General features: G+C 43.5%; 3 protein-coding genes across 36 annotated transcripts; 2 read left to right on the top strand and 1 right to left on the bottom strand.

The window, feature by feature from the left end:
• The first annotated feature begins 8,456 nt into the window (after window positions 1–8,456).
• Window positions 8,457–35,594, top strand: TPM1 (tropomyosin 1). 28 transcript variants are annotated; one of them, XM_078079256.1, is made up of 10 exons: window positions 8,457–8,705; window positions 9,449–9,574; window positions 9,779–9,904; window positions 21,410–21,543; window positions 23,620–23,737; window positions 25,070–25,140; window positions 25,397–25,472; window positions 26,445–26,507; window positions 26,794–26,863; window positions 28,307–28,389. In XM_078079256.1, exons 1-10 carry the CDS (start codon window positions 8,592–8,594, stop codon window positions 28,387–28,389), a joined length of 981 nt encoding a protein of 326 aa, XP_077935382.1. In that variant the 5' UTR covers window positions 8,457–8,591. The 28 variants fall into 28 exon arrangements, with proteins under 28 accessions (XP_077935382.1, XP_035937009.1, XP_077935378.1 ...); XM_078079251.1 differs by lacking the exon at window positions 9,449–9,574 and adding an exon at window positions 29,820–30,013 and having other exon boundaries at window positions 8,462–8,705; window positions 28,307–28,385; XM_078079257.1 differs by lacking the exon at window positions 25,397–25,472 and adding an exon at window positions 25,903–25,978 and having other exon boundaries at window positions 8,470–8,705.
• A 55,306-nt stretch (window positions 35,595–90,900) lies between these two features.
• LACTB (lactamase beta) lies at window positions 90,901–139,964 on the top strand. Of its 6 annotated transcripts, none has more exons than XM_078079247.1 (11): window positions 90,904–91,326; window positions 91,739–91,805; window positions 93,269–93,459; window positions 93,960–94,311; window positions 95,701–95,866; window positions 106,293–112,328; window positions 115,235–115,357; window positions 119,545–120,255; window positions 124,372–124,498; window positions 134,803–134,910; window positions 139,706–139,964. In XM_078079247.1, the coding sequence occupies exons 1-6, from the start codon at window positions 90,964–90,966 to the stop codon at window positions 106,822–106,824; spliced, it is 1,671 nt and encodes a 556-aa protein (XP_077935373.1). In that variant the 5' UTR covers window positions 90,904–90,963; the 3' UTR covers window positions 106,825–112,328; window positions 115,235–115,357; window positions 119,545–120,255; window positions 124,372–124,498; window positions 134,803–134,910; window positions 139,706–139,964. The 6 variants fall into 6 exon arrangements, with proteins under 6 accessions (XP_035937024.1, XP_077935374.1, XP_077935373.1 ...); XM_078079246.1 differs by having other exon boundaries at window positions 106,293–113,475; XM_078079245.1 differs by having other exon boundaries at window positions 106,293–115,357.
• RPS27L (ribosomal protein S27 like) lies at window positions 116,652–120,388 on the bottom strand. Of its 2 annotated transcripts, none has more exons than XM_036081132.1 (4): window positions 120,254–120,388; window positions 119,246–119,354; window positions 118,434–118,544; window positions 116,652–116,848 (listed from the first exon to the last, which is right to left on the bottom strand). In XM_036081132.1, exons 1-4 carry the CDS (start codon window positions 120,257–120,259, stop codon window positions 116,820–116,822), a joined length of 255 nt encoding a protein of 84 aa, XP_035937025.1. In that variant the 5' UTR covers window positions 120,260–120,388; the 3' UTR covers window positions 116,652–116,819. The 2 variants fall into 2 exon arrangements, with proteins under 2 accessions (XP_035937025.1, XP_035937026.1); XM_036081133.2 differs by lacking the exon at window positions 120,254–120,388 and adding an exon at window positions 120,010–120,138.
• Window positions 139,965–143,565: the final 3,601 nt, after the last annotated feature.

Here is a 143,565-nt window from a genome sequence, read left to right as displayed (position 1 = left end):
GGGGCTTGTAAAATAGTACTAACGGGAGTTCCAGTGAATTGCTTGAAATTTGAGTTTGCCACAAGCAGCGACTTAGAAATAAAAGATCTTGAGGAAGGTCAGAATGCTGGGTTGTTCATTTTTAATTTCTGGTGCCCAGTGTAATGCCTGACAAATAACAGGCACTTAAAATCAGTTAGGTGCCACTTTATTTTTTAATTGATTGTTAATTGCTGTGTGGCTTCGGCTCCCATTCCTTCTTCTAAGACCCTCAGGCGATTATAAACCCTCCAGAATTTTCCATAATATACTCAAGTATATATATATTTTGAAAGAATGGTAAAGGGAAAATAAGAGATTGTTAACACTTTAATTATATAATTCATAAAAATATTCCACTTATAAAAATGAAACCTTAAATATATGGCTATACTTTTGACCACCATTTTCAATCCTATCCCCCCCAACTCCTCAGAGGAAATGAATTCAGTTAACAGATTGATAGGCAACTTTCCAATTATTCTATGTTTGTATATGTACCCATATATATTATACATATATATTATATAAAGTATACCTATCATTTTTTACTAAATTGTATCACTGTATGTATGATTCACTGCTTACATTTTTCAGCCAAATAACTTAAAACTGACCACTTTACAGGGGACAAAACCCATTTAAATATTTAAGTTCTGGTTCATTTCCTTTGGAAATAAGCTCCTGACTTCATAACCAAGCCTTCCATGGCATTTGGGAGAATTTAGAGGAGCCTGAGACGTCGCAGATGCACATAAGAACTTCCCCACGGGCTAGCCCTAGAATTTATCAGCACAGTCCTGCACATATGACAGGCCCTGAGGAATGTGGTGGATAACATGGGCTGATGTCAAACTCCAGGATTAGAGACCTCCTACGACTTTCTCATTGTCCTTCATGACCCATGATGCATCTGTCCTCCACAAACTTATCAGGCTCCTTGAGAACATATTTCTATTTCCAGCTTGCACCATCTTCAGGGGATAGTGAATTCAATGAGTTATATCTGCAATGAGAAAGATGTTTGCATCCCCATCATCATCATCTGATATAGAGCATTGGCTGGACTTTGTCTCTCATCTTCACATATTTTCATGGATATCAAAAGAGGATTTTGCTTCAGGGAAATATGTGTTGAGAGCCTCTTGTTGCTTCTGTCCGGCATAAACAGTAGAGACAAAAAAACTGAAGATGAGAGCCAAGAGTAGAATCATTGTAACTAAACTGGCTGCCATCGAGGTAGACAGATCTAGTGGTTTTCTCCAACCTCTTCCCAAGGCAGAAGTCACACATCTCGGCCAGGATGTAAGAGCCCCACAGTTTGGGGGAGGAACAAGAAAAGGAACAGAGCTAGAAATGATCTGGCTCTTGCAAGAAAAGCCTCCCTTGGGTGGTATTTTAGGACATTAGCTCAGGCTGCCCTGTCCTCAGTCATCTTGCTAGCATTTAAGTAGCCCCTTGGGTTACAGATCACGGCAGGTGCTGGGAAGGGAAGAAGGCCATGCTAAAAATAACCAGCCTCTTCTGGAACCCTGCCTCCAGCCGGGAACTCCTTCCTCAAGCAGCAGCACCTCAGAAAAAGAACAGAGTCTCCTCCACCTCGAGCAGACAGAAAGGTCTGGTTCTTTCCTCCAGTGAAGTTATTGAGGTGGAAATGGTTCTCTGGAGAACATACACTCAAAGAAGCATTTCTACTGAAGAATAGCAATTTCTATTAAATCAGGAAAACAGGCTCTCTTAAGGAGAAACCAGGGTCCCAGCAGAAAGTGCTTGGGGAGAAGGATTTTGCTAGTCAGCCAAGAAAGGGTCTTTACAAAAACACCGAAGTTCACTGCTTCTTTTCAGTCACCTGGGCCTACCTGTAGGCCTCCAAACCAAATAATCTCAACTGAAAATTAAGCTGTTGGCCGTGAGTATGGCAAAGTCACAGGAACAAAAGTTTTAGAAATCCCAAGTCGGAGCACGCCTAACACAGCCGCCTTCCGAGAGCCTGGAGGAGTGGCAGCTAGATGTCAGCTAGAGCGGGGGGCTCTGGCTTACCCACCTCCACGGGCCCTTTTGCATCTGATTTCATGGTATGCAGGGTAAGAGTGGAGTTCTGCCCGCCACTCGGGAAGCTGCAAAGGTCACTCTCACATATGTTCCTGTTAAGGACATCAGTGGAAACTTGAGAACCAAGTATAAAAATATAAAAATGAACAGGTGGCATCCAATACGAAAAGAATGCGGGGTTTGCTGGGAAGTGATGATTAAAACCATTCCAAAGCTGAAATGTGGCCCCTGAGGCTGGCTCGAGTCTCTGGACTGCAAAGTCTGTGGACACTTTCATTCAGCACAGCTGGAGTCTTGAGGAAGCACTAGCTGCTATCCTGACCACATATTATGTCTTCGTTTCCCCTCAAACGTACTCCTTGGATTGATTGGTGGCTCGTTCCTTTGCCAACCCATGGGTTTTGAGAAAAGCAGGTGTAGATTTCTAGCCATCACCTCGAACTCTCCCCTGAAGCTACTAAGAACAAATTTAATGTGCCTGCCTTTCTCTCTTCATGAAGATGTCCTTCCTGTCCCATCTTGAGCCATCAGTGTGAGAGGAGAGAAAGGTCTCCTGGGCCCAGGTTCTCCCAACAGCCCAGGGTGGGGTCTAGGGGCTGGGGCCGCAGTACGGAGCTGGGCCCATACAAGATAACACACCCTTTCGGTCCCAGCCTCACTACTGTCCCCTGTCAACCACGTTCATATGTAGAAATGACCTCTGGTGGCCCTCTGTTCTCTCCTCTTCACCTTGTAATGTGTTGTGGGCTGGGGCAGGGATCCTCATAGCTACAGGGGGGCCCAGCACCATTTCTACAGGAAAGAGCACCATTGCTGGGAGCCGGGACATCCATGTTCTTGTCCCTGCACTGCCACCTCCCAGCTCAGTGATCCTGCACTGCCCTTGATATTCTAATCTGTAGAGTGGGAATAATAGTCCTCATCCTGATGCTGTCATAAGCTGCAAGGAGGAGATAATAAACATGAATAAACTGTACATACAGACATTCTTGAGGCTGCTAAATTCCACAAGTCAGGCTTGAGCAATCCTTCACATAGTTGGTGCTGTTGTAAGAAGAGAAGATGTAAGGCAGGAAAAGCCATAGGCCTTTTTTTGTACTGGGAGAACCATTTTGCCTGTGCAAACCGTCCAGGTAGCACCTGCACTGGGGGGCCTCTCCGCAGAGTCGGGACCAGCCGTGAGTCACTCAACAATGAAGGAAGGAAGCATCCACAGGGCCTAAAGACTTTTCTCAGAGCTCCGAACCCTTCCCGGAAGCAGAGCCTATTTTCCTTGGGTCCTTGGTGGTGGTGGCATCCCAAGCCCATGAGAAAGAAAACTCCCCTGTGGATGAGGAAGACACGCTGTATCTTGTTCCATGAGATGCTGTATCTTGTTCCATGAGACAATGAGCCATGAGCATAATAACACGCTGCATTCCAAAACCCAGTAGAAGAAGCAATTGTCTCTCGATTTAATTATAGATTCTTCACTTTCCCTTAATTGCTTGAGTCAGCACTGTTGACTCTGGGGCAGTCACCATACACAGAGCTATTGCTTTGAAACAAGGTGTGACTATCAGGTAAAATGAGGTTTTGGTTTTTGCTTTATGTTTTTAGACAAACAAACCCTCATGTACATATTCAAGTAAGTGTTCATGTTAAAGGTGTCCCTGGTAGCAAGCTTTCCTTATGTTAACTCTCTTTTCTAACCAAATATTGGGAAATGTCGTGTGGCAAGTAAGAGTGCTCTTATGGGGGTAAAGGGACAGTCTATTTAATATTAAAGCTCTCCGAGAAAACCTGAGATATGTGATCCTCATAGCTACAGGGGGGCCCAGACAGCATTTGGGACAATGGTCATAACACTGTTGGAAATACACAAATAAATGACCCCCAGAGAGAGGGTTTTATCTGCAACATACATATTTTCCTGGAGGAAAAGATCCATGTCTCTAATCCACCTTCCCTGACCTCATAAACTCTAGTTAAATGCTTTGCACACCAAAGGTGTTCAATAAATATTTGAGGGATGTTTGTCCTACCCTATCACAATACTTATATTTATTATTCAGAAAATAAACCACGGAGTCCATATTTTCAATGGAAATAAATCTTTCACTCCTAGTTTTGTTATCTTTCCTTCCCGGTATTGTTTCTCCTACTTATTCGTATGACTAACAGCCAATAAACCATCATTCAGCAAACATTTATTGAGAAATGACTGATACCAAGCCCTGGAGAAATCTGGAAATTCCACGGATGTTCTTAGTGTCCATACAGAAGCTCGGGGCCAAAGGTGTGCAGGCTTCTACACCAGCATGATTTGGTCAGCTTTTCACTTTCAAAGAACACAGACTCTCTCATGTTACCCCAGGAAAGAGAGTTATTACAAGGACCCTTGGAACTGAAATATGATCACACTCTCCCAGTCTCTTTCTCTCCATGGTCTTTCTGTTTATCTTGATAAGTCTGTTCCATTCTTTCTCCATAACCAAATTTCTCTGCTTCCTCATAACTTAGAGGATGCATGGCCTATTGCAGTGTATTAGTCAAGGAAAGCTAGTTATGCTTCAGTAACCCCCAACCTCAGTGGCCTAAAATAGCAAAGGTTTATATCTCACTCTGGCTACATGTCCACCAAGGGTTAGTTGGGGAGAGGGGGAATTCCTCTTATCATAGCTACTTGGGAACCCAGAATGCCAGAGCAGTGACAGTCTTGAAAAAGGAACATGAGGAGGCATGTGGTCTTAAAGTGTCCACCATATGTCACTTCTGCTCACATTTCCTTGGCCAAAACAAATCACTGACCACAACTAACTTAGCTGGGTGGGGATGTGTAATCCTACCAAGACCCTGATTGGAGAGAAAGCCCAAATATGCATAAATAGCCTTAATCACCCTCATTTAAGACATCTCTAGCCCAAGACTGCAAACCCCTTTTGTTTCAGCAGACACAGCTAATGATTCACATTTTCCATGTTCCTTCATTCAAAGTGCAGTGAGAGAGAAGCTGAGTATCCCAGTCCCTCTGTCTGACAGGCTGCAACCTAGGTCCCTGGTTAGCCTATGGATCTGTCCTTGAGTCATGGCCAATCAGCTGGGAACAGGGATATACACTGTAGCACGTGGCCGTCCAGCCCAGCCCTTTTGATCCTCTCCAGCCACCAGGAGACCTGTCCAGTATGGAAGATATTGTTTGAGTTAAGTCATGCTGTTTGCTTGTCCTCGCTCTTGATGACAGAGAGGTCATGGATGTGCAGTCCATCAAGCTGGGTGGGGTCTGGCTGTCAGGCTGTTTATGGAGCAAACTCTCAACAGTGGTGAAATGGAAATTACTGAGCCCAGGGACCTGCTATGTTAACCCATCAGTCTAGGGATAATGATGTGGTACTATGGGATTTTAAAAAATTGGCTCTGTGTGGCTCTATTTCCACACTTGGACACCCCAGTCTTCCTCCTCTGCACATAGACTTAGGTGGGAGGTGCAGGGAGGGGAACAGAAGTGATTGGCTTCAACCCACACAAGAAGACCTGAATATGTGAATCCTGAAATTCAAGTCCCATATGCCCCCCATCTATCTTTCCAGTCTCATGTCCCAGTTCACCCTCCAAATAAAACTACTGTCCAACCACCGTCAAACGTTCCTTGTTTTTCTCTCGGCTCATACAATACCCTTCTCTTTAACTACTACCCTTCCTCTAAAATCAGTTTGGTTTTTTTTTTTTAAGATTTTATTTATTTATTTGAGAGCGAGAGCGAAAGAGCACAAGCAGGGGGAGCGGCAGAGGGAGAAGGAGAAGCAGGCTCCCCACTGAGCAGGGAGCCCAATGCGGGGCTTGATCCCAGGACCCTGAGATCATGACCCGAGCCAAAGGCAGATGCCTAACCGGCTGAGCCACCCAGGCGCCCCTCTAAAATCAGTTAAAAAAACCACCACTTTAGGGGCGCCTGGGTGGCTCAGTCGGTTAAGCGTCTGCCTTCGGCTCAGGTCATGATCCTGGGGTCCTGGGATCAAGCCCCGCATTGGGCTCCCTGCTCAGTGGGGAGCCTGCTTCTCCTTCTCCCTGTGCCTGCCTCTCTGCCTACTTATGCTCTCTCTGTCAAATAAATAAAATCTTTAGAATAAATAAAATAAAATAATTTAAAAAATGAAAACCACCACTTTTCAGAAAAGTTTTTTTCTGTCTGCTATGACCTGTGGTCATTTCTAGGTCTTCCTCCTCTGAATTCTTCTACCCCTGCTCATGCTGAACACCTGGAGGGCATGAACATGTCTTACTCATTTTGGAATCCCAGAGCTTAGTGCCTGCCTAGAATATTGGAGGTGCTCACCAACAGTGTGTTTAATGAATTATCTGTAGCACCAGACATTTAAGGAACCTTTAACGAGATCCTCTGCTCTATCAGGCACAGTGGAGGAAAGTCCGTAATATATGATCTCTCCAGGAGTTTCCTTAGTTTGGTTGCCTGGGTTCATAGATGAGAAAATTGAGTCCCAGAGAGGAGAAATGATTTGCCTTCTGCCACCCAAACAGCCACTATCGACCGAGCACTTTGCTATGTGCTAGACAAATGCCTTTCACTCTTTATCTCATTTTCATCCTTGTGACAACGCTAAGAAGGAAGACTTTGTACACCTACTTTTACAGAAGAGAAAACGGGGGCTTAAAGGGGTTGTAACCTGACTAAGGCCACACTGCAAGGAGGTAGTCAGGCCAGGTTTGGAATCTGCAGTCTAATTCCTGAGTCCCTACTCTTGCCCCCTGTGCTGAGCTCCAAGCTAGGGAGTCAGCTCCCTGTGGTCCATGCATCTGTCTATTGCCCAAAGGCCTTCAACCTTTTCTGTGCTCCAGTGGCTGGGTTGACATAGGGTGATTACAGGGTCTTGGTGAATTTCCGTGCCAGGCAGCTCCTATGCACACAGGTCTAATGTTCTGATCATTAGGTCAGGGTATTTTTTCCCGCCTGGGCAGTTGGGTTAGTGGAAGAAACCTGATAAAATCCTGGAGAGGAACTTGATCATTCTCTGAAGGACTTACAAGTTGTTTGGCCTGCCTAATCTGCTCAGAAACCGTCTGGGGAATATTCGGTATCCATGTAGTACAGGTTGTGAATTACTCTGCGGAGACTGTTAACAAGACCCTCACCAACTCTGCCTCGCCAGTGTCAGACGGCCCCAGGACAGCCCCCTTTCTTCCCCTCCCACCAAAGCCCTGAAAAGAATAGGGTTTTCCCTCTTGGGGGCTGGGAGGAGTGAGAGATGGAAGGGAAATCCTCCTGCCTCCAAGCAGAGCTCACTATACACAGCTGGACCTGATCCCTCCTCGGAGCTATGGCTGTGGATACAATGACTTAGCTGGGATAACACTTGGCCAGCGTTTTGGCAACCTGGTATCTGAGCACCTAAACATGGAAAGAGGCCGACTCCCTAAAATCAGTGCAAGAATAATGACAAAGAGTTAGATCTGGAGGCACCTCAGGGATCATCTACCCCCTGGATTTAAAAAGATACTGAAGCCAAGTTACTTGTCAAGGTCACACAGCTGCGGGTGATAGAGACTGAAAACCATGGTGCCTGAGTCTAAGCTCAAAGTTCTTTCTCCTTAAACTCCCACCCACCCACCTACACACCAGCACACAGCCTACCCTTTGCCATACCACCACACACAGGCACATGCACAACTAAGCCAACTAGGTCCTGTGTCCCTAAAGTCTTTGACTGTCCCTCCCCTGGGGAGAAGGGCACACAGAAGACATTCCCAGACATCCTGACCCGCACCAGCAGGAAAGTCTCAGGAGGGGTCCCCAGGTCTTCCTCTCAACTCTCCCTTCCCTCCTCCAGAGAGGGAGCACCCAGATGACACCTGGCAAGCTGAGAGCTGCGGGGGAAGTACACGGGGCGGGTGCGGGGAACACGCAGGCCTGGGGCCGGGCCCGGAGGCTGCTGCGGGCCCCCCTGGGCCGGATGCTGAGAGCGCGGGCGTCTGGCGGCTCCCCCGGGCGACGCGCACCCACCACCTGCCCCGCTCCCCCGGCCTCCTGGGGCTCGGGAGGGCCCGGCTGGGGACCCTGACGGCCGGGCGTGGGCCCCGGGAGGAGGGGGCGCGGCGGGCACAGGGCAGAGGTCAGCGCCTCGGCCCGACTGGGCCCTAGCGAGGCCCCGGCGCCCTGTCCCTGGCGCGCAGGTTTGGAAACAGGGCGGCCTCGCCCGGCCGCCGCCTCGGCGGCTCCGGTCCCCATATATAGTCATATCCACCGTCAACTGGGAGGCCGGCAGGCGGCAGCGAATGGGCGCGCGGCCCCCGCGGGAAGGAGCGGGGAGGGGGGAGGGGGCGGAGGGAGGAGGGGGGAAGGGGGCAGGAGAAAAAAGCTTTTCCAAAAAAGTATTGGCTGTCTCGAGGAATGCGGTCGCCCCCTTGGGAAAGTACATATCTGGGAGCAGCAGGCGGCTCCGCGCTCGCACTCCGGCTCGGCCGCCCCACCGCGCGCTCGCCTCGCCGCTCCCGCCGCAGCCCCAGGGCCCCTCGCCGCCGCCACCATGGACGCCATCAAGAAGAAGATGCAGATGCTCAAGCTCGACAAGGAGAACGCCTTGGATCGAGCCGAGCAGGCGGAAGCCGATAAGAAGGCGGCGGAGGACAGAAGCAAGCAGGTCTGCGCCTCCCCGGCCCTGCGCCCGCCCGGGTGCCCCCGAGCCCTGGGCGCCTGGCACCCCTTCCCGGCCGCTCACCCCGAGGACGGGGGCGAGCCGCCCCCCACTCCTGGGCCACCAGGGTCGCGCAACTGAGAAGGGAGAGGGGAAGAGCAAGACTCGGGCTTATTCTAACTTTTTGGTCTCGTCTGGGGACCTTTATTTCCCTCCTCTACTTCCCAGAGCCCGCGAAGTCAACTCAAGTCCTAGAGGCACTTGATTCTCGGGATCGGGGATCAATGTTGGATGGGGGGGGATGGTTTGAGGGGAATCGAGTCCAGAAAGTGTTAGATATTCTTCTGGACTTTTGACTGGAAAGAATAAAACTGGGATAGAGACTGAGCGCGGCGGGGGGGGGGGGGGGGAGGGCAGTCTTGAAGTTTTTTCCTAAGAACAAAGATGGGACAGAATAGAGAGTACGGCCCGAAGGCCAGGGAGACAGGGGCGTTTTTCTGCACCCCCAGTTGTGGACTTGAGCCCGCTGAGGCCTCGGCAGGAGCCTCGTCCCGCGGGAGGTGGGGGTGCAGGGTGGGCCACAGTGCGGTTCCAGCTTCGGGAGAGAGGAGGTTACCTAGAGACCCTTGAACCCCAAGTCGGCGGCGCCCCAAGCCGAGGCCCCAGCCAACCAGGCGCTCGTGTGTTGTGTGTGTGTCTAACACCCGGTCCGTGCCGGCCGCCCGCGCCCGCCCGCCGCTGCCCCCCAGCTCGAGGAGGACATCGCGGCGAAGGAGAAGCTGCTGCGGGCGTCGGAGGACGAGCGGGACCGGGTGCTGGAGGAGCTGCACAAGGCGGAGGACAGCCTCCTGGCCGCGGATGAGGCCGCCGCCAAGGTACCCGGGGCGCGCGGCGTGGCGCGGCGCACGAATGGCTAACTCTGTCTCTCTCTTTCTCTCTCCCTCCCTGTCTTTCCCTCTCTCTCTCTCCCGCTGTCCCTGTCCTTCTGGTTCTGTGCACCCACACCCCTCCCCTGCGGGATCACGCTGCCTGCTGCACCCCACCCCCACCCCTCCCCGTCCCCCACGGCCAACTCCCAGCTGGAAGATGAGCTGGTGTCGCTGCAAAAGAAACTCAAGGGCACTGAAGATGAACTGGACAAATACTCCGAGGCTCTCAAAGATGCCCAGGAGAAGTTGGAGCTGGCGGAGAAAAAGGCCACGGACGTAAGTGCACGCACACACTACCTCCCTCACCTCCTGCCCGGTGGCCACTCTGCCGTCACCACAGTGGCCAAGGAGCAATGGAGGAGGGTCACCTCCTCCTGCTGGACACCCGCACACAGCCCTGACATGGCCCAGAGCACTGGATGCTGCCTCAGACTTCTATTGCACACATTCATTTATATTTCATCCACTCCTCTTTTTCTCCTTCTTTCCCCCACTCCTGGGGGTGGAGGTGGGCGGGTGAAAAGCTGGGAGTGGAGTGGCTGAAATTGGATGCTGGAGGTGAACCTTGCCTCCCTGGTGGCAGAAAACCTCTGAGGTGTCATCACCAAGGTTTGTGCAAACAGAATGCCTGGTTTTCTTTACCTTCTTTCCTTTGCCGCCTTAGGTGGGTGGGAATGCCTGGTTTTCCATGGTGAGTCTAATCAGGGTACAGAGGACCTGGCCTCTAAATTGAAGGAATGGCATGGTGCTACTTTTACTTAGAAGGCTGAGCTTGATGTTGGAGTGCAGAGACCCCTGAGGCTTCCTTTCTCACTAAGGAAGCCTTAATCCAGCCCTTAAGATCTGCCTGGGAAGATGATACTTGCTTGGGTCTGCAGTCTGACAGCACTAGATCCTGAAAGTACCCTGGGAGTTATATATAGCTCAGTGCTTTATATGGTATAGTGAGCTAACTGCCCCCTGCCCCTCCTGCTTGCCCCACCCCCACCTGTCAGCCTTCTGACAACCACCACATAGTTTCAGGGGTGATGCACATACTGCAAAAACTCTACCAGCACTTTGTCCACTGCACTTTGGAATCTTTTTCATTGAAGAGCCTGCCTCTTCTGCCCCATAAGTCAAGCCAAGCATCAGATTTCCAAAGGAACGACTTCTTTTCATACTGTTGGATTCCATTGTAGAAGCTCATTAAGGCTAGAGGCCCAATTAGGAAAGAATTCCTTGGGAAGTTAGTAACAATTCCAAGAATGTATGAGCACCGGGGAAAGCTGTGCCCAGAAGTTGAACTACCAAGCACAAAGGCAGAATTTCTTGTATGAGAGTAAAATGCAAATTGCTGGAGGGTCTTGGGTCTTGAAACCAGTAAAGGCTTTTTGTGGCTTGAAAGGCTTAAAATGGAATCTCCAAGCATGCTTTGTAAATGAGAAATCCAGACATAGGACATTTAGAATAGACAAAAATATTTCAATGACCGTCAAGATTATTGGAAAGGGGTTCACAGAAGCACTGACTTAGCTAAAACATTAAAGTTACAAACTACCTGGCTTTAGAAAAAGAGCCAAAAAACACACATAACTCTGCGCCTGCTTTGTATAATGTAAATCAGATGTCTGCTCCGTATAAGGTTAAATGGAGGATGTCTGTCTCCCCCAAATTCTCCAGCAGGACGTTTATTTAGCTTTTTCAAAAGAGCCGCTGATAGATCAAGGAGAGATATTCCTTATAAGGAAAAGAATGCAGAGAATTTGAAAATAGCCCAGTAAGACTGAAGGCAAGAGAAGGAGAAAAAACCTACTACAATTCTTAAAGGGAAAAAAGATCATAATTATTGTAACTATGTAGTGCTATCATGTCCTTATGAAAAAGTCTTGTTTAAGGGAATGCTGGAATGAGGTGGGGCAGAAGTGGAAACGAGGATATTTAAAGCCACCTTGGAGGGGGCGTGGTTAGCAGGGGAGGGAAATTTTTGAAACTGTTTTGGTTCTTTTTTTTCCTACCGGAAAACTGTCCCTAATATGTTACTTTTCGTTTTGTTTTGTTTTGTTCTTTCTTTCTTTCTTTTCTTTTTTTTGTACTATATTGATCGTCTTCCCTTTTAAGACATTTTAGGTTGTTTGGAACCTGTAGGGATGTTGAAGAACATTTGCGAAGAATTGCTATATTTAAAGTGATTCCTAACTAGTAAAAATAGCCAAGACTTAAGGAGAAAGAGACTGATATCACTAGAGAAAGAGGGAGGTAGGTCAGCTTCCTGAGGTAGCTTCATACTACATTTGGAATGAGGATACTTTACTGTCATTACTCACCAGTGTAAAAACATTTTCATTTTTTCCTACTACTAAAAACGTTTTTCTACTTATTTACCAACATACTTTACAAATCTTATTCCAGAAGGAGGGGGTCTTCCTAACTTGAAAGATTGTAATTCACAAGGTAGCACCCTGGTGGTTTTGGTGTGAAATTTTTGGTGTTCCACCTAAATGAGCCTGAAGGGGATCAAAGGCTCTATTTTCTCTCTGGCCCCCCACTCCTTCCCCAATAATTGTGATGTATCTAATATTTGCAGTATGTGAGTCTTTATTCCTTGTAGGTCTTTGCTTCCTAAATCAGTAATTCTCAACCTTAGGTAAACAGAATCTCCTAGGGAGGTTTTAAAACCCCTAATCCAGGCTGCACCCCAGGCCAATTAAATCAGAACCTCTGGGAGTGGAACCCACGCATTAGTATTTTTTAAATGTGAAGCCAAGGTTGAGAACTGCCCTAAACTCTTGTATAATGACATCAGCATGAAAATGAACTCACCTGAAACTGTCTTTCCCAGGTGTTTGAAAAGCAGGACGTTAAGTCATTAGTTGGCTGCCGAGAGCACTTGCAAGTGTCCAGCAGTTTCCCTGGCTCCTCCTGGAGGCCCCCAGACGCCCCCTTCCTCCACCTTCAAAGTTGGAGGCCCACAGTCTGTACTCCTCTAGGGGAGGAGTTGTAACCTCCCTCCTGACCAGATGAACTGTGTGGAAACAAAGCCAGAGGCTCCACCTACAGGACGTGAGGGCACATGCTGAGGTTTGTGAGAGTCTCAGCGGAGACTGCGACAAAGTCCAAAGAAAATGAGTGGGGGAAAGCAAAGGAGGAGGGTCGTTGCTGGGCTTTGGAGGGGGAGGGGGGGTATCAAGTATATTTTTTATCCTTCATTATTCCCACACTTAAACACATCAGAAATTGACTTGAAGGGCCTCCTGTGAGAAAGGTGAGGAAGAGAGCCGTGAGACTTAAAAGGCATTTAAAAATGCAGCCCAGTGGGAGAATTGGCAGAGGACGGTTCCCAGAGATTGGGTTTTCATCCAACTGTAGCCAGAGGCTCTCATAGGGTTCTGTAGCCTTCACGGCTGTGCCTTTTTAAAGGCATCTCAGTCCAGCCCAGAATTGGTCAGATTCCAGAAGATCTCTGAGGCTGATCTAAAACCAGAGAAGTTTGTAAGTATAAGGGACCCTCGAGATGATTGTTTTTATGGAAAGGAAAGTGAGCCCCAAAGAGGCTCGGGGCCCTGAGAACACAGCTGGTTATGTGCCCCCGCCTGACTCTTAAGACAGTGCCTGCATCTATTATCGCTAAAGTGATCATTTAACTATGTACAATGTATTGTGCTAAGTGCTTTGTATGATTTCATAATCCTCGCCACAGCCCTATGAGGAAAGTACTACTATTAACCCCACTTTTATAGATGAAGCCCATAAAAGTCCAGTTATTTGACCAAAGTCAACAGCCAGGAGAGATCTAGGAGCCGGATTCTAACCTAGGAAGGCTGCATTTAGAAGGTTTAATCACAATGCAATATGTTAGTGGCTTCCACTTCGCGAGTTTGGTGAGAGAGGAAGGTTGTAGTGGTTAGGCTCTTGCGTGCTGGGGTTCTTTAGGTCCCTCTGGGGACACATTCAGGCCCCAAACCTCTCGCTCAGCTTCTCTCCTCCGGCTTGGGAATCCAGAACTCCCCAGTGCGATGATCCCGCCGCCAGTAGGCGGCACCGTCGCCCTTAACAGCCAGGTCCGTTACCCTGGGTCAACGTGGAGCCAGGGAGGGGCGCTGGGAGTCCAAGTAAAATCCCTGGCACGCTGGCCTGCCACCCGGCCGTGCCCAGCTCTCCAGGTGTCCCTCAGCGCGCCCACCGCCTCCACCCGCCCGGATGCCGCGAGCATGCGCAGTATCTCCCCGGTTTGCAAATTCCCGGGGTCCGCGGCGCGCGCCCCGCCCCGCCCGCTGTGCCCGCCCCCGGCGCTCGCGCACCCGCCTGCGGTTCGCCTGCGCCGCCGGGGAGACCGCCACTTCCGGGCTGGTCCTGGGCCGCTGGGGGCGCCGCCGTTGTGCGGCGCGGCGCGGCGCGGCCTGGGCGGGGCGGCTGGGCGCTCAGGAGTGCGGCAGCGGCGGCCGGAGCGCAGCAGCCGGCCTCTCCCACCGCAGCCCGCCGCCGCCGCCCCGAGCGATGGCCGGGAGCAGCTCGCTGGAGGCGGTGCGGAGGAAAATCCGGAGCCTGCAGGAGCAGGCGGACGCCGCGGAGGAGCGCGCGGGCAGCCTGCAGCGCGAGCTGGACTACGAGAGGAAGCTGAGGGAGACCGTAAGGGACCCACCCATCGCCCACCCACCCCCACCCAGAGGCGCCTCCGCCGCAGTCGGGCCCATTGCAAGGAGCAGGGCCCTCCAGAGCCCACCTACCCCTGCCCCCAGGCCTCCGGGGGTGCACCTGGCGCACCTTGGGCAGCTGGCGTCTGGTTCTAGGGAGTGGCCCTGCCTGTTCTTTTCAGCCCTTCCTTTCCATCTTAGCTGGTTTAAAGTAAAAGCTCCGAGGGGAAGCAGGAGTGGTGTTGAGAAGGTTCTGGAAGCAGCACTTTCCCAGAAAGGGCTCTATTTGGGGTTTTTTTTTTTGCATTCGGCCCGGGTGTCTTGGGTCCCCCGGGATGTGCACTTTGCGCTGCTAGCCTTATTTACTCGAAGGGTGGGGAGGGAAGAGGGAAATCCTTTTGGAAATCCGTTCCTTTGGAAAGGGGCGCTGACAGGGCAAGTCTGGGGTACTGCCAGACTTTAGGGCCTGGGAATGCTAAACTCCACCATCCCCATTGACCATTGGTTTTCTGGAAGCCTGTTTCTTTGTGGGGGTTGAGACATTGACAGCGCCAGGTTCTGACTTAATGGTAAGAGACCCGTTCACCGTTTCCTTTGTATTAACCATCTCTCCTCCCTAGTGGCCTTATACAGACATTCCTTTGTTACCGAGTATTGAAAAAAGTTGGCTAAATGTCCACAATGATTGGGTGTATTCTCTTGCCGGCTTCCCCCTCCCCCATGTTGAATGTAATACCTGGTGGCTTCCTTCCTTTCTCCTAAGGCAGGAAGAGGATTTCAGAGGTAGTTCAGGCATTTGCTATTTGTTGGTTTTTGAGTGTGTGTTTTAAATCAGGATACTCAAACACCTTGGGAATTTAATGACAAGCATAATATGGTGTCCAGCTGTGCTTAATATGGACCCATTCTGAGTTGAGTAAATCCTGTTGGTTGGGTGTTGGTAATGGCAATATGGCTGGCTGCAGAAACTTCAAGACCTGTTTTGCATAAAATGCATAGAAGCAAATGGGTTCTCTTAGGAGGAAGCCCTAACTAGAGGAAATTTGAGATAAAATACAGAGGGGAATCGGGAAATTAATAAGCAAAAGATAATTTTCTTGAGAACCAGTCAGCAGAGACTGCATAGATGTGTCTGAATTTGATAGGGCAATAAATTGATTCCAGTTCCCTCTCTGACTGGCTAGCCGCTGTCCTTGAGCCATTAAAACTAATAGAACATGATGGATAAGAATGAGAACTCTGGACCCAGACTGCCAGGATATGAATTCTGGCTTCCGCTACTTCCTACCTTTGAGACACTGGGCAAATTAACTTCTCAGTCTCTCAGATCCCTAACTTTAAAATGTGGATAATACTAATACATGCCTGTTGAGGTGGCGAAGGGAATTAGTATGTGTAAAGAAGTTACAGCGGTGTTTGGCACAACAGAGGAAGTGCTAAGTGTCAGCTGGTATTAAAACTGCACAGCACTTGGCTTTGCTCGTTGCCCCTTTGTCTTCAGTTCACCACCTATCAGAGGGTCTTTAAAAATGGGCTGCTCGTTTCACTACATCTGAAAACACTCCATATAAATGCTTTTAATCAATTTTTTTTCTTTTGGAACTTGGAGAGAGGGCATGGGCAGACTGGAGATGTTTGGTTGAAGTGATGTCAGTGGCGGAAGTCAGTAGAACTCCCCTCACCCTCCTAAGAAAGGGAATATGTGGTCCTATCCAGGAGCGCCTTGTGATTGAGGTTAGAAGCAGAAGATTCATTTCATGAAGGGCACGTTGTTACTCTTACACTCATCTTCTCTTTTGTGCATCGTTTTCATGACAGTAGTCTTCCTGTGCCTGTCGGCTAAAGGTGATGCTTTCATTCTTTTCAAAGTTTTGTATTTAAAGTGGTTTAATTGGTTCCGGGTTTTTTTTTTTTTTTTTTTGAAAGTAATTTGGAAAACTCTACCCAGGTGACCCGACACAGAACCTTTTTAAGATAGCAGTTTGAGGACTGAATCAAACCATTGAAGAGACCATTTCAGATTGAGAGTTGTTTCTGACTTCTGCAACTGGAACTTAGAGGTAGCTTATTGAAGGCGGCCTCTTGGTAGTTGTCAGAGCTGTGAGTTAAGCTAGTCAGTTTATCTTGGCAGCAAAGATACAGGTTTAGTGACAGAATCCTGAGCCACTGCAAAAAATATCTGGAGAGTTGGCTCTAAATTCTGATTCTCAAAAGTTTGGACATGCTATAGTTAATTGGCCCAATTATGTCAGCACTTACCTTGGAAAAATTGGCTATTGCTTATTTCCTGCTGGTTTGTTTTTCCAAGGTGTGTGGGCCCTTCAGACTGTTGGAATGAGGATACTTTGCCTGATATAATGATTGACTCTGGGTCTTGTGACCCACTGGGGTTTTGTATGTTTTTTGTCATTCTCAAAGGAAAAAGCAAGAAGGAGGCAGTCTTTCCCCCTTTCTGGGTGGTATCCCCCAAACAAGGAGACTTAAAGTTACAGCCTATAGGTTCTTAACTGGTAATTTTATTATTATTATTTATTATTACCACTTTTGAGTTGGTAAATATCTCTGAAACCAGGAGGCTCGAGAGTGTGCTTTGTGCTCACATTGGCACCCCCGGTTCCTGGCAGTAACTGGAATATATACTCATGATTTCTGTTTTCATATGTAGGCAAGGCAAGGGCACTACAATGCCCTGTTCATGTCCGTTCTCCCTCATTATACAAATATGCCTCATAAATTATAGGCCTTGGCACAGATAGAGGAGGTTGTGTTTATCTGTTATCCATGGGAGTGCCCCTTAATGTCATCAGTGGTTTTTTTCCCCCTTTCCTTACCATATAAGGGCAGAAGTTTAACTTGGCTGTAGTCACTTGGTCTTACACAGCAAGTTGGGTGAAACCTCTGTGTAACTACAGTTTGTGTGAAATAAAAATGCCCGACCTTTGATCATCCCATGTTCCACTGTGGTTCAGTCAGAGCTTTGAAAACATATTCCAGAGGATCACTTTTTAGGCTATCATGTTATTTTCCTACAATTATTTTTTTCTTATTAGTATTAACTAGAATACCTTTTTTTTTTAAAGCAAACATCATTGCTATTTTTATTTGGGTTTTTGGTGTGTTTTGTTTTTTTTTTTTAGTTGTATTGGCTAAGACATCTGGATTTCATGAAAATGTAGGCCTCATAAAAGTTTTCTTTCAAATCAGACTTGAAGTAATATTTTGCTGTATTGTGGTGGCCATACCCTTGATTTCCGTGTGGTGCCGTGTTGGGTGGGGGGCAGTGGTGTGCCTGCCCTTGTTTTCTGTGTAGGTAGCTAGTACCTTCGGTTTGGGTGAGGGGACAGGGCAGGCACAACTGCGAAGTGCCTGGTGGTTAACGGCAGATCTGCAAGAAGCTAACTGGTAGCCTTTGCTAACATAGCAGTCTCTTTTCTGAGGAGCTCATTACATGTTGGGACACAATAGCACTTTTGAAATAAAAGAAAGCAGCGTCCCAAATTGAAAGACTCCACCGGCAGTGTCAACACACGGGCCCGTTGTTAGAAGCAGCTAACGCAGCACACGAAGGGTGATGTCCATGCCTGGAAATAATCTGCGTCTGGGGTCTTGACCCTTCCCAAAAGCCTTGTTAGTTGTATGTGCTTTTAAAATAACAGATACTCGTGTGGCTGTGGGCAGAGGTAGTCACAGGTTACATCTTAAGTAGACTGCCCAGGTTCTGTGATGAAAGGAGCCTTAGAGAATACCTAAATAAACCTCAGAACTTAGAAAACACCAGAAATAAAAGCTAGTGAAGGTGAGAGATAGGAGCCTTTTGAACACAGAGCATAATCCCAAATACACACATACACGTGTGCACGCGCACGCGCACACACACACACACACGTGCAAGTAAAAATAAGAGAGAAAGAAGTGCTCTGAATTCATTTGTGGAATTAAACTTAATTTGAATTCTGGGGACCCAAACAGCGTTGTGACCATACCAGTATGGTAGGGCCTGAGAAGCCAGAGAGAGTCCAGGTTTTTCCCAGGGAAAGCTTTCATGGGGATAGACTTACCCCAGACACTGCCCTCAGGTCCCAGCTGGAGCCTACAAGCACCTGTGCCTGTCCTGGGAAACCTCAGGGGCAGCAGGTATTGGCTTCCTGGCTTGAGAGCAAATGCTCTGTGTCCATACGGGAGGGGTCACCCGTGAGTGCTCTGTGATGAAGTTTTTGATGTAATACCACACCATATTTCAGAAAGGACCAAGAGGACTTGTTTAGTGGATGATATTCAGTACAGTAACTCTTCTAGTCCTGGCTGGCCTCTGTCACGGAAGCCTTTCTTTCGCGTGGGGAGTTGTGTTAGGGGAGGCTGTAGAGGACCTCCCACTCTGACATAGGAAGAGAGAGAGTGCGGAGATCCCTGGAGGCCATGAGAAGTGACAGAACCCACACACGAGGACCCAGGCAACTGGGGCTTTAGTCTTGTCTCCCACTGATGGCCTGAGCATAGTCAGCCCTCTGGATCAAAGATCCCTCTCCTTTGTTTTGAACGGAGAGCTCAAAGAGTGGTTCCCACAGGATTAGCCAGCTTCTGTGGATGGTGGGGCGGGGAAGGTGCAGGAATGGAACAGGTTGCTTATTTATATTGCAGATGCCTGCCCTCCCTTCCGACCTCCTGAATCAGAATCTCTAGGAATGGGGCCTAGAACTTTGCATTATTAATGCGCACCTCCTAGTGGATTCTGACACTCAGCCAGTTGTGGGAACTGCTGAATGATGCCTAGCTGCTCCTAGAATGGACCTCCATTCCCAGTTGTGGCTTGGGTGCCCTATATGAAACCCTATATGAGGTCCTATAGGACACAACCCATAATGTCAGGAAGTCTAAGTTTCTACAACATGCCCCCAGGGAAAGTTAGTGACATTTATAAAACAGGGTCTAGAACTAAAGGAGGGAATGGTTAGAGTGAGAGGCAGTAAGAGGGAAGATACAGATTGATGTGGGGGACCTCTCAGGGAGGGAGCTCTTGTGTACAGAGGCAGGAACTAGCATGGGGTATGGTTTCCTTATTCTCGGGTGCCTCAGCCACATGAGCTGGGGACCTAGACTGCCCTGTCACCCGGAAGGTCCTTTCCTTAGAGCAGAAACAGTCTTCTTTCTGTGAGTAGGAAGTTCTCAAGGTTGGGGCCCCGATGAAACACAAAGCAGAAACTTAGAACGTGGTGGCTACAAGAAAACATTTGGAAAATCTTGTTGACATTTCTCTGGCCACAGCACCTGTAACAAAGATATTTGCCTTCAGATTAAAAGAAATAATAAGGGGGGGAGAAAAATACTTTTGAGTACATGACATAGACATTCTACTATGGTATTTTTGTTTTTGCTCTTCTTTTTTGTTTTCAACTTTGCAACTTGCGTGCTTATCTTCCCCCCTGCCCCCCCACCCCGTTCATAAAGGGAATAGAATTTTACTAGAAATGGAAAATACGGAAAAGTGAACAAAGCAGACCTGACCCAAAGTATACCCTTCATGTACACTTCCTTCCAATTTTTAAAAAATAGAGCTAAAAAGACAGTTCCTTGTATGTAAGAAATGTATTGTTCCTATTACCCTCACCCCTCGTCTAGAAAAAACCATACTCACCAGCTGGTCAGACTTAGCAGAACCCAGTAAGGATTTACCTTGTAGGCCAATGTGGTTGTAAACTGTCCTCCTCAGATCCATTTCCCTTTTCCCCTATTCTCTGACTCCATCAGCCAATGATTACTACATAATTAATTTTTGATGAGATAAAAGTGTATTTGAATTTTTTATGAGTCCTTCACCATGGTTGGAGATACCCTAATCACCTCTTTTCCAGACAAAACTTGGCATTTAAAATTTTATAAATCCTGATGAGCAAAGAGCTGGATGTTCTCAGATTCATTTCATTCAAGGCCATAAGCACAGCCTCTCTCTAACTACACGTGCCTTTCAAACCGTGTACGTCATGGATCCATGAGCTAAGAAAGTTGCTTTGTTTAAATTAGGTTGATTTTACTTGTTTTATTCAGTAGACATTTACTGAGCCCATATTGTGTGCAGAGAACTGTGACTCCCTACATGTAAGAGGCTTCCTGTTGAGTAAAGAAGACAGGAATATAGATAGAAATCACATGGGTGCCTAAGTATGTATGTATTGTAATTTTTAGAAAATTCTCAAGTGTCCTGAAAACCTTATCACCCCATGATAAGCACATATTCAAAGTGGATGCGGATGAGGACATGGTACCTGATTAGTAAGTGCTAGCTGACTTCCATGCATAGTATCTAAACAGACCCTAATGCAGTGTATATGAGGGACCATCACAGTCTTACAAGTGTTCTGAGGCTCATAGTAGCAAGTGCTTGTAACAGTAGGTAATCATCGCATCCCCAAAAAAGAAACATCTTAATTCAGATACAGATACCAATAAAAATAGTCTCTATACTGCTTTCTCTACAGAGTTTGAAACTTTTCTTGTAGCAACCTTGTAAGAAATGCCAGTAAGCTTATCTCAAAAACACATGGGAAATTTATCTTGGCCCTGCTCCAGCATGACCAAGTTCTGCAGGGGTCACAGAAGAGGGTGGGAGAGGGGCGGTTACTGGATTTCGTTGCGTCTATATGGTGTATATCTTAGAACAGCTGAATTTTTAAACATTTTAGTTCTTTTATAAGACTCCTTTGAGCAAGTGGCCAGGAGAAAGGAGAATGCAGACCCCTGAGTCTGGTTTCTGGCTGTCCTGCTCTTGTGTTGTGCGGCCGAGCCTGGGTAAGTCTCACCTCTGTCCAGCCCTCGCGCCCCAGTGAGTGAGGTGGCCTCCTGAAGTGCTCCTTGGGCAGTCAGGTAGGGCCAGTGTGGAGTTCTGTGGAACAAAGGAACCTAGCGAGAGAGCACTTGCTCACAATCCCTCTGGCCGCTGAAAATGGTGCGTGTAGACTTGTAAACACACAAGTGTGTGCATTCACCGTATCAAATCAGCGGAGCCATGCCTCCGAGAACTCCAGTGGACCGGGGCTTGTGGTGCGCCTGGAGGTAGCTCCCCACAGGGCCAGCCTTCCTGTCTGAAATTGGCGTTTCGGGCTCCGCCACTTCCTGAAGGCGCTGCCCTCGCTTTCTCTCCTGGTCTGAAGTACCTTTCACTCTCTCTGCCTAGGCTGAAGCCGACGTAGCTTCTCTGAACAGACGCATCCAGCTGGTTGAGGAAGAGTTGGATCGTGCCCAAGAGCGACTGGCAACAGCTTTGCAGAAGCTGGAGGAGGCTGAGAAGGCCGCGGACGAGAGCGAGAGGTGAGTGCACCTCTCCCAGCCCACCTTTCCGCACCAGCCTCTCCTCCGGGTGCGACAGGGGGGCTTCCCTGATCTTTGGGGCTTAAGAGTTTTAGAGTCCCTTGGTGGGACCATTTCCTCAGTCAGTCCCAGGTATAACTTTGCTAGGTTTCTTTGTTTAACATGAGTGGGACACCTGTGTGCCAAGCACTATTTTAAACCCCAAGATTACAAAGAAGAGAAAGATCCTATTCCTGCCCTCATAGAGCTCACCGTCCAGCGAAGGAGAGGGACATTTAAATGAGATATTCTAAGGATGCCTATTGGTTCCTTCATTCCTGCTGACCACAGAGCAGTTAGGCATTTTTTAAAAGATAAACTTTATTTTAAAATATGCAGAGGAGACTGGGCCTATCAGTTGTCAAATAACCCAAAAAATAAGTGGAAGAGGAAGCACAGATAAAACAGAAATATGATCTGCTAAAGTAATTGTTTTGGGCTTAGTAACACTGATAAGACACTCATGCACATGTCAGTACAGTCGGATACTTGCGTATTCTGAGCCCGCTCCCTGTAACCTGGCTCTTACCTGACTGATGTCTCCAAGATTCAGCTTTGTGGTAGTAAAGGAAAACCATGGCCATATAGCCCAGCACAACTCCATGCGTTCTAGAAGGCATTTTCTGGTGTGCTCAGCCGCTCAAGCTCATGTATTCATATTGCACAGAAGCATTCCAAGAACAACTCCACGAGACTAGAGAGAGTTCTCCTGCTGGAGGGTTGAGAGAGTAGTGTGGCGGCTCAGAACGCTGGGAGTGCGGATCCGGGCTGTGACCTGGGCAGGTGAATGCAGTCAATCACTCTTTCCATTTCTCCCTCTTGGATAGAAGTGAGTTTCTGCTCCCTGCCACCAGGGATAAAGAGTGATTTCAGACTTGAAGATTCAAGAAGCTTTTAAGCTGAAGTTTCCAGCTCATTATTCACTGTTGCTTATTGTTTCTTCCCTAACCAAGAGTTTTGGAATTCCTTAGGATGACTCATCATCTCTTACAGTACACACATACCAGTGATTTTGTGGCTGATTCTTCCTGAAATATACTTGTTAGTGAACCTAAAAGGCAATCTGGCAATGTTAGACTTGGTAGTAAAAAGGAATTTAGAGGTCGTTTACCCCAGGCCCCTCATTTTACAAATGAGAAAACAAGGGCTTAGCAGGTGATGAGGCCTGCCCAAAGTCTCAGAGCGAATTGACGGCCAAGCCAAGACTCGAATCTCAGTCTTCTAATATATACCGTAGCACTTCATCAAAAAATAGTGGTTTATTTATCTGAACTGTCTGCTTAGATTTTGCTAAATGAATCCCATTTTAACATGACTTAATCCATAAAACTGTAATACATCACAGAACAATTAACATTCTCCAAAACTTAACACCGTGGGATCCAAACGTACATATCAGCATAGACATTGGTATCAGTCCGTTTCTCAACACCTCTATTATGAAAGAATTCTATTAAAGGCAAAATTCATAGTTTCTTATCTAAAGTATTAGGTTGACCCATATGAAATTGCCATTTTTACAGGTCTGATGTCATCAAGTATCAGCAATTTCATATGGTTCAATCTGATATTTACATTTGTAGCTAATGGGGTAAGAATAGCTACCTTCTTTGTAGGAAGAAGTACATGAAGACAAATTTGTTTTTGTTATAACTTTGTCCATTTTCACGCTGAAGCTTCCCACCAGGAAAAGGAAGAAATCCCATTATTTATATAGCAAGTAAAGTATGTTGCTTTTCCTGTTCCCATGCCTCCCAGTTTCAAACAGGATCCTGACATGGTATCTTTCATTTAACATTAGATCCCTAGACAGTTTCACCAGTATCAAAAGTGAGGTTTCATTCACAATAAACAGAGAAGTGTGTGGCTTTTTCTGTCTTCAGCTCTGGAAACTCTTGCTTCATGGGTTGGAAAGTAAAAACAGCTCTGTGCTCTATTTGGGTCTGCCAGTTATACCAAGCCTCACAAACCAGTGCAGTGTAGGTTTATGTTGGTCTCCTCTAAACCTTGGGTCTTCCTGCTTGTCTTCCTTTTCAGAGGCATGAAAGTCATTGAAAGTCGAGCCCAAAAGGATGAGGAAAAAATGGAAATTCAGGAGATCCAACTGAAAGAGGCCAAGCACATTGCTGAAGATGCCGACCGCAAGTATGAAGAGGTCAGATCTTGGGGCCCAAAGCCTCATGGACTCCACAGCAGTGGCCTCGGTGGGGGCCAGGGAGCAGTGCTTACAGCCTTGTGTTCTTTAGTGAAACGATCCGCTTTGTTGGTGGAAATGGGTGGTTTTGAGAAGGCAGAGTTCCTCTGTCTCCAGAAAACAGTTCTGATTTGATCCTGCTAAGGGATCCCAGGCTTTATCATGAAGCCAGTCCATAGCACTGAGAAGGACTGAAGCTTCCCCCATGATCCCCCGCCTTTGCCACCCCCAGACCAGGACAAAAGACCTTTGGCCAGAAGAAGGGAGAGTTGGGCCTCTTGTCCCTTGTGGAAAGAGCCTCTCGTATTGTCACCATGCAGGCCACTCTTCCTGGTGTGATTCGCCTAGCACCATCCCGTTCACGCAGCATAGAGACACAGTCCATGCACCAAAGGCCATGTAGATTCAAGAGGCCCTTTTCAGTCTATCCTCTCTTTTCAATCCCACTGTCAAGAGAGGTTCACCAGTGAATCAGCTTCTGGTCATGCCCCATGAGAACGACCTCCTATGATGATAAAGCTAATATGACTTGTTTCAGTTTTCCCTTAATGTATCATGGCCATCTTGAAATGGTATTGACACTACTTTTTTCCATCATCATTATTATTATGACCACCATTATTATTATTATTATTATTATTATTATTACTACTACTACTACTACTACTACTACTACTACTACTACTACTTCCAGGTTACCCTCCTTGAAATGCTTCAGAGGACCTCTTCTCCCAGGTTCTTTCCTCCACTGAATACCGAGTTGACTTCATTAGTCATCTTACCGGCTCATCCCATGTTAGCTTTTGTTGCTGTTCTGTTGTCATTTTTAACCTCCTCCACAAAGAGGAGGTTGAGGTACAGAGCTCTAAATTGATAGAGTTCTCAGGAGTATTTTCAGTGTTTTTTGGCAGCCCCTACCTTTACAGCATCAAATGCAGCATGTCTCATCATGCTGCTATTTTTGAGATTGTGAATTTTATATCTCTCCCTCCTTCCACACTTTGGCTGGCTGCTGTGTAATTACATGGACTTCACCTGGGTCAGACTTAAAATGAGACTTCCTACTTATAACCAACTATTCTGGTCTTTGTGAGCAGAAGCCTCTGGCCTACTCTCCATTGGCCCTCCTGGTAGAGAGTGGCTTCTCTCCAGCCCACGAGAAAAAGGGCCATCTTATTTGTCTGTAAGAACGTCTAGGGGCTGATGGATCCAGTACCCGCCTCCATGCCCTGTCCCCTTACTTAACGCTTGCCAGCCCCATGGTGTGTGTGTGTTGTGTTTGTTGTGCTGCAGGTGGCCCGTAAGCTGGTCATCATCGAGAGTGACCTGGAACGCGCGGAGGAGCGGGCTGAGCTCTCGGAAAGGTAGGCGGGCCCAGTGCCGGTGTCCTGTGTGTGGGGTGCTCCAGAGCAGTGACTAAACAGCATGACCTTCTGGCAGCTGCACATTTACCTGTTTCAGCTCCGGGCTCCTTCTGCGCTCATCTGCCGTGGATGAGCTGCGAGTATGGAACACGGAGGACTTGTGTGGGGTGTCTGTATGAATGCGTGTATCACTGCATGCCTTCCCTGCACACTGATTTTGAGAATGGCCTTGTGCATTTCCTGTGTCCACTAACAGCCAAGTTCGACAGCTGGAAGAACAATTAAGAATAATGGATCAGACCTTGAAAGCATTAATGGCTGCAGAGGATAAGGTACTGATGGCTCATGTGTGGTTTTAGGTTTAACTGCAACCCAGACGTCTTTCAGCTTCCAGTATCTACCGGTTCGTTTGGTATAACGACACCCTCTGCTGTCTTCTGTCTTGCTTTAAATGCTTTCTTTGGGTTCTTTATACTCCTTTGTTTTTCCTTCATAAATGCTCTTTGGTGCAGCCAAAAAAAGAAGCCAAATTATCACACTTCAGAATTGTTGGATTTTGTCACCCTGCCTTGGTGCTGTTGCAAGGTTGGGGACAGTGTCCTTGACAAAATGGAGCATTTTAATACCTGACGATTTGGCTACTTTAAGGCAGCCCTTTGTTCTCTAGGACTCAGTTCTCACTTTTTCCCATCCCTCTCCTTTTTCTCTCCTCCTTCCTTGGGCTTGTCTCCCACCCTTTCTGCCTCTGATCGAAAACGTTAGCAAATGTGCCGAGCTTGAAGAAGAATTGAAAACTGTGACGAACAACTTGAAGTCACTGGAGGCTCAGGCTGAGAAGGTAGGCCAGGAGCACGGTGTGGGGGAAAGGCGTCTCATAAGAGCTGCTCAAAAGGCATGCACTCTTTCTCGTCTGAGGCCCCGCCGATGAAGACAAGAGTCCCTTAGGCATTTTATTTAGCAAATGGCATCATTGTGAGGTGATTTCCTGATGGTTATTGGATAACAGATTCTTTTTTTTTTCTTTTAATAGAGAACATATTTTATGTTGAGTATGTGAGTCCGTCTGCAACAATTTAATTTAAACCAAGCGCCACCTGGCTGAGTTATCTTGTTCTTATCCCATGTAAAACAATAGGCAAGAAAACAGAGAATGTATTGTAGCGTGCCATTTGATATCAGAGGTTCCATTACCTCCTAAGAGATCCTCAACATCTGTTGGCTGGGCTGGCACTTTCTTTGTATTTGAAGACCTGAGTATAGAGTGAGCTGTAGCCTGACATCTGGAATGCTCTTTCTAATTACAGTACTCGCAGAAAGAAGACAAATATGAGGAAGAGATCAAGGTCCTATCTGACAAGCTGAAGGAGGTAATATTATGAGTGTTTTAGATGAAGCCAACTGGATTTTAACTGAGTCCCGTTTTTATGGAGCTGGTCAGGGCTTCTTCATCTCAAAAGTATGGTGAGCCCAGTCAGGAATATTCAAAGGTGGTCCTGGAGTTAATGTGCTGTGCTAGTGACGGACTGACAGGCCATTCCAGACCCATTTCATGGGTGCTGTGCTTGACTTTCATTCTCTAGTTCTCCCTGTATTTGTAGCTACTAGCGATGTAAAACTTCCCAATTCTGACTGAAATAAATGGCATCCTTACAGGCCGAGACTCGGGCTGAATTTGCGGAGAGGTCAGTAACTAAGTTGGAGAAAAGCATTGATGACTTAGAAGGTAAGATCTTAAGTTTTATTTTTTATTTAGTTCTTATGGTTGACTACTGACCTTGCAAAGCAGTTTTCCAATCCAAATGCATCCTCCTTGATACACTTCTTTGCTCTTGCACATTCTTCCTGTCTGCCCTTTGGGGTTTTCATTCTGTGGCTCTTAAACTCTTGGACCTGAGTCCTCTGCTCACCAGATGACTGCTAGCCACCAGACGAGGCCCGTCTCTCTGTGACGGCAGATGCCATCCAGCTTGACTTCACACTCTGAGAAGTGTGGCAGGTTTACTTGTCATTGTGGGTGAGGCGGTTGTAGGTTGGAGCGACTAGCGTACTTTCTGCTCAGTGATACCTCCTAATTGTCAGAGTGGCATGGATTTGTTTTTAGACACAACTCATCTTCCAAGTAAGAATCCAATATAAGGGTTGGGTTTAAGTCCTTCATATCTTGGCAAATGCTCCACATTCTGAAAGGGGTGTGGGGCTAATAGGACATTGTTGTTTGAGATTATATTTAAGCCTTTCTCCCCTAAGGTATGTAGGTTTTGTTTTAGTAACACCCACCTTTGTCTCACAGAAATCCTAAATGTTGAACTCTGAGGCGTGTGGAGGGTCAGCTATGAAAAAGAATACAGGGAAATATTTAAAATGGACAAGAAAGGCAGAAGGGGCTGGCGAAGGCACCGGGCGTTGGTGCTGATGATAACCAAGCTGGTGGGGAAGAAAGGGTGACAGATGGTTGCAGAACAATCTGCCAGAGTGCAGCAAAGAATGAAACCCTCCTCATTACAGAGACTAAACTGGAGACTTGGCACAGCACCACCCTGAACGTGTGGCTCCCCTCGCTTCTCAGGCCCCCAGGCCAGGAGCAGGGTAGCTTAGCAAGAAGGACCCCCCCCCCCCCAGGAGCAACTCACAGGGCACTCAGAAACCGATACCCCAGGAGTCTAGTTTGGTCAGGAAGTCAGTGGTTGGAAGGCGGAGCCAGATCAGGATGACAGACCAGAGACAAAAATTGTTCTTCCAAAACACTGCCCTTGGATATTTTCCCCACTGTTTATAGTCGCAGGTGGCTGACTGCTCCAGCGCCATGAAAATGGAGCTATAGACAGGAGAGGTGTGCTGTCACCTACCCGGCTGACAGCCTTCTGTGGTTTCATTTAGGGTTTAACATGGTTTACTGCTATACCAACCATATTTGTGATGATTTTCATATTGGGTCTTTCTTGTTTTATTTTCTAATGGCTTTTGTTCTTTTTGTTTTTGTTTCAATTCATTTAAAAACAAAACGCACGCCTCCTGCATTGGCCACCTGCTGCGACACCACTTCCTTCATGCACTGCCCCTTTCTTGCTGCTGTGTCGGGATGGCGTCTGCGCCACCCCCGCTCACCCTCCATCTCTTGATCACTCTCCATGCCCTTGCACCTCTGCCTTCCACTTCCTGGTCATAGACGAGCTGTACGCTCAGAAACTGAAGTACAAAGCCATCAGCGAGGAGCTGGACCACGCTCTCAACGATATGACTTCCATGTAAATGTTCATCCTCCCTGCCTGCTCACATCCGTGCCCTCATGCTAATACGATAAACTCACCACTGCTCCCTTCTGTGCTTCCAGAAGCTCCATCTTCACACCTTTCTGTTCACTCTCTTTGCATCACCTAGGATAGTTTGGTTTTGTTCACATTCTACTAATACAAAAGCCAAGCAGATTAAGTCTATCTGTACAAATCATTTTCCTTTCAGAATCTGTTTCTTTCACAATCTCTGAGCTAGATTGTTCCCACCAAGCAGTGAACTGAAATATGAAGGACTCGAGAGCTACCCTTTTAGGAAATCAAACTAGGCTCAAGTAAAATTGAAGGCCATGCCATCGTGCACAAACTTCCCCAGAAATATCCAAAAAATTGGTATCCTGAGATTCAGTTAAATACAGTATGATCATTTTTGTAAAAGATCTATAAATTTAAGGAACCCTAAAGTTCCTTAAGTCCAGTTATTGATGATCTGAGAGGAAATTGATCCGGTACAGCCTAAGAAATGGTGCTGTGAGAGATCATCTCTTCCTCACTTTTAAGAATTCTGGAGAGAAATGGTTCATCTGCTGAATACCAGAGCCTTTAATTTTCTGTGTTTAGATAAAAGGAATTGAAATACTCACAACGAACGCCACACTGGTGTCAAAGAATTGGGAAATAAAACCCTGATTGCCCAGTATGAGTTCGGGAGTTAATGCCCACTTTTAACTGCATGAGGCAGTGAGAGTTGGAGTAGATCCTTGTTTTCATGAGAGCTTTGAGCATACACAACTAATCTGCATATTGCTAACTAAACCTAAGCATCACACTTCTCTGCCTCTTGAAATTCTAACCTGGAGCTTTCCACAGAGGGTTCCCTTCATTCTAATAATATGGCACTGAATTCCATGTAAGCTGGAAATTTCCAGACCCACCTATGCAGGGAAATGGTAGCCTGAAGGGTGTGGCCTGTCCCTGCCACCTCACAGGTTCTAGAGTCTCCACATCACCATAAGATATATTGACTATCCCCATGGAAAGTAAAGAGAATTCCATGCTCCCTTCCCTCGTTTGTAAATGCGGGAATGAATCAGAACCTCTGTCTCTAAGGTCTTTTCCAGTGCTAAAATGTGGTGATTCTATAGGGAAAACTCGTACCATTGTGTACGATTAACTATTCTGAAAGGTGGGTTAGCTTAAAGTCTGTTTTTAAACTGTTCTTGGGTCTTCTTGGCAATGGCCCCTCGCCCGGAGGGGCGTGTGCCGGCCTTGGGTCCCGACGCTGGTGGGTGCGGATGGGCATCCTCCTGCAGGTGCGGCTGGCAGCGCGTTTTGCATGTCTGCTTCTGATCTGTGTGTCAGGTGCTGCTCTCCTCTGTTAGTTTGGTTTTCCTTTTTTCCATTGTGCCACTTTGTTTTCTTTTTCTCTCACCTTTTCTCCTCATGCAGATAAGTTTCTTTGCTTCACTTCTCCCGAGACCCCTTCATCAAGCTGGCTGTCCCACCTCTCTGAGCTCTGCAGTTTGTCTCTTCTCCAGCTGACCTGGCTCGTTCCTTTAGCCTCCTGCCTCAGGGCCAGGCACACTGCTTTCCATTGTACAGAAGCTCTTCATTTCAGTGTCAAATAAACACTGTGCAAGCTGTTTCTGTTTGCTCTTCTTTTTACGTATTTGTTGACATTTTTTTGTTTCAACAGTGAATAAAACTACAAATCTATTTCACACATATGAGGGTTAGTTTTTGGCTGCTCCCCCACCCCCCCATGCTAAACATTAATATTAAAAGTTTCTAAAGCAGTAGTTCCTTACGGAACTTTTAAAAAATACTCATGCGTGGGTCCCTCTCAGAGTTTTGGTTTGCAAAGGTTAGAATGAGGCCTGGGCATCTCCGGGGGCGGGGGGAGGGTGGTTTGTGTTTTTGAGAGGGTGATGGTTCTGGTATGTAGTCCTCATTGAGAACGTCCGCACAGAGGACATTGCTTGCTGGAGTGAGAAGATGTGCCTTGAACAGTATCTTCCTCTGCCAGAGGTTTGGTGTGGGATGTGGTGAGCCCCCTGTGTGGATGCTGAGGTGGCCCTGCTTGCAGGGACATGACTAACTAGCGGCCCACACTGCCAGGAATTCACATACCGGGATCTCGAAAAATTACTTGTGTCCTGACGGTGGTAGTTGAGGTTATTGTTGATCATCCTTTTACAGCCTAAAGAACCATTAAAGCTTTTTAAAAGTATATTCATTACTCAGCCACCTTCATTTTGATCATGAAATGACATCTTAAGTTTCTTTTTTTTTAAAGATTTTATTTATTTGAGAGAGAGCAAGAACATGAGCTGTGGGGAGGGACAGAGAGAGAAGCAGGCTCCTTGCTCCACAGGGAGCCCGACTCAGGGCTCAATCCCAGGACCCCGGGATCGTGACCTAAGCCGAAGGCAGACGCTTAACTCACTAAGCCACCAAGGTGCCCCTTAGTTTTCTAAATATGATAACATTTAAGTCAAGGTTCATTTTTGTGCCCTTACGGACATCACGTATTTTTTTAGGAGGGTTTGTATGTACATAATCTTTGTGATATCCTTCATTTGTAGGCATTTTTAAAGATAGCCATTGGAGTTGATTTTTTTTTTTTTCCCCTAAAAGCGAATTTAGTAGAAATTGTTCAGAATAGAGTTATATTTTATTTAGGCTTTACTGGTTCACTTCAAAAACAGCTAAGTGATTTTCAAAGAGAAACACATTGCAAAATTAGAACTTTAAAATGATGTGGACTTTTGTTTCTTAATTCCCAACATTTCTGCATCCTCAACAGTCTGGCTATATTTCTCCTGTGCTTTAAATGTGGGTGATTTTCATCTGTTTTTGTTAGTGTGAGAGGGTTGATATATACCACTATAGTCAAATAAATTTAGACAAACTGAAAATAATGTCATTCACTCTACAAAGACTTCAGAGCAGAAGAAAAATACTCTTTTTAAGAGGACCACAAATTATTTTAATAGTGTTTTAGTAGGCTCTCTAAAATTTAGAATCGAGTCAGTGTCTCTCCCTTGGGAGTGTAGACTTCTTTAATTTCATGGATTTTTTTTTTCCCCAAGCCTCATTGGGTCTGCTTTTGACTATGATTCCTGTCCTTTTTTTTTTTTTTAAACTCCTAGTGATAGAAGTGGGCCCTTCTCTGAGTGACCCTGTTTCCTGCTATAGACAAAATGAGGAGTCTGTGCAGTTAATTCTGGAGGCACATTTTTTTTTTTCTTTTTTGGAAACCCTTCTAGAGACTTTCACACTTTCTATGTAAGAACATTCTACAAGGGGAAATGGGAAACTAATGGTTTAGGAAGGCAAATCTAGACTAGCCCCAGAAGGTGTGGGTTCACAAGAGGATCAATAGCGACTTGAATCCGTCCAGAACTTGTCAGGGCCCAGGTTTCTATTTCAGAAGGCCAGACCATAGCTGTTGCTACTGCAAGAACCTGGTAGGATCAAACAAAGCACTGCTGAGTCTGGGCCCTAGAGGTTCCAGACGTCTGGGAGGTAGGACAGGAAGGGAAGACCCTTCCAAATGTGTAACTGTTTCTGGTCCCTGCCTTCAGGCCACCCGGGCAGACCAGCTCCATGGCAGCTGCAGGGGAGCAGGTCCAAAGGGGGGTGTGGTAGGAACATCTGTCATTTCAGCTGAGTTCACATCGACTCTGGGTTCTCCAGGGTTTCCCTAAAGTTCTTTCATTCCAGTTTGGCTGGACATGGACTCGGCAAACTGAGACATCCTGCCCGCCCATGGCGATCACCCCACATGCGGTAATGTGAATGTGCCGGTGGGGTTTAGCTTTGCAACCCCAGAGCCACATCCCTTACACAAGACACTGTGGAAGGCAGTGGAGATGTGAAGAGATGAGCCGGAAGTGTTCTTTGCCCCTGATGAGCTGGCCTTCTTGCTGGAAGGTAGAGGAGTGAAGCATGTCTGAACTCATAGATGGTGTACACTTGGAGCTACATGGAGAAGGTGACATTTGACTAGGGTTTTGAATATCCAGAGAATGTGGATGAACAAAAAGGACAAGGTAGCAGATACTTCAAGCTAGAAAGCCTAGTGCATATGGCATCTTCCCCCCATCTCCTACCACTTAAGAGAGGAAGCTGAAATAAGACTTGATTAATCTCCTGACACACCTGGGGGCCGGAGGCTGGATGGTTGCATTCTCCCCAGGGGTAGGATTGTCAGCTTTTCAAGATCAGTAAGTAGAATTTCTGGGTCCAGGTTGTCACTGTCATTCGAACCAGTTGTATATCCTCCTGCTTTTCATGGTAAGTGCCAGGTTCTTGTCATTTTGGCGGCATCCCCTGGGCCATCAGATACAGCCTGACACCTGTGGTTGGCCTCCCTGCCATGTGAGCAGATTGTATGCCCTTGTGTAAAGTTGACATTGCACTGCTCTCCCTGTGGGTGTTTGAGATTTTGTTCACTCTCTACACCTCAATCTCGCACCATGCATGAATGCCATTCTCTTCAAGAAGTAAGCAAATGAATTTTAAGTCGGTTTCGTGTGGAGATGAGTGCTTGTTGGTTTTGCTGTTTGAGTAGAGTAGCACCTGTATGGTGGTGACTGGGGGAGGGACAGGGAGCTTAGTTCTGTGTTTCAAGGACTGTAAATGCAGCAGCCACTGGGGGCCCCCTCTCGGTACTTCCTGAAAGGAAAGCCAGCCCCGAGAGTGCAGATGAAAGGGGTTCTGGGAAGAGGTGGGCAAAATGGGCAGGTTGAGGTTTCACTGTAAGTTCTCCACTATGACGCTCGGGCTGTTGCCAGAAACTGCATGTGGCTCATTCACACAGTGGTTTTAGTAAGGTGCAAGAGGAACATCTCCTCTCTCTCTCTCTCTCTCTCTCTCTCCCTTGCCCCTGTCACTCCCTTTCCCTCCCCGGCCACCGAGAGAAAAATCCTGGCTCTTCCTAAGTCTGCCAGGCCTTTACCGCCCACCCTTCTTGGGCGAGGGACAGCTGACCACCGGGGAAGGGTGAGCTGCTCAGCAGGTGACCCGAGGTATCTCTGTGTGCTGTCTGTTAACTCCTTTACCAAATCTGGCTAACCTCTCTTCCTTCTGCCTCCTCTCTTCTGCTAACCTGCTTGCTGACCTGTCCAGATCAACTCTACCAGCAACTTGAGCAAAACCGCCGCCTAACTAACCAACTAAAGCTGGCCCTGAATGAGGATTAAACTTAAGTGGGAAAGAGCTTGGGCTGAATTCTAGGAATGGAGGCCATGGGCAGGAAATCTATGCCGTACCTTCAACTAATAGGGCTGACAACACTTGCTTTCTGCAGAATTGTACATGGAAGGAATTAGCTAAAAAGCTGGCTTCACCTGCGTTTTCCTCTTATATCTGGAATAATTAAGTTCTCTTTAAACCCCGAAACTGCTTTTGTGGTAAAATTACGTATATGTATATGGATTAAATATTTATAACAATTCAATCTCAGGTCCTCTTGTTTGAACTGATTCATAATGAGGACCAAAAATTGTTTTCTATTTCCTACAGAGAACTGAGTCCTGCTTTAAGTTAGAAAGCCAAAGCAGAGGAGTAACTATACACATATATATATTATATATAGGATGCAATATATAATATATATATACACATATAGCTATTACATATTCATATTCCTAACTTCGTAATATCTGGTATAGTGTTTGATTAAATGTACCTATGCTTGGGCAAAATAGCTTTTGAAAACAGGAGCTCATGTCAGAAGTCCCTGATTGTCTGAAAGGTATGCTTTTATTCCGTCTAATGGTGTTGTTGGAACCTGGTGAGAATGTCATTCTAATAATAAATAGAACACTATAAGAATAGTAAGAGAATGTCCTACTGAAGTGTGCATGAAATATGTTGATACTCATTTTTTTTAATGAGCAGCAGAAATAAATCGTTTTAAAAGTTGTCAGAAAACCTACTTACTTCATCTTTGTCTTCTGTGAGATTGTGTTACAACACAGCTCCCAGACCTTTACCTGCCTGTAACTCAGAAATGTCTGCTGTGTTAACTGCAGTGCTGCAAGTGCCCGTCCCTGTCCCCACGGCGTACGGCCCGTGGACCTCTGCCGAGCCCCCCCTGCGCTTTATTCTGAGTGGACCCTTGGTGAAGGTTCAGCTGACCGCTCTGTGAGAGCCCGCTGTGCCTGTAGTTCCTTTGGGTCAAAGACGTCTTCCCCCTTTGCGGGTCCTTGTCTGGAAATGAGTAATACCTTACCAGCATGCCTTGTCCTAATCATCTCATCTTTGTTTGTGACTGATGTTTGCCTGCCTAAATGTAAAAACCGCCACTGTGTCCAAAGTGCAGCTATTCATGACTTAATTTTCTAATCCCACCACAGAGAAAGTGGCTCATGCCAAAGAAGAAAACCTTAGTATGCATCAGATGCTGGATCAGACTTTACTGGAGTTAAACAACATGTGAAAACCTCCTTAGCTGCGACCACATTCTTTCATGTTGTTTTGTTGTTTTATTTTGTTTTGTTTGGAAACACCATGCTTACCATGAAACCCCTTAAACGCATTTTTATTTACTTTTACACTGTCACGGAAAACAGCCACGAAATACCAGCTAGGTCAGGGGATGGGGAACACACACACACACACGCACGCGCGCGAGCCCATGGCAGGGCCGTAATGACTTAAATGTGCCATTTCCCAGGTTGCCGTTGCCACACTTCATAGAGAGTTTTGCAACCCAGTGTACTCAGCCAGTCCAGGAATCCTCACTAAAGCAGAAAGATTTCCACTCAGAGTGCCAACGATGTATTCAATAGGCAGATTAATGTTGAAAACACAATCAGGTGTGGATTGGTGCTACTTTAAACAAAAAGTCCCACTGTGGTCTTTCGTTCAATATTGTACAATTTAGAATTCTGTCCAACACTAATTTATTTTGTCTTGAGTTTTACTACGAGATGAGACTGTGGGTCCTGTATGCCTGAAGTCACTAAAGCCAAGGGTTTGTAAGGCACGCTGCTCTTATAAGACTTCTATCTCCTTCTCGTTGGCACACTTGTGGCTCATTACAACTTGTAGGATAGCATTTGATGTGGATTTCCACTCTCCATTTCTCCATGTTAAAGATTTAGGCACTACGTACAATTGGTAAAGAAAAAACATTTTCTTAAGAGTTATAACTATATGTAAACATTGTTTAATGGTATGGAATAAAATGCACATTGTAGGACATTTTCTAAATTTGGTGGTCCTGTCATTTGTACCTTTTTACTTTGTGAACTTCACATGGTGTGGTTGACCTACCTTCCCTCATGAATGGTTTCTTAAAACAGTATCCCAGAGATCGGGGGAAGCTGGGTTGTGTGTCATCCTCCCCCCAGCACTCCAGGCAGCATCCCTTAGGTCTGTTACAGTTACAACCCAGCAGGAAAGACCCTTTCCAAAAGCCTTTCTCCATGTTACGGGCACCTATCTGCACACACATAAAGGTTTTTGCAGGGGTTGTACTGTTTGGGGGATCCTCCCTCAAGTCTTAGCTAAGTCTTTAGCCCACACACATCAGATCGTGAGTGAATGCACCAAGCGAGGTCTCGTCCCCCAGCCACGTGACTCTCCTTAAAAGTATTGCTCTGTAGGGTCTCTGATTTTCTGCTTTTGCACTCCTGCTGAGTTCTGAATTCCCACACTTCATTCTCTCCGACTTGGAAACTGAAAATACCACCAGTCACTCTTGAAGACTTGAAGCAAACAAAAGGAGATTACAAACAAAATTAGTTGGCCAAACTTGGGCTGCAGGGCGGAAAAGGATGTTCTCTTGAAAAGCGAATGCGGTAGACTGGGAATAAACGAAAACTCATTTGGATGACAGATAATGTTTTCACTAAAAAGGATTAAATATATCTGTAGCTATTCTTCCAAGCCCTCTGATCAGGCATTTTTCTCTCCACAGAAAGGAAGGGCGTGTAAGGCAAAGAACCCAAAAAGAAGCCTGGAGGCCAGGCTTGCGGGTTCCCGCTTCTGAAAAACGGTCCCCTTTCTCAAGGCAAAGAAACGCTCTGGGTCTCCCCTTGTCTTCAGCACCCCTAGGCTCCCCGCTGCCTGTCCTCAGCTAGACCAAGAATGCCTCTCTGCCTCACTGTAGTCACAGAAGCCCTGAACCCAGCACCCTTTGACTTTGGGAGCCACGTCTGGCTTCACCTTCACTAGCTGCCTAGCCGGTCAAGTCCCGCAATCTGAGATTCTTCATCTATGAAATGGGGATGAGATGAGCACGTAGCTCCCAGGGTATTACCACGGGACTGGAATGTATCACCCATGTGATAAAGCACAGCACCTGGGACATGCTTGATAAGCATCAACTGCCTCTGTCCTCACGCCATGTGTGCCCCAGAGACCACCGCGGAGGGCCTTCACCAAGCCTTCACCACCTGACTAGGTGGAGCTGGGCCAACACCTCGCCCCCCATGACGATGCTTAGTAATACTGTTTTCAGAGACCATATGCCAGAACCTGTCAGAAGTGCCTCACAGGGGTTCTCTCAGCTTCCCGTCAGTCCCCGTTTCATTAACATGGAGACCAAGGCTCAGTCCGTGGAACTACTCAGTCCCATGGCCGCCGGGGAGTGGGGTCGGGTGTCAGGTTTCAGGCCCGCGCGGATCCTCTCACATGTTTCAGATGTTGTGCAGCAGAAGAAAAGCCACTGCTGGACGTAGCTAGAAACAGATGAGGCGGCAAACACGGCTGGGGGAGAAGACAGGGAAGATGTAGGTGGAATCAGCTTCGGGGCTGCCGTGACCACTAGTGAGTGGTTTACCGCCTAACTTCCTCCCTGGGCTCCAGAGGCCCAGTGAAATCACGAATTAATGAAGCATCAGGCCAATTCCAAGAATTCTTCCCTGATCTTTCTGATAGACAGGAGGGAACACCCTGTCTCCACATGGCACACACCTTGGGTCTGTTCCAATGTGATAATCTCTGAACATGCTGCCCCTGCCAGGTCAGGAGGAAGATAAGGGCTCTTCCAAGTGGGGGCACCGAGGCTGGAAGCTGACAGTCACCATTTAGAAAACCATGAAGTACAGAGAAATAGTTCAAGATTCATACCCTAAATTCCATTAGCAGGCCCGGATTTCAGAATGAGCAGCTGGAGAAGTTGCCGTGTTCAGGGTAAAACACTGTGGCTCTCCACAGAGAAAAAGGGTACAAATAAGAAATCAGCATCTCCCCAGAATGTTTAAATTTATAATGAGAGTTCCATAATCTGTTGCTGAGGAAAAGCACTTTTTGGATACATTCTTAACTTTTTGAGACTGGCATTGAGAACAATTCCCCTCCTTATTGCTCCTGGAGAGGTCATTAGCAGAAAGAAAATCTAGTTTTTGTGTATGCTGGTATGTATTCTCCAGAGTGTAATATTTTTGGCCTGATTTTTTGTTTCTCCAGGAAAAAAAAAAAAAAGTCTTTTTACTTGAACAAATATTTGAGTGTATGTTAACCACTTTTTCCAACTTGTCAACACTATTTGTAGATGTGATTTTGTTTTAAAATCTGCAGTCAAATCTACATACAGAAGAAAAAAAAAAATCTGAATTCTCCAATCAAAACAAAAAGCTCTGGGGTGCTCAGGGAGCCATCATTTCCCAAACTGGAGACAGGGGTTTGGGAAAAAATTAGAAATGTCAGGCAGTGCAAGAAGTGTTCCTTCCATTATATATACTTTTTGACGTTGAGAGTGTTCAGAGCTACATTCCTCCAACAGATGTCATAAATTTTGTATGTCAAACAATGAATGAAGCTATGTTGAGGGTTCAGTAACATGAATGCAACCTTTGCCAAGTTTTTGACAAATGGGTATCGACCTAGAGGATAAGACTGGTTCCTGCTGCCTGAGACAGTTTTCTTTCCATCTGTTTCCAAGGCCATGGAGAACAAAGAGTCAAGGCCTTATCGGGACCTGCCAAGGCTGATGCCCTCACCGAAATGCTGATTCAGAGCCCAACTGGAAGGAGGCTTTTAATCAAGGCCTAGAGAGTTTTGATGGCTTGCTCAAGGTCATTCAGCTAGTGGAGTTTAGCTCTCCTGCAGGGCCTGGAAAGCAGAGGGGCAAGCTCTGAAACCTGCTCCACCACTCACCGCGACCTTGGTTCATTGTACCATTTTGAGCAGCAGTTTCTTCAGCCTCTTCACATATTCTGCACTTCTCACAAGCCTGGGAACTAAACCAAGTGGTGTGTGTTGACGCTCCTACCACCTCCAGGCCCTTTTCTGCTCTCAGCCTGAGCCTTTTTCCCCCTTCCTTGGGGATCCTTAGGGAGACTGAAAGTAACTCTGTTCCTTTTGAAGTGAAAAATCTCCGGGACCATTCCCCCTGGAGGCCATCTGTCGCATGGCCTCCATACCACATATAAAAGCCATTCAGAATATGGTCGTTGATGGGACAAATGGCCAAGACACAAACGCTCAAGTAACACTTCTAGAGTCGTTACCAACAGTGCACAGAAGGTAAAGAATGTTTCGAAGCAATAGATTCAAATTCCTTTTTTAAGCAAAACACTGGCCTTTGAAAATAAGTTTCTATTGCTGCGTTCTCGAACTGCATTTGGACATGCTAGAGAGTGAAGCGGACAGTAGGAATACACGAATACTGCCCAGGGGCCCTGAAGCAGACGTGAACGAAGGCAGGCAGCCCTGGTTCAATCTTGAGCAGCCACAGGGCAGGACCACTGCAGAACCCACGTCTCCAGAGGAAAGCTAGTGACGGCCAAACAAGCCCTTTGTGTGTGTGGCCCAGGATTGTTCTGTCTCCCAAGAGGCCCCCTGGGCCTGGGCCTGGCTGGGCCAAGGCTCCTCTGGGTGGATGCTGCATGACCGGGGTGGGTGGGGGCAGGTAAGAGGAAAGCACACTTCGTGATGGTGAGTCCCGATGTGCTTTCAACTTTGGAATGCTAGATGCTCAGGAATTGGAATTCTTGTTCCTTAGACTCACAGATTGGGTATTAAACTCCCAGGGACACGCAGTAGGATGGTATAGCCCTTTGGCCTTCCAAAGAGCTAGGTTTTGATGGGCTGACCACATTCTGCCTCAGCACCCCCACCCTGCACTCTGTCCCACTTCCTCTATGAAAACCATTTTTCACACTAAAACAATTTGCCAATAACTACTTGAATCATGCTGTGGTTCTAGGACACCGTTATCTAAAGCAAGCCCTGTCACTATCCCAAAAGGGTTTAGTACTGGTGCTAAAAGCCCAGAGAGTATATTAGAAGTGTGAGCCAGCCCCCAGGGCAATAGGATTTTTTCATTTTTGCTCTTAAGGGACTGCTACATACTATATCTCAGAACCCAGACGGGAAGTGATGAATTACTGATTTATTCAGCTTGAAGACTGCCATTCCCATGATTTGTCTTCCTCCTGTGTTCTCACAAAGTACTCCTTTCCAGAATACTCCAGAATTATCTGCCTTAGCACCTTCCCAAGAAATTAAAAAGGAACAAGTTGGAATAACTTGTCTAGGAATAGGAATATAATAAATGTAAAGAAAATGTGCCTAAGTGAAGTGTTTCTAGACTCAAATCCTGGCAAACCCGGTCACATCTCTTCATCCTTCAAAGCTCCTGTTTCTGGCTTGTGATCTCCCCTCTCCAGCTGCCATTTTTTTTACTACTCTATAATCTCTTGTTCTGCTCACTTTCCCTTAAACACAGAAAGGACTCCCATATTGTCTTCTAGTAACTAGAGAATAGATGGAAATTAAGATTATACATGACTTGGCCTCTGGGACTAAGAAACTCCACTTCCACTTAAGAAGCATGCACATCATTTTAGAAAGGAACTCTGGGTTGGGGGTTGTAGAACAATATAGAAAAAGCATAAAATAGACTTCTCGCCCTCAAAGTCTATAGAAGAAGCAGTGCACACACGTTTAAAAATAATAGGATGTGATTACATAGCAAATTGAGAGTAAATGATATAGGAGTGCGTTGAAAACAGGCATCATTCCTCCTTCCTGGAAGATTGTTAACCACCTAAAACTGGGCCTGCTTCGTCGTGTTCTTAGAAGTACTCCAGTCACAGGCGGTTCACGACTCACCCTGACCTCTCAAACCTTAGAAACAAGACCTCTGCTCATTTACAAATGCCTTGGTTTTGCTCTTTACTCAGGCCACCAAGTGTTTTGTTCTTCACTGTAGTTTTCTTCTACCTGACTTTAATTGAAAAATTCTCCCTTCTTCCCCACCGTCCTATTCTTTGTCTTATGCTATTTAACTTGTTTTAAATTAATTTTTGGTTTTGGTCTTAACCATACCTTTGCTTTTATCCTAGAGCAGCTCTCAATCTTTAGAGCAAACAGTAGAGTATAAATAAATTAGTACATAGACTCTTAGAGACTATAAACTCAGCATTCTATGCCAGTAGGGAAATTTGCAGGGATTTCTGGAAAAGCAAATGGATGAGAGATGCCATGAACACTCCCTTCTTCAGTGGAAAGATCCCCCAGCACTCTTTCTTGTAGCCCTTAGAGAAGACAGTGACCTGATCTGCTGGTCTTCAACCTTCCTAATAGGTTAGGGGCCCTGGGCGTCTCCAGATAATTCATTTTCCAGCTTTCATGGAAAGATGAAAAGTGAGGTGGTGTGTGAGAGAACATTGAGTTTCACTACTGTATTGGTAAGAACTGCTGGGGGTCGGGAGCACTTCTTTTGCTCTTCTAGTTTGGGTTCCTACTCAAAAAGATAAGTGCTAGGGATCAATATGGCATAATTAAATTTGAGTGACAAAGACTCTAACCCAAAGAATTAATCCCAATTTGTATAACAGCGGTGGATGTGTGTTATGTATTTAAAGGAACATGTAAATTTCATGCAGCAATTTGCAAGTTCAAATGGAAAGCTCTGCCATATTTGGATACAAGGTTGCAAGGTAAATAAGCCAGAATATATACATAAGGTACACGCCACCATATAATTGTATACATTTTGAGTTTTTCATTTGTCACATGTTATTAACACTATAGAGAAAATCACTAAAGGAAAAGTCATTCATAATCTCACCACCACTTTTAAAAATAATTATTTTTCATATGTTTTGCCTGTGTGTATATTTAGGGCTTTTTATTCAAAATTTAATATTTTTTATCCAAACATTTTTGCATAGGTAGCTACTTCCTATGCTGCTACGCTAGCCTTCATGTATTATTATATGGTATTGCATCTGGTTAATGTGCCATAATTTGTTATTCTATTTTTGATCATTTGGAATGTTTCTGATTTTTTTTTTTTGCTTTCATAACTAGAACTGATAAGAGATTCATTATAATTTTGGATATTTCTGACTGATGGGACATGAAAACATACACTTAAAGGAAAAAAAAAAAAAAAGCTATTTCTTTTTAAGTACAGGCATACCCTAAATATGCTCTAGCCAGGACTAGACAGCCCGTTTGGGTTCCAAGCTTTGGGTTCTTAAAAAAGAAGCAAAACAAACACTTCCCAAACTGGTTGAAATAGAGACTTTTGAGAAATCTAGCTCCACATGTGGTCTCCGTTTCTCCCCAGTCTCCTCCCACTAACAAAAACACAGAAACTTGAGCTTTGAGCAGTGGTCTCACAGCAGTTACCCTGCTCCTTCCTATACCCCATGTCTAGACCCAGAACGGATAAACGTGAATAACGGGCATGGGGGCTCGGCGGCACCATCCAGGGCCATTCTTGCTTCAGTTTCGGGAAGTCCCTTCCTTACTGATAACGAGCAGTGACGGAGGGGAGCAGCAGTAATAGAGTAACTTCGCTGTACTACGGAGGACACAGCCTGGGACAGTGGTTACAGCCCCAGGCTTGGAAGTTAGAGGAATTGGAAGGCCACCCATGGCTGTGTGACTTAACTTTTCTGTCTGCAAAACGGAGGTGATACTAACAGTACCTGCACTAAGGTCATGACTCTGGAAGATAATGCATGTCCAGTTGTTAGTACAGTGCCTGATACAAAACTCCAGGATGGACAACTTCTTTTGTTGTGTTATCATCCCTGAAACACACCTGAGTCTCGAATCCCTGCAACCAGCCCTTATAGCCACTCTCCCCAGCTTCAAAGGAAAGCCCTTGTCCCCTCCATACTCACCTGTGAGGCTGCCTCGGATGCCCGTCAGGACGGTTCAGGGCCAGATGGGTCAGCGGGTTCTTCCCCCCCTGAAGTCACAAGGAGGCAAGGCTTCGTGGCCCTTCAGGACTCAAATCCAGCGTTGGGAAACAGAACAGCCCCTCTCCAGTGGGGAAGAGAGGGGCCTGAGTAGACCCTCAGTGACCGAGGCATCGACCAACCATCACCAGCTCTCAGGGAGTCACCTCTTCCATGGCATCCAGAAGAGAGCGCCCAGGTCCTCTGTCTCCACCAGAGCATGATGGGGGTTTGCCTCCAGGGTTTGGTTTCCCAGGGACTTCTCAATAACACTCTGAAAACCCAGCTCACCTAGTTGTTGATCTTATTCTCAGACACTAGAGGATTACTTAGGGCACTTGAAAGTTTTCTTCAGATGATAAAATACCTTCATCCTCCTCTGGTGGAATCCTTCATATCTAAGGTCCTGCTTCATGGTTTCCTCTGTTGGGATGTGGTTCCTGCCTTCTGTATCTTTAGCCTTGAAAGAAGGGGTTGGCAGGAGGAAGCAGGCTGTCCTCATTTGGAGCGCATCCTAGATATGTGGGAGGAGGCAGGAGTGCAAGCTTCTTAGCTGTGGCTTTTGTCTAGAGAGGTGTGGGGTGTGGGGCAGGGTGCAGCGACCCACCAGCCAGCACCAGGAACTAAAGCCAAGCACCTGCTCTGTGCTTTTGGGTCTGGTTGGCCCGGGTATCTGACACTAGGGAACATCTTTCCTTTCACACCCTATTGTCTGGGGCTTCAGTTACATTCTTGACTCAGAGCCCAGGAATGGGGAGAGCAAGCACTCCAAAAATCCTTAGAGCAGTGACTCACTTAGGTTTGCAGCCTCCCTAACAATGAGGCACGCAACTGGTCTTCCAAGTGGAGGGTGTCACCACCCCCAAATAGCTGGGTGAGCATCTCTTGGCCTCAGCGCTGGTATTAAGATGGGTCCTACAAGGATGGGTCCTGAGTGCATCAGCAAAAGAAGAGCACCCAAAAGAAAAGGAGATAGAATTTAATATTTTATATTTCCCCCCCAAAAAAGCATTGATGAAGTCATCATTGGAAAAATCTGAATGTCCTTGGTCTATTTCCACATATTCTATAGTGATATTTTATTCAAATTATTAATGTGTAAATGGTGTAATAAGGGGACTGCATATCTCATCGCTGCTCACCACCAAGAGGAGCTGGGTTCCTCTGCAAGCTTCTCACTTGTGTCCTTGACTCTCCCAAGGACTCCATCCCACCTTCCCCCAACGCACGCTCACACACACCCACACCCAGAGCCATCATCACTGCCTCCACCACCACCCACATGGGACAAACGCCAACCAGTTACTTCTTTTTTATTATTATTATTTTATTGTTATGTTAATCACCATACATCATTAGTTTTAGATGTAGTGTTCCATGATTCATTGTTTGTGCACAACACCCAGTGCTCCATGCAGAACGTGCCCTCCTCAATACCCATCACCAGGCTAACCCATCCTCCCACCCCCCTCCCCTCTAGAACCCTCAGTTTGTTTTTCAGAGTCCATCATCTCTCATGGTTCATCTCCCCCTCCGATTTCCCCCCCTTCATTCTTCCCCTCCTGCTATCTTCTTCTTTTTTTTTTTTTCTTAACATATATTGCATTATTTGTTTCAGAGGTACAGAGCTGAGATTCAACAGTCTTGCACAATTCACAGCGCTTACCAGAGCACATACCCTCCCCACTGTCTATCACCCAGTCACCACAGTTACTTCTTATGTGTTATGTTTCATGTGTTTTTGTGAGTCTGCAACACTGACAAAACCTGGTTCTATCCCTGGTTCTTCCCAGCGAACAACTGGGGAACTTGAGGCAAGTTACTTGGCCTCTGAATTTCAGTTTCCTCCTCTGTAAAAGCCTATCCTTTAGGGTTATGTTAAAGAATAAAAGGTAAAATGTGTCCAGGCCACGTGACAGGCTGTCAGTAAATAGTAGGGCTGTTAATGCCCTTTCTTCACTCCTGGCCCATCCTAAAAGGTAGATAGAACAGGTCCCTTCTCTGAGAGAACCACCACCATCCCCCACCATCCCGTGTTCATCTGAGGGACTTTGTAGGGAAACGTCACCCTTCGAAGTAGCTTCCTGAGTCTCCTGCCCCCACTACCCCAAACTTTTAAAGGGGAGGAGCTTCCCTGGAGAGAGGCTTACTCAAAGGGTGACACTGTCACCGTTTTCTGAGGTCAGTGCCTATTTTTTTCTTTTAGTGTCAGCCATCAACTGGAGACCGCATGAGTGTGTCTAAGGAGCCCTGGGCCAAGGATTCCTCAGGGAGCGAGCCCATCTTGGAAGGGGAGGGCCAGCCCTGTGCCTTCTGGAGTTTCAGCAAGTTATGCATTTCCCACAAAGGCCCTTTCCCAGGCGCCTGTGGCTGTGAAGCCCAAGGGGACTCAGTGGCGGGAGGGTAGGGGGAAAGTGTACATTAGCACTTCCCACATTTAAATGAGCACAGGAATCACCCGGAACCTTGTCCAAATGCAGGTTGTGGCTGTGGTCTGAGGCAGGCTGGAGGGTCTGTATTTCTCACCAGCTCCAGGTGATGCCAGCGCTGCTGGTGCGTGGACCGCAGTTGGAAGAGCAGGGCTCAGAGGTCTGACTTGGAATGTAACGTTGGCATTACTCAGAGAGACTATAGATGTCCTGTGGGTGGGGAGAAGAAACAGAAAACAACTCATTCGGCTCAGAAGTCACAGTCCAGGAAGGGAAGACACGATGCCCACACCATGCTCAGGCTCTGAGGGTGAGGCCAGCCTGGAATTCCACAAGACTATCCCATGAGAAAGAAGGAATTCCTCACCAGGAAGTTGGGGCATCTCAGGAAGGGGATATGAACACGAGGTCGCCCAAACCCACTGAAGTCCATTCTAGCCCTCCCGGGACCACAGCTGGCCTTTGGGGAAGCTAAGGGACCAACCAGGACTAGCGTGAGGCAAGTGAGGCACCGAGTGCAAAATTTAAGGAGGTGCTCACTCTCAAGGTCATGCAGTATTTGTGTGTGAGGCCTCCTTGCCCTCTGTGCCCTTGAGGCTTCACCTGCTAAGGCAGGTGCTAGTCATGCTCCAGTTTCCCACTTTGATATTCGATCTGGGACAGCCAGCTAGACCCTCCGTGCCTCTGGTTTTCCCTCAAGAAAATAAGATAAGAACTAAGTGAAAGCAGGGAAGAAAGTCACTTACCATAACCTTCTTTGGAATTTATTTATCTTGGAAGGTCTGGCACCTAATCCAGGACCTAGAGTGAAGTAGGTGTTCAACAAATGCTTTGTTCAATAAAGGATTGGATACTATTACTAAATAGAAAGGACCTTTGTTGAGCAGTTGCCCCCTATCAAAGGGCAGGGGCTGTTTTTTCACGGTCTTTGCACTTAGTGTGTTCCTATAATATAACAGAGGTCAATAAAAGTCTGTTGAATTTGATAGAGGTGAAACCCATTCTGTGTGGAAATAAAGTTAGTACTTGTTTTACAAAGTGTCAAATGAGGTGCGCCTGGGTGGCTCAGTTGGTTAAGCGTCTGCCTTTGGCTCAGGTCATGATCCCAGGGTCCTGGGATCGAGCCCCGCATCGGGCTCCCTGCTCCACGGGAAGCCTGCTTCTCCCTCTCCCACTCCCCCTGCTTGTGTTCCTGCTCTCGCAGTCTCTCTCTGTCAAATAAATAAAATCTTAAAAAAAAAAAACACAAAGGGTCAAATGAGAGACCTTCAAAATATTTTTCTTTATTCTTCTTGAAATTCCTGTATTAATAATTTATTCCTTTGACTTTCATTTTCCTTACCCACTTGTCTTATTTTAAAATACCAGAACCAGAGTGCCTGGGTAGCACAGTCAGTTGGGTGACTGATCTCTTGGTTTCAGCTCGGGTCATGATCTTAGGGTCGTGAGATCAAGCCCCGCGTTGGGCTCTGCACTTAGCAGGGAGTCTGCTTGAGACTCCTTCTCCCTCTTTCTCCCTCTGCCCCTCCCCCCACTCTCTCTCTCTAAAAAATAAATAAAACCTTTAAAATAAAATAAGATACCAGGACGCCTAGGTGGCTCAGTCAGTTAAGCGTCTGCCTTCGGCTCAGGTCATGACCCCAGGATCCTGGGATCGAGCCCCGCATCGGGCTCCTTGCTCAGCAGGGAGCCTGCTTCTCCCTCTCCCTCTGCTGCTCCCCCTGCTTGTGCTCTCTCTCTCTCTGTATCTCTGTGTCTCGAATGAATAAATAAAATCTTTAAAAAATAATAATAAATAAAAATTTAAAAAAAATAAAATACCAGAACCAGGGGTGCCTGGGTGGCTCAGTTGGTTAAGGGTCCAACTCTTGGTTTAGGCTTAGGTTGTGATCTCCAGGTCATGCGATGGGGCCCCGCTGGGCTCCATGCTCAGCAGGGAGTCGGCTTGCGATTCTCTCTCTCCCTCTGCCTCTCCCCTCCCTTGTGTGCTTGCTCTCTCTCTCTAATAAATAAATAAATCTCTTTTATAAATAAATAATAAAATAAAATACCAGAACCACAAGAAAAGGATTACATTAACCAAAAACAAAACTTTACCTTTGTGTGTCTTTGACCTGGGAATTTTATAAACTAGGCAAATTATCACCTATCGGCCAAATTCAACCCACCACCTGTTTTTGTACAACCTGAGAGCTAAGATTGGTTTTTAAATTTTTTAATGGTTGAAAAAAATTCAGAAGAAGAATAATAGTTCATGATATGTGAAAAGTATATGAGATTCACATTTCATTGTTTATAAAGTTTTATTGGAACGGTCACATCCATTCATTTATGTGATGTCTAGGGCTGCTTTTGTGCTATAGCTACCGAGCTGAGTAGTCATAACAGAGACTTATGGTGCAAACGTCTAAAATATTTGCTATCTGGCTTTTTACAGAAAAGGTTTGCTGACTGTCTACTCTAAAGGGAGGCTCTTCTACTTATCCCATCAGCTTGTTCCAGTAGTTTTTAATACTCAATCTGTGAGATACCTAGATTCCTAGAAAGTTTTGTATAAATAGAAATCTTATGAATAAAATCATTTTTTAAAGATTTTATTTAGTTTAGAGAGAGAGAGAGAATGGGCAGGGGGAGGCGCAGAGGCAGAGGCAGAAGCAGACTCCCCACTGAGCAGGGAGCCCGATGTAGGACTCGATCCCTGAGATCATGACCCGAGCCAAAGGCAGACGCTTAAGCGACTGAGCCACCCAGGCACCCCTAAAATCCTATTTCAGAATATTTCTTATATTGCTACTTAAAGTAATTATTTTGGTTTAGAGGAATGAAAACATTCTCTCTCTGAGTTTTGGCAGTCAGGTTTGTCTGAAGCAGGCACTGCATTGTCCCGGAGGCACCTTCTCTTTATCTTTTCTCTGCTCCTAATTCCTGGAGCTCAGGCCATCAGTGCTGATGCTCTCCATACTTCATCTCAGTCTCAGCTCACTGGAGGCAGACTGTTTGAATTATGATTCAAGTAAGAAAGAGACCTTTCTCAGGGGTAGAGAAGGAAGTGATTTACTCCAACAATATGCCTGGGAAATCATCTGTGTGCAGCTAAATGGTTTCCATACTGTAAGGGGCGTGTGTGTGTGTGTGTGTGTGTGTGTGTGTGTGTGTGTGTGTGTGTTGGGAGACCAGGAGGTGGGGGGGGACGTGGGGAGGACAGGACAGGAACAAAACAAGGATAGGAATTCCAGAATTGGTATTTCTCCCATTGTCCCCCACCCCACCCTCAAGCTTATCCATAAAGATGGGATTGTCATTTTGGCCCCCACATCCCTACTCTCTCCCCAAACTCCTAGTTTTGCAGCTGCTCAACTTCAAGGAAAGTGAACTTGGGTTGAGTTGGCAGCACAGGGATTTTCAAGCCAGACATCACCTCGCGGTTAGGAGAACTGATGAAGTTTAATCCCAGTCTGAAAGTTGTGATTTCCCCTGGCTCTCTGGAATTCTAGATTTTCCTGGATTTGCCAGAGGGGTTTGGTTGGTCTCCCCAATATGAGCTTTGAAGCTCCATTTTTCCTTTCTTACTGTAGAGTGTCTCAGCCGAGTGCTGTCTGAGAACTCACAGAGCGGTAGCAGCGTGGGAGTCTCTGAGCCCCACTCTGGACTGCTGGGGAGCAATTTAAAAGTCAGCTCCACCTTCAGGATGTGAACTGAAGGGAGTTAATGGAAAACAGCAGGCTTTCATTCTGCCTGCACCGGTGAATTTTTCCATCTCCCTGTTTTCATAGTGTAATGTGTTAGATGTCATGAAATACCTTTAAGCAAAGAATCCTCAATCTCTTCCTGATGTGAAGAAACTTTGAATTTGCCCAGCATCATAAAATCAAAGTACTAGCATACTCGCAAGACTTCTGACACCAGATGTGTGGCTTTTCCACACTTCAGGCATTTCCCCAGTGTTAGCCCGGGTGTCCTACAGTTCAATTCGGTCCTGACACTCTCTACCTGGAGTTAGCATCAGATCCCACAAGTTCAGGGCTCAATCCCACGAGACTGCCCCCACTTAAGGCACCAATCACAAGTCCCAGGCTGTCACCTGTACTTCTCACCAACCGGCTAGAAGTCAGAGTTCCCATGATCCCCTCCTTGGCTTCAATAATTCGCTAGAATGGCTCACAGAAATCAGGGAAACAGTTAGGTCTAACCAGTTTATTATAAAGGACATAGTAAAGGTAATGAATGAAGAGGCAGATGAAGAGATACGTAGGACAAGATCCAGAAGGTCCTGAGCCCAGGACCTTCTGTGCCTGTGGAGGGGGAGTTGGCCGCCATCCAGCATGTAGGTGTGCTCACCAACACAGAAGCTCCCCAACCCGCTCTTGTTGGAATTGTTATGGAGGCTTCATCATGTGGGCATGGTTGATGATTAACACCATTTCCAGCCCCCTGTCCTCTCCAGAGAAAGGGGGTTGAGGCTGAAAGTTCTAAGCTCCTGATTATCCTTGGTTCTTCTGGTGACCAGCCCTGATCAGATTCCACCAAGAGTCACCTCCTGGTGGTCTTTTATAGGAAACAGGGAAGGAACTGAGCCTTGTGACCCGTTTTGGTACCAGCTGAAACGGAAGCATGAGCAGATATGCAGGAGTAAGGGAGCAGAAGGAGGCTAGAAATGAGGTGAGGGACAGGCCAAAGTCTTGGGAAGGGCCTTTCACAGCCTCCAACAGGGCCATCTGGTGTGCAGACCCCACTGGCACAGGACCTCTGGCTGAAGAACAGTTTTCAAAGGCCTGTGAAAACATGTGAGATGAGAAAAACAGTGAATGGATCTAAAACAAGGAGAAAAGTATAAAATGGGAAGTAAAGCATTCTAATTAAACATCTCTAAAACATACAGTTATGTCAACTGCATTTTTAAATTATGTATTTATAAATCCTTCATATTTGGAAATAATGCTATGGTTTGACTTTTCTCACTCCATAAAATTTCCTGTGCGTGTGTGATGACAGCTTAGAACTCACAATCATACAGTAAATGGATGACTAGTAGCTACATAATTTCAAAAGCAAAATTCATTTTGATTTGTTTTTGCTATGCAAAAATGTTATATTTCATGGGAAATATGGGTATATTCTAATGTGTTTGATATGCTGTGGAATGTGAATTCCATAATTAACTGAAAGGCCCTGGGACCTGTTACCGTCTAAAACCAGCCCTGATCACAGGCCCTGGAATTGGGGTTCGGGCCAACTTGAACCAGATCTCTGAGGGGTAAGATGGAGGTCCCAGCTGATATCAGATAATAAATGCATTGAGTAAGCTCAAAACCTTTCCATGCAGAGTCCATCTATACACAAGTGCTTTAAACCCTGAAGGGCTCTTCCAGTGTATGAGCTTTTAGATGGTAGGAGTGAAGCTTTCTGGAAAGAGGTACCTTACAGGTAGAGTGACCTGGTAGGCCGAGTCTTTACCAGGGCTGATGTAAGTTATGAAAGAGAAAGTAAACCAGAATGAGGAGGTGATATGTTACTGTTGGGCTAGTGACAGGGGGCCTGCACAGGTCCGATGGCCTGGGTGTGAGGCAAGGAGCTGCAGGGGGGCCTCTGGCCTGGACCGGCCAGGCTGCAGCATCACTGAGTGGTGGTAGGTCTCCTGATGGCTGCAGGAATGTCCCGTCGCCCATGCAAGCTCTGAAAGCTGACACTGGTTGCTGTTTTCCCTCTGAAGGATGCCCCCCCACCCCCCGATCCCCCTGTTCACTCTTACACTTGAGAAAAAGAGAGGAGAAAAGAAGAGTGCTCTCCAGCCTCCTCCCCACTCCCACCAGTTTTTTGTCTTCAGTGTTCCCAGGCTGTCTTGTCCCACCCAGCTGCGTTCTGTCCTGTCCCCAGCCCTCCCCAGCCAGCTTTCCTTGACGGTAGCTGGTAGACGCTCGCTCCAAACACTGGCAGGCTGGCTTCAGAGCTGTGCGTGGCAGAGAGGGAGAGGCCAGACCAGGGGGACATCCGCAGCTGGGCCTCACAGGCCCGGGAGTGACTGTGGGAGAGGCCAGGCTGCTCTCCTCACCCCTCCTTCACTGGCTCTGCGCAGACAACCTCAGCCCGACGTGTCCAGGGGGGAGGCGCTGGTTATTAGGCCACTGCTGTTTGTCTGCTCTTCACTGGCAGGTGACCTGCACGGGGCAGTTTAAAAGGTCTGTGGGTCTCTCTGCCACTGTCACTGGTGTCAGTGACCAGAAGGGCCAAGGCCAAAGAGCAAAGGGGAGGAGTGGCCTTCCTCCGGAAAGCAGACCTGGCCCTCCTTCCCCAGGGAGATCCTACTCCTTCCTCACCCACCAGTTCGCTTTGCACCCTGAGGTCTAATAGTGTCACAATAATGAACTCACATTCATCTAGCACTCCCCTGCTCCCAGCAAACATTTACATATTTTGTTTGATTTTGACAGTGATGCCAGAAACAAGGGAGGGAGCAGTCATCAGAACTATGCCCATTTGATCCATGAGGATCAGGGTGGATCAAGGACAGCTCAAGGGTGAACTGGCTGGCCAGTGTTCTGGGGCTGGTAAGGGGGTGAGCCGGGTGAGGTTGGAACCTGGTTCCTGTGACTCCAAAGTGTGTGGGCTTTGACCCTGAACCACTGGGACGCACCAGCCGATGCTAAGCAGCCAACCAGGCCAGGAGCATGGATTTGGAATAGGAGTACACCAACATGATTCTAGAACCAGGATTTGTCTCAGGAAACTTTCAAGGCTCTTAAAATGCTGACATCACGTAAAGTCATTGAGTGTGTGTGTGTGTGTGTGTGTGTGTGTGTGTGTCATTTTATTTTATCTTATTTTTATTTTCCAGTTTTATTGAGAAATAACTGACATCACCATATACACTTAAGGTGTACAGCCTGATGGTGTGATTCATATATATTGTGACATGATGACCACAGTAGGTGGGAGAACTCTAGGATTGGTTCTCTTAACAACATCCCTGTACATCATACAGCAGTGTTAGTTCTGGTCATCGTGTTGCACAGGACATCTGCAGTACCTATGTATTGATCACTGGGAGTTTGTACCTTCTGACCACCATCCTATTTCTCTGTCTCCTTCTTCTGCCTCTGGTAACCACAAATCTGAGCCCCTCTCTCTCACTCTCTCTCTCTGTCTCTCTCCCTGCCCCTTTAATATGAGTCTAGTGGACACACAATGTTACATTAGTTTCAAGTGTACCACATAGTGATTCAACAACTCTATACAGTATGCGTGCTCACCACAAGTGTAGCTGTCATCTGTCCCATTACGTCACTATTACAGTGTCATTGACTGTATTCCCTATGCTGTGCCTATTTATTCCTTATTCCATAACTGGAAAACTGTACCTCCCAGTCCCCTTCACCCATTTTGCCCAACCCTCGACACCCTCCCCTCTGGGAACCATCAGTTTGTTCTCTGATTCTGCTTTTATTTGTTTATTCATTTGGCTTTTTTTAAACTTATGAGTGGAATCATATGGTATTTGTCTTCCTCAGTCCTACTTATTTCACTTAACATAATACCTACTAGGTACATCCATGTTGTCTCAAATGGCACGATCTCATCCTTTTTATGGCTGTGTAATATTCCTGTGTGTGTGTGTGTGTGTGTGTGTGTGTGTGTGTGTGTGTGTGTACGTACACCACATTTTCCTTATCCATTCATCTATTGATGGACACTTGGGCTGCTTCCATGTCTTGGCTATTGTAAATAATGCTACAATAATCATAGGGGTGCATACATCTTTTTGAGTTTGTGTTTTTGGTTTCCCTGGATAAATACCCAGTAGTGGAATTATCAGATCATATGGTAGTTCTATTTGTCATCTTTTGAGGAATTTCCATCCTGTTTTCTGGCTGCACCAATTTGCATTCCCACCAACAGTACACAAGCGTTCCTTTCTCTCCACATCCTTACCAACACTTGTTATTTATTATCTTTTTTATTTTAGCCATTTTAACTGGTGTTAGGTGATAACTCATTGTGGTTTTGATTTTTATTTCCCTGATGATGAGTGATGTGGAGCATCTTTTCATGTGTCTGTTGGCCATGTATATGTCTTCTTTGGAAAAATGTCTATTCAGATCCTCTGCCCATCTTTTTTTTTTTTTTTAAGATTTTATTTATTTATTTGACAGAGAGAGACGCAGCGAGAGAGGGAACACAAGCAAGGGGAGTGGGAGAGGGAGAAGCAGGCCTCCCGCTGAGCAGGGAGCCTGATGTGGGGCTCGATGCAGGGCTTGATCCCAGGACCCCGGGATCATGACCTGAGCAGAAGGCAGACACTTAAGGACTGAGCCACCCAGGTGCCCCCCTCTGCCCATCTTTTAATAGGAGTGCTTTTTTGGTGTTGAATTGTGTAAGTTCTTTATATATTTTGGATATTAACTCCTTATCAGAAATCTCATTAGCAAATATCTTCTCCCATTCAGTAGGTTGTCTTGGTTTTGTTGATGGTTTCCTTTGCTGTGCAAAAGCATTTTATTTTGATGTAGTCCCAGTAGTCTATTTTAGCTTTTGTTTCCCTTGCCTCAGGAGATGTATCTAGGAAAATTGTTACAGCCAGTGTCAGAGAAATTACTGCCCTGTGTTCTCTTCTAGGATTTTTATAGTGTCAGGTCTCACATTTAGATCTTTAATCCATTTTTAGTTTATTTTTGTGTATGGTGTAAGAAAGTGGTCCAGTTTCATTCTTTTGGATGTAGCTGTCCAGTTTTCCCAGCACTGTTCATTGAAAAGACTGTTTTTTCCCCATTTATATTCTTGCCTCCTTTGTCATAAGTTAATTGACCATATAATCATGGGTTTATTTTTGGGGTCTCTCTCTTCTACTGATCTGTGTCTCTTTCTGTGCCAGTACCATACTGTTTTGATTACTACAGCTTGTAGTATATCTTGAAATCTGGAATTGTGATACCTGCAGCTTTTGGTATTTATAAATTTTAATATTATTTGTTCCAGTTTTGTGGAAAATGCTGTTGGTATTTTGAGAGGGATTGCACTGTATCTGTAGATTGAAAAGCCATTGAATTTTAGAGGGAAAGATCATCTTGCTTATAGCAAGATTCAGTGCATTCATTCATTCATATATTCATTTACTCAACAAGTTTATATATTGAACACTACTCCATGTCCAATAGATGCAAACCAATTAGCCAAAAATCAGTGCACCCCAAAACCCAATCCACTGAATGATCAATTCACACAGTTTGTCAATTTAATCGATTTGTCAAATGACTAGTTTACTGGTTTAACCAAATATACTCATTGTAATTATAACAGCCTGAACAGTAATATTTTAATGACTAGAATGTTGGCTAAACAGAAATGTGCAGAAAAAAAATTTTTTTCCCGCATGTAACACTATTTTTCCAGGCAAAATTCCAGCCTTTAACTATATGATAGGATTGCTTTGTCTACTTCTGGTTCCTTGACATGTTTTTGAATGTAAGTATATATTTTCAGACTTGAAACATTTCAACATTTTTCATCAGTTTCTCAAAAGTCATGTAAGCCTTAACTTTATAGAGTCAGGGTAGAGAAGTGGTTACACAGGACAGCTCCGACCTGGAGCCAGCCTGCCGGTATAGTAGCCCAGCTCTGCCCCTTTCTTGCGGGGCACACTTTGGTCAGGTTATTTCTACACATGTGATATGATCTCAGTCATATTACACATAAATGCCGAGGGAAAAAACACACCGCAATAATAACAGAGCTATTTCTGGGTGGTGGGACTATGAGTAATTTGCCTTCCGTATGACTTTTCTGTATGTCTGATTTTTAAGACATAGTTTTAGTAATGTTACGTGTTCCTTATGTAAGAGGAACTACACCAAAGAGCTTCATATATGTTGTTTTATTTAATCCCCATAACACACACACAAGATAGGTAATATTCTAACCATTTTACAAAGAAACTGAGGCTCTGAAGCATTAATTAACTTGCATGTGTTCCCACACCTCAGAGGAATCTGACTTCCTCTGTCTGACTTCAAAGTTCATTTTAAGTTTTACTTCCACTGACTCAACCTAAGAGTCCTTCTGTGTTAAATGGACATAATATCTGCATCTCAAAATATGGAGGGAGGATGGAATGAGATGATAGGTATGAAAGCCCACTGCAAATGATAAAGCCCTCTACAAAGAATAGTATAATGAGTAGCATGTGTTGTATTCACTGTGCTATTCTAAGGCTTTGCATATATCATGTGTCTTCAGTCATCTCAATGACCCTGGGAAGCAGGTGGCCCTTATGATCCCCATTTTACAGAACAGAATATCAAGGAACAGAGAAGGCAACATGCCACGATCACACAACTGTACATGGCATTCATTATCTAGATGGAGCCTTTCCATTGTAAATGACTTCTGGGTCATTTTCCCCAATCTTCCCCACGGGTTCCTCAGGGATACACACTGCAGAGAAAGGGAACCCCCCTCCTAGGTGTCAGATAGTCCACTTGGCTCAGGAGGAGGTGGATGGAGGGTGGGAGACAGGTCAGAGAGCAGAGGTCAGGCATTAGATCCATGCTTTCCACGGTGCACATTGACCTTGCTTTCCAAGGACTCGGGGGATACCATGACTCCAAGGACACTGCTGCCACCTGCTGTTCACACATCATCCAAGGGCTTCTCAGGATCCTCCTCACTCTTTCCCAGACCCCTTCTAGGACCTGGGTAGAAGAATATCAGCCTTTGCTCGATTTCAAATGCAGGAAGAGTAAACCCTTAGCGGAAGTAGAAGGGCTCCAACAGGAAAGCAGAGATACGCTCTGAGCCATGTGACCATGGAGGCAAGGCCTTTGGCTTCTCTGAGTCTGTGTCTTCATCTGTAAAATGAAGACAACAGTAATATCTGCTTCATACAATTGTTTTTAAGATGAAATAAGATTTTTTTTTCCCCCTCTACAATCTACCTTCTTACCAGAAAAAAAGTTAGATATGTAAAGGGCCAGTCAGGATAGGGAACAAGTAAACATCCCTACCAGCCTGAAATCACCTCTGCTTACAGTAACCTTTTTAACAATTAAAAAACATCTTTTCTGGGGCACCTGGGTGGTGGTCTGCCTTCGGCTCAGGTCATGAGTATGGGGTCCCTGGATCAAGCCTGGGTCAGGCTCCCTGCTCAGCAGGGAGTCTGCTTCTCCCTCTGCCTCTGCCCCTCCCCCTGCTTGTGCTCTCTCTTGCTCTCTCTCTCTCTCAAATAAATAAATAAAATATATAAAAACAATAAAGTAAGATTAAAAATAAAAACATTTTTTCTAATAAAGCATTCCCCTTTATATTTTGCTACTACTTTTGAATTTATCGAAATTAAGGCTCAAGTCATTTTCTGTGTGTTTTATTAAGAATATGTGAAAACGGGGCACCTGGGTGGCTCAGTTGGTTAAGCCTCTGTCTTCTGCTTGGGTTATAACCTCAGGGTCCTGGGATCGAGCCCTGTGTCGGGCTCCCTGCTCCGCGGGAAGCCTGCTTCTCCCTCTCCCACTCCCGCTGCTTGTGTTCCCTCTCTTGTTGTCTCTCTCTCTCTCAAATAGATAAATAAAATCTTAAAAAAAAAAAAAAAGAGTATCTGAAAACCAGGGGAGGTGAGTGGAGGGGGATGAGGTAACTGGGTGATGGGCATTAAGGAGGGCACTTGTAATGAGCACTGGATGTTATATGCAACTGATGACTCACTAAATTCTATCCCTATAACTAATTATACACTCTATGTTAACTAACTTGAGTTTAAATTAAAAAAAATAAATAAGTTTTTTAAAAATCTAAAAAAAAAAAAGAATATCTGAACCAGGGCTCCTGGGTGGCTCAGTCGGTTAAGTGTCTGACTCTTGATATCAACTCAGGTCATCATATCAGGGTCCTGAGATTGAGCCCCGCCTCAGGCTCCATGCCCGGCATGGAGCCTGCTTAAGATTCTCTCCCTCTCCCTCTGCCGCTCCCTCCCCCACCTCTCTCTCCCTCTCTAGGAAAAAAAAAAAAATTTAAAAAAAAAATTAAAAAGAATATCTGACCCAGAATGCGAAATAGTGAAAAGGGGTATCTGATTTTTCTTTATATTTTTTATTTAAATTCAATTAACTAACATATAGTGTATAATTAGTTTCAGAGGTAGAGATCAGTGATTCATCAGTCTTATATAATACCCAGTGCTCATTACATCACGTGCCCTCCTTAATGTCCGTCACCCAGTTGCCCCATCCCCCCACCTCCCTCCCCTCCAGCAACCCTCAGTTTCTTATGATTAAGAGTCTCTTATGAAAAAAAAAAAATGGTTCGTCTCCCTCTCTGATTTTGTCTTGTTTTATTTTTCCCTCCCTTCCCCTATACTCCTCTGTTTTGTTTCTTAAATTTCCACATATGAGTGAAATCATATGATAATTGTCTTTCTCTGATTGACTCATTTCACTTAGCATAATACTCTCGAGTTCTATCCACGTCATTGCAAATGGCAAGATTTCATTTTTTGATGGCTGAGTAGTATCCCATTCATCTTCTTTATCCATTCATCTGTTGATGGATGTTTGGCTATTTTGGACATTGCTGCTAAAACATTGGGGTGCAGGTGTCCCTTTGGATCACTACATTTGTATCTTTGGGGTAAATACCCAGTAGTGCAATTGCTGGGTCGTAGGGTAGCTCTATTTTCAAGTTTTTGAGGAACCTCCATACTGTTTTCCAGAGTGACTGTACCAGCTTACATTCCCACCAACAGTGTAAGAGGGTTCCCCTTTCTCTGCATCCTTGCCAATATCTGTCGTTTCCTGAGTGGTTAATTTTAGCCATTCTGATTGGTGTGAGGTGGTATCTCGTTGTGGTTTTGATTTGTATTTCCCTGACGCCAAGTGATGTTGAGCACCTTTTCATGTGTCTATTGGCCATTTGGATGTCTTCTTTGCAGAAATGTCTCTTCATGTCTTCTGCCCATTTCTTGATTGGATTATTTGTTCTTTTGGGTATTGAGTTTGATAAGCTTTTTATAGATTTTGGATACTAGCCCATTATCTGATATGTCATTTGCAAATTTTTTCTTCCATTCTGTCAGTTGTCTTTTGGTTTTGTCAACTGTTTCCTTTTTTATCTTAATGAAGTCCCAATAGTTCATTTTTGCCTTTGTTTCCCTTGCCTTTGGAGACGTGTCTAGCGAGAAGTTGCTGCAGCCAAGGTCACAGAGGTTGCTGCCTGTGTTCTCCTCTAGGATTTGATGGATTCCTGTCTCACATTTAGGTCTTTTCATCCATTTTGAGTCTATTTTTGTATATGGTGTAAGAAAATGGTCCAGTTTCATTCTTCTGCATGTGGCTGTCCAATTTTCCCAACACTATTTATTGAAGAGACTGCCTGTTTTCCATTGGATATTCTTCCCTGCTTTGTCAAAGATTAGTTGACCATAGAGTTGAGGGCCCATTTCTGGGTTCTCTGTTCTGTTCCATTAATCTATGTGTCTGTTTTTGTGCCAGTACCATACTGTCTTGATGATGACAGCTTTGTAATAGAGCTTGAAGTCCGGAATTGTGATGCCAGCAGCTTTGGTTTTCTTTTTCAACATTCCTTTGGCGATTCGGGGTCTTTTCTGGTTCCATACAAATTTTAGGATTCTTTGTTCCAGCTTTGTGAAAAAAGTTGATGGTATTTAGATAGGGATTGCATTGAATGTATAGATTGCTCTAGGTAGCATAGACATTTTAAAATATTTGTTCTTCCCATCCATGAGCATGGAACATTTTTCCATTTCTTTGTGTCTTCCTCAATTTCTTTCATGAGTGTTCTATAGTTTTCTGAGTACAGATCTTTTGCCTCTTTGGTTAGGTTTATTCCTAAGTATCATGGTTTTTGGTACAACTGTAAATGGGATCGACTCTTTAATTTCTTTTTCTTCTGTCTCATTGTTAGTGTATAGAAATGCAACTAATTTCTGTGCCTTGATTTTATATCCTGCCACTTTGCTGAATTCCTGTATGAGTTCTAGCAATTTTGGGGTGGAGTCTTTTGAATTTTCCACATAAAGTATCATGTCATCTGCAAAGAGTGAGAGTTTGACTTCTTCTTTGCCAATTTGAATGCCTTTTATTTCTTTTTGTTGTCTGATTGCTGAGGCTAGGACTTCTAGTACTATGTTGAACAACACTGGTGAGAGTGGACATCCCTGTCATGTTCCTGACCTTAGGGGGAAAGCTCTCAGTTTTTCCCAGTTGAGAATGATATTCACTGTGGGCTTTTCATATATGGCTTTTATGATATTGAGGTATGTTCCCACTATCACTATACTGTGAAGAGTTTTAATCAAGAAAGGATGCTGTACCTTTTCAGATACTTTTTCTGCATCTATTGAGAGGATCATATGGTTCTTGTCCTTTCTTTTATTAATGTAGTGTATCCCACTGATTGATTTACGGATGTTGAACCAACCTTGCAGCCCAGGAATAAATCCTACTTTGTCGTGGTGAATAATCCTTTTAATGTACTGTTGGATCCTATTGGCTGGTATTTTGGTGAGAATTTTTGCATCCATGTTCATCAGGGATATTGGTCTGTAATTCTCCTTTTTGATGAGGTCTTTGGTTTTGGGATCAAGGTAATGGTGGCCTCATAAAATGAGTTTGGAAGTTTTCCTTCCATTTCTATTTTTTGGAACAGTTTCAGAAGAATAGGTATTAATTCTTCTTTAAATGTTTGGTAGAATTACCCTGGGAAGCCATCCAGCCTTGGACTCTTGTTTGTTGGGAGATTTTTGATTACTGCTTCAATTTCCTTGCTGGTTATGGGTCTGTTCAGGTTTTCTATTTCTTCCTGTTTCAGTTTTGGTAGTACACTTCTAGGAATGCATCCATTTCTTCCAGATTGCCTAATTTGTTGGCATATAGTTGCTCAAAATATGTTCTTATAATTGTTTGTATTTCTTCGGTGTTGGCTGATTTTACTTTAATGGAACAAGCTTTCATAATTAAAATTGTCACTTCTGAGACTCTCAGAGTTATTTCCAAGATTCCAGTTCACACATTTCATAGCACTTCTTTCAGGCAAAGCATCTAGCAAATGGGCAACATAAAACTGAGAAAACTAGAGTGGGCTTTTGCCACCCAAGTTCCCTTTGGAATTTGTGCAACTAGCAAAGCAAGGAGGCCTGGCTTCCTCTAAGTAGCAATAAACATCACACCAGATTCTGTTTGCCTGAAAATTCCTTCTGACTAGGTCTAGATGCCAGTAGTTGGGCGATGATCAACTTTCATATTGCCAATCTAATATCCCTTCCTGGAATATTTGCAACTTGCATTGCTGGTTTCGAAGTTTGGCAAAACTAAAAGTCTCTATTGGTGAGTTCCAGCAAGTATGTGTAAACATCTGCAGGACTGTTCCTCTACTACATACTATAGGCCTGGATGCCATGTGTGTTCCAGGGCAGGTCCGGCTGTTCTCATCCTCTAAAACAGAGACTGGGAACTCATGCTCTGACTTCTTGCAGTGGACAAAATGTTAAATGAAGATACTGTCTGCTGCCTGGATTTCTCCTCTTGGTGCCCAAACTTTCTCCTCTAAAATGTAGCCCTTGAAAACTGTCTTTCCTTTATGGAAATAAAAACAAATCAACTCTAAAAGAGCATTTTACACCTATTGGGTTAGTAAAATTTTACAATAAATTGATCAATCACGGAATGTTTGCAATGAAATCAAATACACCTAATGATATTGCAATTTGGGAGGTCCTTTTGGAAAGCAATAAAAATATATTTGCAAGAATCCTAAAGGTTGTTCATACCCTTTGAATAGAATAATTCCACCGTTGAGAGTTTATCTTTCAGTAAGGCAAAAAGCTATGTTTAGGAAGCTATCCACTGCAGCATCATTAATAGTAGCAAAAGAGAGACCTGGACACAATCTAAATCCTGACCCAAAGGGGATTATGATTAACCCAAAGAGGATTAAGTTCATGGAATACTATTTTGCCATTATAATGATAAACATGGAGGCTATGTAGAAATGTGGAGAAATAACGTTTGCTACAATGTTAAATGAAAAAAGTAGAATACCAAATGGTGTGTACATTATAATTACAGCTATCTTAAGCTGTCTGTGCTTGTGGATGATAAGTGGACAGTAATGAGCAAGTACACAAAAGTTGTACTCAGAGAGTAGGATTCTAGGTTATTTTTATTTCTTTATTTTCAAGTTGTCTTAAATATGGTTACATTATAAAAAGAAACCTGGCCTTTCAGGGTGCAGATATTCTATTTCTAAATTGAACCTACTTACTCTACAGAGCACCTCTTTTTGGAGCAAGGAGGCGGTTACAATGTATTTGGAGAGGCAAATGATTTCTCATTTCCATCAGTAATAGGTTGCCAAAAAATATCATCAAGCACCATAATATTCAAACATGATATACTGCAATTAAAAGAAGCAGACACGGGCGCCTGGGTGGCTCTTGGTTAAGCGACTGCCTTCGGCTCAGGTCATGATCCTGGAGTCCTGGGATCGAGTCCCGCATCGGGCTCCCTGCTCGGCAGGGGGTCTGCTTCTCCCTCTGACCCTCTTCCCTCTCATGCTCTCTGTCTCTCATTCTCTCTCTCTCAAATAAATAAAATCTTTAAAAAAAAAAAAAAAGAAGAAGCAGACACTATGCAGGGGGAAAATATCCTCTATTTAAGACTCTCATGTTCCTAAATCTTCAATACATCGATTGTGCTGAGATGACACTCTTGTCCACCCTCGACGGAAGGAATCATAAAGTGGCTATTAAATGTGTCAATGTGTGTCTTACTACCAACCTGCCTTTGACTAGCACTTTGCAATTTTCAAAATACTTTTACATCCTTCAAATGATCAAATTTAGTTTCACAACAACTCCACACAACAGGCAGTGCGTGTGGTATTATGACCACTTTATAGATGGGGACACTGAGGCTCAGAAAGCCAAGTGATCTGCCCAGTTCATACAGCTAGTAAGCAGAAGAGCTGGAACCAGACATTTGAGAACTATTGGACATAAGAGGACATGACCAAACCCCCGTGAGTGTCTGCATTCAACTCTGCAGTACAGGGATTATGGAGGAAATATTGATTGACTTTTTAAGGGAAGAAAGGAATGGTTTGTGTTTAGTGTACCTGGGAAACACTCACAATGGCCCGTTGGAAAGCTTAATAGCAAGGTGGGGAAGCCAGAGTGTGGAGCAGTTGAAGGAAGATGACTCAGGACCTCTGTACACACACAAGGAGGCATCTGTGAGAGAGACAAGGCTTATGATGTATCTGATGGGAACTTTGGGAGAAAGAACTAAGGGCAGACCTGGATGTAGATCTTTGGTGTATTGGTGATCAAGGAAGCTGAGAGGAAAGCATTTCAAACTGAGTCCCAGGGCATAGAAGTAAGAACAATTCTTAAGATGGTATTTAGGCACAGCTTTTAAGAAACTACTAAGTAACTATGTAATTGGTGTTGTAAATGCTGAGGAGCATTTCCAGTATCTCTGAGGTTCATTCAACACAGGGCTCTGGCCACTGTGCTTGAGCCAGCTAGCTGGGGCTTCTTAAGCTGGGAGCTGCAGAATCCCCTTCAGGTGTCTGTGAATGCTCCATGAGGACTTTCATATTCTATCCTGTCATTTGATTCCTATTTAAAATAATATTAATGTTTGCAGATTCTGGGTCATCTGGACAGCCACTGAATACCATAACATGATTTCAGTGTCTCCACAGGCACTGCATTAGATACTATTGGGGCCAAATAATGCTATGTGAATTGTCACAACTAGAGGAAAAAAGAATAGAGATATATGTAAATGTCAACAAGTAGAGGCCAAAGACATCACATAACGTTGTATGAAGAAAACTTTCCCAGTCGTTCAACCAGAAAACTGGTGGGTATGCAAAATTATCACACAGCTCATGATGTATAGACATACCAAATACAGAAGAACCCTGTCAAGAGAAAATATCCAAAAAAGGTGAGCAGCATGTCCCTTCCATGGCATACAGGGATGAAGGCCCGCTCAAGGATGATCTTTTGGGTTTCAGGATCCATTTATACTCTTAAAAATTATTGAGAATCCCAAAGAGCTTTTGCTTATGAGTTGTATCTATCAGTGTTTTTGTATTAGATATTAAAACTGAGATTTGTTTACTAATTTATTTTTAAATGACAATAATAAACTCATTATATATTAACATATCTAACATTTGTAATGAAAATATTTTGCAAAGTAAAATTTTAGTGAGAACAGTAACATTATTTTACATTTTTGCAAATCCATTTGATGTCTAGCTAAACAGAAGACAACTAGATTCTCATATTTGCTTATGTATTCAACCCATTTTGATATATTGTTTTGGTTGACATATATGAACAAAATATGACCTTACACATATGTATTGTTGGAAAGGGAAGAGTATTTTATTTTATTTTTTAAAGATTTTATTTATCAGAGAGAGAATATGAGTGAGAGAGAGAGAGAATGAGCAGGGGGAGCGGCAGGCAGAGGGAGAAGCAGGCTCCCTGCTAGCAAGGAGCCCAATGTGGGGTTCGATCCCACTGGGATCCTGACCTGAGCCGAAAGCAGACGTTTAACCGACTGAGCCACAGGCATCCCAAGAGAAGAGTATTTTTATAGACTTTCAGGTAGTTGTGGACATTCTTCTTTGGTATTACACCAAAATTCAACAAATGGTAGTTTCTTTTTTTTACAGAGGGAGGGAGAGAGAAAGAGAGTGGGTACAGCAGAGGGAAAGGGAAAGAGAATCTCAAGCAGACTAGGCACTGAGCATGGAGGCTGACGTGGGGCTCGATGCTGGGTTCAATGCAGGCTCAGTCTCACAACCCTGAGATCACAACCCTGAGGTCACAACCTGAGCCAAAAACCAAGAGTCAGATGCTTAACCAACTGTGCCATCCAGGCACCCCTAGCAAAACATCTTTAAATTGATGTTGTCAATTTGACTTATTTGGGGTTCATGGTTATATACATTTAAAGGGAAATATCTTGTAGACCTCTAGGCTTGCCAAAATTAATTGTATTTGAATGCCATTTAAATATATGCTAGCATGGAATTACATATAAACTCCTTGCGCTGTTAACCGTTACACAGCTATAAATACAGAACATACTGAATACGTACAGAGCCACAAAACTCAGATAATACCTACCTGCATCTGCAGTACCGTGAAGAATTCCTGACCCAAGAAAGACAAGTATGAGCAGAAAATTAGCACTTGACTTGTGGCTGAGACTGGTACAATATTCGTGAGCCCAGAGACCCTGACAATGCCGTTATCAGTGGAAAACCCACATGGACATGTGACCACCTGCTGAGAAATTTTAGGTGCCCCTAGACAAGAAATTTCACTTCTCCGAGCTCCTCTGTAAAATAAGAGTGTGCCTACCTATCTCACAGGATTAATACAGGGATTCAGTTAGAGATGAAAGCGTGCAGCCATTTTTTATTTCTAAGAGAAGATGTTAAAAAGCATTTCACTCTTTGATTCCTCTCTCTCCCCTTTCAAGAACTGCCTTATTTTTTTTTTAAAGATTTTATTTATTTATTTGAGAGAGAGAGAATGAGAGAGAGCGAGTACATGAGAGGGGGGAGGGTCAGAGGGAGAAGCAGACTCCCTGCCGAGCAGGGAGCCCGATGCGGGACTCGATCCAGGGACTCCAGGATCATGACCTGAGCCGAAGGCAGTCGCCCAACCAACTGAGCCACCCAGGCGCCCTCAAGAACTGCCTTATTCCCTAATTTTGTTCTCAGGACTGGCCCTGGCGCCCAACAACTTGTTCTACCCTAGCGAAAGGACCTTAAACAAATTTTCCAACCTCCTCGCTTCAGACTCCTCATCTGTAAATTGGAGGTGATTATAATCTCTACCTTATAAGAGTATTGAATGGACTATTTAGAATAATGCTTAAAAAGCCCTTGACACCTAGAAAGAACTCAGTAAATGATCATTATTAGCATAATGCTTGGCACCTAAGAGCTCAATAAATGTCAGTTATCATTAGTCAGATTTTAGGTGATAACTAAGGGTAGAGTCTCTCCTACAATGATATTTTTAGAAGGAGGACAAGAAAGAAAACTAACATGTAGTCGATGTACACCTCGTGCCAGGCACTTTTCATACATTCCATAATTTCATCTTCACAAAGCCCTGTGAGGCAGATGTGATCATCTAGGGCGGGACTAGAGTGAGGGGAGTGAGGCACTTGGGGTTCAAAATTAAGGAGGCACATTCAACACAAATTTAAGGAGGCCCTCCCTCTTAGGCTTATGCTCGGGAAAAAGGAGACGGACCCGGGGTACTTGGCAACAAAACGGTAAAGCACAGAGATGGGGTTTACCCTCTGGTCGGACAGCTGAAGCCAAAGTGGATCATCTGAAGTAGAGGGAACTTGGGGCTTCTTTCCTATAGGTTTTTACCCTTTTACTGCGTTCAGATAGTACAGATCTCTGAAAGACTGCCCAGCCCATTCTAGAAATTTCCCAACTGTGATTTTCCTAAGTGTGATTGAAGTCCCGGACCTATTAACATGTTCTAACTTTCCTTTCCAGGAGTGACCTGCTGATAGCGCTGCACGTAAGCTTCTTTAAGTATCAGAGCAAGGACCTCTTAAGATTTTCTCAGTGAGCCCAGATTATAACAGCTTCTAACAACTTAATAAGAAAAAGCCTCTTAGGACAAAAATGGGAAGTTATGACCTTTCAGAGAAGCTTGCCCTCATCCCATCGAGGATGCTTTTGGTGGCCAATACTATCATTGGGATGAGTCCTTCTGGGGATAAGAAAAACTGCCCTGCAGTTTAGTTTTTCCCTTTCCTTAAAATGGAAAGATTGGCTGAGTGAACTAGGGAACAAATCATTGAACCCAGGGTAGGAGTCAGCTTCTCAGAATTTGGGGGGCTTTCTCTGGAAATCCCTGATATGTTTGTGTGACGAAGTAACCCAAGTGCAGGAAAAACTTACGAAAGAAACAATTAAAAGTCTGTTTGGATAACCTTTCCTGGAGCCTGAGGGTAGAATCTAGACAAAAGGTACCCCTCCCTCCACTCTCCCTCAGGAAAGAAGGCTGAGCAGAGCCATGAGTTACTGGGAAGGAATGTGCAAGAAAAGAATGACTTTGTGTGATTTCCAAGATTTAGTGATACCTAGAGGAACATGCTATGGACTAAATTCTGTCCCCCAAAATCTGTAAATTGAAGCTCAAATCCCCAATGTGACTGTACTTGGAGATTGGGCATGTAAGACGGTAATTACGATTAACTGAGGTCATAAGGGTGCGATCTGATACCATGGGATTGGTATCCTCATAAGAAGAAACTCAAGGTCCACCATGTGATTAAGCCACAAAGAGGGTTGTCACAAGATCCTGACCTTGCTGCCACACTGATCTCAGACTTCCGACTCCAGAACTGTGAAAAAACAAATTTCTATTGTTTAAGCCATCCAGTCCATGATATTCTGTTATGGAAGCCAGAGCTGACTAATACAAAATACTGAGTATTTTGTGGGTAACGTTTCACGCCCACAGTTTACCCAGTTGGCTCCCAATGATCTGAGCCTTATTTTATGTATGCTAGTCTCACTAATTTTACATCTCTATCTCTTTAATCCTCACCATCCAAGTAAGTGGGTAATAATTTTTTTCTGTTTTGCAGCTGAAACTAGAGTAATAGATTATTTGGATTACAGACTCAAAAGCAGTAAAGTCCAGAGCTGGGTGGTATTATATGGATAACTTAACCTTTCTTGTTGAGGTTAATTTCCCCAGCTGTAAAATAGGGAATATATTAGTTCCCACTTCACAGATCGCTTATGCAAATCTAAGTATCTGCCCCACATTCCCCAAGGGCAGGGGTAGGCACTGACCAAGCAGGTCAGAGCCAAGATCTGGTTCCTAGAAACCAGAATTAGAGGAGGCCAGAAAGGAGAGAACCAGAGGGATGAGTGAGTGTTCATGTTCTTGAGCAGTACAAGGTTTCAGTGCTAAGACAGGGTATGGCCCGGGTTCAAATAGGAAACAGAGGTGTGTGCCTTTTGGGGGAAAGAGTGTGCTGGACAGACAGAACAGAAGTGGCCACAGCTTGCCTTAGAGGCCATCAGGTAAGATGGAGGCCCCAAATGGAGTGAGTTGGGGTGACTTACATATTGTGCGGTAATGAATGAAATCATTACCAAAGGCATTAGTTTGTTTTTTAACGCTCTCATCTCCACCCCCAACCCTACTTCCCATAATTCAAAATGCAGGTTGAGAATCACAGATGTTAATGGTGAAGTAGGGAGTTCGGTGGGAGTCAGGGCTCGGGTGTGCATAGATCTCAACCATGAAATTTTAGAGCCTTAGTTATGTGTTGGATGCATCAGTTATTAAGTATTAATTTGCTTTCCTCATTTCTTCCCCTTTTCCTGATGTGTAATTGAACAAAAGTAATGACCCCGTTCGGAGCCCATTGGCCATGCTCCCTGTTTGGGAGCCTTCGGTGTTCATCCCAGGGGACATACTCCTGTCGCCTATTGCCTCTCTGCTGAGCTGGGAGGCCAGGTCTCTGACTCTTGGATAGCAGAACCTGACAGGATGTTTGCTCCAAAATACCTGCTCACTTTAACAGGTGACTTTAATTGGGACACCCAAGTGGTGCCACCAGGATACTTAGGACCAGACACTCAAGTCTGAAATCTTGGAAATTCTCTCCCAATGAGGCAACCAAATGCCTTGTTAGAGGAAAGCATATTGAGAAAAAAATGTTTATGCAAATTCTCATTATACCAGAAGATAACTCTAACTGAAAAGGGAAAAGGGCAAGGATTCTGAGACATTTAATATGAAACAATGAGGCAGAGATTGTTCTTGACTCCATTGCCTTTTGCACCCCAGAGTTATTTGGTTTGAACGACTGCCAAATCCTAAAGTTCGAAAGACAGTCACGAGTGGGGAAGGGGGCCAGCATTCTTGGGGTTGGATTCCCAGAATGCTCCGATTTATTATAAGCCTCTCACTCTGAGGTCAGCGGGCTCTGGCTGGTGGTTCTGTTTTAGAGACAGCCCCTCCCCCTACGACGGAGACTCTTAGGGGGTTTCTGACGGGAAAAGCGGCAACCATGTTGGCCACCCAAGGGCTTGAACCGGGGTATGTAAACTTCTTCTGGAAGCCACCACCGTGGTCATGACTGAGGTTCATGAGGATGTGCAGCCCTCTCACATGCAAGGCAGCTGTTTTCATCAGGCCTGTCATAAAATACACAAGAGCGGGCATTTTGTCCTTTCAACAGTGTTTCACTGCAATTGAATGTAAACATCAGTTCAACTAATAGGAGTTTATGTAAGCCATTCAGCGTCATTTCCTCTTTGAAATATTCCACTCTTTGCCCTCATATTCAAACTCTCACCATACCCCTGATGGGTTTTACCTCCAAATTTCCACAAAGAAGCAATCCATCACTTTTCTTCTCCATGGCCACCGCGGCAGCCAAGTCACATTCCTGTCGTGCCTGTGTTACCTGGAGAGCCTCCTAACTGCCCCCTCTGCACCAATTCTGCCGTCTCCTCACCTAAGATCTGTTCTCCAGGCTCTAACGTGAACGATGGTTTCAGTACCCACGTCTGACGCTTTGCTCTTCGGCTGAAGCTCAAAACCCTTCCCTTGGCCTCTGCCTGCCTCTGCTGCCTCATCCTGACCCTTTCTCCTGTCCATCCACATTAACCTCACGGCTTCCTCCACCTCTCCCCTCCGCCCACCTGATGATCACAGTTCAGATGGCGCTCCCTGAGGAAGCTTCCCTTGAGGACCCCCAATCTAGGACAAGCCTTTGTTTTAAGTTTTCATTAACTATGTTTCTTTCCTTAAGAGCAATTACTTTCATTTTTAATTACACATTTATGAGTGTGATTATTTGATAAAGATCCATCTTCCCTACTGGTCTCTAGGTTCCACGACAGCTGGAGCGAGTCTGTTCAGTATTGTATACCTAGGTCCTTCCCGCTTGCCTGGCACACACACAGGTTCTCGTGGAACATTTCTGAATGAATTTCAGAGACGTGGACACTGAGTGGGAAACACAGACAACTGACCTCAGCTTCCCTCTAAGGTACTTCCACTGGGAGGCCCAGCCTGGCTGCAGGAACCGCTGGCTCTTCTCTGTAAAGACCACACTGGGCACTGATAGTTATTCGTTCTGTGTGGGCTATTAGGTGAGCTCTGGGAAATAGAGCATAGGCTTTGGCACTAGAGAGGCCTGAGTTTAAATCCCTTCTCTATGCCCCGCGACGGTCACGTGATTATAAACAAGTTACTTCCTTCAGTCGTCATTTCCTAACCGGTGGAATGGAGATGGTGTCTTCCTAGTTTCTAGTGTTGTTGTAGATTGATAGAGATCATGTATGTCTAACACCAAACCCAGGGGCGGGGCCAGAGGAGACATCCGATCAAGGTTGCCTTCTCCCACCTTCTTGCCCTGCTCTCCAGAACGTCCCCTGTGCTCACCTCTGTTTATGCAGGACTCTTCAGCTACTTCCTCTATAGCTGAGTGAGCCACATGGTGGCCCTGTCTCTTGTTAACACGAGGGCTACACCTCAGTGACCGCAGCGATCACATTTCCGGGGGCCTGATATCTCAGTTGGGGTTCCCCCCAGAACTAGCACCGGAGACCAGGATTCCAGGACAGGTGGTTTGTCTGGGAGATGGCCCTAGGAAGCGCCAGTAGAGAGGGGAGACGGAGAGGGATGACGTGTGATCATGCAAGGTACCACTGTGCCCATCTGGTGACTTACCCCCACCCCAGGGAACTCTAGAAGACAGTTATTCTGTCCCAGGGGCAAGAGAGTGAAGGCATACACCTGGTCCCATCGGTCTGTCTTTTCGCAGGGGTGAGGGTGACATGGCAAGGATTCTCTGACACCCCCTGTGTGCTGCACCCGTGCCCAGGACTAGCTGTGGCACCAGAGAATCCTCAGACACAGACCCACAGGCGCTGGCAACTGGAAGGCATGGCAGGGGAACGTGGGCGAGACACCAACAGCTTCTGCCCCAACCGGGGAGCACCTTCCAAATGCACGCCTTCCCGCTCACGGCTTCCACACTGGTCTTGCCCTTCCCTTGACCAACAGCGAGTGTGACATGCCTATTGCCTTGCTCTGGACACACTATATCCTTGTCATAGGCTCCTGCCATTTGCAGACTGACAAATGAAGGAACTTTATATCTGTCTTTTGATTTGGGACAGAAAGGAACACCACTTCCCAAACCAAAGTCTGCTTTCTATTATACTTTCAAATATCCCACAAAATTACCTTCATTTGGCAAGTTTTAAAGACACAGTCTGAATATATTAAAGGCTGTGTAAGTCCAAGAGAAAGTTTTCATCACCTTTAAAAATCTCTAATCCTTCCCCCTACCCAATCACCGATAGGTTACAGTCGGCTCAGGTTTATTGTTATCATTACCTGAGGCTATTTTAAAACATCCAGATAATCAAGAGCCCTAATTAAGAGAAGTCTGGATAATAGGAGGGTCACTACATAAAATGCGTGCTGATAATATAGCCTGGTTAAAGCACAGAGGGGGAGTTTTGGATGTGCCCCGCCCTGAAGAGCCAACTTTGACACTCTGGACGCTGTTTGTTATTAAACAGTAGGTACTAAGTGCTTACAAGGTGCAGAGCACTGTGCTAGGTGCTACGAGACACACAAAGAGGCTCGAGAAGATTTCAGAAAGAAAGAACTTCCCTTTCTCAAAACGACTCTGACCCTATTCTAACTTCCACTATTAGTCTTTTTTTTTTTTTTTTTTTTTACTTATCCAGCATCCTTTCATACAATGAACTTCTCACTGGAAGGGATTGAAGTCCCGTAATATGCAGCCAAGAGGGGCCTCAGAGTTCCTGTTACTGTACAGATAGAGACTCAGAGGGGAAATGACTGGCCTGAAGTGACCCAACTCACAGGTGGTAGAGCTGGGCCTGAAGTCCTTGCCTCTGTCCCTACCATCTGCTTTCTTCGCATTCTAAAGCTGTTATCTGACCTTCGCACTTGAGGGTGGATTAATTAAGGGCCAGGCTCTGAGATAGCTTTCTAACAGCCTGTACCGGCCAAATGGATCTCCCCAGCTGCCCCCACTCTCCACTCTGCAGCTGGTTGTCTTTGCTCCAGCAAGCCCAGAAGACACTCTGCTGCCTTACCTTCTCTGAACACCCCCAGAGCTCAGCACTATTTGTCTTCTAACCACTGGATCAAAATCCAACGGGAAAATCACTGTTAAGTGTTCGCTCTTAAAACCCCCACACCTATCCTGAACCTGCTGAATCAGATCTCATCTCTGGGGCTTGGGCCAAGGAAATTACACTTGTTACAAGCCTTCAGTGTGCTTCAGGTCACACCCAAGTTTGAGAACCATCAGCCAGCCTGCCAGCTGAGGCCTAATACCCTCAGTGTGGTTTAGAAGACCTGCCCAACTTCTGGCCTCACCTCCATCAGCCAGGTTGAACCACTCTCTATTCCAGAAACAGGCCTTATCTTGTCAAGCCCTGCATCTTTGCTCACTCTGTTTCCCCTGCCTTTTGGCCTTTCTTTTTCCAATTCTATGGGGTGAATTCCCATTCCTCCTGTTCTCCTCCACGGCCCTCCAGAAATGTCCCTCCCTCTCTGTCACTCTCCTTAACTCCTTCCCTGCTCTCTCCTCCCTTCTCATAGTTATCGATCCCTGTCTTTATTAGAGAACTTATGTTACTGTATGAATGAGTTCTAGGTCTGTAATTCGGTCCAGGGCTGCCGGGAACACACATTACTCCTTTGTGCGAAAAAGGCACCCCTTCCTCCATGCCCAGGCACGCGCCTTGACAATAAGAGCCCAGACTGGATTTCAGCCCGTTCGCCCTCCCCAGGCACCCGTGTGCGGGATGGAGCCAGCTGGACCACGTGCAGGGCTTCTCCACCTGTCTTCTCTGCTGTGAGCTCCCGAGGGTCCCCTGGAGCTTGTTCATCTTTTATATCCCCAGCGCCGAAGTCTGGCCCTGCAGTGACTCTGTAAAAGGTTTTATAAGCTGAAGTGAATTGTCTGCGGGCTGGGAGCATACACAGGGTTGCTCCGCACATGAGTCATCAAATGCTGTGAATTGCAGGAGGCCCCCAGAGCTGCATAGGCGGGCTGAATAATGTCATCCGTTCTGTTCTCCATGGATTCTGGATATTTTAACATCTGCAACTGCAAACTGTTCAGAGCTCTGAGGCTAAAATAGATGCCTGCAGCAGTCTGTTACCTCATTGTTTGCTTTTGGGAACCTAAAAAAAAAAAAAACATCTACTTTCCCCAGAGCTAATCTCTGTCTGAGGCTAGTTGTTATTAAGGCCACAGGAGAAATCATCTGCCTGAAAGACCCTCCACTGGATCCCTTCTGCGGCACAACCTGCCCATCAGCGAAGTAGGGATGCCCATCAGGTTCCCTGTGGCTAATTCAGGAGACACAGTCAGCCGCAGGAACAGAATGGAGCAGAGTTTCTGACTCCCTGCTGATCGGTAGAGATGGGGCGCAGACCCCGGGGGGTGCAGGGTTTGCTTCCAGTTCCCAAGAGTTTAAAATTCTCATTACTCCAGTGAGAACGCATTCATGTGTGACTCCATTCCTTTCCTTTAAAAGGTCTTTATGACATTTCAAGACGGGGCTGTTTGTTACCTTTACATCAGTCCCAATCCAGGAGAGGCATAGGAATTGAATTCCTATTTTGTCTTTAATCACTGAGGCAGTGACCAAACAAGTAAGTTGACAAGTGGAGGGAAAGAGCGGTGGAAGGAAGGCAAACCATCCAAGTATAAACTGGAAGATTAGTTCACATGCAGCAGGAAAAGAACCGGTGACTTTAGTAGTTGACATCTCATTTTTGTATTTTCACTAAAAATCATATTAGAGGGGAATAAACTGTTCTAATTTCTACTCCTAATCAGCCAGTCTCCTCACTAAAGTTTATATTTCATTTTTTTTAAGATTTATTTATTTATTTGAGAAAGAGAGAGAGCACGGGGTGGTGGGGCAGAGGGAGAGGGAGAGAGAGTCAAGCCAACTCTGTGCTGAGTGCCGAGCCAAGGTGGGGCTCAGTCTCACAACCCTGAGATCATGACCTGAGCCAAAACCAAAAGTTGGATGCTTAAGCGACTGTGCCACCCAGGTGCCCCTATATTTCATCTTTTTTACAAGGTGAAGCACATTTTATCATCACAACAAACCTTCAACGTCATTATGATTAGCCCTAACTTACAGATGAAGAAACTGAGGTTCAGGACTCATCACCCAAATTCAGACCCAAGAGACCACAAAACAGGTCCTGAGCTTTGTATAGGAGGGACACAAACATGTCTAAGACAAAGTTATGCCTTCAGTGGTTTGCAAACAAAATTTGAATAAACAGCATGGAGAGTAATTGGAAAACAAAAGATCAAGGTAAAGGAGAGAACATTTAGGGCTGATATTAATCAAAGAAGTCTACATGCAGAAGACAGAACTTGGAAGTTGTGCAATAATCACATTCAGGAAAAGACATGAAAACATTCTGCAGGTGGTAAGATTGAATTTTTTCACATACAGTTAGTGCCAGAACAGGGATTTGAACCCGCTTCAGAACTCATCACAATTTCATTTGTACCCTAGGTTTTCTAAAATAGACTATTTTTAGAGCAGATTTAGGATAGCCACAAAATTGAGCAGAAGGTACAGAGATTTCCCATATACCCCCTGCCCCCACCCATGCATAGCCCCCTGCATCATCGACATCCCCCACCAGAGCAGTACGTACGTTACACATGATGAACCTACACTGACACATCATTATCACCTGAAGTCCACACTTTACATTAGTGTTCATGCTTGGTGTTGTACATTCTATGGGTTTGGCCAAATTTTAATGACCATTATAGTATCATACAGAGTAGTTTCACTGCCCTAAAAATCCTCTGTTTTCCACCTATGTATCCCTCCCTCCCCACTAATCCCTGGCAACCACTGATCTTTTTACTCTCTATAGTTTTGCCTTTCCCAGAATATGCTATAGTTGGAATAGTATGTAGCCTTTTCAGAGTGGCTTCTTCTACTTAGTAATAAGCATGTAAGTTTCCTCCATGTCTTTTCATGGCTTAATAGCTAGTTTATTTCTTTTGCTGCCGAACAATATTCCGTTGTCTGGACGGGCCACTGTTTATCCATTCACCTACTGAAGAATATCTTAATTGCTTCTTAGTTTTGACAATTATGAATAAAGCTCCGTAAATATCCACGTGCAGGTTTTTGTGTAGACATAAGCTTTCAACTCCTTTGGCTAGATACCAAGGAGGGAGATGCTGGATTGTACAGTAAAATGTGTTTAGCTATGTAAGACATGGCTAAACTGTCTTTCCAAAGTGGCTGTACCATCTGCATACCCAGCAATGAATGAGAGTTCCTGTTGCTCCATATCCTTGCCAACATTAGGTATTGTAGTATTAGGGATTTTGACCATCCTAATAGGTGTGTGGTATCTCATTGTTGTTTTAACTTGAATTTTCCTGATGATGTATGATGTGGAGCACTCCTTCATATGCTTCTTTGCCATCTGTGTATTTTCTTTGGTGAGGTGTCTGCTAAGGTCTTTGGCACATTTTTTAATTCAGTTGTTTATTTTCTTATTGTTGAGTTTTAAGAGTTTTTTTGTATATTTTTGGATAACAGTTTTTCATTTTGTTTTGAAAGGAGAGCATGCACATACACACGAGCATGGTAGGGGAGGAAGGGTGTGGGGCGGGCAGAGGGAGAGGGAGGGAGAGAATCTCAAGCAGGCTACATGCCCAACAGAGCCGGACAAGGGGCTCAATCTCACGACCCTGAGATCATGACCTGGGCCAAAATCAAGAGTGGTTGCACTTAACCAACTGAGCCACCAGGTACCCCAACAGTTTTTTATCAGATAATGTCTTTTGCAAGTATTTCTCCTAGTTTGTGGCTTGTCTTCTCATTCTCTTGACAGTATCTTTTGCAGAGCAGAAATTTTTAATTTCAATGATGTCAAGCTTATCAATTTTTTTTCATGAATCATGCATGTCTTTGGTGCGGTCTTAATAAAGTCGTGGCCAAACCCAAAGTCATCTAGATTTTCCCCTATATTATCCTGCAGGAGTTATATAGTTTTGCATTTTTTAATTTAGGTCTGTGACCATTTTAAGTTGATTTTTGTGAAGAGCATAAGGTCTGTATCTAGTTCTTTTTTTTTTCTTTGCATTTTAATGTCCAGTTGTTCCAGCACTATTTGTTGAAAGGCTAACTTTTCTCCATTGTATTGCCTTTGTTCCTTTGTCAAAGACCAGTTTACTATAGGGGCGCCTGGGCGGCTCAGTCGATTAAGCATCTGACTCTTGATTTCAGCTCAGGTCAAGATCTCAGGATCCTGGGATCGAGCCCCACATTGGGCTCCCCACTGAGCAGGGGTCTCCCTCTCCCTCTGCCCCTCCCCCACATCACAAATGAGCTCTCTCTCGCTAAAATAAATAAATAGGGTGCCTGGGTGGCTCAGTCGTTAAGCGTCTGCCTTTGGCTCAGGTCAGGATCCCGGGGTCCTGGGATCGAGCCCCACATCAGGCTAACTGCTCCATGGGAAGCCTGCTTCTCCCTCTCCCATTCCCCCTGCTTGTATTCCCTCTCTCGCTGTGTCTCTCTCTGTCAAATAAATAAATAAAATCTTTTAAAAAATAATAATAATAAATAAATAAATCTTAAAAAAAAAGACCAGTTGACTATAATTATGTGGATCTATTTCTGGACCCACTATTCTGTTCCACTGATGTATTTGTCTATTATTTTGCCAGTACTTAATTACTATAGCTTTAAAGGGAGTCTTGAAGTTGAGTAATGTCAATACTCCCAACTTTGTTCTTTTCCTTCAATATTGTGTTGGCTGGGTTTTTTTGTTTTGTTTTGTTTTTTAAGATTGTATTTATTCATTTGAGAGAGAGAGAGAGCACAAGCAGTGGCGCAGGGCAGAGGGAGAAGCAGACTCCCCTCTGAGCAGGGAGCCCAACGCCGGGCTCAATTCCAGGACCCCGGGATCACTACCCAGGCTGAAGGCAGATGCCCAACTGAGCCACTCAGGCTGTGTTGGCTGTTATGGATCTCTTGCCTATCCATATGAACTTTAGAATCAGTGTATTGGTATCCACAAAATAACCTGCTGCGATTTTAATTGGGATTGCAATGAATCTATAGATCAAGTTGTAAAGAACTGACATCTTGACAATATTGAGTCCTCCTATCCATGAACATGGAATATCTCTCTGCTTATTTAGTTAGTTCTTTGATTTCATTCATCAGAGTTTTATAGTTTCCCTCATATAGATCTTGCACATATTTTATAAGATTATACCTAAGTATTTCATTTGGGGGGTGCTAATGTAAATGGTATTGTTTTTAATCTCAAATTCCACTTGTTCATTGTTAGTATATTAGGGAGGCAATTAGCTTTTCTATATTAACCTTGTATCCTGAAACCTTGCTGTAATGGCTTATTAGTTCCAGGAGCTTTTTGTCAGTTCTTACGGATTTTCTACATAGACGATCATTTCATCAATAGACAAAAGTTATATTTCTTCCTTTCCAATCTGTAAACCTTTTATATCCTTTCTTGTCTTATTCCATTAGTTAGGACTTCCAGTACAATGTGGAAAAGCAGTACTGAGAGGGGACATCTTTGTCTTGTTCCTGATTTTAGTGGGAAAGTTTCTCACCATTAAGTTAATGTTAGATGTAGGGGTTTTTGTAGATATTCTTTTTTTTTTTAAAGATTTTATTTATTCATTTGAGACAGAGATAGAGAGAGAGAGCATGAGCAGGGGGAGAGGCAGAGGGAGAGGGAGAAGCGGGCTCCCCACTGAGCCAGGACCCCAATGTGGGGCTCGATCCCAGGACCCTGGGATCATGACCTGAGCTGAACACAGATGCCCAACCATCTGAGCCACCCAGGCGCCCCATGTAGATATTCTTTATCAAGCTGAAGAAATTCTCTATTCCTTGTTAACTGAGAGATTTTTTTTTTAAATAGTTTATTTATTTATTTGTCAGAGAGAGAGCACAAGCAGGGGGAGCGGCAGGCAGAGGGAGAAGCAGGCTCCCCATTGAGCAGGGAGCTTGATTCAGGACTTGATCCCAGGACCCCGGGATCATGACCTGAGTGGAAGGCAGATGCTTAATTGACTGAGCCACCAGGCATCCCAACTGAGAGATTTTTTTAAATCATGAATGGGTATTGATTTTGTCAAATGCTTTTTCTGCATCTATTGACATGATCATGTGATAGCCTGTCGATGTGGTGGATTACATTAATTGATATTTGAATGTTGAACCATCCTTGCATACCTGGGATAAATCCCACTTGGCCATGGTATATAATTCTTCTCATACATTGTTGGATTCAATTTGCTAATATATTTTTTTTATTTATTTGACAGAGAGAGACACAGCGAGAGAGGGAACACAAGCAGGGGGAGTGGGAGAGGGAGAAGCAGCCCTCCCGCAGAGCAGGGAGCCCGACATGGGGCTCGATCCCAGGACCCTGTGATCGTGAGCCAAAGGCAGACACTCAACAACTGAGCCACCCAGGCGCCCCTCAATTTGCTATTATTTTGTTGAAGAGTTTTACATCTTTGTTCATGAGAGGTATTTGTTTATAGTTTCTTATCTTTGTCTGGTTTTGGTATTAGGGTACTTCTGGCCTTATAGAATGAGTTAGGCAGTATTCTCTCCACTTCTAATCTCTGAAAGAGATTGTAGAGAATAGGTTTAATTTCTCCCTTAAATTTTTATTAACATTCACCCAATGAACCCATCTGAGACTGCTGTTTTCTGTTTTGGAAGGTTATTAATTATTGATTCAATTTCTTTAATATGTATAGACCTACTCAGATTGTCTATTTCTTCTTGTGTGCATTTTGACAGATTGTGTCTTTCAAGCAATTGGTCCATCTCATCTGGGTTATCAAATTTGTAGGCATAAAGTTGATCATAGTAATCCTTGATTATTCTAATGTCTGTGGGATTTATGGTGATGTTCCCCTTTCATTTCTGATATTGGTAATTTATATCTTCCCTTTCTCTTCTCCCCCCTCCCCTCCCCTCTCCCCTCCCCTCCCCTCCTCTGTCCTCTCTTCTCCTCTCCTCCCCTCTCCTCTTTTCTTTAGTTATCCTAGACAGAGGCTCAGCAATTTCATTGATTTTCCCTATTGATTTTCTATTTTCAATTTTATTGATTTCTGTTTAATTTTTATTTCTTTTCTTCTGCTTACTTTGTATTTAATTTGCTCTTCTTTTTCTAATTTTCTAAGATAGAAGCTGAAATGATTGATTTTAGATCTTTTTTTCTTATTTAATATATACCCTCAGTGGTATAAATTTCCCTTTAAGCATTGCTTTTGCTGCATCCCACAAATTTTGGTAAGTTATGTTTTCATTTTCATTTTGTTCAATAATTTTTTTTAGAGAGGAGGGCAAGGGATAGAGGGAGAGGGAGAGAGAATTCCAAGCAGACTCTGTGCTGGGCACAGAGCCACATGTGGGGCTCAATCTCAAGACCCTGAGATCATGACCTGAGCCAAAATCAAGAGTCAGATGCTTAACTGATTGAGCCACCCAAACACCCTTAGTTCAATAATCTTTAACTTAATCTCCCTGAGGTTTCTTCTTTGTTCTATGTGTTATTTAGAAGTGTGTTGTTTAGACTGGAGAGATGGTGTAACATGTAGTTATAGAAGTGGTTGTCTCCAGGATGAATCTTCAATGTGTCTGTCTTTCCAGTGTCTCGTACATTTGGATTTTTCTTTTATTTCCATTTATTTTTACACTCCATAAAATATAAGTACTTTGAAGCCAATGTCTTATTTATCTTAGTATTCCCTGCATCTGTCATAGGACCTGGCTGTAATAGGGTTAATGTATATTTGCTGAATAAGTGAATTCAGAATCTGAATACAAGCTCAGTCCAGACCATGTAATCCTATTTTTGGAAGGATTAAATGATATATAAATTCTGTAAGATAATTTGGTAATTATTTACTAAGAAAAAAAAGAAGTATGGGAGCACCTGGGTGGCTCAGTCAGTTGTGTCTGCCTTTGGCTCAGGTCATGATCTCAGGGTCCTGGGATCGAGCCCCGCATCGGGCTCCCTGCTCAGTGGGAAGTCTGCTTCCCCCTCTCCCTCTGACCAACCCCCACTCGTTCTTGCTCTCTTTCTCTCTCAAATAAATAAATAAAGTCTTTTTCAAAAAGTGTGTTGTTTAGTCTCCAAGTATTTTGGGATTTTTCTAGCTATTCTCTGTTATTAATTACTTAAAAAAATTTTTTTTAATTTAAAATTTTTGTTCTGTTACTAATTTCTATTTTAATTCCATTGGAGTCTGAGAGCAGATGTATGATTTCTATTCTTTTAAATTTCTTAAGGGGTGTTTGTGTTTTATGGCCCAGAAGGTGGTCTACCTTGGTGAATGTTCCATGTGAGCTTGAGAAGAATATGTATTCTGCTCTTATTGGATGAAATGAACTATAGATGTCCTTTATATCCAGTTTATTGATGGTGTTATTGAGTTCAACTGTGTCCTTAATGATTTTCTGCCCGCAGGGCCTGTCCATTTTTGATGGAGGGGAGTTGAAGTGTCTAACTATGACAGTGGATTCATCTCTTTCTCCTTGCAGTTCTACCAGTTTTTGCCTCACATCGTTTGACCCTCTGTTGTCAGGTGTGTACACACTAAGAATTATGTTTTGTTGAAGAATTAACCATAAGGGTTCTTTTTAATTGCATGTTTTAAACTAAACTTCTTATTTTTCTGAGATAATTGTAGATTCACATGCACTGATAAATAATACAGAGAAATCCAAACTACCCTTTACCCAGTTTCTCCCAATGTTAACATCTTGCAAAACTATAGTAGAATATCACAACCAGGATATTGATAGAACTGCAATCCACCAATCCAAATCAGGTTCCCCAGTTTTACTTATACTCATTTGGGTGTGTGTGTGTGTGTGCGCTGCACGCGCGTGTGTGCGTGTGTATTTAGCTCTATGTACTTTAATCCCATGTGTAGGTTCATGTATCCACCACATTCAAGATAAAGAACAATTCCATCATTACCAATATTCTTCAAGTTGCCTTTTTATAAATACACCCACCTCCCTTCTCTCCTCCTCCTGCCCCAGTCCCTAATCTCTTGTAACCACGAATCTGTTCTCCATTTCCCTAATTTTGCCATTTCAAGAATGTTTGCCCATATAAATAAGCAAAGGATCTGAATAGACATTTCTCCAAAAAAGATGTACAAATGACCAATAACCTCAACATCATCCGCCATCAGAGAAATGAAAGCAGAGCCATATCAGGTACCGCTTTCCACCTGCAAGGATGGCTGTTATCAAAAAGACAGCGTTGGTAGGAATATGGAGAAATTGGGACTCTTATACAGTGCCGGCGAGACAGTGAAACAATGCAGCTGCTTTGAGAAACAATCTGGCAGATTCTCAAAAGATTAAATATACAGTTACCATATGACATAGCAATTCCACTTCTAGGTATATGCCCAAGAGAAATGAAACCCTATGTTCACGCAAAAACTTGTATATGAAGGCTCATAGCAGCTTTAGTGGTAGTAATCAAAAACTGGAAACAACTCAAAGGTCTATCAACCCATGGGGTGCCTGGGTGGCTCAGTCGTTAAGCGTCTGCCTTCGGCTCAGGTCGTGATCCCAGGGTCCTGGGATCGAGTCCCACATCGGGCTCCCTGCTCCGCAGGAAGCCTGCTTCTCCCTCTCACACTCCTCCTGCTTGTGTTCCCTCTCTCGCTGTGTCTCTTTCTGTCAAATAAATAAATAAAATCTTTAAAAAAAAAAAGGTCTATCAACCGATAAGTACATAAACAAATTGTGGTGTATCCATACAATGCAATGCCACCTATCAGTAAAAGGGAAGGAACTATTAATACATGAATTAGCATGTATTACTTTCAAAATAATTGTGCTGAATAAAAGAAGATAAGTCCCAAAAAAGAGCATATATGTACTGTATTATTTCATATATATAAAATTCTAAAAAATGCAAACTAATCTGTAGTGACAGAAAACAGATCAATAATTATTTGGGGAGTGGATAGGGGAATAAGTAGGAAGGGAGGAAAGGATTATAAAGAGGATGATGGATATGTTCATTATCTTGATTGTGGTCATGGTTTCACAGGTATATATGTATGTCAAAACTTATCAAAGTGTATACTTTAAATACATATCGTTGATTATATTTCAAGTATATCTCAACAAAGAGTTCTGTCGGTACACAGTTAAAGAGCATACTTTTAAAAACCCCTATAATCAGGGCGCCTGGGTGGCTCAGTCTTTAAGCATCCGCCTTCGGCTCAGGTCATGATCTAGGGTCCTGGGATCGAGCCCCACATCGAGCCCCACATCGGGCTCCCTGCTCGGCAGGAAGCCTGCTTCTCCCTCTCCCACTCCCCCTGCTTGTGTTCCCTCTCTCGTTGTGCCTCTCTCTGTCAAATAAATAAATAAAATCTTTAAAAAAAAAAAATCCTATAATCATACAAATTCCTCTTCCTCCATGTTCTCATGTCTTTATACATGTTTGTGTTTTTGCCACTGAAAATCAGAATGTTTTACTTTCTCCACTTGACACTATTTCAATGATTATTCCTTTTTTTTTTTAGAGATTTTATTTATTTATTTGAGAGAGAGAGAGCAAGAGCACAAGCAGGGGGAGCAGCAGAGGGAGAGGGAGAAGCAGGCTCCTGCTGAGCAGGGAGCCCAATGTGGGTCTCGATCCCAGGACCCTGGGATCATGACACGAGCTGAAGGCAGCCGCTCAACTGACTGAGCCATCCAGGCACCCCTCAATGATTATTTCTTAACTTATCCTTCATTATCATTTTTTTCAGGTTCTTATTTTTTCATACATGAACTTTTACATTAAAATATAAAATGCAAACAGAAACATGCACAAATTAGGAGTATACATCTCAATGAATTCTCACAAAGTGAACACACCCATAAGACCTTGCTTTGAAAACAAGGATCTCTGTTTTTGAAGGGTAGTATTTGGGGTTGAACAATCCACTGTGCAGTGTCAAAGATAAACATAGCAGGGAGTCAGTGAAAGTGGTGAAAACAGATTTTCTTCAGGAACTACCGACCGTGGGGGAAATTCAAATTTCTGATTTGTGCAGAGGTGATGGGAGTGTTTTAAAGGAAGAATGAGGGAGCAGCAAGGGGGCAGAATGAACAGAATCAGGGAAGGGAAAACTACTAAAACCTGCGTGAGGTTGTTTGTCCGTGTGAAGTTAGGTTCCTACCCACCCACAGAAACTGGGAGACAGATGGCCTGTTTTCAGGTGTTGACTGAAACAAACCATAAATGCTTTTGGCAGCCTTGAATTTTGTCAGGCAGGCACCTTAGAAACTGTTAGTGTTGGTTCGCATTTTTTACAGCCAAGGTTGAGGCCAAGTCAAGAAGAGGGCTCAGAGGAGGCCGGCCAGAGTTTGGTCAGGGAGGAAATCTTTGCCAGCACAACTCTCCCACAGGTTGAAGGGCTTTCAAAATCATCCTGGGCCCCCTTCTACTGAACGTCAGGGACCCCTTTTCCCTTCCTCCAATTAGGATAAGCAAAAAAAAAAAAAAAAATAGCTCAGTGCCTTTCCCAATGCCCCATCCCATGAAAACCACCATACTAGATAATGTCTAATATGCCTTTCAGCTTTGCAATCCTACAGTAATACCACAGGCTGTTTTGTCTCCATTTGAAGACAGAGCCAAAGAAACAGGCTGAAAAGACAGTATGCAGAAATGTTGGACAGGGAATGGAGGATGTAGGAGGTTGTGGCCCTTCCTTCCCTGTAAGTCTTCATGTCAAATGCATACTCCCTTGCCTGAATCACTTTGTACAAATCCCCAGGAGCAAAGCAAGGAAATGGGTGGACCCTGGAGCAAACCCTAATTCCAGTTCTTCCATTTGACTTTATTTCTGTAAGACTTAGCCCTCCTTAGCCTCAGTTTTCTTACTTGTCTGGGAGATATGCCCACTATTAAGTGAACAAATGTGTATGAAGTAGTCAGCACATAATAAAGTCTAATAATGGTGAGCTCTCCTCCCTAAGGGGGTGAGATAGCCCAGTGCTATTGAGGTCTTCTCCCAATATGAATTCCATTTTCCAGTGCTCTAGTAGGATTCTCTCAAGCTCAAAATCAAGACTGACAAGTGAAAACCTTCAGAAAATGAAACTCTAGTAGCAGACTGCAACTATTTTTCTATATTAAGTACAGTTTTCCATTCATTCATATAAAGTTTTCAATACATACTTGTTGAAAGCTTACCATGTGCCATGCACTAGGGCTAAACCCAGATGAAACAGTCTGGACTCTGAAGGAACTCACAGATCATTGGCAAATCCAAAAAGTTAGGTCAAGTTGTACCACAGGGCTAAGTGCCACAAGAGGGGACTATAGGGCAAGATGGAGGCAGGAAGGGAGTGCTAACATCCTCCAGGGCGGGGTTTGCCGGGGGAACACTGGAGATGAGAACATTCCAGGAAGAAAAGTCTGTGCAAAGGCCTGGAGGCATCCAGCAGCCTGTTTTCAGAGAACTGAGGCAAGAGTCCTGGTGAGAAGTGGGAGATGAGGAAGGTGGGAAAGGAGGGGGCATAATGTTAGCTGCCAATTACAAGGACCCCTAGAGCCCATTCAAGTGGAAAGGAATTTACTGAAACATACTGGGTGGGATGACTATATATTTTCGCGCCCCATTTGAGAGGGAAAGGGCGCTATTTTTAATTATGCCTGACAGCAGATGTGCAGGAGACACGCATGGAGTTGTTAACTGGGGGGCACTCCCTGAGGCTGGGAGATTGAGAGCCGCCGCGCAGCCTGGAGCCCCGCCCAGGCCTGCAGTGGGGCAGTCCTGCCGCCCCCCTAGGTGCTGGTGCGGGACGAGAATCCCTGTCACTGCTGCCCAGGAAGCGCCCTTGATGGCATTACCAGCTTCCTAAAGTGGGCACCTCTGATTGGCGGAGGCTTCTTCACGCACCTGCCACCAAGTGAAGGGAAACTAGGAGAATAAATTCCTGACACCACCACCTACCCGCTGTGAGGCTTCGGGCAAATTACTTCACTTCCCTGTACCTCTATTTCCTCCTGTCCAAGATGGCAGGGATAAGAACACCAGCGGCCTCGAGAGTTGGCATGACGTTTAAATGAAATGACGTGTAACGAGCTTAGACCTGTGCCTGGCACAGGATAGCACTATGTGAGCTTTTGCTATTACTGTTGTTATTCCTTAGGGAGGTAGCCTTCATAAGATAAGAAATTTTCTCAAAGAAAGGAAGTGTTTTGAAGGGGCCCAAAGGAATGACAAATATCCACTACACCTTGATTCAGGGCTGAAGAATGTAACAAAAATGTATTATTCCGCTCATTTGTTTATTCAATAAAAATGGCAGTGTCTGGGCCGCCTGGGTGGCTCAGTCGGTTAAGCATCTGCCTTTGGCTCAGGTCATGATCCCAGGGTCCTGCTCAGCAGGGAGTCTGCTTCTCCCTCTCCCTTTGCCCCTCCCACCCTCCAGCCCTGGCCTGTGCGTGCCCCTTCTCTCTCTCTCTCTCTCTCTCTCTCTCAAGTAAATAAATAAAGTCTTTTAAAAAAAATGGCAGTGTCCATGGGGCTGAAGATGCAAATAACACCTTATCTTTTCATTTGCATAAATCAAATCAAATTCAATGGAAGCTCCACCCATCAAGGTTGGTAAAAAGCACTATATTGACCTTCTTTGTAGGGAAGGGACTCCTTATACCTCCTTAGTATTAAACAAGAACCCCAGAAAGTTGTGGGGTCGTGTTGCTGGTCCTCTGTCTATGGCTGTTGCTGGTGTGGGCTCTGTGGGGGTCCCCAGGTCTGTGGAGGCTACTTGCAGGTGGGAATCCTCTCTGGACACTTAACCCTATCAGTACCCAACATAGTCCTGGGAGGTCTTCCCTGAGCTTGGCCACGGGTTTGGGAGGCTCGTACTCCATGTACCCAGGCAACCATGCCTTCTAGGGGCAGGCTCTCTAAGGCTCTGCCGGCTGCATGGCCCAGACCCAGGGCCACACTCGGAACTTGCACCAACCACTATTCTCCTGTGGGCTCACTGTCCCCACAACTGCTCCTGGTGGTGAGTGTGAGGGCAAGGGACCGGAAGGAAGGGAAAGGAAGGTGAAAGCAAGCAAGCAGAAGCCCCCTTTCAACCCCTGCCATGGCCTTCATGCAAGAGGCAGCCTGCCCAGCTCCTGGAGAGAGGGCGTTGAATCACACTTGGCAAAGGAAATAGTACCTAGAGCAACTGAATATTTCCTTGATATTACATTACTTTCATAGCAAACGTAGCTGAAAAGATTTTGGACAAGATAGAGATGTCACTAAAGTTCCTTTCTACCCAGTTGGAAAGGGATTTGGCCCAGCAAAGTAGATAGCTGGGAAAGACAAAACCTTCTGTATATACTTGGGTGAGTTGAGACCTCTCCAACAACCACCTGCACTTGTTAACTACCCCCTGGGGGGTAAGGAAAGCCCAGACCTTCAGGATTCTGAGGCCTGGCTGCCCTCTTGGCAAGAAAGGAGATGTGGTTCATTCCTTTGTGGTGAATCCAGTTCCAAAAAGGAAAAAAAAAAGAAAGTTTTTCTCAATAGGTTATTCTCCCTCATGACGAACCACGGGAGTGTGGACTTTCTGCTATTGGTAAAGGGAGCTTTAAAGCATTTAAGTAGGGGATACACATGACTCTATTTCAGTTTCAGGATATTCATACTGGTTCATAATACATCTTTTATTTTTAAATAAGCTTTTTTAAATTTTGAGATAATTGTAGATTCACACCCAGTTCCAAGAAATAAGGTGGATCTTGTATACCCTTTTCCCAGTTTCCCCATGGTAACATCTTGCAAAACTATAGTATATCACAACCAGGATACTGACAATTGATACAGTCAAGATAGAGAAAAGTTCCATCACCACAAGGATTTCTCATATTGCCCTTTTTTTTTTTTTAAAGATTTATTCATTTATTTAAGAGAGATTGAACGTGTGCACGAGTGAGCGAGCAACCGGGTAGGGGCAGAGGTCGAGGGAGAGAGAGAATCCTGAGCAGACTCCCCACTGAGCACTCTCTCTCTCTCTCTCTAAAAAAAAAATCACAGATTGCTGGGTACCCCTCTTAGAGTGTCTGATTTAGTAGGTCTGGGCAAAACCTGAACATTTGCATTTCTAGCAAGTACTCGGGTCATGCAAATGATGATGGTCCAAGTGCCATACTTTGAAAATCACAGCTCTGGAGTATATAACCTAAAAATGGTATTGCCGGGCCATACGTTACAAGTATTTCTTCAACAATTAATAGACACTCCCAAGCTGCCATCCAAAGTCAGTGTACCCTCAACTAAATTTTAAGGGATAAAAGAATAAACCACCCAAACAAAACATTAAAAGTATGGAGCAACAAATGTAACAAAGAATGTCGCAACACGAAAGAGGAAGTGCTCTGAATTCTTGTGGTTGGAAGGGAGGGCAGGAAAGTTTTTAACAGTAATATTTATGACCTCTGATATCTCCACACCAAAGCACAGAGTATGAATGATGAAGTAATTTTGAGATTATCCCAAGAAAACAAATAATACTAGGTATGTATAGTTTATACTATACTGAGATATAGTAGAATAGGACTTGTGGCAGGAAGCAGCTCTAGGAGAGTATTCTTTTGTCCAAAGAAATAGAAGAGGGAGATAAGGTCCTGAATGTCAGTTCTCAGCTTCATCTATCACTCCACTCCCCCTTGTTCTCCGTGGCAGCCACCATGGCCTCTTTTAGCTCCTTGAATGAAACCTCCTCCCTCCTACTGCAGGTTCTTTGTTCTTGCTGATTCCTCTGCATGGAACACTTCCTCTCTCTATCTGTCTGTACTCCGACCCAGTTAATTCCCATTTATCCTTAAGGTCTTAGATCTAATTTTACCTCAATAGAAAAACCTTCTCTAATCTTCCGGACTAGATCAAATCTCACCATCATAACTTCTCAACACATGATGCATCTCTCCTTCACAGCACTTATTACAGCTGGAATTTTACATTTTACTTGTGCGTTTACAGGATTTATGAATATATTACCCTCCAGCCTCATAATCTCTAGCAGGGCTCGGCATGTGTCTTTTTTGAGTAAGCATTGTAACCTCAGCACCAACTTTGTCTGAAAAAGAGCAGATATCCATATATATGTGTTGGATGATTTAAGAGTAGGGTTCTGTGAAAGCCTTTAATGAATCTGAGATTAAAAGTACAATGGGAAACATTCTGAAGAGGAAAACAGGAGAGGAAACGGAAGTACTTTCAGGACATCATGCACTAGCTTGTCACAGATGGCAATGATGGGCTCCTGTTTGAACAACCAATTCAAGAGGACTGGCTACTGGATCTCTGATCCTCTGGAGAAAAGTTTCTATTGCTGTACAATAGGTTCTATAGGAGGTCCAGTCATATTCCGTATTTGAACAAGACAAGATATATTCCATATTTGAACAAGACATATACGAACAAGACATGTTGTTTGCAGATGATATGAAAGTTAAAAGGTTTACAATATAGACTATGTCAGAATTTAGGTTAAAAATAATACCAATGGAGCCTGGGTAGCTCAGTCAGTTAAGTGTCCAACTCTTGATTTCAGCTCAGCTCCTGATCTCAGGGTCATGAGATTGAGCCCCATGTCGGGCTCCGCGGGGGGCACGTGGAGCCTGCTTAAGGATTCTCTCTCTTCCTCTCTCTCTCTGCTCCTCCCCAGTGCACCTGAGCTCTCTCTCTAAAATATCACTCTCTCTCTCTAAAACAACAACAATAATAATAATACCAATGGAAATACTAAGCCAAAACAGGTAGGAGAAAGGTTAATCAATCTTGCAAATACATGATCTGGAAGGGAAGCTGGGTTTGACTATATTGTTTATGTAAAAAGAAAAAGACTTGATTGCTGACCACATATTCATTATGAACCAATGTTGTGATTCAACTGGTAAAAATGCTAACTGTCCAGAGGAGAGGAGGTGATGGGCTCACTTTACTGGTGGACCCTCAAGCACTGTGTCTGTCTAGTTCTTAGAGCCAATCTGGGGCCTGGAAACCTTGAGATATGAAGAATGATTAGAGGAGCTGGAGAAGGTTAGCCTGCAAAAGTAAACATTAAGGGAAAACGAAAGCTGACCTCAGATAGAGACAGCCCACCAATTCATACCTCCAATTTCAGAAAAGATACTCTTTTTAAATCTCTCATGATGTTTTATTTCCACAATTTCTGATAAATTCTTTTTTACATCTTTATGTTGTTTCATTTATTCCTATTTTTTTCATAATCCCTGGTTTGTTTTGTGACTATTATGCCTTCATTTCTCTGAGGATTCTTTGAAAAAAACACATATTTTGTTTTCTGTCAACCCACTGTGTTTTGGGGGGGGGGTTGTTTTCTTTTTAAGCCAGAGAATGGCCTCTTTTCTCTTTTCCTATAGATTGTTCTACTGCTTTCATTTGTTTGAGGTGATTTCACTTTTTTTGTTTGTTTGTTTGTTTTTTGGTGGACAGCAAAGCAAAGTTTATTGACAGTACAAAGTTCCCGAAGAGGGAGGGGACCCAAGAGTGTTGCCCATGATTTCACTTTTTGATTATTTTGTTGCCAGTATTTCTTAGAAATATTTTCCTTCATCCTTTTCTTTCTTGTCCTTTTCCTCTCTTCCTTTCTTCCCCTTCCCCTCCCTGTGTAGTTGTTTACTTTTCTTCTGTCTGGTTTCTGTGACTCCCAGTCCAGAGCAAGCTAAAATAGTGGAGTTCTGGGCTCCTGCCCCATGGTCCTAGTAAAGAGCCAGCCAATACACCTGCCGGCTGGTTGGTTTGGTTGCCTCCTAGGTACTTGGCTTGCATGGAGAACATTTATTCTGTTACCTTCACAGAAGCCATACTTCAGGTGGCCTCTGCCTGCTTCCAAACTGGTGGAAGTCCACCAGAAACTTGGTTTTTGCTCTCTGCATGGCTCTGTGCTTCTGTTCCATTTTTTCATCCAAGGAGAGGTACAGAAGAGTACATAAAATATATATGTACAATTTTTAAAAGAATGATAAAGTGAGCACTCATTGTAACCACCACTAGCTATGTCTTTTACACTTTCCTCTTGCTGTCATGAGCTTGGAGTAGTGGGGCTCCCCAGATGGGAACCAACAATACCATCTTGATAGAATGCACCTGTCCACTCTAACTGCAAGTGGTGCTCCAGAAACCTCTGTGAGTTTCAGTGCCAAACCCCTGAATCTTAGGATACCCTGATCTCTTCCGATTGGTGGCTTTGTTAGCAGCCCGAACACCTTATAATTATTTAGCCCCAGTACCTCCCAACTAGGTGTGGTTACCATTATTGCCTTTTAAATAATTAAACAATTATTAACTCAAGATGTTTACAGCTTCTTCTCCTGACAATATCTTGTCAATTCAAATCTGTGAACTCTCTATGTATATATTCCACCTGCAAGGAAAGACAGGGTCATTTTATACATTGGGTGTATTGCTCTTGTACTTAAGGGCTAGAAGCTTTCAAAAATCTCCATATATATATGTATATATATATATATATATACATATATATGTATGTATATGTATGTATATATATGTATGTATATATGTTGTAAAATTGGAATGATGTCTATCTTCAAAATTAACATTGCCATTAATTGTTCAGTTAGGATTGTACACATTTTACATTTTGTAGCAATTTGAGGTTAGGTTTCTTTCTTTTTTTTTTTTTTAAGATTTTATTTATTTATTTGACAGAGAGAGACACAGCAAGAGAGGGAACACAAGCAGGGGGAATGGGAGAAGGTGAAGCAGACTTCCCGCCGAGCAGGGAGCCTGATGCGGGGCTCGATCCAAGGACCTCACTGAGATCATGACCTGAGCCAAAGGCAGACGCTTAACAACTGAGCCACCCAGGCGCCCCGAGGTTAGGTTTCTTATTTCACAAGAATCTCTGATCGTCTACAGATGTCAGAAATCAGCTAATTATAAACTATATTAATTACTTTTGGATTAAAAATTTTCAAGTGCAAAAAAATTTTTAAATGTTTACAGCAAAAAAAAAATTGTTTTTAATATAAGTCTGCATATACCTTAATGTTCGATGTGGTGTGGCACTGGACCTCCAGAAGTGAGAGATTTTAAAAGGGCCTTAGGGAAATGGAAGGAGCTGAAATGAGGCATAAGGAAAGGAGATGGCAAGATGAGAGTTCTAGGGGAAAAGGAGATGCTCAGCGGCTGCTGTGTGCCAGTGCTGTTCCAAGAGCTGAGGATCCAAAAGTAAAAGTCACGGCTCTCTAAGGAGGGCACAGTCTGGTAAGGAATCAGGTAAGTTCAATGAAACGAAGTGTTAAAGTGTTACTGAGGAGGTGTGCGGGGGCGCCTGGGTGGCTCAGGTCATGATCCCAGCGTCCTGGAATCGAGCCCCGCATCGGGCTCCCTGCTCGGCGGGAGGCCTGCTTCTCCCTCTCCCACTCCCCCTAATTGTGTTCCTGCTCTCGCTGTCTCTCTCTGTCAAATTAATAAAAAAATCTTAAAAAAAAAAAAAGGAGGTGTGCGCATTGGCGGGTCAAAAAGGTGTGGCGAGTACTCCCATTGGGATGGCAACTGGGAAGCCTTCTTTGAGGAGGTGACACTTGATCGGAGGAGAGGCAGAGGGGAGAAAAGCGGTGCGGGGTAAGATGAATGAACATCAAGAATGAGACAAGGCAAGGAAAGAAAGAGAGAAGAGGAAGGGCTCGATGAGATCGATGCTCCGGCATCCGGCGTCGACTGCTAAGGTCTGCGCGCGGTCACCGCCCACTCCCTTCCATCTACTCCCCTCCCCTCCCCGCGCCTCCACCGCCCGCCCGGCCTGTGCGAGCTCTGAGGCTGCCGGCTCGCGGCAGACGCCATGTACCGGCTCCTGTCAGCCGTGATGACCCGGGCCGCGAACCCCGGGGGCTGGGCCTGGGGCCGCGGAGGGCGCGGGGCCCACCAGCGCGCCGCCCTGCCGCCGCTCGGCCCTGGCTGGGTCGGGGGTCTCGGGCTGGGGCTGGGGCTGGCACTCGGGGTGAAGCTGGCGGACGGCCTGAGGGGCGCGGGACCCGCGCAGCCCCCAGCGGCCCCCGACCCCGAGGCGTCGCCCCAGGCCGAACAGCTGCCGCCGCAGGAGCAGCCCCTGGCTCCGTGGTCTGCACAGACCCCGATGCCGCCCCCCTCCCGGCGCTTCGCCAGAGCCATCGACAGCAGCCGCGACCTGCTGCACCGGATCAAGGTGCGGAGACGGGGGCGTAGGCGGCCGGGAACCTGGCGCCCCACTGCCCGCGTCCCCTCGGAATGGGGCCACTTGGTGGTCATCTCCCGGGCCCGAGCGGACCCCACCCCAGGCGGTGGGATGCCCGCGGCCGGCTTCCGAGAAGGACTTCCCGTTCCCCGACCGCCCGGCCACGGTCAGAAGCTCCTGCGGGTTGCCCAAGTCGGGGCGGAGGTCACACCGCGCGCCTCGGGCACCTCCCCTTCGCCCTCAGTGCAGACCGGGCACGCCCCTCACCGTTAGTGCCGGGCCTGGCGCAGCCGAGGGGGCGGGGCCCGGCGGAGGGGCGGGAGGCCCCAGAGCCACGCGCTGCGCGCTGGGCGGGGCATTTCGGCTTGTCTTTGAACTGTCTGTCCTTTCCCTCCGTTCTTAGGATGAGGTGGGCGCCCCCGGCATAGTGGTTGGAGTCTCTGTAGATGGAAAAGAAGTCTGGTCAGAAGGTGGGCTCAGAAAAGTGTTATTTACTGGCTTCTTTTATGCCAGTTGATGAATGAAATTTTGATGTTTTACCACTAGGAGTGGATCCCCTGAAATGTTCAGTTTTCGTAAAGCCGTACGTATTGTAGAGAAAACATGTCTAACAGAATAAAGAATCGGGCTTTCTGTAAACAGCAAGATTTAAATGGGACTCTTGGAGTCTTCAAGATGGCTTGTTTCTAAGGACTGGATTTATTGTTCTGAAAGTTGTATATAGAACAATCTGTTACCTGCATATTTGTAGATAACCCTTACTACTAGATAAAACGTCAGAAGTTTGTTTTCTTTTTTAATTAACAATTTAATTAACAAGTTACTGAGTCCCCTATCTGTTAAATGCACAGTACCAAGAACTAGGGCCATTCATGGTTCCTTGTCTTAATGAGTTTACGATCTCCTTTATTACTTTTTTTTTTTTTTTTTTTTACCGGGCAGAGGTGTCATTAATTTTTTTCATACCAAAAGTTAGAAGCTTTGGGAAAGAGATTTCTAATCATTTTATGATAACTTTATCAAATCATATTTTATAATTTGATTTACTTACCCATTGCACACAAATTGGTCCAACTGGTCATCCCAGGTTTTTAGGAGCCCTACTTTTAGGAAATGTTTCAGGCATCATTTAAAGGAATTAGTACCTTTAAAAGAAGTTGATGGGAGCAATAAGGTTTTGAATTTAAAGAAAAATGATTCTTCCCCCAAGTATACCCAATTTATGAAAAATAACTGTAATCAAAAACTATGTAAATGTCAGCTTTACAGGTGAGGGCTTTGTTTTTCTGCAAATATTTTTCAGCATAATCTATATTTACAGTTTAAAAGCAATCATTGTATGCCTTTTCGTTCTTTTTAGATCTCAGTTCTTATCGCTTAGGTTTTCACACTTTCAGCCTCCAGAAGATGAAACCAGACTTAAAAAGTTCTCTAGGAACTTTGAATTAATAGTACTTTTTTTTTCTGGTTTGCAGCTGAGGTAAACTGATGATTACCTAGATTGGGTGTGCAGGACACTTTTTCACATTAACTTTTATTGGGTGGTTATTTTAAGGAATCTAGTGGAAACTCAAGAATCAAGAGTAAATATAATCTGAAGAATAATGATGTTTTCTTTAAAGAACATAAAATAACTTACGTAAAATGTGGGATAACTAAATTGTCTGGATAAACTAAGAAAAATTAGTATCTGAACCAATAGAAAATTATTATTGTGCACAGAGTGCAATTTTGATTTAGTTAAAAGATTAAGTTGTTAGGCTTACTGTTGTCAGTGTTACTAAGACTCTCATCCACTCTTAATTAAAAGTGTAATATCTTTTCCTTTCGACAAACACATGGGATGTTCTAAGATAGTTTTATTTCAGTTTTTAAAGACTCCTTTGACCATGAAGCTTGTTATTAGTAATTTTTTGCTTTTCTTTCACTAAAGGCTTAGGTTATGCTGATGTTGAGAACCGTGTACCATGCAAGCCAGAGACGGTTATGAGAATTGCCAGTATCAGCAAAAGCCTCACCATGGTTGCTCTTGCCAAACTGTGGGAAGCTGGAAAACTGGATCTTGATATTCCAGTACAACATTATGTTCCTGAATTCCCAGAAAAAGAATATGAAGGTGAAAAGGTAACGAAACTCACAGTTCATTCTACTAACAGCATGTTAAATGGTTTAAAAGGTTTCATAAGATTCTTTGGTTTGTCTTTAACTGTTGTTAATGGATTCAAGGGGTTTTTTAAAATTCAAGTGATAATCGATTGGGTATTTCTCTGAAACTTAAAGCTGAAGATGTGTACGTGACATGTTTTTCAGCAGCAGTTTAAAATGGAAAATATTACTGAGACATTATTCCAACGCAACTAATTTTTTATTTTAATTTTTTTTAAGATTTTATTTATTTGAGAGAGAGAGAGAGTGAGCACAAGCAGGGAGGGAGGGGCAGAGAGAGAAGGAGAAGCAGACTCCTGCTGAGCAGGGAGCCTGACATGGGGCTCCACCCCAGGACTGGAGGATCATGACCTGAGCTGAAAGCAGATGCTTAACCTACTGAGCCACCCAGGCGCCCCTACTAACTTTTTACTATAAAGTTTAATATTGTAATTGAATTTCCATGTTTTTACAATTAGGTTTCTGTCACAACAAGATTACTGATTTCCCATTTAAGTGGAATTCGTCATTATGAAAAAGACATGAAAAAGGTGAAAGAAGAGAAAGCTTACAAAGCCTTGAAGATGATGAAAGGGATAATGGAATCTGACCAAGAAAAAGAGTTCAAAGAAAAAGGAGGCAAAAGTAATGAAAAGAGTGACTTTGTTAAAGCTAAGATAGAGCAAGATACTGATGCCAAAGGCCGGAACTTAAAACCTGGCAAGAAAAAGAATGATTTTGAACAAGGCGAATTGTATTTGAAAGAAAAGTTTGAGAATTCAATTGAGTCACTAAGATTATTTAAAAATGACCCTTTGTTTTTTAAACCTGGTGAGTGTTAATTCCTTCTCTTAACAAAGTCATCATTATTGAAGTATTAATTTTCAGAAAATCTGAAATGATCCCAGTCTGAGGGCATTGAATGTGGTTGATGCTTGTGGCATGGGTTCTGTTGTCAGTCCCATGTGTGCCTTCTTGTCTGTAGTTTTTGAAGAAGCCTAGCATCCAGGTAGCCAGTTGTTTAGATTTAGCCTCATCATTCATCTAGTGGATTTTCCGGATCAAGTTATTTGTGGAAAATTATGGAGAAATGTTGTAATAATTGTTCTTCAGATAAAATCTGGACCAAAGAGGGCATGATAAAATATTGCTAATATGCCAGTATTTAGTGTTTAATTTAGTATTTAAATTGCTCAACTTATTTTGTGCCTTCATTCCTTAAAGAAATTGGTTTTCATTCATTTATTTGCCAAAAAGCTGATCTAGAAAAATATTTTTTAAACATATTTTTTTGGTATGATGGCTACCAAAACCACTTAATATCTTTCAATTTACCATAGGTTTATGTACTTGTATTCCATTTTCATTTTTAAAAGTTTTTTTTTTTTTTTTAAAGATTTTATTTATTTATTTGAGAGAGAGAGAATGAGAGAGAGCGAGCACATGAGAAGGGGGAGGGTCAGAGGGAGAAGCAGACTCCCCGCCGAGCAGGGAGCCTGATGTGGGACTCGATCCCGGGACTCCAGGATCATGACCTGAGCCGAAGGCAGTCGCTTAACCAACTGAGCCACCCAGGCGCCCCTTAAAAGTTGTTTTTTACCATGAGTAGATAATAGATAAAATTAATAAGGGCAAAGAAATATATTTATGGATTTTGTCTTAAAATATAAGGTTCCAGTTATTAGTACACATCATATACTCTGTGTTTCCAGAATCCCAAATGATATACAGGTATGTATTTGAAATAGTACCTATATTTGAATATGTATTTGTATTTTAATATATATTTGAAACAGTTTTTCTACCTACATACACTTTTTTAAAATAGGAATGTGCACAACTAATTTATGCCTTACACATTGGGTATTAGATATATTAAGAACAAGACCATTAACTCAAGAAATCAAATTTGCTTTTCTTTCCCTTCCTCTTTTGGTACCAGTTTGAAGGATTTTAATTTAGTTTTGAGGTAGGGTTTATTTGCTTATTTCATTATTATGGAAAGGAGTAGATTCACATTCTGATCATCTTTAAATAATGGAATAAGCAGGGCCATTGCAAAGTTGACTAAATTTATTAATATATCATCCATGATCTGTTTCTAAATGCTGAAGTGAAAAGGTAAAGGTATGTCAGTTTTCAGTGGGAAATATTTTGCATGTTTTTAAATAATAATGAAGCATTTTCTTTTCTTCCCCTCCTTTGCAATGATGTCTCAAGGTAGTCAGTTTTTGTATTCAACTTTTGGCTATACCCTACTGGCAGCCATAGTAGAAAGAGCTTCAGGATATAAATATTTGGACTATATGCAGAAAATATTCCATGACTTGGATATGCTGACAACTGTGCAGGAAGAAAATGAGCCAGTGATTTACAATAGAGCAAGGTAAATGATACCTTTGGTGTGTCTCGCCATATCACATTTTAACACTGTGTTGTACATTAAAAGTCAAACTTTCCTTGTCTCCATTCCAAAATTACACTTGCCACATTTTGAGAGCTTTCCTACATGTCTGTTTTTCCCATCTATAAAGTAAGGGGAATTGAATGTATTTACAAAGCACTCCAGGATCCTTGGATGAAAGACAGCAATAATAATTTAAACTCATGCATAGTTAAACCAGAATTGCTCCTATCATGGGTATCTATAATTTGCTCTTCCATCATCCCTTTATTTATATTGTAGCTAATACTTTGTTTTTTTATTATTTTTAACTTTTTTTTAATTTTGAAATGATTTAATACTTAAAGATAAATTATAAGACTAAATACAAAGAATTCCCATATAGCCTTCACCCAGATTCCCCAAATGTTATTGTTTTACCACATTTGCTTTCTCTGTTATTTTTTTTCTCAACCATTTGGACATAAGTTGCAGACATGGTACCCCTTTACCCATAAATAATTAAATGTGTGTTTTTTAAAAATAAGGACATTCAGGAAACTAGTATCAGCACAATACTTATATCAAATCTACAGACCCTCTTCAAATTTACCAGTTCCTCCAATAATGTCCTTTATAGCAAAAGAAAAGGAAAAATTTTTTCTGCTTCAGGATCTAGTCCAGGATCATACAGTACATTTAGTTGTAATGTCTCTCAGAAGTCACATGAAGTCGATTTGTCCCATTACTTGTGGTGGTGATTTAATTGCTTTGTTGAAGTGGTACCTGCTAGGTTTTCCCCCTGTAAAAGTTTGAGTCATTTCATTGAAATATATCAAACTAAAATTTTATCATAATTTTTTCTAGTGATTTGTAAAACGGGCATTGGGAGAGAATTTTGAGACTAATGACAATTATGAGTTATATGGTTATGTTTTCCATTTTACTCATTATTATTTGTTTCACTAGAAAGGTAAGGCATTTAACAAATCAACTGTTACTTTTACTTTGCATATTTTTCTTAGTACATGCTTTGCAAATGGCTTAATGGTACTTGAAATATAATGGTGGGATTATTTTAGCTTTATCTTCTTATCCCCGTTAGTTTTGTTCAGTCTTCTGTTATATTTAGTTAAATTACTATTTTTAAATTACCAGTTTATTTAAAAGGATTAAATATGCATTGCAAATCAGCCTGAAGGAGTTTTTTGGGACCTAAAAGAAATTAGGTTAGCAGCAAGCAACGAATTTTAATTTTAAAATGGCCTGTAGTTCTCAACCATCTCAATTAGTGTTTATTATTTTTAGGTCCAACATTACATTCTACTGGAAAGCATAAGAAAAATTGACAAATACCAGAGGTTGCCAGTTGAATCTAAAAAAGATTCTTTGGTAAAGATGGCATAGATACATGACCTTATTTTGATTTAGATCTAGGTATTTGAGAGCGGATGTCTACACTTATATGTAAGGGAGAGAAGAACATTAGGTATAATCACTGAGCTGCTTTTCTAAATTGAAAATTAAGACTCTTTGAATGTACAGAACTGCAAGGCAGTTTGCTGTTTTCTTAATGAGTAATTTATGACTTGCACAAAAATCAAAATATGACATATGATGGTGAGTTAATTTCATTTTATCTCCCATTCTTTGAAGAAAAAAAAAAAGGCAGTGGGTTTCCATTTCTTCTGCTAAAGGTTCCTATCAGCTCTGAGTTTGTTAGAAGCACCCAGTGGTGCTAAAGGGGTAGTTCATTCATTTTAGTTACATTAAATGGGCTGCTGAAAAAGGGCACTGAAAAAGGAAACAAAGAATGTTATCTGTGAAAATGGTCTGTCCGGTTGCTTCATTTTTATTTTACTTGATGCAGTATCTACTTGGGCCTCTAAAACTCAACTCTGATTCTTTTTTTGTTAGTAATTATTTTAAAAGAGCTTAAAGGTGCCAGCTTTTTAAGGGAGTTCAGGGAGTAAAAGGAAACTTCAAAGATACATATATTAAAAAAAAAAAAACCTTAAAGTAAAACTTAGTAAATACATATGTTTCTATTCGTTTATGTTCATCATTTTGCAGGAAATAAAATTTCCAGCAAAAGTTTGCAGCTTTGTTAGTCTACTTACTCCTTGATAATTATCATAAATTAAATATATTTGTATTATCCTAACCTAGGCTTTTTAGAGTTATTGTAACCCAAGAGTAAATACTTACCATCTTTTTGCTCCTCTGTGTGTGCCTGTGTTTAAAACAATGTGTCCCAATGTCTGTCACCTTTTTAAGGTATTTCCCTAGAATCCTGACCCAAAATACTACTTACATTTCTTTGGCCAGAATTTTAGCAACAGGCCACACTTAGCTCTAAGAGGTGCAGAGAAATTAGTTTGTAGCTGGGTACATTGTTGTCCTGAATAAAACTGGGATTTTCTTAAATGGAAGACTAGGAATTGACTTAGTATACACAAATAGGTATATTGATTCTATATAACAAGTATATTGTATAGGCAAGTAAACTAAGTAACCCTTTAAGCAAATACCCATGGGGGAGTGTTCCGAATATTCTTGCCACTAAAAGACACTCTGTTGTTAGGGGAATCCCTGGTCAATGCATCAGCTTATTTTTAGACTCTATTCATATTTTCTGTGTTTGGCACAATACTTGCAACAAAAATGTCTTTTATAATTGGATGGAACCAAAAGCAAATACAGTGGATGTTTCCTGAAGTGTTTGCTGTATTTTGACAGTACAGATATGGTCTTTACTTTCTATTATTATCTTTATGATTATTATTTATTATCTTTATTTGCTAAAGTGTCTTCTAAAATTAAGCATTGTTCTTTTTTTAAAGATTTTATTTAGGGTCGACTGGGTGGCTCAATCGTTAAGCATCTGCTTTCAGCTCAGGTCATGATCCCAGGGTCCTGGGATGGAGCCCTGCATCGCATCGGGCTCCCTGCTCTGCGGGAAGCCTGCTTCTCCCTCTCCCACTCCCCCTGCTTGTGTTCCCTCTCTCGCTGTGTCTCTCTGTCAAATAAATAAAATCTAAAAAAAAAAAAAAAGATTTTATCTATTTGACAGAGAGAGTGCATGAACGGTGGGGGGGGGGGGGGGAGAGGGAGAAGCAGGCTCTCCACTGAGCAGGGAGCCTGACGTGGGGCTTGATCTCAGGACCCTTGGACCATGACCCAAGCCGAAGGCAGATGCTTAACCAACTGAGCCACCCAAGTGCCCTAAGCATTGTTCTTTATGAAGCTCTTTTCTATGCCATTAGCTGATAGACTCGATAGTAATAGGTTCAATCCAAATGTTAATGCTAAATGTTAAAGTGGGCTTGGTTTTTATTATACGCATTTTAAATTCTGTGGGTTTTTAAACTTCTCATAACAATAAAACACAAACAGTACATAATTATTTCTAAAGGCATTTAAGAAGCATTGTAAAAATAAAAGTATTTTGAACTTCTAAGTTTGTAGATGTAGATTTCTGTAGTTATATAGTGCTCTTGTGCAGAATCTAGAGATTCTTAAGTAAGAGGCTCTTTGTTATCTGGCATCATTCCATCAGTTATTCAGTTACAGAGATGTCTCAGTAACTTACTTAAGAACTCGTGTCTATATTGCATTCTTTTTAGAGCAGAAATGCCTTAAGAATTTGGAACAGTAAACTTATCTTTTAGCTGAACAAAATTATTTTCATGAAAAGCCATTAACTTGTCCTCTGTGAAAAGGAATCAAGAGATTAAAGCACATAATTTGTTTATTTAAAGTTTAGAATTCTAGATTGAAGTCTAGAATTCTCCACATTTTTATACTTTAAAGGAGGAATGACTGAGGGTGTCCTAATTTCCAGCCTTGATATAAGTGGTTTGGAATGCTTTACTCTTTGGGTTTTTTTTTAAGATTTTATTTATTTGACAGAGACACAGCGAGAGAGGGAACACAAGCAGGGGGAGTGGAAGAGGGAAAAGCAGGCTTCCTGTGGAGCAGGAAGCCCCATGCGGGGCTGGATCCCAGGACCCTGGGATCATGACCTGAGCCAAAGGCAGATGCTTAATGACTGAGCCACCCAGGTGCCCCTGGAATGCTTTACTATTAAAAGAAATTTACACAAAGCTGATTGTCAGCCAAAATATACTGGTAGTTCTCTCCTAGTTTGCAAACTTGGAGTTCACTGTAAGAAATATATTTGTCAGTGAGAAAATGTATTTTTATTACGTGGTTTCTTTTAGATTTGATTGGCTGGAATTAGAAGTGTAATCAGAATGGGGGCACACCTAGGTGGCTCAGTCAGTTAAGCTTTCAACTCTTGATTTCGGCTCAGGTCATGATCTCAGGGTTGTGAGATTGAGCCCATCATAGGATTCCCCACTGGGTGTATAGCCTGCTGAAGATTCTCTCTCTCCCTCTGCCCTTCCCCCGCTCTTTCCCTCTTAAAAAAAAAAAAAAGTGTAATCAGAGTTCAGGCAGAAAGTAATGACCTAAAATATGGGAGAGGCCATAGGAATGAAGGGAGGGAAAAAGGTAAGTCACAAAGCAAAGGTTGAATAATAGGATTTAGTATCTTGATGGATGTGAGAGTTGAGGGCAAAAGAGTCAACCAAGGTTTTATTTTTTTTTTTTTAAGATTTTATTTATTTATTTATTTCCAGGGAGAGAGAGAGTGAGTGTGTGTGTGCTCACAAGCAGAGGGAGCGGCAGGCAGAGGGAAAAGCTGGCTCCCTGCTGAGCTAGAAGCCTGATGTGGGACCTTATCCCAGGACCCTGGAATCATGACCCAAGCCAAAGGCAGTTGCTCAACTGACTGAGCCACCCAGGCGCCCTCAGCCAAGGTTTTAATGGAGAGAAGAACGTTTGGAAGAGATTAGTTTAAGACATGTTCATTTTGAGGGGCGCCTGGGTGGCTCAGTCAGTTGGGCGTCCAACTCAGTCTCAGCTCAGGTCTTGATCTTGGAGTCATGTCGTTGCTTTGTGACTTACCTTTTTCCCTCCCTTCATTCCTATGGCCTCTCCCATATATTAGGTCATTACTTTCTGCCTGAACTCTGATTACACTTTTTTTTTTAAAGAGGGAAAGAGCAGGGGAAGGGCAGAGGGAGAGAGAGTCAAAATGTGGTCCAGGCCCTGCATGGAGCCTACTTAAAAACAAACAACAACAACAACAACAACAAAAACAGACAAGTTTATTTTGAGAAATGAGAAGACCACACACATCAAATTATTGGTTCTCGAGAGCATATTAAGATTCTCTGTGTGCTTTTTTTTCTTTTTTTTTTAAATCTTCAAAGCACATACCTTTGGCCACCCTTGCTTCACCCAGTATTATGACTTGGACTTTTAGGGGACATAGAAGATTCTTGAAGGAAGAAAGGAGTAATTTTTCAAATTATATATGCCCACAACCCTCCAAAGTTATGAATTTTGAGGGAAGGGTACAGTTTGAGAGAGAGAGAGGAGTCCCCCAGGTGATTCTGATAAACAGCTTTCCTGCCCTTCTCCAAAACCAGATTTGAGAATTATTAATGCTAGTAAAAAATCTGATTGTAATTTGGAACAGGGGTTGTACTGATGCAGACCTATAGTTTTCTCTGTAGAAGAGAAGACCTAGGGAGGTGGGGCTGCAGTGATTGGAGGGATGTAGGGAATCATAGGATTGAGATCTAGAAGAGAGAGCTCTGAGCAGCAGACTGGCCCAAGGTTGGGTAGCAAGGAAGTGCTGGTTAACAGTGCTGCAGGAGGCAAATAGGATTTCGACTATACAAGGGAATTAGAAGAGCCTTGAAAACCCCCAAGAGAGCTGTTTAGTGATGGGGGACCAGAGGCCAGATTTTAAGGAGTTGAATGACTGGAGAGGGTGAGTTCCCGGAAACAGAAGGTGTGGGCTGTCTGTGTAGTTTGGCAGTAATGGGAGAAAGGACTGGCAGCTGGAAGCTGTAACAAGGATCAAAAGATAAAAGTTGTTCTTTTCCTTAGGATACAGAAAACATAGAGCATTTTGTTAACAAAGGTGAAGGAGTCAAAGCTCCTAGCATGGCACAGGAAGTCCTTTGTGACCTGTCCCTTGTCCACTCCTCCAGCATCACCTTCTACCACTTATCCCCTCAAGCTCTCTGCTATAGCCAAATGGAACTACTTTGCTCCCCAGCTTGGCCTCTGCCATTTGAACAAGGCTCACTCTCACTAGTGCTCAGGATTCCTCCCATCCCATCTTGATAGTCACCCCACAACCTGTTCCTCAAAATGTGGTCCAGGGTCCAGCAGTATTGACATCACCTGGGAACTTGTTAAAATTGCAGAATTACGTGCCCCCTTCCCAGACCTACTGAAGCAGAATCTGCATTTTAACAAAATCCCCAGGTGATTCATATAGTGCTTTGCAAGTTAGAACTGTCTGACGAGACTGTTAGTGCCTTGAAAGCAGCTACAGTGTATGGTTTAACTAGTCTCTCCAGTGCCTTGCAAGGTGTCTCCATTAAATATTTGGCCAACAAATGATGCTTTCATGTATTGAACATTTTTTTTCGTTTTTGGTTTTTGGTTTTTTTTTTTAATTTTATTTATTTATTTGAGGGAGAGACACGGAGAGCACCAGCCGGGGGAGGGGCAAAGGGAGAGGGAGAAGCAGACTCCCCACTGAGTGTGGAGCCTGCCGAGGGACTTGATGCCAGGACCCTGAGATCATGACCTGAGCCGAAGTCAGAGACTTAACCCAGGTGCCTCCAAAAACTTGTTTAATGAGCGCTTAGTGGATGGCAAGTACTGTTCTAGGTAGGGAATCATCAAAGAGCAAGATAGGTAAGGTTCCTGCCCTTATGACACTTATATTCTATGGAAAGAGACAAACATGTAGACTAAGAATTTCAGATACTGATATGAAAATAAAACAAAGTTGGGGCACCTGGGTGGCTCAGTCGGTTAAGCATCTGCTTTCGGCTCAGGTCATGATCCCAGGGTCCTGGGGTCCAGCCCCACATCAGGCTCCCTGTTCCACAGGAAGCCTGCTTCTCCCTCTGCCACTCCCCCTGTTTGTGTTCCCTCTCTTGCTGTGTCTCTCTCTGTCAAATAAATAAAATCTTTAAAAAAATAAATAAATAAAGCAATATTATATAGAGTAACGGAGAGGATGTAGGGGATCTATTTAAAATTAGACATGACTGATAAGGAAAGCTAAATTGCCTTGTTGCAAATACAGAAATAAGTCTGGCATGAAAAGAAGCAAGGCAAGATGTTGTAAGTGATGAGATCAGAGAAGTAAGCAGGGGCTAAATCGCATTGTACAGTGAATCTCAATGCCATTAGACCCCCTGCCCCTTAATTTAACAAATATTTTATACCTCCTTTAGTTTCCTGAAATGAAAGTTATAGATCATATAACTTATACTCACTACTCTTAACTAAAATAAGGGGCACCTGGGTGGCTCAGTTGGTTAAGGGTCTGCCTTCAGCTCAGGTCATGATCTCAGGGTCCTGGAATCGAGCCCCACATCAGGCTCCCTGCTCCGCAAGGAGTCTGCTTCTCCTTCTCCCTCTGCCTCCTGCTCATGTTCTATCTCTGTCTCTCACTTTCTCTGTAAAATAAATAAAATCTTTAAAAAATAAGAAAAGAAAAAATAAAAGAAATATAATTTATAATAAATTATAGATATTTCAATATGTTAAAGTTTACTCACAACATTAGAAGACATGATAAAGTCAGATGCGACTTAAGACATAAAAGCATCATGAATGTAACAACTATAAATGCAGACCAATACAGGTATATCATATTGGTGCTTCTACTCATGCCTTTGGTGGCCACCTCTGGCTAAAGTTGTGAGCAAAATAAAGTGCAGTCTTTATTCAGTTTTCACAGTGGTTACTTTTAAGAAAAAGTTATTGTAGAATAAAAATGTCCAAAAAGTGCTTTGTGTTTATATATAAAATGGAGAGGGTTCTAGTCTCAGCTCATTATAAAGATATTTTACTTAAATGATTATCTGGTAGGATGGTTGAAGATCTTCCACGGTAAGGGAGAATACACTACTGTGTGGGACTTTTCCACACATCATAGGACATTTAGGAATCTTGAGCCCCCGTCCACTGAATGTCATAAGACATTATCTCTAATAATTGTGACATCTAAAAAAATGCCTCCAGAAATTTCCCTTAAGGAGTTGGTACTGCCTCTGTTGAGGACCATTGATTGTGTTGTAGGCCATCGTAAGAAATTTGGGTTTTGTCCTCATTACAGTGGTAACCATTGGAATTTTCAAATAGAAGAAGGGTAAGACACAATCTCAGGCTTCTGCATGGAGAATGGACTGCAAGGAGATAAAATGATCTAGGAAGTATAACTGGTGGAAGAATGTTGTAGAGGCAAAAAGGCAGTCAGGGATGCAGGTTAGTAGAATTAGTCATAAAAACAAGGGGAAATTTTTTTAAACATTTTATTTATTTATTTGAGAGAGAGAGAGAACGAGCAGGGGAGAGGCAGAGGGAGAGGGAGAAGCAGGCTCCCCGCTGATCAGGGAGCCCGACATGGGGCTCCATCCCAGGACCACTGAGATCATGACCTGAGCTGAAGGCAGCCGCTTAACTGACTGAGCCGCCCAGGTGCCCCAATAGGAAATTTTCTTAAGTGACTGGAGAGAAGGAGAAAAGAATGCATTATAATGTAAATACATTTTAAGATAAAGATGGGAGTTTGAGGCCATCTAAAGCACACTGGAATCTTCTCAGTAAAACAAAGGATATAGTTGTCTGCCCCTTGGCCAGAGTGAGGTAGAGGACTGGAAGAGACTGGGAATAGCTATTGGGAAGAATATGCCAGGGAATAACCAGGAAAAGAATGAGATTTGGTAGCAGCAGTGAAGACCCTTAGCAAGAGTATGAACTGATACCAGTCCTCTTTGTTATGTGACTATCTGCAGCTTTTCTCCCCACATAAGGAGCCAAAGAAAGGGGTACCTAGATTTATTCAGGATTGGCAGATTGGTATACTGTCACAAGAGTGCTAGTGAGACCACAGCTGAAACAGTTGAGGCTAGAACAGAACATTGGGTGAAATCAGGAACTAGAAGACCTGGAAAATTGGGAAGAGTCAAGGGGAATAGATGGAGGTTACAATGAGGGCAGAGAGCAGGTTCAGTTGGAGAGTTGGCAAGATTGGAAATCATAGTCCTAGGAAGAAATGTCTGAGTTTGAGACCTTACCCATAAAGCGGTTGAAAGTGATGTTGAGACTCAGTCTGACAGTGCTTATGAACATCCCACGGTGGGATGAAGACGAAGATCGATCATTACAGATGGGACAGTACACTGAAAACCTCAGAACACATTTTATTATGAATCTTGAAAGAAAGGATTCTCATGGGCCACGTTTCATTTTTGGTTTAATTATTTTGGGATTTCATTTCAGTTACCTGATATTAGAATAGAAACCTCATGAGGTCAGGCACTTTGTCTCTTTTGTTTAACACTTTATTCCAGCATTTCAAGCAGTGCCTCCCACATAGTAAGTGCTCCATCAGTAATTGTTGAATGCATGAGTAAATAACAGCTATCATTTATTAGGAAGCTACCAGAAATATGGAAAGTGATATTCCTAACTCTGCAAAGTAGATATTTTTGTCACCACTTCGCACATTAGGATGCTGAATCAGAGGCAACAGACCACCTGGTTTGAATCCAGCTCTGCCACTTATAAGCTGTATGATCCGGGACAAGTTATTTCTACTCTCTGGGCCTCCATTTTCTATCTGTGAAATAGGAATTATAGTGGTACCTACCTCTGAACCGTGTTACAAGAATAAATTAGTTCATACTGATACAGTTCTTAGAACAATGCCTGGCATGTAGCAAGAACTGTGTAAGTGTCAATCAAATAAAGCATATTTTACCAGCTAGTAAGGATGAGTTGGGATTCAAATGGGTTTGTGAGCTCCAGCTTCTCTCACTACACCAAGGAGTCCCACATCACATCATTACACATAGTATTCCTATGGCATTTTTAACCAGGAGATGTAGTCTCCTTACAAATATTAATCTTAAACATCTCAATGTGTACTCTTTTCGTTATAAAACTCACATGTGGCACATGATTCACTGAGCCCAAGGACTAGGAATATCTACCAAACAGTAAGTGTTTCTGCATATGCACTGGGCAAATGTATCATGTGTAATATTAATCAATTCATTTTTACAGGTATTAAAAGTTTGAAACACTTAAAATGGGCAAGCCGTGCCAGTAGGAAAAAAAAAACCCACTTTCTATGCTTTAATTACTCAATTATCTGTGTTTTATTAGAATCTGAATCATACTGAAAATTAATGGTTTCTCAGAATGTATGATCACTACATTGAAACAACCTGTCTCATGTACATATTTTCCTATTCGTTCTCATATGTAAAGTCCATAATAGACTTTTAAGTTTTTAACGACCATTCTTATTTCATTTTAGATTTTATGTTTACAATAAAAAGAGACGTCTTGTCAACACACCATACGTGGATAACTCCTATAAATGGGCTGGTGGTGGATTTCTGTCTACAGTGGGTGACCTTCTGAAATTTGGGAATGCGATGCTGTATGGTTACCAAGTTGGGCTCTTTAAGAACTCACATGAAAATCTTTTACCCGGATATCTCAAGCCAGAAACAATGGTTATGATTTGGACACCAGTCCCTAACACAGAGATGTCTTGGGATAAAGAGGGTAAATACGCAATGGCTTGGGGTGTTGTGGAAAAGAAGCAAACGTATGGTTCTTGTAGAAAGCAGCGGCATTATGCCTCACACACCGGGGGTGCGGTGGGTGCCAGCAGTGTGCTGCTGGTCCTTCCCGAAGAACTGGATGCGGAAGCTATAAATAACAAAGTTCCCCCAAGAGGAATAGTCGTTTCTATCATCTGCAACATGCAGTCCGTTGGCCTCAATAGCACTGCTTTAAAGATTGCTCTGGAATTTGATAAAGACAGATCCGACGTATCTTAACATTGCAGGTGCAAAATGAGCTGTTTTGTTCTTGTTGTTGCTGTTGTTTGAAACATTAAAGCCCCCAAATACATGAAATTTTTTAAAAATAGATTTGTAATAGGGTGTAATTGAATGCAGAGAATTATGTACCTCTAATTGCTTAATTTTGTAATTGTCTTTTATTGTAGGATTAGTTCTTTATACTCAGGGAAGTAATTATATTATTTTTACTTTTTGAAAAAAGTGTTAATTCTTGAAATAAAATATTCTGATAAAAAATATATTTTTGAATATGTAATATAAAGAAAATATCATTCAACAGGAAACTTCAAATATTGTTAATTTTAATATGACAGCAGAAACAAGTTTATGAGAAATTGTCTATTAGTTATCTATTGCAGCTTAAAAGAAGAAAAAATTATCTCATGGTTTCCGAGGCTCAGGAATTCAGTAGCATGGCTGGGTGAATCTGACGCCATTCTCTGAGGTTGCAGACAAGATGTTGTGATCATCTAAAGACTTCTCTGGGGCTGGAGGAAATGCTTCTAAAATGGCTTACTCACTTGACTGGTGGCAAGTATCAGTCCTCTGGCTTGTGAGTAGCAAGAGGTCTCAGTTTCCCTCCATGTGGGCCTCTCTGTAAGACTGCTTGAGTATCTTAGTGGCATGTTAATTGGCTTTTCCCAGAGGAAGTGATTCAAGAGACATTGAGAGAGAGGGACAGAGAGAGAGGGAGGGCAGGAGGGAGATCCATGAGCCAGGCAGAAGCCAATGTCTTTTATAACCTAGCCTCAGAAATCGCATACCATCACATTTGCTATATTCTCTAGATCTCACAGACCAACCCTGATAACAGTCTTGGAGGGATTACACAGGGTATGAATATCAGGAGGTGGAGATCATTGGGGGTCATCTACCACAGTCTGACCTCTGGTCCACCAATGATTAATGTCCTTCCTACCTCCTCCCAAGTTTTCCAGAAATTTCATTCCATTATAATATCAGCTCAAAACTATCACGTAAGTATAGGTGTGGATGAGGTTCCTTGGGGGTAGTTCCTTAAGTCTAGTTCTTCTTTATCTGAAGACCTGTGAACTAAAGGCAAGGATCTGCTCCCCACATGTGCAACATGCAACGGCACAACCTATGCGGTGATGGCTGTGGACCCTCCTCTGTAGAAAGGGGGGAAATGGAAGACATATCCTGGCAATTCTGAAATCCAACCAGACACAGGTTGGCAGCTCCCTGATGAGTACTCAAGGCCTGGGGATAATTCTTGGCTCTTGGGCTATATTCTCTGGGCCCTTGATTCTGCCCTCTGACTTACTATTTTTTCATGAAAGGTAGCATGTGTTTGTAGCTGAGTGGTTTTCTCAGCCTGCTTTCTGCTTGTATAAGTTTGGAGGTTCAAAGGCCTCTTTTGGACTCTCTCTCTCCTTTCAGTTGGAATAGTGTTCCTGCCAATACGATTTGTTTAAACTTGGTGAGGCTCCTCCAGATCTCATTGGGGTTCATGTTAGTAAACAAAAAGCATACCACCAAAGCCCTTCAAAGAAAGTGCTTCTGTAACTTGGGATTCTGCTAAGACAATTGGAGAAAAAACTTGTTTCTAATAAACCCTGTTGTTTATATAGCTCTCTGAGGCACCATCTTGGAAATTTCAGCAGTCAAAGGATTTTAGTCAGACCCTCAGCTTCATTTTATCTTTTTATTTAAAAAAAAAGATTTATTTATTTTACAGAGGGAGAGAGCGTGCGTGAGTACAGGGAGGGGCAGAGGGAGAGAGAAACTTAAGCAGCCTCCTCACTGAGCCTGGAGCCCGATGTGGGGCCGATCTCACCACCCTGAGATCATGACCTGAGCCAAAACCAAGAGTCGGACGCTTAACCAACTGTGCCACCCAAGCGCCCTTTCAGCTTCATTTTAGACCATGTCTTCCTGGAAGTGCCCTAAATTTTATCTTTGCCTTGAAGCCATTTTAGCTTCATTCACCATCTGGAGAGTCTGGGAATTTTCCAAACCATCATTATTGATTCTTTTAGTCTAGTAGTCCTTCCTTTAGCTTATGTCTCTTGTGCATTTTGGTATAAGCAGCAGGAAGAATCCAGGAGACACATTGAACACTGGACGTCTCAGCTGGATCACCCAGTTCATTGGGCACATTTTCTACTTTTCCCTGTCCCTGCAGGCAACAATGTTGCTAAACTTTCCACCAGCACAAAATTAGAATTCCTTTTCCTCCAGTTTCCAGTAAGATTTTCCTTACTCTCCTTTAGGTCCACACCTGCAGCCTCCAGAAAGGCCATCATACTTCTAAACAGTTTCTTCAAGGCTCCTGGGCTTTCACTAATGCTCTCTTCAAAAGACTTCACTCCAACTTCCAACCACTTGCTCTGTTCCAAATCCACTCCCCCATGTTTTAGGTTTTTGTTATGGCCTCACTCTACTTCTAGGTAACAAATCTGTAATGTAAAAAATACATGTCTCAGATATAATTCAAAATTCATATACTTTAAAGTATATGATTCAGTGGTTTTTAGTAGATTTATAAGGTGTATATCCATTCGATTCCAGGACATCTTCACCCCAAAAAAGCAATCTTCTACCCATTAGGCTTTGCTCCCTGTTCCTTTCTCCTTCAAAACCCTGGAAACCACCAACCTACTTTCTGTCTCTTTGGATTTGCCTATTATGGAAATTTCATTATCAATAGACTCTTACAGTATGTGGCCCTTTGTGTCTGGCTTCTTTCATCTGGTATAGTATGCATCAGGAATCTACTGTGTAACAAATTAGCCCATCTCACAATTTCTGTGTTTCGTAAGTTTGGAAGCAGCTCAGCTGAATGGTTCTAGCTCAAGGTCTCTCCTAGGATTGCAGACAAGATGTCAGTCATCTGAAGGCTTGCCTAGGGCTGGAGGATCTTATTTTAATATGGTTCACCCATGGGCCTCCATTACTTGCTGGCTTAATGCAAGAGATCTCAGTTTCTTCCCACATGGACCTCTCCATAGATCTGCTTGACTGTCCCATGACTTCGCCCAGATTGAGTAATTGAAGAGAGAACAAGGCAAATACCACAATGTGTTCTGTATTCTAGCCTTGGAAGTTATACAGCATTGCTTACACCAAATTCTCGTGATCACACAGACCCGCCCTGATTCGGTGTGGGAGGCTGGCTCCACGGATGGCTCGTCAGAGTGTTGACAGCTCAGGAAATCTTGTTGTAACAGCCGTAGATGAGTATATTGGGGATTATACTGTATTCAGGAAAATTCAGAAAGAAATCCGTTTTTCTACACTCCTCTGAAGGAGGGGTTTCCTGTATCTCTGAGCCCTAAGCCTATTTCTTCACTTTCCACTTTGATCTATAAAGGTAAATGGATGGATAATTCTGAGTTGGTTGAAGTGCAGAGAAAGCAGCTCCCTAAAGCAGATCCGCTTCATCTCCTGATTTCTTTCTGGCTTCTGATCTCTATGTCTTGTATTCATATTTGTCAAAGTTTTCCATCCGTGCCATTTTTGATAAACATAAAAAGGTCATTGCTTCAATTTATTAGATTAAATTTAGTATTTACATTTTAAAATATATTCTGACTAAAAGCAAATAGAATTATAATTTAAAAAGTGTTTCTGATAGAGAGCCGTGGTTCTAATTTGATCATGTGATATCAATATAAACTTTGAACTTTTGCACAGACCACAGAGTGAACTGCTCGGAGGCTCCAAAGAGGGGACATTTAAATTGGGAGAAAAAGATGAGGCAAGAGCATTATCTGGGTGTCAGGGAGAAGTGCACCGTGACTGAACTATAGGTGTGGGAGGGTCCACAGACTGTGAAGAGCCCCGTGAATTTAGTGAATGTGTATTATGAACAAGGCAGTTGCTTTCGTTGTTTTTCATCTTTTTTAGGATTCTTGAAGCTCTGAGAAGAGCCGGGAACTTTTTCTCAAAATGAGGTGATAGGCAAATGTCAGGGATTTACAGACCCTAGCTTAAGAATTCCCATTTCAGGTATTTTTGCCATGATAACGTCTTTTCTCACTTAATATTGTTAGAAACGGTATTGATAAATTTACATATCTCCCAAAGTTGTATCTCTGGTGTGGCTGATCCTTAATATTGGGGGAAAGAACTTGGCACAAGTTTCTTGTGTTTGGGTTTTTTTTTTTTTTCTTCTGTAATTTACAAGTTGTCAAGGCAATCATTAGCTACAAATTATTTGCTTTACCTTCCTGTATCAAACTGGTCTTTTATTTTGTGAAATTGAAAAGAAAATACCACAAAGCACAAAAGATTCACATGGCAGATACTCAATATAGTCTCACTACCCTAAAATGTTAACATTTAGTTACATTTTCCTCATTAAAAAATAATAAATAAAACATAAGAGATAAAGCTGAAGACCCCTTTAACTGCCACCCAAAGTTCCAGCCCTTTTGCCTTACAGGCAATAGCTATCAGGAGTTGGTGTATACCCTTCCTATTCCTTGTTTAGTTCTCTCACAGCCATGTATGTATCCATATCTAATAATAGTATTAATTTGTATTATTTACATTTATACAAATAGCATCACAGTATACATGTTTTCTACGTTCCATTTTAAATTTAACATTGTTTTGTGATCTGGTCAGCGTATTTTAACTGCGATAAAATACTACATTGTAGGACTATCTCATACTGTTTTCTTATTGACGGATTTTTTTTTTTTTTTTTAGTAGGCAATGCTGTAAGGAACATCCTTTTCTTGGTTGAACCATATGAAATTGTTTTTGTAAGTCAAAAATATTTGAGTAGGGACAATTTTTTATGGTTGAACTTAATTCTGTTGTGTGTATGCCAACAGTAACTTTTGATTTTGGACTATACGATGAATGGGAAATGGTATCTGTTTGTTTTTACTTGCATTTACGTATTGTTGGTGAAGTTAGACATATTTTCATATGCTCATTATGAGCCATTTTGATTTCTTCTAATAGAAATTTCCCACCTATATTCTGTGCTCATCTGGAATAGGGGAAATGAATAAAGCATTTCTTTAAGAATTTATTGTGGACATGTTAATGGATTAGGAAATGAGTAACCTCAAAGTTCTCCCAAAGTGTGGTAATTTTCCAGTGGCCATAAATTCCTCTTGTTCCATTGTGTGTACTCCTTTGTAATGTGATTTTACCTTTTTCCCCAGCCAAAGGTGGAGACTGTTTCTCCACTCTCTTGAATCTAGGCTGGCCTTGTGATTTGCTTGGACCTATAGAATATGGTGGAAATGATGTTGTGTAAGTTCCAGAACGTAGGCTTTAAGAGCCCTTCCAGCTTCCAGCTTCCCCTCTGAGAATACTGCCCCAAAACTGCCTTGTAAAGAAGCCAGATTAGTTTACTGGAGCATGGGAGGCCACACAAAGGAGAACCGAGATGCCCTAGCTGACAGCCAGCACCCACTGCCAGGCCTGTGACTAAAGCCATTTAGACCTTCCAGACCAGTAGAGCCTCTAGCTGAATGCAGCTGCATGAGTGAGCCCAGGTAAGACCAACCCACAGAATCATGAGAAAAAATAAATCACCATTAATTTAAGTCATTAAATTAGGGGGTGGCTTACTTTGCAGCCGTAGTTAATGTAGCTATGCTCACTGGTGCCTGGCTGGCCTCAGTTGGTGGAGCGTGTGACTCTTGGTCTCAGGGTTGTGAGCTTGAGCCCCACGTTGGGTGTAGAGATTATTTAAAAGTAAAATCTCTTTTAAAAAAATAGTTAACTATCCTCTAGTGTGGTAATGAAATGGGTAAATAATTTGGAAAAGAAAAACAGAACTTGAAAGTACTTGATATTTAATAGTATCCTTTTTTCTTTAAAAAAAATACTATTAACAACTTGCTTATTATGTGTTAGGCATTGTGCTAATAAGCACCTTGTATATTATCTCATCTTCAAAACAACCCTATTAGGTAGAAATTATTCTTATTTTGCCAGAAGTCACACAACCATTAGCCATTGGAATGAATAACCTCATATTTTCAGAATCTCAGTTTTCAAATCTGGGATAGCATTTTAAAACTTGGTATTCTGTGATAGGCAGAACCGTGGCCCCCTACAGATGTCCTAATCCCCAGAACCTGTGAATAGGTTACCTTACTTAGCAAAAGGGACATTGCTGATGTAATTAAATCAAGGATCCTGTACGGGGAAATTGTCCTGGATTTTCTGGGTGAGCCCAATGTAATCACAAGTGTCCTGATAAGAGGAAAGAAGGGGTGCCTGGGTGGCTCAGTTGGTTGGGCATCCGACTCTTGATTTTGGCTCAGGGTTGATTGAGCCAAAATCAGCCCTGGGATTGAACTCCAGGTCAGGCTCTGTGCTCAGTGGCAAGTCTGCTTAAGGATTTCTCTCCCTCTGCCCCTCCCCCTGCTCACGTGCACAATCTCTCTCTCTCTAAAATAAATAAGTAAATCTTTTTTAAAAAATAGTGAGAGGAAGGTAGAAAGTGAGAGTCAGAGGAGATGTGAAGACATAAGTAGAGGTAGGAGGATGTGGGGTCACGGACAAAGGAATGCAGGCAGCTTCTTAGAAGCTGGAAAAGACAAGGAAACAGATCTCCTCCTAGAGCCCCCAGAAGGAACATGGCCACACTGACACCTTGATTTTAGCCATTTGGGACTTCGGACCTCCAGAACTGTAAGATAATAAGTTTCTGTTTTCCTTGTTTCTTTGTTTTTTTGTGTGTGTATTTTTTGTTTTGTTTTAGAGAGATAGATGATCCTTTAAGTTTATGCTGTTTTAAGCCACTAAATTTGTGCTAATCTGTTAACAGCAGCAACAGGAAACTATATTCCAACTATTTTTAGCCATACTTCTAATATGGAGAATTTTTTGTTAAGAAAAAGCAAATGAGAAGGAATTCTAGGAAGATAACAGCTTATTCTGCCTTCTTTACAGTTACATACTCAGTAAGCAGATACACAAATTAGAGTAACAGTGATGTATAATCTTACAGTCATCAAAATGGCAAAAAAATTAGATTCATTTATTAATGGAAGAGATGGAGGAGGGGGAAAATGTTTCTTATATTGCTGGTGGAAAGCAATTGGTATTACCTGTCAAAATTAAAGATACATGTTTATCTTTCCAACAAGCAATCCTACTCCTAGAAATCTAACCCACAGAAATAAAAGCACCATTATTAAGAACATATTTAAATATATTTATGACAATTGATTATAGTGGAAAAAAACAGAAACAAAGTGCCCATCAACAGGATAATACTGAATAAATTATGGCACTTCTATACCATAGGATGGTATTCAACCATTAAAAAGAATTAAAGTTGAACCCCTGCTTCACACTCTATGCAAAAATTAATTCAAGTTAATTCAAAATGGATCAAAAGTAAATGTAAAAACTAAAACTATAAAGTTCTTAGAAGAAAACAGGCATGAATCTCCATAACCTTGAATTAGGCAATGATTTCTTAAATATTCCACCAACCAAAAGCACAAGAAACAACAACAACAAAAATAAATTGGACTTCATTAAGATGTTCGTTTTTCTGAGGACAAAGATGAAGACAACCCACAGAATGGGAGAAAATCGTATATATGTGCTGTATCTAGAACATGTAAGAATTCTTACAACTCAACAATAAAACTGAACCCAATTAAAAATGGGCAAAGGATCTGAATAGACATTTCTCCAAAGATGTATGAATAGCCAGTAAGCACATAAAAAGGTGGTCAACATAATCATCAGGGAAATGCAAATCAAAATCAAAGTGAGATAGCTCTTCACACATACTAAGATGGTTATGATCAAAAAGACTGACAAAAACAAGTGTTGGTGAGGAAGTGGGGAAATTGTAACCCTTGTGTATTACTAGTCGGAATGTAAGATGGTGCAGCCTCTTTGGAAAATAGGCAATTCCTCAAAAAGCTAAACACAGAATTACTATAACCTAGCAATTCTACTTCTAGGTATATTACCCAAGAGAACTTAAAATATGTCTACATAAAAAAGTGTACACTCATGTTCAAAATAGCCAAAAAGTGAAAACAATGCAATATCCATCAACTGATGAACGGATATACAAAATGTGTATTCTTACAACAGAGTATTATTGTCATAAAAAGGAATGAAGTACTGATACATACTACAGTGTGATGGTTATCTTAAACATTATGCTAAGTCGAAGAAGCCAGATACAAAAGGGTACATATTATATTACCCTATTTATATAAAGTGTCCAGAATAGGCAAATTGATTGAGGTAGAAAGCATATTAGTGGTTGCCAGGAGCTGGGAGGAGGAAGGAAGGGGAAGTGAATGCTAACAAATATGGAGATTCCTTATGGAGTAATGAAAACAGTCTGGGATTAGACAGTGGTGACAGTTTGCACAACCTGTGAATATACTAAAAACCACTGCATTTTACATTGTAAAAGGTTGAATTTTATGATATCTACATTATATGAAGAAGAAGAATAAGAACAAGATCAAGAACAAGAAGAACCTTTTCTGATGATTTCCAGGAACACCAGATAAGAAACCATTTGTCATCTGATCAGGTCAGAAGCCAAGAATTCCATTTTATTTTTTAGTTATCTTTATGTAACTGGATTTTCTATTTATAAAAGAGATTAAGTTTTCTTTAAATGTATGTTTATGTCTGGGGTGCCTGGCTGGATTGGTTGGTGGAGCATGTGATTCTTGATCTAAGGGCTTTAAGTTCAAGCCCCACGTTGGGCATAGATTACTTAAAAATAAAATATTAATAAAGTGTTTACATAAAAAAACAAAATCAGTATAAATAATAGTATTAAAGAAAAACAATTAGTAAATAACAAAATGTGTGGCAGACTTTGAAGTTTGTCCTAGTGTACTATTATTTTTCAAGCCCAGTAATACTGTTTAATAATGAAATAAAACTCAATACACCATTCACTTCCCAGTGCCAAGTATCTCCATAACTTAATCCTTAGATATGCTCTTCCAAGTACAATCCTCTTTCACTAATATTTCCAAGGAAATTTTCAGGGATTTGCCAAGTTAGTTATCATAGGTTTTGCTCCTTTCCCTATCAATAGCCTGTCATCCCCACTGGCTCTCCCTGGGGCCAAGGTTCCTAAACTATGCAAGCTGAGGTGAGTTGGGGCACCATAGCAAAAACATTGATACTTGATACCTTTCGGATACCATGCCTAATTCTAGTTCCAGGTAGTTCAGTTACATTATATGGCACCACATGCCTTTTGATGATGTCCTGTCTTTGTGAAGCTGGGTTTGGGGCCATTGCTGTGATAAAAAGCAAGTACACCAGAGCCACTCAACACACATCTGTAGTCATGAGTGCTCATGTGTCTGGACCAGAGAATTCCATGTCATCTACCATTCTCAGCCAGGACATCCTGAGGGTAAATCAAGCTACTCCTGATGCCTCCTCTCAAATTTCCTACCCCAAAAGGTGCTTCCTATAATTAAGACCCCAGCTGCAGTTATCTACTAAATTTTGCAGTATGTTAGGGCCACATAAATCCATGGCATTACATTGTAATTACTGTTTAATTATACTGAATGTTACTGCATTAAATATGTACTTTTATACATGTGTTTCCATAGTTACAATGGCAAAACTGTATTTAGAATTAACAAATAATGGACTTCTTTCCATTTTTTAATTATTTAGCCCACTCACAGCAATTTGGAAAAGGACTGATAATCAAATATTTACGGTTTCTACTCCTGAAATGAGACAAACTAATCAGAATACACTTTTTTAAATGTTTATACCAAATTCACACACACGGTATATATAAACATACAGCATATTCACACACACTAAAAAAAGAGAGAGAAGGGAAATTTGCCCATAATCAAAACTTTATTGAAAAACTGACACCAAAATAGGACATCACTGTTGTAAACCTTACAAAATTAAACATAATTACATTATCTTGGTAGATAACTGGAATTACTGAACTGATAAGGCTTTCTGCGATATAACACAAATTCAAGAGGTTGTGTGGATCATTAGTGTTGCTTTCTTCTAAATGAACACCCTGCAAAGGAATCACGAGAACATGTTAAACACAAGTGTACACTCTCTCTGCTATAGTCTTAATGACAAAAAGTATTTTTTCAGTTAAAAAAAACCTAAGTTTTAGGAATATTAGAATAATATTCACATACAGGTTATTTATCCTTGTATGCCAGAAATGTACTATAATAAATCTTGTATATTTGTATTTATTCTGATGTGACTATAACTGTTATTCCTGTTTCTCAAATGCTATATTAGAGTCTATGTAAGACCATGAGCCTAAATTCAACAGTTAAGACTTTAATCCAAGCTGTCAGAAAATGCAATCTTAATTTTTAGGAGTTATTCTGAATTACTTTCCTAAGAAACTGATTTTGATTAGAATTCTCTTCAAATCTATTAGGAAAACTCTTAATACCCTATTAATCATCCATTGGCACAAAACTCCAAGATCATGACATGATATAAAGGTTTAAAAAATCTTACAAGTATACTTTTGAGAGAAATACTGCACTTAAATATCATATAGTGACTTTGTACTTAGATCTCACCAGGTCACACAAAATAGATGTTGGATTTGTTGCCAACTTAAAACTCTTCTGGTGAGAACAACATGGAATTCACAACACCCCCAAAATATCACAAGCAAATTTCAAATATCATTATGGAATTACAAATCTATAAGTACTACTATGGAAAACAATATACATAATTACTATTTTTTTCTTACTGCACAAAAGTGAAAGAGGAGTTAAAATGGGATTTTTAGAGGCACCTGGCTGGCTCAGTTGGTAGAGCATGCGACTCTTGATCTCCGGGATTTTAAGTTTGAGCCTCATGTTGGGTGTAGAGATTACTTAAAAATAAAATCTTTTTAAAAAATAAATAAAATGGGATTTTTATTTAACCATTAAGTAGGGGCTCTGAGAAATCAAACTGCTGGCATTTTAATTTATACCTTAGTTATCTGTTGCCTAGCTAGCAATGATAAAAACTGTCTTCAGTCCAATGTGTCAAATACATATGAAACAAAATATTTACAAGAGAATTTTAAAAATTCTATGGTTTTAAAAATCCCTTATATCCTACGGTATGTACTTATTCTTTTGCTCCATTCTGACTTATGTTTAATATTCCAAATTAAGCAGCCTAAATAACTACACAGAATTAGGTGTGCCAGACCAAGAAAAACAACAGTTAAAGGAGTTCTTTGCAAAATCAAAGGTATAAACTTATCCATTTGAGCAGGGCACTCTTTTTTTTTTTTTTTTTTTAAGATTTTATTTATTTATTTGAGAGAGAGAGCGCACATGAGAGGGGGGAGGGGCAGAGGGAGAAGCAGACTCCCTGCTGAGCAGGGAGCCCGATGCGGGACTCGATCCTGGGTCTCCAGGATCATGACCTGAGCCGAAGGCAGTCGCTTAACCAACTGAGCCACCCAGGCGCCCTTGAGCAGGGCACTCTTTACTGAAAGAGCATACAACAAAAGATAAAATTATTTGGGTAATAATGAATTTATGATTTCTTTTAAACTGGTCTTTAATAAGGTGGACATTTATAATCCTAAAACCTCATCACTGGGTTAGAAAATGCCAAACGAATACCCTCTGTGAGTCTGGCCTTTCCTCCTGTTGGCTGGCACAACACTGTTGAACAGCCTACACAAAGAACCACCGTCTGAGCATGGCTGAAAACCGTGGTAATCTTGTAGCAACCTAGAAAAAGGACAACGTTAAAAGTGAAAAGCAGAAGAAAATAAAGCCTATTGTTCACCATATTTCTAGTAAAGACCTTGTAATAGATGAAGAACATTAGTGCTGTACAACAGCAAGCCACACATTTAACTTAAACTTTTCCAGTCATCACATAAAAAAAAAAAGTTTAAAAAGCCAAAAGGTGAAATTAATATTTTATTGAACTTAGTATTTCCAAAATATTATTACCATTTCAACATGTAATCAATATGGTTTTTATGTGTGTGTGCTACATCTTGAAAATCCAGTGTATATTTTACACTTTAAGAGTATTTTCCACTTTGACTAGCCACATTTCAAGTGCTCAGTAGCCACGTATAGCTAATGGCCACCACACTGGGCAGCACAGCTTAACGCTAAAGAATCAACATACTTCTCACTGCACCATAAAAAAGAAAACTAATCATCTGAACAGCTTAACGACTTAGTAAGTCAAATGTCTTATCCCCTTTGGAGTCTCATCTTCAGCAACCCCTCCCCCCAAATGTTTCTACAATGGTTTGGATAGTTTATTAGGAAAATACACTTTTTGACATTTCCAATTCTGTGATCCCACCTCTACTCCACAAAAGGTCCTAACTTATCTATCTAAACATACACAACGCACTAGCAATCCCTTCAGAAATTTTCCTTGGGAAAGGAATTAAGATTTGAAATTTTACCTGGACATTTTACATCCATAAAATAGGAATTTGGGCTCTGAACTAGCCGTTTCTTTTTATGTTTTTTCTTTTCCTCTTCCAAGGACGGGTGTAGTAAATCTCTAGCCAACTGAATAAAAAAAGCATATTATTATTGCTAGAAGGAATCCACACTGCTGGCAGATTTAACCATATGTGAAATATACATGCAAGACAAGGGATAACAGTCATACTCAGCAGAGGCAACACCCCAGATGTTATTTATTTAGCCTGTTAAGTAACTTTAATCAATACTTTTTATAATGCTTGTGTTCTCCAAGTCCCGGTAAAGGAACTCTATGACGATCAAGAAGCCTCTGGTACGCGTAATCCCGTTCTTTACTCAACTGAGTACTAGTCTCCAATAAAAACAACACTGCGGTGCGAAGTAAGAACCTGACCCCAACCCTGCGCCCGCTGAGAGCAGAAATCGCTGAGGTAGACCCGAGAGTGCCAACGCTGGGGTGATTTCTGCCCCCTGCCCCCGGGGTTCAACATCTGATCTGACAGGAACTCTGAGTGGCTGAAGAGTGACTGTCCTTGACGGAGTTAACATGTAAGGCAACTGCGAAAACAGTTTTTAAAAAGGAAACCGCAGAAAATCGCTTCCGAGAGGGGGCGAGAACCAACCAGCGCAAGAAAAGCAAAAAGACTCCAAAGATTACAGTCTCACGGGCGCCCACCCAACCCCAAGAAGGCTGAGTGTCACCCGAGGAGCTGTCCCCTCCTAGCCACTGACTCCAGACCTGAGCCCGGGGCCGCCCCGGATCCTCCCCGCTCCACGCCCAGAACAGGGCCCGACACGCCGCGCTGCCCGGGCAAGTCCCAACAAGTCCGCCACGCGCGGAGGAGCTGCGCGGCTCCGAGCCACCGAGCCGTGTTCGGCAGGGACCCCTCCCCGGGCCCGCCGAGGCGTCGGGCGAACGCGCCCCCGCGATCCCCCGACAGAGAAGCCCGAAACAAACGGAAAGCCAGAAGTAAACAACTCACAGGCATGTTGATCTTTCGCAATCCCAGCCAGTCCCGATCTCTAAGGCGACACCCCTAGCGAGCAGCACGCGATCGGGCGAGCGGTATCAACTTCCGGGATAGAGGAGGCTGGGCGGAGCGGAGCGGCGGGGCGGGCGGGCCCGTCCGCTCTAGGCGCTCCTCTCGGTGGTGGGGTCGGCTTCGGCCGGGGCCGCAGACCGCGGGCGGCGGGGTCTCTGAGGGCGCCCTCGTTCCGAAGGCCCGGACGGCGCGAGCCGAGGGGCCTCCTGGGCGAGGGCCGCCGGCCCTAGGGCTCCGCCTCGGACAAGTGGTGCCCGGGACCAGGCTGAGGCGGTGTGGCCCGGCTGGGAAGCCGCCTGGGGCTTAGGCCGCGGAGAAGGGAGCGGCGGCGGCAGCCCCAGCCCGGTCGCGTAGCGGGACCCGGCGGGCGCGTCGGACCGGCCCTCCACGGTCCCTGCCGCCGGGCCCCAGCTCTGCGGCGCTTCTGCGGTGCAGCACGTGTCCGCTCGTTTATTAAAACCAGTAGCATTAATCAAAACTATTAATCCGTGGCCGCGAAATTATGAAAGTTTCGTATACTTGTGCATCCAGCTTCCAAGGAACTGGTTAAGTTCTTCGGGGGATGCGGCTCTGCCTTGGGTTTGCTTTGCCCTGAAAAAGTTTTTAAGAAGCACCGATTCGCTACGAAGCTTGGTTCACCGCAAGGCTCCTTCCTGCCTCTGAGTTACACCTTCCAGAGCGGACGACTCCGGCCTGAAAAAACGGCGTCGAGAGCCAGACTTGAAATATTCTTGAAGACGAGCTTGAGGGATGGGTGTGAATATGATCAAAAGCTAGGAAACCAGGCTCTCTCTGACAAATAAATAAATAAAACCTTTAGACAAACCATAAGAGACTCTTAATCTCAGGAAACAAACAGGGTTGCTGGAGTGGTGGGGGGTGGGAGGGATGGGGTGGCTGGGTGATGGACATTGGGGAGGGTATGTGCTATGGTGAGCGCTGTGAATTGTGTGAGACTGTTGAATCACAGACCTGTACCCGTGAAACAAATAATACATTATATGTTAATTAAAAAAAAAAAGCGCTAGGAAACCAGGGAAATGCTTAACCAGAAAAATGTCCTAGATGACATTCTCCATCACCTTTTATTTCACACATTTTGGGAAATGCAGAAAAAATGAAGAAAATTAAAATTACTATCCAGAGATAAACATTATTGACAATTTGACCTATAACCTTCCAAACATTTTTTATTTACGTGGATTTAGGTTTGTTGGGGATTTGGGTTTTACATAATTGCTATCATCTTGTGCGTATTCTTTTGTAGACTTGATTATCTCCCCACTACCTATAATGAACATTGTTCCATGTTACTACATATTTTACTACATTATGACTTTTAATGTGGACATAGCATTCATCCTATGAATATATATCCTCCTTTCATCCATACACTAAAGTGGTCATTGGGTTTGGGTTTTTTAATGTTTAGTATTTTAAATATGACAAAATATTAAATATTTTGTAAAGATAAGTATATGGAATAATACAATAGTGTAGCAGAATAATGACCCCCAAAGACTTCAATGCCCTCATCCCTAGGACCTATAGTTACATGGCAACTGGAATTAGGGTTGCTAATTAGCTAATTATGAGTATTATCTGGGTAGGCCCAAAGTGATCACAAGGGTCCTTAAAAGTGGAAGAGGAAGACAGCAAAAGAAGAGTCAGAGAAAGAGATGAAGTGATGAAAAAGGTCTGAGAGAGGCTATGTTGCTGGATGTGAAGATGGAAGAAGGGGGGCCAGAGCCAAGGAATGTGGACAGCATCTAGAAGCTAGAAATAGACTCTGACCTGGAGTCTCCTGAAGGAACACCGTCCTGCCAGCCCCTCAGTTGTAACCCAGTAAAACTCTGGTCAGACTTTGAACTACAGAACTGTGAGATAAGAAATTTATGTTGTTTTAAGCTGCTAACTTTATGGTAATTTGTTACAGTAGGAAACACATACAGTAATGAAGACCATGTAGCCACTCCCCAACTCTGTCAAATCTGACCATTCAATACCCCCTCCCCAGGATTTGTCATTTTAAAAATAACACTGTAGTAAATATTCTTGTGGATAAGTCTCTGTGCACATCCTTGATTATTTCCTTAAGATAAATTCCTAGAGGGGGCGCCTGGGTGGCTCAGTCGGTTAAGTGTCTGCCTTTGGTTTAGGTCAGCCCAGGGTCCGGAATCAACCCCTACTCCCTGCTCAGTGGGGAGTTTGCTTCTCTCTCTTCCTCTGCCCTTCTGCCCTGCTTGTGCTAGCATGCCCTCTCTCTCTCTCTCTCTCTGTGTCTCAAATAAATAATCTTAAAAAAAGATAAATTCCTAGAGGAGAAATTCCTGAGTCAAAAGTTATGCATATTTTAAGGTTTATAATATAAACTGCCAAATTACCCTCCAGAAAAATCAAACCAATTTACATTCCAATTGTAAATGTTTGAGAATGCTCCTTTCTTTGTACCCTTGACGATACTGGATATTATGTTTTTCCCTATGTCCGTCCATCTTGAAGAACTGTATGGTATTTTATCATACCACTGTTATTTTAATTAATATTTTTCATGTGCTTATTGGCACCTAGCATATTTCTATTGAGATGATCATCCATTTCTTCCTTATGTATCCTTTTTTTTAAAAGATTTTATTTATTTATTTGACAGAGAGAGACACAGCGAGAGAGGGAACACAAGCAGGGGGAGTGGGAGAGGGAGAAGCAGGCTTCCCGCTGAGCTGGGAGCCCAATGCGAGGCTCCATCCCAGGACTCTGGGATCATGACCTGAGCCAAAGGCAGACGCATAAAGACTGAGCCACCCAGGCGCCCCTGTATCTTTTTTTTTTTTTTAAGTAGGCTCCACGCCCAGTGTGAGGCTTGAACTCACGACCCTGAGATGAAGAGTCGCATGCTCTACCGAATGAGTCAGCTAGGCACTTCCCCCATTATGTATTCTTTCATATTAAGGCCATTAACCAGTAATCACATATGCTGCAAATATTTTTCCCAACTTGTTATTTCCTATTAACTCTATCTTATTGATTTTGGGAGTGATTTTAAAACTATATAGAATTTTTTAATTTCGTATACATATATTTCAAACCTATTGGCGTTTCCTGTTTTGCTTTTGTGTTTTGACAGGCCTTTGCCATCTTAGGATCAGCTAAACTTTCTTCTCATTCTTTTGTTATGATATTTATCCTTTAACTTTTTAATTCACCTGGAATTTATTCTGGCACTTGATGCATAGTAAGACTCAGGACACTTTCTAATGATCACTCCTAGTTATTGCTTCAGTTCCTTACTAATGCCCAGGATGGTGTCAAAACCCTCAACTTCTGAGACACTATAAAGACAGGAGGAATAGAAGTCAAGGTCAGGAAGACCTGGGTTCCATAACCCTCCCTCCTCCTCCAAAGCTCAGTGTCTCCTACAATGTCCCTGGGTCCTTGCACTGCTGGCAGATAAAGGAACCCAGAGCCACTTTGCCTTGGCAGCCCGCTGTCAGGGAATCCCACCTGGCTTCCCAAAGAACCATGAAGTGCCAGTTGGAGTTCGTATGCTGCTGAGAACTCCCCAGCTGTTCTATCTGGCCACATCTGAGAAAGTCCTTTGTTCTCTCCAGTTCCCCACCAGCGCCTTCACCTGAGACGTATGCAGCCCTCTCTGCTCCCTCCCCCCTTTGTCAACATCAGACACTGGGAAAGCTCACGGGTGTTCCAGCTAAGCCAGGGACTTAACTGGTGCTAAATTTCAGGCTAGCCAAGACCAATTCTAAATAAGTCAGATCCCTATTTGCCCCTGGGTTGGCGTGCCTTTGGCTTGTGCCCCTTCTTTTCCCAGAAAGGTGGTCGGAAATTTAGTTTTAAGAAACTCAGGGTGTGAGGTGGGGCCCTAATGATAACTTTTCACACTCCTGCCTTTCTGAGTATTTTTCTGAGAAACTCAGAGAAATCTGTGTCATTAGGAAACTATATAACAAGGCTGCATTCTTTTTCTCTTCCTCTATGGTCCACCTGTTGTCGGGAATCAAAACATGTGTGGCTTATTCTCAACACATTCCTGAAATCAACAGCAACTGCTGAAAGCCCGCCTTGTCTCTGCTCACCAGTTCTCCACAGGGTCACAACCATTGTCCCAAAAGCTCCATTGTGGGGGTTTGAAATCCATCTGTCATTCATGGGGATGTTTGACACGCTCAGGTAAGCTCCCATCTTTAAGAGGTAAGAGTCTCCAGGTGCGGACTCTGTTGTCCTGTTCTTTTCCATGCCGCCTTAATTTCTGACTGAAGCTGAGCCCCTAGTGGGCTGGTACTATAGGCTGAATGCTTGTGTCCCTCTGAAATGCATATGTTGAATCCTAAGCCCCCAGTGTGATGGTATTGAGCAGTGAGCTTTTGAGAGGTAGTTAGGTCATCAGGGTAGAGCCCTCGTGAATGGAATTAGTGCCATTTTAAAAAGAGCTCCCTCACTCCTACTGTGTAAGGACACAGTGATGAGACTTCCATTTGGAGCTAGGAAGTGGGCTCCAAATCTGCCCACACCATTGATCTTGGACTTGCCACCCTCCAGAATTGTGAGAAATAAGTTGTCTGTATTTAAGCCACCCCGTCTATAGGGTTTTGTGATAGCAGCCTGAACAGACTAAGCAGGCTGGCCTGGCAGAATATTTCACCTCATTCTTGGAGACTGTGCTGGGTTTTCTCCATGTGTCCCTGACCTGATCTGCTCTCCCTCCATCCTTCACCCTTCTCTGTGCCCAGGAGACTGACCTTGACAGACTGCACCTGCTGAGTTCCCTTGTGCTCTGGTTTCTAATTGGGTTGGGCCAATGAGATGCATCAGTAGAAAAGCACAAGGTGGGCGAAGAGAAATATTGGGGTATTTACTCCCCTGGTTCTATCCTTGACGGGCCCTTTTCTTCCATATGGCTGTATTACTCTGAAGGAAACAGTTGCTTCAGGTGTCCCTTTCCTACAACTCTTATGGGATTCCAGTCACTACTTCCTTCCCTTTTGGTTCTTCTGCCTGAGGGGTGGTATCTCATGATCTTTTGTTGATTTCTGTTAACCCAGTCTCAGCCTTGTAAATAATACCTATATGAAGCTATCTTCAGTGATCTCTTTTGAGTGGGCCTTTGTGATCTGCCAGGACCCTGACATGGGGATCCCTTGCCAGGATGTGCTCCTCTTTAGCCTGCAAGGCTTCGTAGATTTGTAGATGGGGTCCGTCTGCCCTTCAGCCTTCAATCCAACCAGGTCACTGCAGGGATGTCCATTGTCCCTGACTATAGAATCCTTCATGTTTAACAGGTTATGGCTTGAGATAGAAAACGGGAATCTTGAGACAGCCTAGAATCCTAGTCATGAAGATCTTTGCCACATTATGGGCTGCATTGGGACCACCTAGGAATTTGCTGGAAATGCAGACTCAGGCCCCAACCCCAGACCTCCCGGGTCAGAATCTGCCTTTTAACAAGATACCCTGGCAATTTGCATTCACATCCCAGTGTGAGAAACACTGCCCTAGATTTACCATCCCAGCATTCTCTCTGGAGTATTCCTAACTTCCTGTGGGACTGTAAGGAAGCCAGAACCCAAATTCCCACTACTCCAGGTAACAAATCAAGGATATTTCTCTAGATTGGAACAGAGGCCCCCCCCAACCTCCTTCTCCAAGATGTTTTATCCATTTCAGCAAATCTTATTCTCTCTTACTATGTCGAGGAAACCTTTAAGTCAATGATACTCAAACTTGGTTGCATGTTAGAATCACCAGAGGAGCATCCTAGGTCAGTTTTAGAGCATTTGGGGGTGGTACCCAGGCGATGGTGTGTGTTTGTTTGTTTATGGGGGGAGTGGGGTGGGGAGGGGCAGAGGGAGAGAGAATCTTAAGCACGCTCCACACTCACCACAGCCCAATGTGGGGCTCGATCTCACAACCCTGAGATAGTGACCTGAGCCAAAATCAAGAGCTGAACGCTTAACTGACTGAGCCACCCAGGCGCCGCCCCCCCCCCCTCCGCCGCAGTAGTTTCTAAAACTCCCCACGTTATTCCATGAGGAGCCAAGGTTGAGAACTACTATTCTCAGTTCCTCAGAGGGCTCAACATTTTCAAAAGCAAAGCCCAGAAGAACTATAGGCTACTCCCGCTGAAAGGTGGGGAGAGGGGAAAATACAGACGGGGGATAAAATCATTGCTGTTCAGCTCCGCCAGGCGGGGCATCCCAGCACTGCGCTACCTGGCTTGAGGATCAGGGGCCAGGTCTCCTGGTCTCCCCAGCTGTTTTCCTGCAAACCCTCTCATAGCCTGCCTGAGTCTCCACGGAAGAAAGTGAGCTACTCAGAGGCCAGGTGCTCTCCCAAACTTCACTGTCTCCCCCCAGCTCATAGTAAATGCATTTTACGAAGATGCTGGGGTCAGCAAAAATGTATGCAAATGTAAGCACTTACCGCCTACGTTAATCCTTTCTCAATAACCACTGCTGTCTCGGGTGGCTTTTCTTTTCGTGCTCTTGTACTGCAATTTCACGCTCCTTATGTCCATGTGTCTATGTGTTCTCTTCCCTAAAAGTCCATAGGTTTCTTAAGATCAGAATGGACTCTCATTCCCCAATTTGCCCAAGTAGCAGGGCAGGCGCGGGAATCTGTCCCCTGAGCGCCATACTCCGTGTAACTGGCGTGCTGGTCTTTCTTTGAGAACTAACTATTCTGCCTCTGGTTTACCCAGAACCCTGCTTTTCCTGTCACAACTTTCTACGTCCTTCTGGATGCATGCCTTTGGTCCTCCCTCTGCCTCAACTTGGTGTGATGAAAAGACTGAAGGACCACAGAATTCTGGCTAAGTCCAAGTTAATTTGTTTGTTTACTTTTTTTTAAAGCAGTTCTTTTTCTTTTTTTTTTTTTTTTAAAGATTTTATTTATTTATTTGACAGACAGAGAGAGAGAGAGAGAGAACAAGCAGGGGGAGTGGCAGAGGGAGAGGGAGAAGCAGGCTGCCCACTGAGCAGAGAGCCTGATGTGGGGCTTGATCCCAGGACCCTGGGATCATGACCTGAGCAGAAGGCAGACCCTTAACCAACTGAGCCACCCAGGCGCCCCAAGTTAACTTGTTTCTAAAACTGGAAAAATAAGGCTAAGTCATTATAGGGTTAATGAGATATTATAGTGAGCTCTTCCCTTGGAAAAATGTGTTCAAGCAAAAATAAATGAAAATCATTCTCTTTTCCCATTAGATAAAAGCTGATTAAAAGGCTAATGGGTCCGCAGGCTCAGAGTATTAAGAAGAATGGTGCTCTATTTGTTCACATTTAAAAATGTATTAAACTATTTGTAGAATGTCTGCTATACACAAAGTGGTAGACATTGTAAGCCCTGTTACCTGGGAGCACAGAAACTTTTTAAGTCTAATAACCACTTAACCTTTGTAAGTTGTTTCCCCATCTGTTAAATGAAAATAATCTGTATGTCTATTTCATAAGGTTATATGAATACATAATGAGGTAATATTTGTAAAGTGCATAGTACCCTGCAGATACTCAGTAAATGCCAACTATAATTCCTAGAGCTTCTTGATTATAAAGAAATCAGTTGGCTCTGGAAATACTGGGCTGATGGTGATTTCCCTAGTGGTGACTTGTAAAATGCTAGGTTTCTAGAATAGTTCTGACTTAGGGAAGATCATGAATTCATTCCATCTGCAGGAAATACTTGCTGGAGTCTTACCTTTGAATCAAAAACTGAGAGATTGTTCTTTCAAAGTGCAGTAGATGACACAAGGAGCCCCTTGACATGCAGGACAAGCACTGGCCAGCAGAGAGCTTTATCTCGCATTTCCAGAGGGCCTTACTGTTGGCTCCGTCTCCCTTATCTGTTACCCGGTCACTCCCTAAGCAGCTGTGCGTAATAAACTCCAAATTCACAGACCGGGGTTATTGTGAATTTTTCTAAAGGAGAAGTACATGTAAGACTGAGTCTAATCTCCAAATATTTTCTCCTAAATATTCCATTCATCTGAAACTAGTTAACTATTTTAAACTATTTAAATTCCAAATTGCCGGGGCACCTGGGTGGCTCAGTTGGTTAAGCGACTGCCTTCGGCTCAGGTCATGATCCTGGAGTCCCAGGATCGAGTCCCGCATCGGGCTCCCTGCTCAGCAGGGAGTCTGCTTCTACCTCTGACCCTCCCCCTCTCATGCTCTCTCTCTCTCTCTCATTCTCTCTCTCAAATAAATAAATAAAATCTTTAAAAAAAATAAATAAATTCCAAATTGCCCTTAGGTGAAAGTTAAATACCATTGGCTCTACATATATTTTTCATAGAGATACTTAGTCCGAAAATCTAGTAGAATTGTGCCAGCTCTGTGGTCACTGTGTAGCATCGACTTTAAAGCAGTGGGATACTGGGAGCGAGGGGAGAGTTGTGTTGCTGATCTGTAGTGTTTGCTAATTTCCACGAATGTCTGCACTGGGGTCAATTTCAAGTACTAAAATGAAGTCACTTCATACAGAGTGGGGAAGAGAGGAGCATAATCCTCCTGATCAGGTAATGCCAAAGTCTTATTTTAGGAATATTTTCACTGTCATCAAAACTGCTAGTAAAATATCCATATTGACACTTTGGGGCATCCTTTTCTCTGACACCAAAAGCAGGAATGAAAAATGGGAAGGGTGCCTGAGTGGTGCAGTTGGTTGAGCAGCCAACTCTTGGCTTCAGCTCAGGTCGTGATCTCGGGGTTGTGGGATCGAGCCCCAAGTCATGCTTGAGTTTCTCTCTCCCTTGCCCTCTGCCCCTACCCCTGCACTCTCTCTTTCTCTGTGAAGTAAATAAATCTTTTTTAAAAATGGGAGAGGGCAACCCTGTCGGGACCCCTCTCACTCTGGAGCGCTTTCTCTGTATCTTCACTTAATAAACTTCTATGGCTTTACTCACACAAAAAAATTAAAAATGGAAGAAAGAAGGGACTACTAGACTAACTCACAAACTGGATGGTTGGCCTTGAATAAAGAAGAGTTGACCTCCTGGATCATTTTATCCACCTGAGCACAGCCCATTACACAGAATAAGAGCTCTACCAGCCTTCCTTCTCAGACTTGCTAATGATGTAGTAACACATTTAATATGGAATTTCAGGTTAGGAAGGGACAATCCATTCCTATTTCCAACAGCTCTAATTGTTCCTTCTATCGTGTGGAAGTCTGCTTGCTTTTAAATTCACCCATTGAATTTCTGGCCTAGGAAGGGAACATAGAAAACACATGTCATTCATTTTCCAACCGACAGCTCTGAGCTAATTGAGGACAGGGTTTCACCTTCTCTTAGAATTTACCCCTCCAGAATTAAAAAAAAAAAAAAAAAAAAAAAAGAATTTACCCCTCCAGGGGCGCCTGGGTGGCTCAGATGGTTAAGCGTCTGCCTTCAGCTCAGGTCATGATCCCAGGGTCCTGGAATCAAGCCCCACATCGGGCTCCTGGCTCAGCGGGGAGCCTGCTTCTCCCTCTTCCTCTGTCTCTCCCCCTGCTCATGCTCTCTCTCTCTCTGTCTCAAATGAATAAATAAAATCTTAAAAAAAAAAAAAAGAATTTACTTCTCCCGGATGCATATCCTAGTATTCGCAGTTTCTCATCACCCTTTTTATATTTCTTTGGACATGCTCCAATTTGCCCACATCCCTCTTAAAATAGGCCCAATGACCGAACGCATTGTCAGCTCTGAATCACAGGGAACTGTTACTTGCCTTGTTCTGATCATCACATGTGTACCAGTTCAGCCTCATATCACATATGCTTTTTTGGCAATGTGATGGCACCACACTGTTGATTTACATAACCTTGTAGGTGACTAACACCCTAAGTCTTTTTAAGTGTTACTAAACCTCTTATTTCTCATGCTCTAATTGCATTTTAAGAAATCTACATCTAGTGAATATTCTAAAAACCAGTGAATTGCACTCTTTGTCAGTGGGTTGTATGATATGTGAATATCAATAAAGCTGTTAAAAAAATATAAGTGCAGGAAAGAAAAGCAGATGTGTTTTATCAAATAACGACTAAATCTTGCCAGACACATTATTTCACATAATCCTTTCAACAATCCTTTGGCGTTCTAGAGGAACTAAGAGCCTTGTGTAAGTGGGGGAGCAGGGATTTGAACATAGGTCTGCTCAAGATGCCCATGTTCCTTCCACCACACTGCTTCCCTGTCACCGTGCTACGTGCTAGGCACCACGATTGGTGCCCAGCTGAAGTTAGAGGGAGAAGGTCTTCCAGGCAAGCAGCGCCGCAGGACCATGTGGACCCTCAGAGCGCTAGTAGGTGATAGGGTGACTTAGAGAGATTCAGGCATGAAAAGGAAGGTGTCCCAAAAGTGAAGCATTTATGATGATTGGTGAAAGTGGGGGTGGTAGAGCTGGGGGAGGTGTTGGAAATAACCCTGTGAGAGACCCAGAGTGGCAGTGTGGGTCACATAGGATGAAGTGCTGGTAGCAAGGTCTCAGCTTGGTCTGTGTCTCAGGTGTGTTACCTAGGAAGAATAGCTGTATGCACATCAGAGTGCTGATTTTAAAGGGGCCAGGGTCCTGCCTGGGTTATAGAGGCAGGGGCTGAAGCCTGGGGCATCCAGGAGTCCGGTCCTGCGACACAGAATCAAACTGAACCCCAGGATGAGGCTGAAGCCCAGAGGCCAGAACCAGAGCATTTAGTGAAGCAGGACAAGTCACAGGGTGACCTAACAGTGTCCCCTGAACTCCTGAACCAGGGCTCCTTGAAACCTTCAGCTAGAGGTAGGATTTGTCCCTGAATCTGGGGCAGAGCCAAAGCTATATATGAATGTCCAGTGGCCCAGAATGGGGACTGACAGAACATTAAAGTGCCTATCCAGTGTGGGGTTTTTTCCCTGCAACATGCATGACCAATGACAGCTGCAGTTATACATACCCCTGCAGAAGTAGTCAGGGTTAGAACATTCTGGGTGCACCCCATGACTCCACTTTCTTCCCTACTACACAAGAAAGTGTATCAGGAAGTGACAACGTTATTTCAGGAGTAGCTGTGAATCTGTTCCATTCGGTTTGGCCATCAGCAAACATTACTGGTGTGCATGTCTGGTTTGGGCAGGCCAGTGTGATAGGATCTCCCGGGTGGGCATCAGCAGGCAGACTGTGCCTGTGCGGCCAGAATCCCTGGCTTAGCCTCTCTCTCTCTGTCTCTCTCTCTCAGCCAACCACTCACGCAGCCAAGACTCCTTGGGTTTCACGTAACAGATACAAGCTTGCCTGAGCTCAATGGAGAGAGTGCTGGACATGGGCCAGGGCAGGAAGGGCAGCGGGGCCTCAGGGGGGTCAGAACAAAGCCCTGAGAGGCCCCAGGAATGGAGACAACTCTTCTCTTGCCACCTCCCTTTTTCTCTCAGGGGTGACCTGGTTTCTCATCTCTACTTCTCCCTGACACTCTTTCAGCCTCGTCTCCCTACAGCCCAGTTTTTCTGCTTCTCAGGGCTCACAGTGACAGTGGCCATGCTAGCCCCTTGTTGTATGCTGTCCTCGTTTCAGGGCCAACAGTGACCGACCAGAAGGCCTGTGTCCCAGTCCCAGATGCCCTGGCGAGAGAAGCTGGTTTTCTCAGCTTGGGTCAGGAGCGTGGAGTCCAGTAGCATGTGGGCACTTGGGACCATGGTGGCTCCTGGGACACACTGTAGTGGAAGAGGGTGAGGGAAGCTCTTAGGGAAGGAGGCAGAGGTTGGACAGAGACCCCATAATGTTGCTTCTTCCCTCCAAATCATTGTCACTACCACCTTTGGCCATGCTAAGTCCTCCTCTCAGGCTGCCTCGCTATTGCTCTGTCTTCTCCCTGAAGCATCTGGTTATTGGCTGGACATAGTTTGTTGACTAAAAACACCTTCTCCACAAACTTCAGCAAATTGGTGATGAATGTATGCAATAACATTTTTTTTCATGTAGAATAATCAAATCTAGAGACCACATTTGAGGAGAGATACCATTTTTTTTTAAAGATTTTATTTATTTTAGAGCTAGAGAGCAAAAGTGTGGGGAAGAACAGAAGGAGAGAGACCAGCAGATTCCATGCTGAGTGTGGAACCTGATTCAAGGCTCAGTCCCATGACCCCGAGGTCATGACCTCAGCCAAAAATCAAGAGTCAGATGCCCAACCAACTGAGCCACCCAGGCACACACCCTCCCCCCTCTTTTCTTTTTTTGAGAGAGAGAGAGAGAGAGGACAGGGAAGGGGCAGAGGGAGAGGGAGAGAGAGAATCTTAAGCAGGCTCCACCTTCAGCTTAACCAAATGAGCCACCCAGGTGCCCCAAGGGATACCATTTTAAACTAAAGACATCCCAAGTACATTGGAAATGAGCCCATTTACAAGGATCCACACTGCCTAGCAATATATTTTACAACCAACAAAGTGCCTTGTAAACAGTCCTCATATTATGTTTGAATGAGAACTATCTTACTCATACTTCAAGTATCTAAAGAATAAAATCTGCAAGCAGGGGCTAGAAGCAGAAAATTTTGAGTTTCTAACCTAAGTGGGTTCCTGCTTCATATTTGTAAGACGGCATTGAGGGGAACTATGGGGAAAGCAGTTAAATCTGAAAGCTATCCTCTAAGGCTCTGCAAGCAACCGAGACTTCCGACCCTATAATCTCTAATGGTGATGACAATGATATCATCTGAATGCTTATTTCATGTCAGACACTGTGCTAAGCACTTTACATGGATTATCTCATTTAATCTTTTCAACGTCTCTATGAGATAAATAGTAGTAGTATTCCCATTTTACAGATAAGGAAACTAAGGCACAGAGCTTAAGTACCATTCCCAAGACTTCATGAATGGTAACTTGCAAAACTAAGATGTAAGCCTAGGTCTAGCTGAAGCTCAAGAATTTTTTTTTTTTTTAAGATTTTATTTATTTATTTGACAGAGAGAGACACAGTGAGAGAGGGAACACAAGCAGGGGAGTGGGGGAGGGAGAAGCAGGCTTCCCACGGAGCAGGGAGCCCGATGCGGGGCTCGATCCCAGGACCCTGGGATCATGACCTGAGCCGAAGGCAGACGCTTAACGACTGAGCCACCCAGGCGCCCCGAAGCTCAAGAATTTTTATCTTAACCAATATAATTTACTTAGAGATTCAAACAATAAATTTTTTAAAAATTATTTGAGGGTGGGGCGCCTGGGTGGCTCAGTCACTTAAGCATCCAACTCTTGATTTTGGCTCAGATCATGGTCTCAAGTTCATGGGACTGAGCCCTGATTCTCCATCTCCCTCTCCTCCTCCTCCCCTCCCCCCATCTCTCTTTCTAAAAAAAAAAAATTATTTGAGGGGTGCCTGGCTGGCTCAGTCAGTTAAGCATCTGACTCTTGATCTCAGCTTAGGTCTTGATCTCAGGGTCATGAGTTCAAGCCCCACATTGGGCTCCATGTTGGGCATGGAGCCTACTTAAAAAAAATAATTTGAAAATGAAGCACCCTAAGAAAGAAAGAGGAAGATGGAAGGAAGGAAGGAAGGAAGGAAGGAAGGAAGGAAGGAAGGAAGGAAGGAAGGAAGAAAAGGAAAGGAAGGAAGGAAGGAAGAAGCCCCCTAATGAACATTAGGTTTTCTTATCATTTTCATGACTCCTTAGGTCTTTTCATTTTCAATGTGTTTAAGTGTATTTCTGTGTCTCCTATAAAGAGGGCACTGATGTCAAGGGGGATGTAAAAATGATTAAGACCCTCTTGGGACTTTCAAGAAGCTCAAGCTCATCTAATAATAAGGAAGAGGCTGTATAAACATAATTTCAACATATGATACACCATCCTAGAAACAAAGTCTAGAGGAGATTAAGGGAAGGTGCAGTCATGTTCACTTACTATATAAAAGTTATGATTTAGGGCACCTGGGTGGCTCAGTTGGTTAAGGGACTGCCTTTGGCTCAGGTCATGATTCCAGGGTCCCAGGATCGAGTCGTGCATCGGGCTCCCTGCTCAGCAGGGAGTCTGCTTCTCCCTCTGACCCATTCCCCTCTCATGCTGTCTCTCTCTCTCAAATAAATAAAATCTTAAAAAAGTTATGATTTGTTGCATATGAATATTGTTAGATGAATTGTAGAAGAGAGACAGAAATCCCACGTTAACCAAAGTAATCAACAATTCTGAAGTGTGATGTTTAACAAGACTAGTATGACTTCTGGTAAATCATGTAGCTATGTCTTTATGTGAACCATGGAATGTGACCCCTCTAAATAAGACCATGACTTTAAAGGAAGAAATGCATCCTCGACAGGCTTGATCCTTGTTGCATATTTTCAGTAAACACTCTTCCTGAGGAAAACTCCTCTAATGTGAGCTGTAAGTCAGCAAACCAAGGCAGGGAGAATAAGAAGAAGAGCAGGCGAGATCTTTGGAAAGAGCTCTCTACTCAATGTGACACTTTAGATCTCAAGAATCTTTCCAGAACAGTCCCAGACATAAATGGATACACCTGTTCTTTGTACTTTGATTGCAGAAACCAGTCTGTCATCTGCCACCAGCTGGGCCCAGTGGGTCTTGGTTCTGCCTGCCATCCAGGAATCTGAGGTGTCCATTCCCATTGCCAACCCGGCTCTCTGTTCAGGTAACTCAATTTCACGTGCACATTTCTGTCCCCCTGAAGTCTGCAGCAGTCCGTGATCAGAGAGGCTTCGCCGTGGCAGTGGAAAGCAGGATGCACTCCAGACTTTGGACAAAGTAGCTCTAGTGCTCCTTTTCATTTATGTACAACTTTACATTACAAAGCCCGTCACAATCATCATTAATTAAACCTGCCGCTCATTGCCCTCTGAGGTAGGACTGAATTAGTCTGCTCATTTTACTCCTGACAAAACAGATAGAAGGGCTTAGGGATTTGCTGAAGTGAAGTGGTTCAATCAAGGAAGCATGGCCCAATTCTTTTTTCTAGTTCATTCTTTTTTGCCTGGAAAGAGGCCTTCACGGTGCCCAGCTCTTAACTCCAAGCAGCTTAAGGAAGTCAACTGGGAAGAGCTTCTTGGCAGGGAAACGATAGCAATCTGGAGCAGAGCAGAGCAGAGCAGCAATGTGGGGCTTGAATTATTTGAAAACAGCCAAGCATATTCTGCTGGTTCCCCGTGGATGTCAGACACGTGTGCGCACTCGATTCCTCCCGTCAGGCCGGGGAGCAGGGCCGGGACCTGGGGCCATAGCGGGAACACGGCTTACACACAGAGCAGCCCACCCACCACCCACATTTCCACTCTCTGTCACCGATCCTTTGTGTTATGATTTTAAACAAACTCAAAATCAAACCTATTCCAAGAGCAGGCCTAGTCCCGCAATCTGTGGGGCTTGAGGTGAAAAAAAGTGAAAACAAACAACAACAAGAAATAACAAAAACAAAAACAAAGAAAACAGTGAAAACAGGGGGCGCCTGGGTGGCTCAGTCGGTTAAGCGTCTGCCTTCAGTTCAGGTCATGATCTCAGGGTCCTGGGATCGAGCCCCACATCGGGCTCACTGCTCAGTGGGGAGTCTGCTTCTCCCTCTCCTGCTCCCCCTGCTTGTGTTCCCTCTCTCGCTGTCTCTCTGTCAAATAAATAAAATCTTTAAAAAATAATAATAAAATAAAATAAAATATCCTCGGGGTATCTGGGTGGCTCAGTCGGTTAAGCGTCTGCCTTCAGTTCAGGTCATGATCTCAGGGTCCTAGGATTGAGCCCCGCATCGGGCTCCCTGCTCGGCAGGGAGTCTGCTTCTCCATCTCCCTCTGCCTGCAGCTCCCCCTGCTTGTGCTCTCTCTCTGTCAAATAAATAAATAAAATCTTAAAAAAAAAAAAAAACCAGTGAAAATAGGCCCACATATCTTGTGTCTAAATATTTAAAAATTATAAATGAAGATAACAAGTAAGTTTCTTACCTTGAGAGATATGTTTATAATGACCTAAAAAAGTGATATGAAATTTAGAATACTTGGCTGCACAGAGCTCCATGCCAGAATGCGGTGATTCAGGGAGAGCAGTCCTGGCCTGGACTGACGCCCTGCTTTCTCCCCCCCGGCAAAGCCGGCATCATGAAGGGCCTCATACACATACACACAGGGTCCCAGCCCATGCGTTCAAGCTCTGGCCACATTAGCACCCCCTTTTGGCCATTGCTTATGCCTGTGGTGCCAGACCAATGGCACAGTGTATCCTCAGAAGGATAGGTCAGGAAAAGAGGCCCCTACCATTCCCGGAAGCAGGGTCTTTGGCAGGGAATTCTGGGGTCTGGGAACCTAGAGTGGGTTCTAGAAAGGGAGCATGGCTCTGAGTGAATACATCCACCTGGCCTGTGGATTCCTCACCCAATGGGGAGTGGGGACCCGAAGAGGACAAGGGTGGCTCTCTAAAGAGCGGGCCCGAGGGGAGGGGCCCCTCTTGCTAACACAAGAGAGCAAATGATATCTGGCCAAATAATACATAAGCCAAAAGTGTGAGTTAATACTGGAGCCTGCACAAATCTGGATACCAGAAGTAATTGCTACCTCAACTATAATACACATGGGCATGAGCTGTTTCAAGTGTTTTGCCTGCTCTCCTCCCACACATAACTTATTCTGGGCAGTAGCCATGCTCTCCAGTAGGTATAAGGGCCAGAAATCAAATGAATAAACTCCATAATTAAATATTTTACTGGAGAGATTACACCCAGATTCCAAAGTTCTAGGTGGTGATCCTGGCATGGGTGACCTTTTTATTTTTTTAAGATTTTATTTATTTATTTGAGAGAGAAAGAATGAGACAGAGAGAGAGCATGAGAAGGGGGGGCGGTCAGAGGGAGAAGCAGGCCCCCTGCTGAGCAGGGAGCCCAATGTGGGACTTGATCCAGGGACTCCAGGATCATGACCTGAGCTGAAGGCAGTCGCTTAACCAACTAAGCACCCAGGCGCCCCATGGGTGACCTTTTTGTTGCCTCCCCAAGAAGAAAAGCGTGACTCCCTGGGGCCCTGGGTGTGTGCTGCCCTGCTCTTTGTAGCAGTCCTTGGGTCAGCCAAGGTTGCAAGGAGCTATGGGACAAAACCAATCCCTCCGTCCGCATGATTCTCCTCAGAATCAGAGTCATGATCTCAGTCCTGGCTTGACATACAAAAAAGTTAAAATTATGAGCTTCTTTGTTAAGTCATATCTCTATTTCATTTAATGATTTACAACATTTAATTAAAAAAACTATGTCCACACATAAAAAGTATTTTTAGTCATCAATTCTCAAGGCAAAAGATGTAAATAGTGAAATGTATAAGATGTATACTTTGATGTTAATTTGTTGTTGTTGTGTATTTCAATGATAAGAGCACTGGATTCTGGATTCTTGGCTCAGACAAAGGCTTTAGTTCAGCCTTCTCTAACACCATGGTTCCTAATGTATGAAAGACGTATTTCCTTAATGATCTTTGGATGTTAGCTACATAAATGAATTCCTTAAATTTTTTTTTTAATAGAGATAAAAACACAGCCCGAATCAGAAAAAAGAGTCAATTCATACCATCAGGTAGTGGTCACTTCTGGGGTGTGGACAGACAGATCCTCCTTCTGCCCTCACCCCCACCCCCAGCCTTCTCCCCCACAGATGCACTCTGTTCAGACAGAGCCACTCTGTGAGCCAAGGACAATATGTGCGCCTACGTTGACCCCATTTCTGGTTGTCACTTGACAACTTGAGCCAACTATTACTAGATGACCCAACGGTTATGATGTTGCCACCCAAAGTACCTACCTTCCTGGAGGCATGCCCTCAGCCTCCCCACCTGTCCAGGCTCCCACGTCATTGTGATTCAGCCTCCTCACCCAGCCAGTTCAAGTGAATCATATGTCCAAGTAAGTGACTTAGTGCTGGTCAATAAGATCTTGCTGGGGTGGCCCCGTCCTGCTCTCTAATAAGAAGCATGGCTTTCAGATGATGCTGATGACCATTCATAAAACTTGATGTCCCGGATGCTGTTCATCCAGAATAGTCCGGGAATGGGGCATTCTAATACACTGGGGAATCTGCTGACCTATAGACTACCAGTTTTGAAAGAAAAATAAACTAATTAGGAAAGAACTACAAATTAACAAAACAGCGCATCACTGGCATATCATAATTTTACCCAGCATTGTAATTACGTATGCATGTACCCCACTTCTCCTGCAAGACCACAGGCTTCTTAAGGGATGGTCAGTACCAGTTTCGTCTTTATTCCCCTTATAGTACCTAGTGGGTTGCTTTATATATTGTAGGTGCGAAAAAAAAAAAAAAAGGTTTTGTTAAATGAATGAAAATATAGAACACAAACTATAATTTGCCACCACTGACTTAATCCTTCTCTGATGACTCAGGCCCTCCAGGGTTCAGGCTTATTATTACGTGTGTTATCTCTGGGGATTTTTAATACAGACCAACTGGCTGACAGGGGAATTCTACAATGACTGGAAGACAGTACTGGGTATCTACCGATTCATTCCACTTCTATGTCTATGTGCCTGTATTTAAAAGTCAAACACAGAAGTGATCCCACTCATTATTCCCTGAAAGAAATACCGCATCCCATAGAAGATTTCAAATAAAGAGTATTAGCTAGCTTCTGCTTTTAAACTTTCACCAGGTCAAGGAATTTATCTTTGAGATTTTTGAAAAGGTAGGATGTCATTAGTACTATTAATGTATTATAACAGTTATTTTATTAAAGTCTAATCATCAGATTATAATTTAATGAATGCACACATATTTATCGCTATGCACCTAATATATGCCAAGCCCTGTGTTAGTCATTAGGGATACAATATGAATATAATTCATACCCTCAAGAAATTTAAATAATTTATCTTTAAGAGCATTTTATTATACAGATCATTTTACAGAACTTTAGATATCACTGTAGAAAATTAGCCTGGGTGTGATGTGACCCTCTAACAGGTCCTATAACTCACTCAAAATACAGAATAATACAAAAGAAAAAATGCAGATGTTAACTTAATTATTGACATTAGTCTTTTTTTTTTCCTGAAAAACTCAGCCTCCAGAATGTTCATTTAAGAATCTAGTTTTTTACACTTTTTGAATGCTGGGTAAGTTAGCTTCTGGACATGAGGTGATTTTCATTTCCATTGAGTACCATGTCTGTCCCCCAGGACTTGGGGGCAAGGCAGCTGCCCCAAGTGGGGAGAAAGGAGCCATCACAGCACCCCTCCCCTCTGGCCAATCTTTCTGTGGGTGCAGTCGCGAGAGAGGCGGCAGGAGGGAACCCTGCCCTGGGATTCAGGAGAAACCAGTCCAGTTTGTCAGCTTCCTGTAAACACGCTGATTTTCATCATGACAGTAGGACTTTACAATTCAATCTTCATATCTAAAACTAAGGGTTTAGATGCAATCAGTTTCCCAACATATATTCTGCGAAACACAGGTCCCAGAAGATGCTCCATCAAAAAGGTGCCTCGGAGCACAAGTGTGAGGAAGCCTGAACTCTGCACCCGACTGTGAAGAGTCAGTCACAAAGCACATCAGCACACTGAGGATTTGGAGAAACCATATCATCAAAACACTGTGAGAGCAGCATTTCTCAAAAGCGTTTGGCATGAAACCCATTCTTCTAGCTTCACCCACTGATTCACTTAATGTTCTGAGGTACAAACTTTGGAAACAATAAATGATCTCTATACTCATTGGTTTTATAGTATCTTAAAGCAGAAAATAGTCTTAGAAGATAGAGGTCCATAAGGTTAGGATCTCATAGCTAGTCAGCGGCCAAACTAGGTCCCTTTCATTTGTCAATTTCTCACATTCCATATGCCAATAACCCCAGTGAATGAAATTTTGCTGTGAGCAGGGCTCCAAAGAGGGCCAGTAATTGAAATTTACAGATTTTTCACTAAGCTCCAGGGTTTCCACTTTGGGTTAAATTCTTGGTTGAAGTGACTCCTGATTAAGCAAAACTAATGGTGCATATCCATAGGCTGGGGAGATGTTACCCAGCAGAGAATTATCCACAATTCAAGAAACTAATGAGAAGGGGGGAAGTGAAACAAACAGCACACAGTCCAAAGCCCAAGTAATTATCTCCTGGGTAACTAAAAGTAAATTCCTTTTTTTTTTTTTTTTTAATACTGAGTTCAAGGAGATCCTTTGATTTTTTTTTTTCTTAAAGTATTGAGTCATATTTTCCTTTGGTGTCAGGATTAAGAAAAGAGAACTGATATTTGCTATACCAACCTCAAAGTCCAGTGTCCTAGATAGTGTCTCCTTAATGCTAACTTAAAAAAAGTCTCACACATCACTTCATAATGGACTTTGCCTTGAGCTTAAAGGACAAAGATAGTTTTAAGCTTCACTTTCTTTTCAGGCGGTTTGCTTGTAAAGAATTCTGTAAGTTGGTGGCTAAGTAAACAACTGCATGCTCCTAGCGGTGAATTGGCTGTCCCACAGTCCCAACTATAGTATAGCCCAACCCCAAAGTAATTAAAGAACCGAGCAATTTGCATTCTTTTCCTACAAAACTACTCTTGAGTAGCAGATGGCAAACACAAATGTTTTGCTCTAGAGACATATGGAAACCTCTCTGTTTCATAAAAGCCTCAATGAATATTAAACGCTGAATAATGGCATTCATTGCAAAAATAAGATGTTGTGATAATCTCCCAAACAGGCCTAATTAGGCCATATAGCTACTTGAGTTTCATAGAGTAATACGTGGGAAATTACTATGTGATTAGGATTTCATTAGCAGTTTTTCTTAATCTGAATTTTCATCCTGGCACCGAAAAATCACCTATTCAGCCTATTTCTTCAGCATTCTGTTATGTTGCAACCATCACTTATAATTGTAAAATCTTAAAAATGAGTAATCAAAGAATTCTGCTTGATTTCATATTAACTGCTTCAGTTCTGTCTGAACAGTGAGAGTGAGGAATTTCAAGAGAGAGCGGATATTTTATCATAGGTTCTGGAGCATTCAACACGTTCCCTGATTAACCCCATTTAATAAGCCTTGCTGCTGTTAAATTAGAAAAAAAGTCTATGTTTATTCAGGAAATGATTATCCATATTAAGTGGGAATTGGAAGCAGGAATATGACTGGATATGGCTCCAAATACAAAGCAGAGTCTCATTTTTCTCTGAACCTTTTAGACTGGCACCCTCATAAATTGTTGTCACCACCACAGAGAGGACTGAAACGTTGCACTCCTTGGAAAGAGAGAAGTACTGATAACTGAGTCATAGGGTGGACTGAATGCTATTTGGAACAAGGAACTAGGTGTCTTGTGCTCCTTTCCCAGCACCACACCCTGCCTGGCCTCCAAGAGACCTACTAGGCCTCGAGGCTGTTGGGGTAAATCTCGATTCACCAGGGTGCTTGGTTTGCGTGGGAGGGTCACCTGTTATGGGGGTTTGGATTCAAGAGCCAAAGGATTCTATAGTCAGGAAGGGATTATCTAACCCAGCCCCCCTCATTTTACAGTTGAGGAAACTGAGGCATAGAAAGGTTGTTGTCCTTGTTTAAGGTCACAGAGCAGAGCTAGTTAGTGGCAGAGCTGGGAACAAAACTCAGGTCACCTGGTGCTTAGTCCAGTCCTCTCTCCATTACAAAACCCCAGAACTTAGAAAGTTCAAGGCTGGGACATCTGGGTGGCTCAGTCCGTTGAGTGTCCAACTCTGATTTCAGCTCAGGTTATGACCTCAGGGTTGTGAGATTGAGCCCCTGTCAGGCTCCTTGCTCAGCAGGTAGTCTGCTTGACCTTCTCTCTCTCCCTCTGCCCCTCCCCCCCAGTCTCTCTCTCTCTCTTTCAAATAAATACAATAATCTTTTAAAAAAAGAAAAAAGAAAGTTCAAGGCTGCCGAAATGGTTGACCTTCGCTACTTGCTTTGAGTTGAGGTAGAATAGAGAGGAGTCAGGTGTATAAGTGCCTTTGTTAATTCTAGCTTTGGACCACCCAGCCCCTCTTTAAGCAATCAGTTATTTGCTTCTTGCTCTTCTTCCAGTTCAACATCAACCCACCTGTTTAAGAGAACAAGTCAGAATTTTCCTGGATCAGCTCCATGACTTCTCCAGAAATTCCAACATAAACAACCACCTAGCAGTACTCAATACAAATATCGATAGGTACTTGACACTGAAACGTGCTAGTATTCATTTGTTGCTTCTGTAGTCTTGTCTCCTGTTTTCTCTGTTTCTAATGGACCCCATGATTTAGGTTGAGCTTGACCCTTCACTCAGCCCCACCCAGTTGGTCTAGGCCAGTCTCTTGGACGTTAGGATTATTTCATGGCAGGGCAGTCAGGTCCCAGGGAACTCAATTTTAGGGGATTTATTTAAACTTTTGAGGAAGAGGATTCTCTATATTCTGCTTTGTTGAATGTGGAAGCAAGGAGTTCGGGGAGTTTCAGGAAGACATTTTGCAACCACATTGGGCTGGCCTGTTGAAATAAGTGTTACTTTGAGGAAGCATTGCTAAGAAAATGAGAGAGAGAAACCCCATGTCCGAGGCATGTCATTTGAACCACTGGATGACTCACCTGTCATTAGTTTTATATCTGATTATTTTAGTATGTGATTAAATAAATATTTTCATTATTTAAGCCATCCAGTGTTCTATTATTTACTGCCATAAACATCTCAGATCTGTTATGATTGTGAGTTTCAGCATATCTTCATTTTGCCAATGGATCAGAGTCCATTTTAAATTTGGTCCCAAAATGCTTTCTTTAATCACTCACGCTTATCAGAAACTCTACCCAAAATGCATAGTACTTACTGCATATGCCTTATTTGACACAAAATCCTGCATAGCAATGTCTAGGTTAATGAAAGGAATGGATTTTACTAAAATATTTTATCTTATTTTTTGTAAAATATTTTATTGTCAGAAACTTTATATCAGAGAAAGAAATAATACAAGAGGTATTCAAATGGATTCCTTACAGCCTACCCCCTAGTAGAGTAAAATATTGGTCCCAACTCTCTATGCAGGCTAAGCTTGACCTCCCCTTTCTGCCGGCTGGACCCTACCCAGAAATGGAGCCACTCAGAATTGTTGCAACTTGGGTGGCTTCCTCCACATTCTAGATGATTAGGTATTCACTCCTGACACCCAAGAAAGAGTTTTGCTTTCATCTGAGCATTGGCCATGGTCCTTGCCCATATTCTAAGGGCCTATGCTATAGATGGCCTCCCATTCAGTCATGTTTATTAACCCAGGCCTGAAGGATGCAGAATGTCCTCTCATCCCCTCTACACCTTTGTTATACACCTACTGACTCTGTTCTAA

The sequence above is a fragment of the Halichoerus grypus genome, chromosome 8 (genome assembly GCF_964656455.1).
Source record: "Halichoerus grypus chromosome 8, mHalGry1.hap1.1, whole genome shotgun sequence".
Taxonomy (NCBI): Eukaryota; Metazoa; Chordata; class Mammalia; order Carnivora; family Phocidae; genus Halichoerus; species Halichoerus grypus.
Note: the sequence above shows the minus strand (reverse complement) of the source record. Positions and strands in the feature narration are given on the sequence as shown.

Coding starts and splice junctions, on each gene's coding strand:
- TPM1 (XM_036081128.2), top strand. CDS start 8,592: ATGGACGCCATCAAGAAGAAGATGCAGATGCTCAAGCTCGACAAGGAG. Junction 25,141..25,902: donor CGGGCTGAGCTCTCGGAAAG/GTAGGCGGGCCC, acceptor CGAAAACGTTAG/CAAATGTGCCGAGCTTGAAG. Junction 26,508..26,793: donor TATCTGACAAGCTGAAGGAG/GTAATATTATGA, acceptor GCATCCTTACAG/GCCGAGACTCGGGCTGAATT.
- LACTB (XM_078079247.1), top strand. CDS start 90,964: ATGTACCGGCTCCTGTCAGCCGTGATGACCCGGGCCGCGAACCCCGGG. Junction 91,327..91,738: donor ACCTGCTGCACCGGATCAAG/GTGCGGAGACGG, acceptor CTCCGTTCTTAG/GATGAGGTGGGCGCCCCCGG. Junction 93,460..93,959: donor AAGAATATGAAGGTGAAAAG/GTAACGAAACTC, acceptor TTTTACAATTAG/GTTTCTGTCACAACAAGATT.
- RPS27L (XM_036081132.1), bottom strand. Junction 118,545..119,245: donor TATGGATGTAAAATGTCCAG/GTAAAATTTCAA, acceptor TCCTTTTTCTAG/GTTGCTACAAGATTACCACG. Junction 116,849..118,433: donor AAAGGCCAGACTCACAGAGG/GTATTCGTTTGG, acceptor ATTCCTTTGCAG/GGTGTTCATTTAGAAGAAAG.